Here is a 144,179-nt window from a genome sequence, read left to right as displayed (position 1 = left end):
GGTAATGTTATAACAATAACTCCACAGTTGAACCACTGGTCAATGCAAAAAGATATTGTCGCAAGCAGAAGAAAACCATAACAATTCCATAGCCGAAAGTGATAAAAGAATAGAAAAACTTCAAAACAAGAAACCATTATCGCAACTTGATTTTCATTCTGAAGTCACAAGTAAACTATTGACATACGAAAAGGATAATGAGTCTGAAAATGAGAACCTGAAATATCCCACGAACAATCCTCGAATCAATGAGAAAGTACACGCCGTATCAAAAAGCGCATAGAATAAACATAGTCGGTGTAAGCTATGCAAGAAGCACACTTTATTTACATGTAAGAAGTGCAATATTTATCTACACATCAAATGTTTTGATGAATACCACACATTTTTTAAATGTCACGTATTCAGAAATAATAACTATTTTAAATTAAACCGCATTACTTTAATATTTTCCTTCAAACTAAAGATTTTCATTTATTAATTGCAAATATTTATATTTCTTAAATTATATCGTTTTCGGCCAATGGTCGATTTTTCGACCAAGCCATACTAGGAAAATGGCAACCCTGGGACAAAAAATTTTATTTTTTTTTCTTAATTGGAGCTTTTAAACCATGCCTTTAAAAGGAATTTAATAAGCTCCGTCGGATTCTGGTAGTGGCCGATAATGGGTTAAAGAAATCAATTTATTAATAACTTTCAGAGTCGATTAGTAGTGCACTTAATAAACATAATTTTTGAACGATACATAACGTCAGCAGAAAATTAAATGCGGGACATTTGTTAAGTTTGCAAAGTCACCCAGGAACTCTTTTTTAATATTTTAACATACATTCATTCAGTTCAAAATCAACTGCTCTTTAATTCCAAATTGGGAATTGTGATTCCAGTATCCAATAACTAAAAGAAAAGCGATACATTTTTTGGGAATTCGGAGAAGTGCCGCTTAAATCTGTCAAATCGGATATTGTTAACCCAATGTTATTTATTTCTATGTGGATTTTGATGAAACTGTAGAAAATGATTTGGCTAAAATGGTTTTTAATATTTTTTAAATCCATAATAAAATATTCTAAAGATTTTTATTTAATGTTTTAAGCGTTTGTAAAACTTGGGATTACTTTGACACCAGTTTTATTTATTTTGTTAATTTTGAATCAAATTTGATTTCCAGAGTCCTTCGAATATTTCTAAGTTTTATCAAAATCTGCTAATAAACACAAAATAATTAAAAGTACTTAAACCCTTTCAACCGGTCAACTCTTCTCGATTTTATTAAAATGTTCAGTATATATTTTCAATGGATTGAGTAATTTTCTAAAATTGGATTATTATAGATTATTCAAAAAATCTGTTGTAGTGTTTTAGAAAACCTAGTTTCGAGTTTTATAAAATGCAACAAATTGCATTTTATAAAAAACTAGGTTGGAATACAGTTTTAGCTGTAAAAATCGCTTTTTTATTTTTTCAGTTTTTCATTATATACCGTATTATTTTCATATTTCTTTATTTTTACTAGTAACAATTAGATTACAAATGTGTGTATTTTTAAAAATAAATTAAAAAATCATATAAAAAAAACATTATTTTTTAATTAGCAATCAAACTGATCGCCTATGAGCGTTCCATCAAGACAGTGGGTTAAAAGTATTTCCAAATATAAAATATTATTAAAATATCCCTCGAAGGATATCTACATATTCTAAAAATCCTTTATGTCGTAATCACTTAGAATTGGTCTTCTAATCGAAAACTTTCACAATCAGGATTTCTTTCGGTTATTTGTTTTTTACCAACAATTAAAATAAGTTCTTGATTATAAAAACCAGGTAACCGATACAAAAAGCCGGTCTGTAAAATTATTCGAAAATATAAAATATTCCAAGCAGGTCGAGTTTTCAAACAATTTTATCTGAATTTTATCTCAATGACGTGATTTGCAAGAGTTTTATGGGTGGCAAAATGATTTTTGGATACAAATTACTGATATGTGTATTATTTATCAGTATTTAAGAGATTTTCGGAAGTGGACCTAATATGGGAGCTATGATCAAATATGGACCTATATTCATATAATCTAGTTGTATAATTTACGAATCAATTGGTCAATTCACAAGGTCTCTTATCAGTCATAATGTCATAATTTCCTAATCGACACTTAGGCATTCGGCTCAGGTCTCTACTGGTTGGTTACGATTACACAATAAACATAGCATACAGTGTAGTATTATTTTAGGACATTTTTTGCTTGAAAAGCAATAAAAACCATTGTGAAATATAAGACCATTATGACAATATGACAATACCTTGTGAATTGACCAAATATAAATATCGAACTCTGTAAAATTTTAGTTCTATATCGATATTTATGAAGATTAATGTGATTGGTCCTATAACCAATTATGAACCGATATTCATAAAAGTCTTTATAGCAAAATCGGAATCTACACAAAATTCTAAGAAAATTACCAAAAGAATGTATGGGTCTAAAATCAAAACCTAGCTCCCGCTAAAATACTTCAACATACACGTTTAAAAAATTTCACTGTCCAACAAAATGACTACCTTTGATTGGAACAGAATAGTGACCATATAATTCTGAAAGGGCATGTTGAGCATATCATTTTTGTAGAATAAACTTACAATCCAGCTGGTCTGAATTTTTTTTAGTTTTAAGCGTAAAGAGCGTTTTTTACAACATTAGTATGTTTGGTGACCCCCACCGAAATTTTCCGGCAAGCATTTTCGTAGAATATTTTAATCCTTAAACGTCTTTTTTTAAAGGATTTTTTTATTTTCTCGAAAAAAGGGTCAAAATGTCCTCTAAAGAATGGAGATAGAGGGTTAAGATCTTCCACAAAAATTATCACCATCAAATTAAACGATATAACTCTGACAATAAGAATCTCTCAGACATTAACTTACAACATTTTTTTTTCAGTTAGTATAATTCTCCCTTCGTGCAAAAAAATAAAACTTTCACCCACTGTAAAAAAAAAACTTAAGACCAGCTGGACTATAAGTTTTTTCCACAAAAATCATCTATTCAACATGCCCTTTCAGAGTTATAGGGTTGCTATTCTGGTCCAATCAAAAAGTCTCAATTTGATGGACAGTGAAATTTCTTAAACGTGTATTTATAAGTCTCTCAGCGGGAGCTAGGTTTTGGTTTTAGATCAATAGTTTCTTTGTGAAATTTTCTTAGAATTTTTCGTTCAACAAAAGAATTGACCAACCCTAATGTATATGACTATTATGCATGTTGAATTTGAACCTGATATCAATATATATATCGATCATTTACTGCAACAACGTCATAATTCAAAAAAAGTCGTTTCGAGAAAAATGGCTTTGAAAGTTTAATGACATTTTACTATTTCTTAAATAAATTTTCAACAAATCATGCGATTTCAGAAATAAAACCTGATTTAAATAGTAGATATTAATATCTTCGTAATCTGTATTTAACCCAAATTTTTACTTGTCAAATATACGAGAAAACATGAATTTTAATTTTTACGTTTACAACAAAAAAATACTTTCATACAAAAAATAATTGACTTTTTTTAAAACTGATAAAACTATATAAAAGACTAAAGAACGGAGCATATTTTGTAGTACTTAGTTCGAAACACCTGGATTTTGATTTATGACGTTGTTGCAGTAAATGAGAGATATATGTATTTAAGTGATTTTCGTGAACTTTAGATCCAAAAAAAATTGGTCTCGTGTTTTTTTTAATGAATTTTCGTTGTGCTTTATTATGTACGGATACTGCAATTCTGTGGGCATTTATATACCATAGCACCATATTTCGGAATGAAATTTGTGTGAGGGCTAGGAGAAATCATGGACCGATTCCTACCATTTTCAACAAAATTTGCCCTCTTAATATAGGAATCGCAAGTGCAAAATTTCATGGTGTTATCTACAATAAATTATACAAAATAATAAAAAATTATCAAAATTTTTTGAGGTTGTCTCACATTTTGGTTCATAATTCTGGTTCTACTGTACCGATTTTGCTGATTTTCAATACCTGCTTAGGACAATGATAAACGTTTTTTTAATTCCTACTAAGGTTATTTTTGTATTTTTTACGTAAAAGTGTTTTACACAGAAAGGCAGACAGACAGACGGACATAGCTCAATCGACTTAGAATTTCAAGACGGAATGGCAAATTTATATATTCCCTCATTCAAAACTTAGTCTTAGAAAGGTAAAACTAATCTTGTAAAATATTATATTGAACATTTTTCAAATTCTGGACTATGTATTAAATATTATAATAAAAATAGTGAATTTTTATCGGTAACTCATTTAATATTTATTTGTATTAACTCCCCTTAAAACTATCTTGAAAATGTATCATACTATTAAAGGTTAAGAAATGTTTTTTTAATGCAATTTACTTACATAAAAAATTATTTACAATAATTAAGATAAGATTTGCAATTTCAAAATACACCATACATATTTTATAAAACTTTTCGTATCATTTAAATTTGTTTAAATAATTCTGAAATTTACATTAACTAACTTAATTGATAATATTCGGGTACAAAATCATTTGCTAAATTACTTAAGAAATTAAAATCTGATGAGCTATTGGAATTATCAACTAGACCATTAAGATTAGCAACCGGTCCAGTTTGTGGAAAATTTGCATTATGGGCGGGCATTGTGGGCGGTTGAACATTGGCAGGATTAACGAAATTGTTATTGGGACCACCAGTTGGTATGTGAATATGTGGTGGTGGATCGGTGTCTAAGAGAACATCGCCGGGCATGGGAGGGACCACATGATTGTCTGAAAATATTTAAAGGATAATATTTAATTTCTTTGTTAAACTTGCAATATATTAACTTAAGAATTTCGCATACGATTCGGTTGTCATAAGGAATAATTGTTCTCGTTTTTACAAACATTTCAAAAATTCGGCGGTACTCTATTTGGGTGAGTTTAATTATACTTACCACTCATTGGTTGTTGATGCTGCTGATGGTGAGTAAAATGTCCGTGTTGATTATAACCGTGGGGATTATATTGCTGTTCCACACCACCATGGTGTTGTGCGTGATGATGATGGTGGTGGTGATGATGATTGTTATAGAAGGGTTGTTGTATTTGAGTGTGTTGACTGGTTGGCAACGATGGTGGCGGAGGTGGTGCCGCTTCCATGTGTATGCCCAAGGCTGTCGCTGTAGCTGCATTTATATGAGGCATACTGTGTTGCTGCTGCTGTTGTTGCTGATGGTGGTGATGGAATTCTGTAGGCTGCTGCTGTTGGAAACTTATTTGCTCATAATAAGCTCCATTGGGAGCTTGAGTTTTGGGATCATAAAAATTGCCACTGGCATCAAATTCTCCAGGTATTTGTTGTTGTGTTTGACTTAGTGGTGGACCCACATAATTGCCACCATGATGAGTGTGGTGATTGTAAGCATTGTACTGCAATGTTTCACCAGTGTGGTGATTATAAAATGGTTGTTGTATTTGCTGAGTCGTAGCTGTGGTAGAAGGTGGTGGTGGATGATGGAAAACATTGGGACCATGATGTACTTTCGATGCCACTTCGTTCCCCGACTTGAGATGCGGTGAACTTTGTGATACAGCCAAAAAGTCTGGTTTGGGACTTAGATATTCACCATTCGTCGGTACTTGCATATGTGTTGAGTTTTGTAATTGCTGCTGCTGCTGCTGTTGTAGTCTATGGGCAATATGCTGTGGTGAACTAGCGGCGGCGAATTCAATATCATATTTGCCGTAGTATTCTTGTGAAGGTGTTTGTGGTGGTTGTTGCTGCTGTTGTTGTGGTGACTGCAATTGCTGTTGTGGTTGCTTATTGTTGTAGTAACTGGGATAAAATGACGAATTACCACCACCATCCGCTATATTGGCGGCATTAGCAGCGGCATTTGAATTTTGATAACGACGTTTGCCGCCGGCACCGCTATTGCTATTTGCCGTCGCTTGACTGTGTTGAGATGATGTGTCCGAGTCACGTCTATAGCCCGAACCAATTCCAATAGAAATGGACGTATCATAACCACTAAATTGTGAGATCTTGGTTGAAGTTGAAACGACCGATTCTTTTTTAATATGTTGATCGTCTTTTTTCTTGACTTTGTTGATGGGACCCTCATCTATGTCATCATCTAAACTGCCACTGGAAGCAACGCTCGAGTCAGCACTGACCATATTAGAACCGGACACCGCATTGCTGCCGCAAAGATTGGAAGATATGCCAGATTCTAATGTGGAATTGGGTGTTACTGTTAAAGGGGTAAAAATTAAACAATAAATATTGGATTCTTCCATTTTATTTTTATGATTATAAATATCTTACAACTTCCAGCGCTGGCATTGTTATTTGTAGCACTTGGTGTATTATTATTATGACCTCTTGAATTTGATGTTGAATCTGGTATATCATCGGATGGCAGCTCACAGCCTTGACAAGATTTCTTTGAATTGGAATCTTTAAAAAAAACACAATACATTATTAATTAAAGCATTCTTCAAAATAAATAACAAATTATTAAAATAAATTAGATCCTTAATAAAAAATATATTTTAATTATTGCAGGTATAGGTCAACTTGTTTATACCATACATTTAATAATAATTGAACAATTTCATGTTATCGTTGTTAGAATTTAATGAATATATACTAATATAGGGTGCCAGAAAGGGTATCATACGGTTTATATGATTTCAAAAATACAAAATAAAAACAAGAAACATCAAAGATACATTTTTTTTTGTACTGACAGTGATTGATACGCTTCAGTATCATTTTGCTCTTTTTTTGCCTTCAAATAAATTTGTTAAATTAAAGGTGGTAACTTAAAGTTTTGTGGTATATTTATTTTTTTTTCGTTTCATGTTAAAATAAAATTTGTTTTTATAACTAAAATATTATGAAGTAATCAGAAAAGTCGAATATTTCATCTACAATCACTCTTTGGCAAGAGTATTACTCATGAATTGTTATAGGTATAACTTCAATATCTATTCTAATCCAAATATTATTAAATCAAAGATTAATTGGATGTGGATAAAAAATGGTTAAAATGTTTGTAAATTTATTTGGAGCAGCATAAATCAGTTATGTTATGAATTTAGCTTAACGCAAATAAATATTATGCAATTTTGGTCCAACTATGGATTTTTGATATTTATACTTTCAGTTTAAGAATAGTGTAATATATCAATCATATATATAATTGATACAATTAAATGAATGGTAACTTAAACATATTATGATTAAAGCAATCATATACATAATTACAATAACAATAATATTGGTCTAACTTTTTTTTACCGATATAACTTTTTGATTCTATATAAATTTATATCTTATATATAAGATATACACTTTTAAGTACACTTTTAAGTATGTTATTGTCCACCAATATTGATGAAACATATATGGTTTAAAAGGTTACTTTCTCTAGATGTGGAAAATATAATTTTTTTTTTTTAAATTCTTTCCAAAAAAATGGTAAAAAGCGTTTTAAATTTGCTTGAAAAACAACAACATGTTTATGCAAAGAAATATTTTTGCGTATACTCAAAAGTAACTGTATAATTTCGTTATTAGTGGTCGAATTTTGAAAACCAGGCGATCCTCATAAGTCTAAATCTATGACCGATTATAATAAAATTTTAAACATTTTTCGGTTTTGAAAAATGTTAAACATGAGCAAATTGGGAGAAATAAACAAGCTGATACTATTATCATAGTCACAAATTGTTGAACTACGGACCACGATGGAAGCATTATAAATTAATAAGAGGGCATACTAAGCTTATTTGACAACAATTTGTTTATAAAAGTTTTCTATTGAAAAAAGCCTTAAAATTTAGTTATAATATTTCAATACTTATTTATACGGCTAATTAAAAGCTTATTCAATAATCAAATAAAATGTTAAAATAATGATATTTAATATGATCAGTCTTTAACCTGTTCACTAAAGCCAATTGAATTTTAGATTTCCATTAAATCTCTAATTAAGGTGAAAATTCATATATGTTATCCTGTTTTGCCTAAATTTGGATTAATTTAAATTTAATTTTGGGAAATCACAAGGAAAGTTGTTATAAAAAGATAATAGGGAGGAAACGAAAACTGTTCAAAAAATAGATTTCGATCATAGTTGATACATTTATTTTCCAGTCCATGCATTTACCTTAGAAACTAAAAATGATAATAGTCGCGAAGAAAATTTTTTTCTACAATTGAAAAAATATAGGGCCTTTTTTGGGAAAAATTTTAAAAAATACGGCAATTTTTACATGTTCAATTTTTGATACATGTAACTTTTCATAGTTACGAGATAATGTTTCCAATATGTCTTGATTTTATTCAAAATTTTATAGCAAAAATAGCTCAAAAAAAATCGACACTCCATGGAGCTCCATAGGGTAGCAAATTAAAACTTTGACCCACTGTAGAAAAAAATTCAGACCAAGTGGACTATAAGTTTATTCTACAAAAATTATCTACTCAACATGCCCTTTCAGAATTATAGGGTCGCTATTCTGTTCCAATCAAAAATTCTCAATTTGTTGGGCAATGTAATTAAAGCTAATGTATTTTAAAGTTTTCTTCTAGAAATCTGTTTCTCCAAAGATTTTCCTTTAGTAATCTTATAGTGAATATTTTTCTCCTTTTAACCATACAATGGCTTATAATTTAGGAAATGGAAATACGAGTACGTATGTATATATATTTTAAGATATATCATTTGTTCAAGAAAAATTTTTGGTTCAATAGAAGAGGATTTTTAGGAAAATATATTGAAAATATGGTACATATGTAAGTATTTCTATGAAATTTGGATAACAAGTTATATAATTATGTATATAGAATTTACATTTAGTGATTTTACACCATTCTTATTGTATTTAAAATTTGAACTATGAACCTCGATAAAAGACAAACCAAACCGAATATAAAATGTTTGAACCATTTCATATTTTGTATGACCATGGTTTCTTACTGCCTGTTTCAAGATGTCGAAAGAAAAATGTTTCGAAAAAATTTGTATGAAAACTATTCAAAAGAATATTAAAAACAGTGTTTTTCATACAAATTTGTTCGACTCATTTTTCTTTCGACATCGTGGAACAGGCATTTAGTTTAAAACTGATTTTAAACGTATTATAATTTGATACTAAAATAAATGTAATAATAAACCATTGCACACTTACTACTATCGGACTGATCATCATCACCTTTTAGACTGTCCTTGTTGTCCTCATCGTCAGTTTTCGAAAGAGTTTGACGTTTGTGTTTCATGCGGCGATTCTGAAACCAAACTTTTACCTGAAAAACACGAAAAAAACATTAAATCAAGCCAAAAAGGACATTAATTATTAAACTGCAAAAGGAAAAATTAGTAGAACTCAGTGGCAATTAAAAAGTAGTTGCCATTTGTGCAAAATTAGTTTTCTTTTTCCTGTTTTTTGCAATTCTTCGTCAAGAAATTGAGAACCATTATTAAATAAACACTTTCAAGAATTTAAGAAAGAATATGAAAGGGAAAAAGCAATAAAAATAACTCACCTGTCGTTCGGTTAAATCTAGACTGGCAGCAATTTCAATTCTTCTTGGCCGGCATAAATATTTATTGAAATGAAATTCCTTTTCCAATTCCAACAGTTGGGTGTTTGTGTATGCGGTCCGCAAACGTCGTGGCAGGCCATTCTCTGGAACGAATTCAGCTGCAATTGAAAATTGCATTTTCTTGATATATGAATAAATGAGATTTTGAACCAACACACAAACACACACACACACTCATAATCAGCAACCGATACCAGTTATATTTAAGCAATACATCTTGCTTTAAACTTGATTTTCTTTCTTAACATTTTATTTATGCAACATGCCTGCCTGCCTCATTTGAAATAAGCAGCTTTAGTTATAGAAAATTCAGCTTTCTATTTATTGAAAACATTGCTGGCCGGACTGTGTTGCTCTGTTGCCACTTGAAGCATTAAAAGGTGGCCTTAATGTTTAGTTAGTTGTGGTTGGCGGTGGTTGTGGGGTGGTGTTGTTAAGAAATATTGCATTCATTTTGTTTCTTTTTGTTATATATTTTTAATATGGAAATAAAAAAGGCGGTATTAAATTTACATTTAAAATTAAAAGAAATAATAAAAAACTATTCCGACTGCAATGGAATTCAGTTAAAATTAACAAAACATTAAGAATAAATTAAATCTTTATCTAAATTTCATTATAATGTATGTTTAGTGGGATGATCCTGTTTGAATAGGGCCAAAAAAAACGTACCCGAATTCCGACATAAACAAGGCACATGCTAGAAGACTGGGCCTACGGTACAACGACTACTGTAGAAACAGTCATAATGAAGAAGAGGAGGAGACTACCAATGCCAATGGGAAGGCATCCTTGGAATCCCATTTATATAATGCTTTGATGAGCTATCGAGGATGAATTTTAGACGAATTTACTTCTTCATCAGGGAATCTGGTTGGTTTAACTCGGAGACAACGGAAGTATTTTAAATACCCAGCTCTTTACCGCTTGGGTATCACAATGGGATCAGTTTTGAATGGACCCAAGTGTACTGCTTGACGAATAACTGCCCATGGAACCTAGCCTAATTTTGACCCTTCTAAGAATATATGATATAGTCAATGGAAGGCTGTGGAAAAACCGACATGACCTTTTCCATACGAATGTATGTATCCAAAACGGTGAATGCGCGAAGAATGCAACTGAGTCGATACTTTTTGAATAAAATGCCGGATCTCTATCGGAAATACATCATTTAAATGTCACACCCAATCATTTTGTTATCAATATTCTCAAAATTGTTCAAAAAGTTGCTAGTGGAAAGCCTGATACGACATCTAAAAGAATTATTCCAGATCATAAATTTGGTTTAAGAGTTTTCCCTTAGTGGGAAAACCTATGACAGTAAACAGTATTGTTCTTAATTTTGTATACATTTCTCTCCAGCTTTACCAAATTCTGGTTGAGTAATACACAAAACCATTATGTTATTAGCTAATAATTTAATCAACAGATCTATTCAAATAATATCAAAAGGTGTGAACTCTTCACGTCGACGATCTACACAAGAGAAGTATTCTAAGGTCACTGTATATATTTTATACGGCAGATATGCCCACGATACTTAATTTGAAAGTATTCGCACAAATCCCTTCTCAGCATCTGGACAGACTCAGTTTCACATCAATGAGTTGGAGATATGACCGTACAAATGGAAAATAAAAATTAATGCTACAAAACGTCTCCACGTTACGTTCACTTTAAAAAGAGATAGTTACCCTTCAATACAAATGATCAATAACAGAATTTCAGAACAATACATGGTTTTGTACTTAAATCTCTACCGACGACTAATTGATGCAATGTGACACATACAAAAATTAAGGTCTAAAGTCTATTCAAATACACTGGCGCATTGGTCCTCGGTCATCCATATACTTGGACTACAAGGTTCTTTTGTATAAGGCGGTTATAAAACGAATATGCAGCTATGTAAAAAAAACAGCTACTTGAGAATAATGACTGGTGCAAAGATCCAAGAATTGGAGGCACTACTCAATGAATATTGTTGTCAAACTCAACAAGAGCTTGCAAAATCATTGGGAACTAAGTACTCCACCGAATCGACACCAAAGCCAAATATCCATGGTGCTATGGTCTGTATTTGATGAGATGAAGCATATTATGAGCTGATGAAATCTGGCCAAACCATCACAGAGAACCTGTACCGAACGCAAATAATTCGTTTGAGGTAAGCATTGGCTGAAGAACGCCCGAAATAGCCCGAAAAGCGTAATATTCCATAATGACAACGCTCTGCTATATATTGTAATACCTGTTAAAAAGTATTTAGAATGAAGTGGTTGGAAAGTTTTTCCTCATCCGCTTTATAGTCCAGACCGAGCCCCGTCCAACTCTATTTCGATCTTGAATAAGCTTCACTTTGGAACAGAGTATCCGATATTGGCTGGATTCGTTCTTGGTCTCTAAAGATTACCTATTCTTTTGTCTCGGATTCCATATGTTGCCATAAAGATTGGAAATGTCATAGCTAACAATGGCCACAATTTTAAAAAATTCAGCATTTTTAAATCATACACCCAATATTACTACTCATCTTTGGGCCACCCTAATGTTAAGATATGTATGTATCTACCTTATTTTTAAGTTATAAGTTTACTTTAAGCAATCCATCAGTATGTCACTATGCATAACTAATTTTTGGTGGAGTTGAACACACCGAAAACAAATTTAAGTTTACTGAACATGTATCCCTCGTTTTGCCTAAATTTCTGTTTGAAAAAATTACAGAAAAATCATGCCGGATACAGCAGAATTCCTGAAATGCTAGAATATTAGATTATATACATTAAAGCGACATTCATGTATAATTTTCGAGAAGGATATATTTAATTTCCAATTCAAAGGCCTGGATTGGAGGAATTGTACAAACTAAATGGATTGTACAGATTATTACTATATTATTACCACATTAAGTTTTTACAACAGTGTTAATTAAATATTTCATAACATAAACATAAATAATAGCTAGTATTCGTACTCACTCATTGATACTAAATATTTTTCAGCCGATGAGAAAAATGTTTTTAATGAAATCAAACTAATTTTGCCATCAAATATAATTTACCATGGCATTTTGTGTATTACATTCTTTAGTTTGAATAAAATAAAGTTTTTACTTGTATCGTGAAAAAGTAACAATTTCATCTTGTTTGGCGGCTCGATAAGTAAGCTGTTGTTTAAACATTAAGTAATTAACAACAAAAAAACGAAACAAACTTCTAATCAATCAATCAAGTTTCATTGAAAACAAAACGATGAAAAACTGTGAATTTTTCTGTATGGGCTCACGTTTAAAGCTGTTGCTTCTGGTGCTGCTCTTGCTCTGACTGCTACTGTTTGAAAATGATTTTTGTTGTCTGTTCGTCGCTATGATTTGTTTTACTTAATGAATTTTCATAAAGTGGAGACTTTTAATTAATTCTCCACAAAATATAAAAAAATATACACCAACGTACTAATTGAAGGCAAACAGATGTTTACTTTATAAATATTCTACGAGTAGTAAAGTAAAATAATTTATTGATTTTTTAATGAAAAACTGAATAAAGAGTGAGTGCTTCAGGCAGACAGATCGCTTACAGAGTTTCTTATCTGTAGTAATCATTTTATAACCACCAACAAAATGATGAGGGGGTATATTGAGTTTGTCATTTCGTTAGTAACATATTGGTTATAAAATTTTTAGACGATCCCACTGTTGCTCGCACGATAGGTCCTCGAGGAAAGTACGGAGATGATAATTTCCCCAAATATTCAAAAATGTTTGGTATTGAATATCAACAAAATCGGTCAAGTAAAATCAGATTTATGGACCGAAATGTGGGACAACATTAGTTTGGTGTAACCTGTTGTATTAAATGAAATAAAGCTTTATAAAGAAATGGAATGGCGATGAAATGGGCTAACTAAATTTGAAAATTAAGCAATTTTATGTTAGAGGTGGTTATAAAAAAAATTACTACCTACACAACCAGTCAGTTAGTTCTAGTCAGATTAACAGGTTTAAGTAAGAAATTGTCAGAATTACCCCCATTAACACAAAGTCTGGTTATGCGTTACCTAATAGTTATACTATCGGTTAAAATTATTTTTGTATGAAAACTGTCAGAATAACTATTAGTTAACACATAACCGGACCAGAATACTGGAACGCTTAACAAAAAAACTGTAAATCTGATCTAGAACAATGCTATATTTGACTCCTAATATTTTAAAACATTCAATGGCGTTCAGTTCATGGTTCAGTTTTATCCAAATTTATTGGTTTCTTGGTTCGGTTATAACATTTATCAATTTATATCGTCCTTTTTTCGATTGTCCTATACTAGTTGTATATAGGACATTATTAAATGATTTTATGATTGATATCTGAATGGGGTCGAAGAACCCTGTTCTAGTCCTTGATGTTCTAGTCGATTTTGTTGCAATGTCCGTTGGAATTAAGATATTTTGTAATGACTCTATTATTTCGTTGGATAATTGCACTGTGGTTTATTTGGAGGCTATTTTATATGGATTTGGGACCATTAAATTCAAAAATCATGTTTAAAGAGCTCTAGAATAATTATTTATAGACAGTTGAAATTAAAATTCAAATTTTTTCCCTCATAAAAGTTTAATAAAATAATAATTTGTTTCATTTATCATCAAAGTTTATTTTTGTAGCAAAAGGATCTCGAGTAAAAAAGGTTATAAGTTGATGTACCCTTGCAATAAACAATATCATTGGCAGTGGTTCCAGTAGAAGATATTTAATGCTTCCAATTTTTTATTAAAAGTTATCCCTCGTCCTTCCTGTATCTAAGGATTGATAAAAGTACATCAAAAAGGAAAGAGAACTGACACAGAACTTGTTCCATGATAGGGACAGGTTTTAGTTCTGACACTTTATAAGAACAGAACCTGTCACTTTTATATGGCTTCGGTATATGAGGTGGTAATTTGATTCCATTTAGAAAGGATGCGGATCTAACTTGTTCTACATATTTTGAATATTAGTCACAAAATTGAAATAAAATAATATGAAACTGTGATTTGTATTAAATCCGAGTTATTGTGAACGCTATAGAATACTTATTATTTATTTAGGGCCTCATTTTGTAAAACGAAGCTATCAGAAAGGTAAGAAATTTGTATGAAGAATACTGGGAAAAGGGTTTGAAACTTGAATATTTTCCATACAAAATTTTATTTTAACGTTTGTTGTTTCGTTTTATAAAATGAGACCCTTAGATTCAGAATTATGACAAATTTTAACAAAACATGATTAATTCAAATAAATGTTATTATTACTTAGGGTCGCGTTAGCAATTTGTATGAAGAATACTGGGAAAAGGGTTTGAAACTTGAATATTTTCCATACAAAATTTGGTTAACGTTTGTCGTTTTATTTTATAAAATTAGACCCTTAATAAATTTTACTCGATTAGTCTCCATAAAAATTTTCGAATTATTCGAAAATAGTAATCTTTAAATTCTTCGAATAATTATTCGTCAGCAATTGTTCCATTAATCCCACGATCTTTATTGGAATGGATATCCTACTTCTTACTCACTGCTCCATTTGCGAGTTATTTTATCGTAAGTTTACTATGGTTTTAATATAAACATATGGGGAATTTCATGTTAAGTTAACCAAATTTTGAAATCGATGTGATCCGATGAAATTTGCACCATCCTATTGGATAGTACTTCAAACACAATTTTTCAACAAGATCGGTCGAAAAGATCTTTCGAAAGGAAAAAAATTGTGACATTTTTTTTTTCCGAAATCAAACTTTTTTGACGTTTTTTTCAAAATGGGCCCTTTTTAGCCTTGTACTCTGTTCATATTTGCGAAAATTTATGGTTTTTTCATGCGAAAAATTGTATATGCTGTTTGACAGTTTTAATTTCGTACGAAATAAGTGCTGCTTATGTTATTTCGTGTGGAAAAATAAGGTTGCCAGATGTATTTCACATGTTTTCCACAATAAAAACAGAGTACTGCTTTTGCGAAATTATTTCGCATATATTTCATTCCAAATATTTTATATGTAGTTTGACAGCATTTCGCACGGAATTTTGAACAGAGTACCTAGCTTTTCTCAAAAGAAAGCTTATACATATATTTAGTCGCTTAGTAGGAGACAAATAAAGGTTTGTAACTCAAAACATACAATTTTTCACTTTTATTTGCAAAATTAAAAACTTTGTTGAATATTTTTTTAAAAATTGAGCATTTTTTTAATTTTCCTTTTTTGCTCAAAAGTAAGCCTTTTCCTTGAAGACCATTTGGTCGCTTTGTGGGATGCGAGTGGGATATATGTATGTCAAAATAAATGTTTTGTAACTCAAGACATAAAATTTTTAAAAATAGCGGACGTAAATTGTAAACAGCGAAATGAAAAGTAACTACAATATATAATATATATATAAAGTAAAAAATATAATTGGGCATGGTTACTGTAAGCATTTAAATAGTGTTACAAGATTTTTAACAATATTATAGTCACAGTAACCCTTTACATGATTGTGGTATTCATAATATGGTTAATTTACGATTCACATGATTGTATCAACCATATATATGGTTACAGTAAACAAATATATGTTTGTGGCAACCATATTTATGATGAATAATTTTATCATAATATGTTGTTCTCAGATTATGATAAGCCTTAAGCCGAGAGCACCATAATATGATAAGTCCTTCATCATATGAATGGTTGTCACAAACATATATTTGTTTACTGTAACTATATATATGGTTGATACAATCATGTGAATCATAAATTAACCATATTATGGTTACCACAATCATGTAAATGGTTACTGTGACTATAATATAGTTAAAAAACTTGTAACAATATTGAAATGGTTACAGTAACCATGCCCAACCATATTTTTTCTATGCGTGTATAATCACAGTACATTTATAATAACCTAATATCATGAAAGTACTGTAATTTAGTATTGCGATTTAAAATTTAAAAAGTTAAACTACTTTAATATTAACTAAATACACCAGGCATCACCTTCAAATATTTAGATAATTATCGTAGAAAAAGGCAAAAACAGATAAAATATAAAAGAAATATTTTGCATTTGTTGCAAAATTTACGCTTATTTTAATTTTACACCAAGTACTAACTCTTGACCACTTGTGACAAACCTTTTATTTGCACCAAAAAAAGGTAAAACATTTAACAAAAGAACACCATAATTCATAAAATTGTCCACATACATACATAGATACATATGTACGAGTAGTTAGTGTTATATAGATACTAAGGATGGCCGTTCTAAGGGATACTTTTCGCAAAATTAGAGGGAGGATGTTAAAATGTTTAACAAACTATTGCCACTTGTTTAAACATACAAAATACGAGTACACAAGTGCTTTTAAGTGTTAACAAGTAAATTATAATGTTAAATATTTATGTTTGACTGTGTGTTTGTAAATGTCCTTAGCCACAAAAAGGACACTTTTCTGGAAATAACGAAAAACAAGCAACCAACCCATAAATAATCATAAAGTCAACCTTATAAGTTTAAATCAATTTTCCTGAGAGTAACGGAAATATAAAACCCATTAGATTGCAACTCGTTTGGAAAATTTCAACAGCTCAAACCCATATATTCGTACACACATTGGCTGTATGTATTTTGCTAGTATCAATAATGAAAAGTTCTTTGAAAATTAACTTGCAGTATATATTCGAACGAAATGATACATTCAATACAATTTCCATTCTTTACATATGCAAATGTTTTCTGTATCTATACACTTGTGCAGATAGATACTCGAACTTAGGAAAAAACAAACAAACTGGCAAAAAAACACTTGAAACATTTGAAAGTTTAGATAAGTTTGACTTCGGATATTCCGGTATTTCTTCTATGATGATGATGTTAGTGACAAAACTTCCATCCATGTATTAGATGGTTGGTTATATGGTTGTCACAAAGATACAGATGATGTTGTTGACAAAACAACTCTGTTTAAATTTTGCAGTTACTTACCATTACTTATATGAAAGTGCCATTGCCATTCATCCATACATGGAGTAGAAGCTGTACATCCGTATCTTGTGTTTCATTTCGATACATGTTACATGACTGTGGTTGCTTGCCTCTGATTGCACTTTACATTGTCAATATTTGTGCATGCTTTGCTGTTGTATGCTGATGATTTCCTTGTTATTCCACATTCAAAATAGGTAAATGATTCCAAACATCTTTTGTAACCAAATTCATGCATTTTCAACACATAAACAGTTTGCAATTACTTGCAGAGAAAATGCAAGATAAAATTGTATTGAATTTCAAGTTCTATAGAAAATTTGTAAACTGCACATCCACCCAAATAACATACATACTTCTATTCACATTTGTTTAGATTTGAATTTCAATGGAGTTTCCTATTTTTCTCAATATTTCCTTGTTTTTGCGTCCTGCCAATAGGTTTGTAGTTTTATCTGTTCTAGTTTCACATTTTATGTTCTTTTGCCAACTTCAAAGGAAATCATATTTTCTACTTTTGTATACGAATATTTATGCTCAAATTTTCATACTTAGATAAAACGAAATGCCAAAAATACTTTTTTTGGTTTTGAGAATGATAATTTAGTATGGGATTTGTAATCCGGTGTTTTAAAGTATTAAATTCGTATTTATATTATAATATATGCGTTTATATAATGATGAATTTCATATTAACAGTAGCTTTAAAATGTACTTATGTTAAACAGGAAATTCCATGCACTTGTCAAGCATTTCATAATTCTTGGTATAATTCTCATATAGATTCAAAACATTTGTGTCAAACACACTCATGTTCAAAATACCATATCAAAACAAGTAAGAAAGTATGGTCGGTCAAGCCCGACCATATAATACCCTACACCAAGTAAATGAGTAAAAATGTTTTTCTTTTAAAATATCAATAATTTATATTCGTGAGTGATTTTCGGAAGGGGCCTTATATGGGAGCTATGACCAGTTATGGACCGATCACCATAAAATTAGGTCGTGTGATTTATGTCTATATTAAAGTTAACTATGTTGAATTTTGTGTGTATACCAACATTATTAAGCGATTTATGCACGTTAAAGTGATTTTAGGAAGCGGGTCTATATGGGAGCTATGACTAATTATGGACCGATCGTAACAAAATTTGGTGACATGAATTTTACATATATAAAACTTATTTGGAGCGAAATTTGCGTAGATACATAGATAAATTAAACATTTATGACCGATAAAGTCCAATTTCGAGGGGACATTTGTATGTGGGCTAGGTGAAATAATGGACCGATTTCAGCCAGTTTCAATAGGCTTGGTCCTTGGGCCAAAAAAGTAACATGTACCAAATTTTATCGAAATATCTTCAAAATTGCGACCTGTACTCTGCGCACAAGGTTTACATGGACAGCCAGCCAGCCAGCCAGCCAGCCAGCCAGCCAACCAGACGGACGGACGGACATCGTTTAATCGACTCAGAAAGTGATTCTAAGTCGATCGGTATACTTTAAGGTGGGTGTTAGACTGATATTTTTGGGCGTTACAAACATCTGCACAAACGCATAATACCCTCCCCACTATGGTGGTGTAGGGTATAATTAATAATATTTACCCGAAATGTTAATTATTTTCCTATATTCAGCGGGGAAATAGTTGTAGACTTAAAGACAACTACACGTTTATTTTTTAATTGTTATAAACAATTGATTGCAGATTAATAAGAATCGTTGAATTATGTCACCTATCCAAATTCTCCCCATATTGAAGAAGAACATATGCCTAATTAATTGCAATTAACTTTAAAAAAATTTCGACATTTTTATTTTTTAAATTGGAAAATGAAGCTACGCCGTTAATATTTTTAAACGTATAGAAAACAAAGTTCCAAACAAAAAAAGCTCTACATTAGAGTTAATTTCAAAAATTTGATTAGCGGGTATCATCATTTTTCTGAAGGTTTTTGCGTAAATAAAAATAATGGCGTCCTTTTTTTTGCAAAATGTTCACTCCTTGTGGTGCGTTGAATACCTAAACACGCGCATTTTGAGCACATTTTTCTGTAGAGCAAAATCTTTGAAATTTGCGCCCCCTGTTGTGAGTTTGTTGAACTATTTTTAAGGATTCAAAAAACATCAATTGTATTAATTTTTGATGCACAATCGACTGGTGAAATCAGATTTGCAATATATCCAACCGTTTTTGCTCTACAGAAAAATGTTCTCATAATGCGCGTCTTTAGGTGCGTTGAACCACCACAAGGAGTGAAAATTTTCCAAAAAAAAGGACGCCATTATTTTTATTTGCGCAAAAACCTTCAGAAAAATGATGATACCCGAAAAACAAATGACGTGACCTGGTCACAAATTAACTCTACTCTATATAATTAAAATCTGTCCATAACTTTTGATTTTATAAACATAAGATAAAACAAATACCCCCTAATAACAATTTAAAATTGTTTCCCATATTTTTACAAAAACTCTTCTATAAATTTTTTTAATTCTTAAAAATTGAATATATTTCAGAAAATAGGACACAATTTCCTATACGCCGATATATAATATATATATCTTATCTTTTCCACTAGTCAAATTTATGGATTCAAAACCAAAAACACACAGAAAATTTACCATTTGTAAAAACGCACTGCATTGCCGACTTTTGTAGTACTAAACACAGAAGAACACTGCACGATGTAGCTAATTACTACTAGTTATCTTTTGTGAATAAAATTAAAAGTTGTATTCAGATTTTAATTATTTAGGGCTTGTTTTATTTGGAACAAGTTCCTTTTTTATATGTGTAAAAATTAAGAGCGTATATGCATTTTCCAATTTTTAATGCCGTTTTAAAAACCAAAAATTTCGAAATTATTCTAAAAAGTTATTTTTTTTTGCCAAATATAATTTATATTTCTAAAACGACTGCGAAGATTAAAAACGTATTAAGCCTTTCTTAAATGTAATTTTTTCAGTTTATTCAAGAAACTAAACCGTTTTTGAGTTACGCCATATAAGTTGTGCAACCTCCTCCATTTTCGAAATAACGGTATATCTCAAAAATACGAACTAACCTAAAAACGGTTAGTACCATTGAATTCAGCGTAACCGAATTAGTTTAAGCCACTGGTTGCCCTTCTTGACAGAAAAAAAATGTCAATTTCGTGCAAAGTGTAATTATCTAATCGAAGAAAAAATAATTTTTATTAGAATGAGTAAAGTTTATTTGAAATACACCTCTGATTGGCTACTGAGCTGTAGATTAACAATTTCTAAATTTGCATAAGACACAGCAATTCTTGGTTCACATGGGGACTCACTGGAAAATACGAGTAAACGAAATCAGAATTAGGCATGTAACGTTTATACTAAGAGAGGAAACTGATTTAATATAGAGGACCCAATTAAAAGTTCGTAGGACCATGACGGATCACCACCATGTATAGGAAAATAGAACATCGATATAGACTTAGAAGTAGCTCTGGTAAAAAGATAGTTCAGAAACATTCGGAACTCAATTTCAAACAAGGCTGATCTATCACCCTGTTTTAGGGAGACTCCAAAAACATTTTGGTTCTGCGATTAGCAACGTTAAAAATTTATTAATTTAGAAAAATTCCCATATTGACCATGTTGGAAACATGATGTTTACCAGATTAAATGTCCGATAATACGAGAAGTAGTACGAATATTGAATATAAAATTAAACTATTTCTTAAATCAAGTAATTTTCTAAATATTTCAAATATTTTCATACAAAATTCTTGAAAAAATCGTATAAATCATGGAATATCTCAATATTAAGGATAAAATGTAACGTAACAAACATAGAGTTGTATGCGGCTGGAAGAGCCCTTTCAAATGATACCACATATAATATGTGTTGTTTTGGGAGAAAATACACATATTTACAAAATTTTAAAAATTAATCGATCATTCGAATAATTAAAAACTTTTATTATATCGAATAATTGACAAGCCTAGTAGTCAATAAATCAGATTTGTTTGCAATTCGATTATCATCGAAACATTTGTTAAAGGTGTTAGTTCTTTTTTTAATTTCTTACACTAAACCAAATATTTTTACTTTATAATCTGTAACAATGTCACATAACGTACGCGACAATTTTTTCTCTTCTAGTAAAACAATATATATTCTGTAAATATATGTATACAAAAACTAAAATAAATTAGTAAAAAATATATATTCGGTTTCAAAAACTAAGGTGATAATAGCAAAAAAAAATCAGAGTCAAATTCGTTTCATACCACATACTAATTGTGCGCTTAGTTTTCGCCGCTTAATAAAATTTAGTCAGACTTAAAATGTTGCAATAAGCTCTAAATACCTTTACATAGTAAAATTTTAGTGTTTTCTCCTATTCAAATCATCTTGAAAAAAAGTTTCAAGAGTTTTTATTTTTTCAGTCGTGTTTATCATTTTCGTGTAATTGCCCAAATGTAGGTGATAATGAAGTTCCAAGCATATAAATTACACTGTTTGAATTGACTCCGATTCTCGTGATAAAATAAATAAGACAATGATATAAAGTGAACGAAAAAATAAGAACGAAAAATTTAGCAATTATGTTTTGTTGGAATCTATAGTGATCGACCTTTTCTCGATCACTTAAAGTTAAGTAATTTAACCCTCTTTAGAAAGCTAAAAAAATTGTCGAATAATTTTTTTTAGGGTAATTATGACCGATGATATTCATGTGCATCGGCTGCAAACAAAAATATTAACTAATCGTTGGAAAGCTGAGATTGATGCTATATATTTTAATAATTATTCAGTTTTAACTTTATGTTTGCCAAATATCTGCACATATTAATTATTTCAATAACTTTTTTTAAATTGAAACAAATTATAAACAATCAACGGTTGTGGTCTTAACATATATTATAGTGACATGCAATTTCTAATTGTAATATATAAATATTATACTTAAGGTAGGGTCAGACTACGCAAATTATTTGACACAAGATGTTTCATGTGTTTGATCAAAACTACATCAAATAATTCATGGGTTGATTTTGTGTTCACACTGTACACATTTATTTGCCATATTTGTTTAATCAAACTACACTGAAATACTATCAAACACACAAAGGGGAAAATATATTTGACTTGTGGTCACATTTATGGTAATATTTGTTCTAAATAATTATTAAATAAAGCTGCAAAACAACTTTAATTTCTTTCATCAATAAAAAAGACATTTCTAGAAAGTAAAATATTACCAGATTTTGCTTTACATTTGAAAGAATTATGAAATTTCAGTACTTTTATTTAAGCGTCAAATATTTTATGTTTCTAGTTTGAACACAAAATATTTTTGCACTGCAAACAAGAAAACAGCTGAATTTGGTCAAACAAATTTATTTGCCAATATGAAAACATTCTTGTAATGTGACCAATGTGTGACCACTAAACAGCAAATATTTTCCTGCATTTTGGGTATTTTTTTATTTGATCTTGCAATTCATTTGCAAGATCAAACAGCGTCAAATAACAGCTGTTGTATCATGTGTTATCGCAAAAGTAGTGTTGCTATATCTTAAATTAAAAATCGCTAAATAATGAAAACAAATCGCGAAAAGAACACAAGCTTGAACAATTTAATAATATAATTATTAAATGTTTATTTATTAAATTATATTACTATCACAATTCATAATTGAAATTGAATGGAAATGTAATCATATTTTATACTTGAAAAATATTTGAAATATTAAATATTTTTCAAACAAAATGAATGAGAATGCTATTGAAATAAAGTGTAATACAACTGTAATTCAATTGCTTGACTATAACTCAAGGCTTGAATTACACTTGCTATCAACTTGAATTCCAGTAAAAATGCTTATTGGTTTTTTAATACATATTATTAATCGAACACGACTTTTTCCAAACTTTTTTCATTCAGAATAAGAACATGTTCACAAATATTGTTAAATTTTATGGAAATGTTTACCTTTTTTACATAAATTTTTAATTAATTCCAATTCAATCGCATTATCTAAAAATTTATAATAACAATTTTTTTATGATACTAAAATCAGAAAAGTGAAAAATGCTATTAGACATACTCTTCTTCTGTAGTAAAAAAAATTTTAAACAGATCATACTGTTTAAGAATTATTTTTTAATTACAATCAATTCATACTATTTATGTATGTATAAAAAATTTTCTTTGATTTTAAATTCAATCTGTATAAAATTTCAGTTAATATTCCATATGTACATATGAGCAATTTTAAATTTTGAAAATAGACAAACTCCATGTATAAATAAAAAATAATCAAACATCAGACTATGTTAAACGTATAAAAATATAAATCGCATAAAATTGCAAAAATCTCAACATAGACTTCATGTCTTCAATTAGTTATTCTCCCAGTATGTCATCCTATGGTGAATGACTTTTATGTGAAGAAGAAGACTTCATTTATTGATGCAATTATTTAGTGAAAATAATTTAAATAACAAATATTCAAGAAATATTGAATATGTATTTATGTTTAAAAAAAAAAATAGTGAATTTGTGTCTTTAATTTAGTACGAAAAATATTTAAATAATCTCCTCCTATTTTTCCGCCATGTTGAGCAAATAATTTTCTGTTTTTTCTATTTGATCAAACAATTATTTTATGAAAGTGTTTGATATAGTGTGACCACACGGCAAATATATTTACTGATTCTTTTTCGCAGCAGTTTGGTCAAATTATATATTTTTTAGGTATTTATGTAGCTAGTGGTCACACTTTGTTCACATTAAGAAAATATTTTGTTTGCCGACAAATAATTTTGTTTGACTAAAATCATCTGTTTTGTTGTTTGCTCTAAATTTTATTTGTGGTCAGATTCAGGCAATGAAATATTTGACGATAAACGTCAAATATTAGCTGTGTGTGACCGTACCTTTAGTAAATTGCTTAGAGATTTCAAGATTTCCTTCTAATCCAAACAAAACAAAATTTGGGAAAATGCTTGTTTCACATTTTTTCATTCTTTGGCAAGAGGTTTAAAATTTATGGTCCTGCAACAGAAAGTGTTGAAACTTATAACACTCATACAGCCAGAGAAAGACTGAAAAAAGTAAGTACCAAACATTAAGGACATGTGTGGGTTGTTAAATTGTTGACCACTTGGTCGTTTGGTTAAAAAGTGGTCGACACAAACGATATGAAAAAACAGACAAGTGGTTACAAAGTGATGTTGTAGAGAAACAAAATGACAAACTACCAAACAACCAAAAAACACCTTGGGCTAAAGCACACAACTACACAAGGAGACAAATGTAACAACCGAAATGACCCCAATTTATCTTGAGGACAAACATTTAAATACGGTAGCTATAGCTATAGCAACTCACATACATATACACACACAAACCAACACATAAAATGCAAATATTTTAGTTTCCGGCAAAAACAAAAGTTGAAACTTTTTATTACCAACTTTTAACTTTAATTTTTTTAAATATGTATATATTCCATGAAAAGAAAACCAACATAAATTGTTAAAGACATTTTTCAATTACACTTCTTTCACATTCATCATATTTTACTTTCAGATTTTAGAAAATGAAAAATTGTGTTGATTACCTCATAAATTGTTGAAAATATATCGGTTTCAAAAGAAATAATAAACAACAACAACAAGTATTGATTTAAATATTCAAATCAAATCAATTCAAGTCGTTGCAAAGCAGCCAACAACTGATGCAAAAGGCGTGAACGAACAACATTTATTCAATGCACACAAGTGGCATAACGAATATTTTTCAATATAAAACAACAATGTTTAAGAAATGGCCAAAGAAAATGTTATTCCATACATTCATTACAATTGGTAAGAATGCAAACAATACAATAACAGCAAAAACGTAAAGAAATCTTGAATAGAAATAAGCCAAGTACAAGTATCGACATGGTTGGATGGGAGAACTCGAATGTATATTGCAACGGATGCCGCTGTTTTTAGTTCAGCCTACATTCTGCCATCCAACTGCTACTATTATTAATGGGTTTTTTTTGCAGCTATTTTCTTGATTTTTATATGTAGAGGTTTTCTATACAAATTCAATGCTACTGTAAGTCAGAGATGGAATTTCAGTTCTTCACACAAAAATTAGTTGGCTAATGACCTAGTGCAGGTTGTAGGTCTAGCTAAAAGTATTTCTGAGATATTGGCAAAAATATATTTTTTTGGAACAGCAAAACATTCTTAATCAGTATTTAACCGATTTTAATTTACTTTCACTATTCTATTAACATAAATATGTAGAGATTTTACGAATAATATCACAATTTTTAATTTTTTTACGTGTTTTTTCAGATCTTATTTTTAAACAACAATATTCTTAAAGCCACTTAAAGCCAGTGTCCTTCTGAGTAAAACAAACTTTCATTTGTTTAAATCGGTTAAAATTTTACATAGTTAACCCTCTAACCCGTAAGAGTGCCACAAGGCATGCATTACAAAACATCAATTATCTCAAAAAGTGATTATAATTTTCTTTTTTTTTAATTTAACTGTGACTTTAGTTATAGATTTGTTAACATTTCCCTCGAAGGTCGAAATACATTGTGACTTTTAGTAATTTTTTTTTAAAAAATCAAAATTTTACTAACTTTTAGTCGCCCGTTCTATTCGAAATATTTTTTATTAGTTCTTTTTCATTAGCTTTTCAAAAAAATCGCATCATAATTATTGTTTTTTACGCCTAAACTGGCAACAATGGCCTGAGGCACTTTTCACCTTTTTGCACCTGGTTCCTAAACTTAATTTGTAAATTAGTTTGATATCGCTGTTCTATAATCATTTCCGTACTATTTCCGTACTATAGATTCCAAAAAAAAAACAGAATTACTAAATGAGAACCCCAACTTATTTTTTCGTTCACTTTTATATCACTGTCTTATTTATTTTATCACGAGAATCGGAGTCAATTCAAACAGTGTAATTTATATGCTTGGAACTTCATTATCACCTACATTTGGGCAATTCCACGAAAATAAATAAACACGATTGAAAAAATAAAAACCCTTGAAACTTTTTTTCAAGATGATTTGAATAGGAGAAAACACTAAAATTTTCTATGTCAAGGTATTTAGAGCTTATTACAGCATTTTGAGGGCAAAAATAATAGTATAAACTGACTAAATTAAATTTTTAAAATTTAATAAAATTTCATACCCAATTAGCATGTAGTATGAAATGAATTTGACTCTGATTATTTTTTTTTGCTATTATCACCTTGGTTTTTAAAACCGAATTTATATTTATACCCTACACCACCATAGTGGGGAGTCTAACACCCACCTTAAAGTATACCGATCGACTTAGAATCACTTTCTGAGTCGATTAAACGATGTCCGTCCGTCTGGCTGGTCGGCTGGACTGGCTTGTGCGCAGAGTACAGGTCGCAATTTTGAAGATATTTCGATCAAATTTGGTACATATAACTGGCAAAAATCGGTCCATTATTTCAGTAAGTCCCCATACAAATGTCCTTCCGAAATTTGACTTTATCGGTCATAAATATTTAATTTATATAGGTTTCTACACAAATTTCGCTCCAAATAAGTTTTATATATACGAAATTCATGTCACCAAATTTTGTTACGATCGGTCCATAATTAGTCATAGCTCCCATATAGACCCGCTTCCGAAAATTACTTTAACGTGCATAAATCTCTTAAAAATGTTGGTATACACACAAAATTCAACATAAATAATTTTCATAGAGACATAAAGCACACGATATAATTTCATGGTGATCGGTCCATAATTGGTCATATCTTCCATATAAAGCCCACTTCCGAAAATCACTCAAAAATATAAATTATTGAAATTTTAAAAGAAAAATGTTTTTGCTCTTTTACTTAGTGTAGGGTAAACTTGCAAAACAGAAAGATTAGAAGTTTAAAAATACGTTGTTTCGAAAACTAAGACAGAAAGAGCGAAATAGAACAAATTCGGATCACAAGCTCTTTGTGTCCAATTTTTTAACCTAAAAAAAGAAAAAAAACTCGGCTTATTTTTGATATGTATATGGGGCATTTCATTTCAAGTGAACCAATTTTTGAAATCGATGTCTTCCGATCGGGATGAAATTTGGACAAAGGTTAGTTAGTAGAAGACATCGATTTCAAAAGTTGGTTCACTTGACATGAAATGCCCCATATGAATAAGAATAAAAGGAAAAATTTGTTTTGAAAAAACTAGGTAATGCCATTTTTTCGTAAGAAAACGGGCAAATTAACGTGCTGGGTCAAATAGTTAATGTTTTTTCACAAATGATTTCTAAAGTTGCTTTAATTCCGTAAAATATCAAAATATGTAAATTGAAAAAAGTTTTTTTTTTCGAAAAATGAAGTTGCCTAGTTTTTCAAAAAAAAACAAGGTGACATCGATTTTTGATTTTAATGTCCAATAATGTGTTCAATGGAACCAGCAATCTTTAATATTATTTAAAATTATGTAAAATTATGTAACGTTAATTGAGTTTTTCTCGTGTTTTCAAAAAATGGACTTACCTAGTTTTTTCAAACGACCACAGAGTTATTAATGCAATAACCCATAGATTCCTGTAGGATTTATTCGATGTGTTGGGAACAGGAGTATGTTACCTTATTGCAACAGTACACAATGCATTAGTATCAAGGCACCTTTATCTCTTTGATGGAAATGGTGCTAATAAAGCGTCATAGTGATTATCAGGGCAACCAAAAATATGCTCTAATAAAAGTGTTTTATGCGCATAAAATATGCACTTAAAAACGAAAAATATGCTCTTAAAATATAAAAAATATGCACTTAAAAATAGTTGTTTTTTGTGGAATTTCAATGTTTTATTAAACAAATAAATAGAAAGTAGAGAAAATTGAGCTCATAAATTAAATTTGGTTATTATACATGAAAATAGTCTAATTCAATTCATTTTATTATTGCAATAAATTACTATGTATTGCCTAACCATAACTGTCTAAAGCAAACTTAAGTTTTTTTTGTATTTTGAAAATGTATAAAAAATTTTGTTAAGAAAATGTATCCAAAATTTTGTTAATACATTAAATTTTGAAATTTTATTTAAATTGATTACGTATTTTTTATTATTTGTTAAATGTTGATATTTGTGTTTGTATTTTTTTAATTTAATTCAAATATACGGAAATTAAGCTCCTTTAAATCCACGAAAATTCAATGAAGATAAGGTGATTATGGGTATTCTAATTTTTTCTTTAAGTATCTTAGGCCAATTATCATTGGACCCTGAAAAATAGTAAAATATAGAAATGAAAAATTATAATGCAAACAATAAAATTATATTAAGAAAACAAAATAATTCAAAAAGAAAATATGCAATAAAAATATGCAGTTAAGAGCTAAATATGCCAAAATATGCTATAAAAAGCAAAATATGATAAAATATGCTGTAAACAGCAAAATATGCAAAAATATTCATTAACAAATCGATGGCAAAATTCTTAAAATTGTCTGAAACGGATAAATAACTAACTCATATGTTTATACAGCAAAAAATATGATATTGCATACTTTTGGTTGCCCTGGTGATTATACTAAATTGAGTCTGTACAGATAAATACCACGTTAACCAACCCATCTTTCAGCAAACATTCTAAACTACAACGACTTTCCAACTCTGTAATTTGTAAACTAAACTTACAAATACAAACACACAAGGAAATAATTTTTCATATAGATTATGTTGTTGCATTCTGAGTTGGTATCAAGGACTATTGTGGCAGAAAAATCGTATGTAAAAAGAAACAAAACGCACACATTTGCGCAGGGAAAACACACATATACAGATTTTAAGATCTACATGAAATGTATTTATATGAGAAATCATATCAAATCATACTACAAGAAAATCTGTCTGTTTCTATCTCTCATGTATGGATAACGAAACAATCATTAATCATTTTGGCTTTTGAGCAACAGCAGCAGCAGTAAAAAAAGTCAATTTCTCATAGAAATATGTACAAAGTTTTTGTTGTTTTTGTTTAGTTGTTTGTATGTGCAAAGTGTATTTTATTTGTTCATCTATTCATCTAAATATCTATCTATCTGTTCCAGCAACAACAAATGCGAATGATGTGCTACTGACTGAAAATTTATAGAAAAAAATAAATAAAATTCGAATACAAAGAAACGCATCAAATCCGATTTGATTGAAGAAAAATAAAAGGTATAAAGAATGAGAAACAAAAAAAAAACTATGTGATATGCTCGTATTTGTATCTTGCAGTCTGATAGAGTTTGTTTTGACAATAGAAATCTGGAATAATATGTATGATGATGATGCCAACATATAATCATTATAAATTATTATAAAACATTTTTATGCTGACTTTAAAATGACGACAAGGGTGTAGCAATGAATGGCACATGGGGTTATTGAAGTTGAAATACTGATGCACAAAAATTAAGTTTAACAATTCCAATATTTGTTATAAAAGAACAGGGTACTTAAACCGTGCCAGGCTGGTATATAAAAATGTCGGAACGATGCATTATGCGTCAGTATCGAAATGTTTCGAAAATAAATCCGCCATATCGAACTAGTTCTTCCTACCTATGACATACTATTTGTCATGGGCGTATCAGAGAGTATTCAAGTATATGTTTAGATGGTGGAACCCACAGACCTTTCAAGAAAGATGCTTTGTAGTCCCAAATAGGATATTTTTAAACGATTGTGAAGTTTTAAGATTTAAATGTATAGAATTTTTAACATTTTCCCAGAAGTAGTTTTACATAAAAACTGTGACCAATTTCCAAAGTGTGCTTTCAAATGTAATCCATTTATGTAAAAATGTTCTCATATTTATTTGAGCAATATACATATTTTGAATCACTTAACAAAATTTTACAACAAATAGATCAGCAGATGCATTTTAACTCTTCGTTTGGATAAAAAATCTAATATTTGCTAAAGTCTTTAAACAAAATTTCAACAGCCATTAATTAATTGATATTTAGACTTATTTGTTTTATTTTTTCTTTGTCAAATTCCTCACTAATTACAAAAACTCATAATAGTTCTATTGTAATCCTTTTATTCTTCCTTTGACTCATTTTGATTGTTTTCAACATCTTTCTTCTGTATTTTGTTCTAAACACTAATTAAAACTAATCTGTCTGATAAAATGTGTTTCTTTGGTGTGTGGTATGGTGTCATGCTACAATCTACTTTTTTTCAAATAAATGTCACACAAAGTCATCATCCCTCCACTCACTTTACCCTCATTTATTTTAACAAACAACCGAAAAAAGTAACTCCTGAAAAAAATGATTGAAGACATTTCATTTTTGTGCCAAACAATTTTTCATGTTTTCTATTAATTTATCTACTGTAATAACCCACAAAAAATATGTGAATTGAAACAAAAAGAATATTGTTTAGATACAATATATTTTGTTTGTGACAATGAATCAACAAATGCCATTATTAGAGATCAAATAATTGAGTGACATTGCTATGAGGTGGGAGGTTGTGTTTAACCCTTTTTTGTAAATGGCTTCCTTTAAATCGTTTAATATTGTGTTATTTAAGAGGTTTTTCATTAAAGATGAGAGGACACTTTAAGGTTGCAACATCTATTGTTGTGACATTGCTTGGATGTTAGGTTTAATTTTAATGCAATGTGAACAATCCAATGATCCGCGAATTGTTTCCAACATTTTATTTTGGAAATAATTAGATAGCTCATGAATCATTGAACAAAACCTAACGTAAATGAATGTAAAAACCTAGTCAATTTCTAAAACGGATAAAAAATAAATATAATATTTGTATGTTAATAAGATATCACATGGTAAATAATATAGATGACAACTAGATAGGAAACTGTGAGACAAAAACTTAATATTGTTGTCAATAACATAATTCATGAAAATATATATATACATATATATATATGTGAAAAGACAGTAATTTTGTTTAATTTTTTTCACTAAAATTTCTCTCTGCTTCCGTTCTATGTATTTATTCTATGGTAAATGATTGGAATATATTTCCGCGTATTATGTATTTAAGTAAAGAAGCCATTTATTTAAGATCTTTTGTACGTTACAAATTGGATTACGAAATTTTGAGGAGTTCTAATTTTTTTCTTCTATATAAATAAAAATCAAATGTCGTTCGTAGGTAATTGCATCAGTTGAGAATGGCTGGACATTTTTTAAATGTTCGTCATAGTACAGCTTAGGTTTTTACGAAAAGAAAAATTGTCCACGCCCACTTTTATCGATTTATCTAAAATCGGAAAACGGCTGCACCGATTTGGATTTCGAATTGGTTGCTATGTTAGCATTTCTTTTTATTTGCCATTTATATCCAACTGTTGTTCATTTAGGCGTACATCTGGAAAAATGTCAAAGAGTGTACTTTACTGAGAATATAATACAACAACATTGACAAGATTTTTTGAAATGTGCCGGAATGATGAATTTCCACGAATGCTGCAAAGAAATTTCAGCGGCGGAAACAAGAAAATCCAGTTCCAGGTTTCCCCCATTTATTTTCCACCGACGCATTAGGTCGCATTTACACAGTCCATCCAAGAAACGATGAGTGTCTCTACTTGTACTTGTACTACGTGGTACAATATCATTCCGAGATTTGCGAACTATAAATGCTGAATTGCGATTGTTAGCTTGCGATTGTTAGAGAATGACACTCATTGGTAATACACCCTCGGATATGGTGTGCTTTCGTCAAATGTTCATCAAACATGCTTCCCATTCAAACCGACTGATTTGTGGAGCAAATATAAAGATGCAATGTGTGATGATATTTTGCATCAGATGCGTATTAGAACATCAAATCCAAATTTGCAACTGAGTAAGGAATTTTACAAGGAGGAGATTGATATTAATTGAGGACACGTGCTTGATGATGTCGAATAAGGTATTACCTGAGTTAGGAATCAAGTGTTGCGACTCTAAAAACAATATGATTGCGATGCATTGCACTATATAAATTTCGAATTTGTCATTATTCATTATCTTTTGTTGTCAACCTGTTACTAAAAAACTCTAATGCAATCAAATTCGCAATTGGTTTTTGAAAAATAAAAAATACATCCTGACACCACGCCTTCAAAGTCAAAGTTTTGATACATTTTTAAAAATTTGTGAATAGTATCTATTATATTGTAACTTTTAACCGTTAATTGTGGAAAGTGTGTGAATAATTCAAATAATGTTTAAAATGGAAAACAACGAGACGTGTAAGTACTTAATTTTTCTTTCCTAAATATTTGGAAACTATTTTCCTTTATATTAAAAATTAAAATTTTTAAACATAACATTAAAGTAATTTCTTTAGATTACAAAACTTTAACTTTATAGAAGGTTTTAAAAAAATGTTAACGTTTGTTAAACTTGAAATAAAAAAAAATAAATATATTTAAATGTTGTGAATTCATTTCACTTTATTTTATACTGCTCATTATTGAACTTTCTGAGTAAGTTAATTTTTTCTAGGTTACTGAGCTATAAAAAAAATAACTTTTTGAAATTAGGCTAAAAGAACGCAAAAAAGACACAAAGTATGATGCTATTATTAAATATATTGTGAAGAAAATTAGTGCTCCTGTTATTCCTATGGGTTGTAAGAAATTATTGGATGAAAAAGTCCGCCTTTTTAAAAGTAAAATGTCAAAAATGCGGAAGAAAGGAAGATAATTTTTGAAATGATTTTAGATTTGTATCTTTGGTTACCAATGACATCCACACTACACAAGGTATTAATACATTCGAAACAGAATACATTGAACACAGACGAAGAAATACGATCGTTTTAAAAATTGAACATACCCGAGGTGTCCTACTATGGGGACCGCTGGCCGCACAAAATTTAAACTCGACAACACTTCTTCTTTGAGCAAACGTTCCACTGTTGAATCGCCAACAAAAATATGCGTACGACACTCTTATGAAAGATGGAACTGGAGGAATTTTTTTGTGGACGCTCCCGGTGGAACTGGAAAAACTTTTTGTTAACGCTCTCACTTCCGAATCAAGCATCAATCAACTTAAAAGTACAATAACTTCACCAAAATGAAGCGTTGTGATTATTATATTGTCGGGATTGGCCAACTATACTTTCTTAATTGTTTTAAATTTAATTATACCCTACACCACCAGTGCGGAGGTCTAACACCCACCTTAAAGTATATCAATCGACTTAGAATCACTTTCTGAGTCGATTAAACGATGTCCGTCCGTCTGGCTGGCTGGTTGGCTGGCTGGTTGGCTGGCTGTTCATGTAAACCTTGTGCGCGGAGTACAAGGACGAAGAATATTGAAACTGGCTGAAATCGGTCCATTATTTCACCTAGCCCCCATACAAATGTCTTCTCGAAATTGAACTTTATCGGTCATAAATGTTTAATTTATCTATGTATCTACATAAATTTAGCTCCAAATAAGTTTTATATATACAAAATTCATGTCACCAAATTTTGTTACGATCGGTCCATAATTAGTCATAGCTCCCATATAGACCCGCTTCCGAAAATCACTTTAACGTGCATAAATCGCTTAAAAATGTTGGTATACACACAAAATTCAACATAAATAACTTTCATAGAGACATAAATCACACGATATAATTTCATGGTGATCGGTCCATAATTGGTCATATCTTCCGAAAATCACTCAAAAATATAAATTACTGAAATTTTAAAAGAAAAATGTTTTGCTCTTTTACTTAGTGTAGGGTATTATATGGTCGGGCTTGACCGACCATACTTTCTTACTTGTTTTGATTTACATATTTTTGCAACACCAGATCCGTCTGTCTCAAATATACTTTGTGATCATTAATCGCTTGGTGTTGAAATTATTATAAACAGGTTATGAATAAGGTTAAACAGGTTAAAAATGACTTATTTTTGTAATAAACAGAAGAAAAGTTTTAAAATAAATTTTACAAAAATTTCATTAAATTCCCAGAAAAGTTAACTTATATTTTATTTAAAAAGACCAAACTCCATAATTTTTAATTTAAGCTGAATATTGAGCATTTCTCACTTTTTACACAAAATTAGAGAATAATTTGCAGAAGTTTGATAAAATGGTGTAAAAATAATTCCCATCGACTCATATTTAACCGCAGCTTATTATTCTTAAACTTTGATCCGTTATTTCATAAAAACTTTTAATTAATCATTAAGCATTTAATAGTTATAAAGCTTGTTCTCTCACAGCCAGCACCTTAATTGTTGCAAATAATAATTGGTCCATTGGCAGTGCAGTTGTTCTGTGAGAAGTTAGTTGCAGTTACATACATAATTCAATTTAAGAACTCAACAATAAATCAAACCAAGAAACCGTTTATTAAATTAAACTCTTGCGTGTTTTAAACCGTCAAAAACGTAACATGTAATTTTATGCAATTTATTTAAACATTTGAATTTCCAATTTAAATATTGTACATGTAAACGGTTTTAATGCTGTGTGGCATAAATAACATTACACAACTGCAATATTTTATTAAGAATTTCAAAAAGTAAATTAGTTTAAATTAAAAAATAAAATCATTAAACTAATAAAAACCACATTGAAGTTGAGTAGTTTACCTTGTACATATAAATAATATCGTTAAACTTGTAGCTATAATAACTAACGCGGAAGGCATTTATTTTATTAAATCTAACTAAATTGAAAAACTTTAAAAATCCCTCGGTTTTTCTCTCCCTCAATTACTTTTGAATATTTAAAATCCCTTGGAAAACTTGCAAATAATGTCAGGGTTTGTGAAAGTGTTTTTCTATATTTTTTTTTTTTTTTATATTTTTTCTGTTTAGAGAAAAGAAATCCCTTTTTTATCATTTAAGCCCGTTTTACTTTAAACGTAAACAAAAACAAACTTCATAATTTTATTTTGTCGTTGTATCCAATCATTTTCTATACATTTTCAGGCACATTTTATGACGAAGAACGTTCTATAATAAATGCTGTCAGTTTGGAATGACGCTCTCAAAAATTGTATATAAATATCCATCAGGGATGGATGGAAGCTGTCAATCAAAAACAAGGGAAACTTTTTTTCTTTATAATTCAAAAAATTTACATTTTATATAAAAACTGAATAAATTTGTGTGTGTGTGTGTGTGTGAATAGTGTACTCACACTCACAGTCAATTCGTAAGTATGTTGCGCGAAAATGTTTATTTGAAGAGTTTGTTTTTCAGTTGTTGTTGGTTGTGGATAAAAAGTTTACTTTTTATTTAAATTTAATACAAAATGGCTGCTAAATATAAATAAAATAAATAAAGTTCAAAACTGGCTTATTTATTTAAATTTAATACAGACATTTTAAGATTGAAGAGATTGAATTTTAAAGTATTATTTTATAATATCGCAATGGTTCCACTAAACAGAGTAAACTCAAAATTTGAAAATTTCCAGTAGAGGCAGAAAACTGTTACTGATATTTCTATCAGCAAAGATACATTAAAAGTTTTGAATTGAGCTGTATAAAAAGATGAAATATCAGAATTCAAATCTTCAGTGCAAACTTGTTGTTTTGGCTCTATGGATCTCGGGAAAAATTACCAACTATTTTTACTTCAATCTTCCGAATTTTTCAGCAGATAAACTATTTTTTTTCACCTTTTTGTAATCCTAATTGTATCTTAGAAGTGTTTAACATTCAAACTTTTACACTTTCAAATTTTACATAACCAGCATTAATTGTGAATTACTCAACAATATTAAAAATAATAGTTATTTTTTTCTTAAAAATACAGAAGCTTTTTTTCATCAATAGGCAACAAATGAACAAATAGATGGATTTATGACTGCATGAATGAATTAATAAATGACTGAATGTGTTAAAGCGTTCACAGTCAAAAGAAGTAGAAAAAAAAACATGAAGCATTAAATTTTCTTAACAACTACCTGTAGAAATATAAGTACATATACCAATGTATAAATACTATGAAGACAAACCAAAGCGTTATTTATAACTATTGAACAACCTCAAATAGAAAAATCACAAATAAAAGCAGAGAAATCAATGCGATCATCAGTAAAGAAAAAAAAAATTTCAAAAAATAAAGGATCATTAATAATGCTCAATATTTCACAATACACACATATGTATGTATGTAGGTACATGCAGCAGACAGACACATTGTTAGAGATATGAACAACGACGTCAAACAAATTTCCGACCTGTCAACAAGACAAGGCATTGAATCTGTCAAAGAAGCTTATTTTCACACATAGACTGTGAATCACAAAAGAAAATCGTAGTGAATAGCCATAGATAAGTAAATAAATAGAGTAGATCATAGTGGCTTCTAAAGTCTCCAATTTTTATTGCACGACCATTATGGTTTCTCATTTTAGTGGTATCCATAGCAAACGTATTTGGTAAAATTTAAACAAAAAAAATACTGACGTCCAATAAATAAATCACAAAAATAAAATACATTTTATGAAACATACATATGTATAACATTACAGGTTATTGTTATTAAAGATACCTATTTTTGTATGGGCTTAAAAGAGTCCGCAATGCTGGACGATATTTAACTACAGGTAATGTCTTAAATGTATCAATCTTGTATTTCATAAAGGTGTGAATTCAGATCAATATTGTTTGTAATTGATACAATGATATGCAAATATTCGGGGTTGTCATAGCATCCAATCATTGTCGGAATCGATTTTGAAAACGACAAAAAGGTACATTTGACTTATGAAATCCAATGTAATTTTTTGTTTAATCGATAAAGAATTTAATTCTAGATCGGATAGAAAACCGATAACTTTCGATTTCACGAGACCATATACTTTTTCTAAACATAGCATACATAATATTATTTAAGGACATTTTTTGTCTGAAAGGCAGTAAAAACATTTTTAAACCATTGTGAAATATTAGGACATTATGACAATATGACATGATAGGAGATTGTGAATTGACCAAATATGTTTCTTTATATAAGGGTGGGAGGGTATTATTGTGTGAGTTGATTGTAGTTTATGGATATACTTAGATTGTCTGTAGTTCTTAACCGAACTGGTATTCAATTTTTAAGTATCAACCTTTCATAGGACCTACACGCAGAGAAAAAACATGGTTCGACATAGTTACGACAACTATATTATGTTCGTTGTAACAATATATTGTTGTAGTAAACATATAATCGTTGTTTTAATTTAATTTCAACAATATTTTAGTTGCTGTAAACGTTTATATATTCATGTACAACCATTAAATGTTTTAAATATGAATATGATTCACCGAATGGTTCGAACGACTAAATAATGATAAATAGGTGAACATATTATTATTACATACAACCATTAAATGTTAAGTTTCTATAAGCGTAGTCATAATATGTTTAAGATGCAAACAAAATATGTTTACTTTTAATAGTCTTTTTCCCCACCTTTTGTGAGTGTTGGTGTTTGTCTAAGCTGTGTTATTTTTACAAGTAAATTTTGAGTGTCTGTAATTCCCATTCTCTCTATAGTTTTATTTGTATATTATCTTTAACTTTCCTAGAGCGAATAACAATAAATTTCAGTGAAGTTATCAATAATATTTTAATTGGGAATTTAGTACCTTAAAACTAAAACCTATTAAAATAAAATTTTGTATTTTCAAAAATAAATTTTAATAATAATATTATTACTTGGATCATAATATGATTTCATTGGATCTTAATATGATTTAATTGGGTCATAAATGTGATTTCTTTGGGTCATATTATATTTGAAATAATCATAATATAATTATTTCAAAACATGTTATGATATTTTATGATAATAATAATGATGATAATATGTTTTGGACAACAATAATAAATCTTATCATAATATGTTGCTCTTAGATTATTTTAACCACAGCCATGTTTTTTCTTTGCGTGCACATAACACTTTAATCCTATAGAATGACATTCAGAATTGACAGACAATGTAATGAAGAACTGCCAATGTTAAGTCGTTTATTTTACTTTACTTTAGCTTGGGTCCCTGCACATAGAGACTACAACGGTAAGGCGAGCTGAATATGGAATGAGCCGCTTTAAATTTCAGACACAACCTTCAGAAAGCTGATTATAGATGGCTCAAAAGGGAAATATGCCAAACGGCTAGAAAATAATAACTTACATACATACATACATGAACGCCATTTTGTAGTTGCATGCTAAAGCATTTCGAGTTATAATTTATCTCATTACGCGCAAAAGTTATGTTGGTTTAAAGCTTTTTCTTAAGTGAAATTAAAATGATGTCAATTCATATAACACCATCGGAACTATCAACGTATGTTAAAATATTTATTAAATAGTCTCGGACTTTCTTCAAAAGTTACTGCCGCAGCTGTAGAGATCGCGGATAGGAAGATTTTTCTACTTCCTCTGTGAATGCCCGGTTATTCATTTATTGAAGGGACCGTAACGGTTATAAGTGATATCAAAAAGGTTATTTTATAGCAGTTATTTTGTGACTTTAAAAATAAAAATCCATCTAAAACAGTTATTATTCCACGTAAAAATAAAAGTTCGAATGAAACTCTTAAAAAAGTATTTTTCCCGTCAGAAAAAAACTCAATTGAGGAGTTTAATTTTTTTTCATCATAAAATAAAAGTTCAATCCCTGAAGAAGTTGGAAATAATACCAACGAAACGTCGGATTATATTGAAAATGATATAAATATTTTTTTTATTTACATCAAATCACTGACCTTGAAAGCCTGTATATAGGAAACAATATAAACTAATTTAATGTAAATTGACACCTAAAGCTTGCCGCTGGTCATATCATTACAATTTGTAAAGCACCTTGCATTGCAATTGAATAAATTGTCATTCAAATAAAATCAAGTGGAATTTTAATTTGTTATTGTTTGATTCCTATTATCAAATTGCTGTTGTTTTTTTCATAAACAATAATGAAAGATACCGAAAAATGTATAAAATAAACGAAAAGAATTTTATTTTCTGACGGGAAAAATAAAACTCCTCAAATGACTTTTATTTTATGATGGAAACAATAAAACTCTTCAAATAAGTTTTTTTTTCTGACGGGAAAAATAAAACTCCTCAACTGAGTTATTTTATGACGGCTATTTAAAACTCTTTTTTAAAGAGTTTCATGCGAACTTTTGTTTTTACATTGAAAAATAGCTGTGGAGTTGAGATAATTTTTTTTAATATCGCCATGGATTCTGAAAGAGCACGCCAATACCAATCTATTAGTATATAACAGTATAGGTATCCGGTTGTCTCTAATATATAGAGTTTTTGATTTAATTTTCTGGATAACTGTTATTTACGCTCCCTGATTTATTGAGATATACATTCCTCATGACTGGAATCATATACATTTCACCACCTAAAACAACCAACAATACGTGTAGTTCAAAATACTTCCATTGATATGTAGGGCAGCATACAAAAAACCTAAGCAGCTTTTCTTTTAAAGTATATTTTTTTTTTAGAGATTTTGTAACAATATTTACAACAATTGTATTCAAACCATCCATGACTTTTGATGTGAGATGATACATCACCAAACATCTGACGAAGCAGCCAGTCAACCAACCAACTCCATCACTCGCAACTCTACTCACTAGTTGTCACTTGTGTTGCTTGCAAATACTCGTTCGTACTCTTTTGTATGTGAATGAGTGAATGATTGATTGTTTTCAACATGTTTTTGTTCTCCTTCTTAAAAGTTTTCAACGGTTTGGTTTTTGTCGTTTATTTTGGTGTGTGGAGCCGTGTATTCAAACATGATTTTCGAAAACTCTGTGGCTTGGAATGGAGTATGATGGGTCTCTAAGTATTTGTTTGTTCGGCTTCGGTGATGGTTTTGTATAAAAGGATTGATTATAAAGTGTATTTATTGTAACTGTTTGTGTTGTTAAGCCATCTTCACTATATTTTAAGTCTCTTTGATATTTCGTTGCGCTTCTTCTAAATTTCATTTGTTTCGGCGAAGTATTTATCACAAAAAAATGTAGTTCCACTAAACAGCAACTACGCAATTGTGTCTTGAATTGAATGGACTTGTGCTTGAATGAGTTGGATCATACAAAATGTTTGATTGTCGGACATTTGACAAATTAGTGGTTAGTTTCGTTACGTGTTTTCTTTCTTGTTGCCTTTTTTTATAAATGAAGAATACAAATTGGTTCCACTTTGATAGTTAAAATTTAACTGTTAAAGAAGATTTTTTTTATTTTTAAATATTAGTATAAAACTTGTTTTTTAGTTCATAAAATATTGAAAGAAATAAATACTTTTTGTGGTTTTTTGTTTAGTTTATTGTGTAATGTAATAAATACAATCACGTACTGGCTTAGAGTATAAATTTTAATTACTCTTTTATGGCTATTGTAATATGAATAATTAAATAGTGTCGCGTGCCAAATTTGTTTAAAATAAAAACGAGAGTGAAAAATATTAATATTTATATTATTGAAAAAAAAAACATTACTAGTTTCAGCTACTTAAAAATCTGAATTATATATTACTAATCCGACACTGTTAAAGAACGATACATGAGCATTGATTCCAATTTATTGTTTTATTAAATATTTAGCAAATGAATTCTGATTTTTCTTAGTAAACCACGCAACAGTTGGCATTTTCTTATAAATATATCTTATTTAAATTGGTGGAAATCTATTCTGGAATACTTTAAATATTTCGTTACTATTGAATTCATAACTTAAATTTTGTTGTTGTAACTCGAAAAAATTCTATAAAAAGGAATGTTTTGTTTTCTACTCGATTACGTTTCCATTAATAAGTTTTTATTTTCATTCTCATTTTCAACCTGCAAGTAATATGCCACCTAAGGGACAAAACCAAAAAAAAAAACTAAAACAAAATAAATAAAATTTGTTGGTAATTGTACGGAAAAATTCAAAAAAAAAACCTTCAGATTTTCATTTGGGATAAGAAAAAGTGCCATGTCACAAAATGTGTAAAGCCCAGAATACGAATATTTGCTTTAAATAAAATGCCACGTTAAAAGCTCCCACCACTCTATAATTTGAAAAAGGAATGAAATGAGAAAAATGCTAGAAATGTGAAAAAATAACAATGAAAAAACTACATGACAATCGACCTGTGGATGATTCCAAAACAAACGAATTTCTTTTTGAAATATGTACTAAAAATGTTGGCAAAAAAAATAGTTCGCACAGTTTAAATGCAATTGAAGCGATATCGAAAATTTTTAATTAAGTAGAAATGAATTCAAAGAATTTACAAAAATAATTTTTGTATAAAAGTTCTTTTAAAATTTCTTGTCGACCAAACAAAAACGACCTTAATATTCCAAACAAGTAAGAGAGCTATATTAGGCCGTGCCGAATCTTATATACCTTTCACCTAATTATACTTCAAAATAAAAATTTTAAATATTTTTAGGTAAACAAAAATTTTTTCGAATTGTTTTTTTAAATTTTTTTTTTAAATAATTAGCGAAAGAAACTTTTCGTGATACAAAAAATTCGGCTTAAAAATATTTTTTGTGATTTTGACATTGTAGCTACAACTATGGTCTTATATACATCGTTGCAAAGGTCTTTGAAATATCTATCATTAGATATCCATATTGTCTATATTAATGTCTTAGTAATCCAGATATAGGTCAAAAATAGGTCAAAAATCTAGGTTGTCTTGGTTTTTCCTTATATCTCAGCCATTTGAGGACCGATTTGCTTGATTTTAAATAGCAACCGAGCCGGAAAAATGCCGGAGATATTGATGTATGAATCGTGTAAGTTATTTGGGGGCTTCTGAAAGACAGACAGACTGACATGGCTTAATCGACTCCGCTATCTATAAGGATCCGGAATATATATACCTTTTAGGGTCGGAAAATTATATTGTGGAAATTACAAAAGGAATGATAAACTTATATATACCCTTCTCACGAAGGTGAAGTGTATAATTAATGGAAATATATCGTTAATATAGTATTCAAGGACCATTTGGATTTCAATCGTATTGAACATAATCATATTATATATTCATGTAAGTGATACAGGTTTTATGCCGTTGCTGTAACAGCTAAAACTATACAATTTTCTAATTTGGTGGTTCTGAATTGTGGTCAAGGGGAATAAATTGTACTAGCTCAACGGGGTGGGGTTACCGAGGGGTCCTTAAAACAGCATTTTGGCAGCATTGAATATTTCTCAACTGGGTATCACTCAGAGAATATGACCACCCTAGAGCAGCATTATTGTCCACTGACCGACCAATCATCTTGTAGGTAGCCAACAGCGGTTATTTAAGCCTAATCCATGTGCTGCAAGTGGTGCAGTCGGAACTTGGGCTCCATCGATTTATGTTGTAAAAAGGGTTAGATCCATTAGAGATATAGAAAATATAACAACATCTAGAACGATATTACAAACATGAACAGTGCAAAACATACAAAGGAACTCAAAGAGAAACAGATAAAATTTACGGAAATAAGTGCTAATAAATTCGTGAATCTACTCCAATTTCAACTAAATTAATTCCATTTGTTACCCTATTATTTCCCTTACAAAATTGTAGTTTGTCGCCAGCCGCTCCAATTAGAATTAAATTTAAAATAACAAACAAATTTCATTTACAACCACATAAAGAAAAATTAATGTTTCATCTTACATTTATTTCATCTTATCGCAAGTAATAAAGCAACAAACAACAAAAAATAAATTCTTTATTTTCATTTGTCTCTCGCACCCATAAGCCTCAGAAGAAAAAGAAACAATTCGCCTTCAGACAAAACCGCCAAAACGTACGAGATTACAACTGCAAATAGCAACAAAAAAAATATTAAATAAAAAGTTCATGCAATGTCATTCAGCTTCAGCCTTCATACCAATAAAATACCATGTTTTTTTTGTTTGTAAGTTGGACGTAAGAAACAACAAAAAAGAAACCAAGATGAAGACGACCACGGCCATAGAGTTTTGGAGGGCTCATAATCGCCATAGAGCAGAAAGCAAAAACACCATGACCACCCAGTATTAGACATGACATCATGATACAACAAGACGCAGAAGGTTGTTTGCATTTTCCATGCTTCAGTGTATGGCCAAGTAAATGGACACCGCAAAGAAAATGAGAAGCTTTCAAAAGACCCCAAGAAATGGAATGAATGAATAAAAAAATACCGAAACATTTACACGATACAAGAAATGCCTTCCATGCCACCACATGAACTGTCGTCTACTTTTTTTTGCAATTGCTTTTTGTTGTCGTTGTTGTTTTATATGTAAAGTTGTAGTTGTAATTGCCAGCGGTTGAATTGTTTGCTGGCTTGGAAAGCTAAATTTATTGTTGAAACAACAAAAAAAAAAACAGAGTCACTTCCGGGCAATTTTTTCTAGTTTAAGTTTTTTATTTGAGAAAACTCTAATCTGGTTTTCAAATGTCTAAAGTTTTGAAATTTATTCATATTAAAGTCAATAAAATGTTATATAAATTATTAAGACCGTTTATTGCAAATCGGTGTATAAATGGACAAGATATAAGCGAAAACTGCCCTCCATTAAAAAAGATGAGGGCTATATCGATTTTGTCATTCCGTTTGCAACACATCGAAATATTCATCTCAGATAAGGTCTGAAAATGGCAAATATAGGTTCATGATTTCACCTAGCCCCCAAACTAATTTCTCCCGGAATAGTGTTTGAGCAGCCATAAATATGTTGATTATTAGGCAATCCTGATACAATTTTGCAGAAATTAGTTCTAAGTACTCTGAAATTATACTGTAAAGCAGTAGTCTGCAACAACATCAAGCAACTGAATGAAATACATATTTGTATTTTTACGCTCTATTGTTTACATTCGGGTTGTGTACGTGTAAGTTGACGTAAATCTTCGTAACCTGAACAATATGAATGCGTATCACTGCTGTAAAGTATGGCAAAAATCGGGCAACAATTGTCCGACTTTAAATTTTTTAACGGGTTTGGAAAGAAAACTGATTACACTTTAAAACGACTTGCATTTTTTGATACATTTGTATGTTATAGGCAAGGATTTTCATGCACTAAAAAATTAAAAATATGCGCTTATAATATGCACTATAAAGAAAGAAAATATGCACTAAAAATTATATATATATTTATTAATAAACGAAAAATATAAATTTTCCCTAATCGTAAACAACTTATATGGAGGCTAGGAGAAATAATGGACCGATTCTAACCAAATTCAATAGATTTCGTTCTTGGAGCAATAGATAAGATTGTACCAAATTTTGTCGAATTATCTTTGACAAAAAGACACGATTTCGTTACATTATATGTATACATCCGACGGTAAATGTATACTGTTATGCAGTTGTTATCGAATTACTTCGTTAGCAAAAGTTAAATGATTTCTTGCAAGCATTAAATTTCTGACATTAGGGTGGTAGGAAGAAATATCTGGTGGATAAATAATAGAACGGAATACTTGAGGTATATGGTCGTCAAAACATTCGTCGTTCTGAGACAAAAATATTGATATATCATATTTTAAGATCGGACTGTAAATGGCAAAGATATAACGAAAAATGTAAAAAGGCGACCCCTACGTTTGGCAAAAAAAAGAATGTTCGTAACTGTCTTGCAGAAATACATTATATTTTTGAGGTACGGTCTAATGTACAGTGTACACTGATATAAAAATATATCCAAAAGAAAATTAAATATGCAATAAAATGGAAAAATATGCTTAATATATGCATTTAAAAGAGAAATATGCAAAATAAGCATTTATAACAAAATATGCAAAGATATGCAACAACAAATCGATGCCATTTTGTTGCAAATTCTTCGATTCGGAAAGATAAATTGTCAAAAGTGATTTTGAGTACTGACTACAAACATGGATTTCCATAGAAATCCTTGCCCTGGTTATAAGTATTGCTTTTGTTAAAAATAAATAAGAGAAAATCTAAATTTATCCACTCTTTTAATTTTAGTCACTTTTCATTGCTTATTTTGATATGAACGCTTATACAAATTTATACTAATGACTAAAGTAAATTTAGTTTTTAACAAAACATTATTCAAATCGGATGAAAATTGTAAAAGTTATTCAACTTTTCATTAACACCTTTTTTTAGTATTTTCTGCCCTAGCGCATATGAATAAAAAAAAACTATATGAAAAAAATATTTGTAAAATTTTTTATTTATAAGGTAAATTTTTTCGAACTCTTTTCGAAAAAGTTCAATAACTTTTTCAAATATTAACCGATTTTAACAGGTAATGTCTCATTTTGGTCTATATAAAATTGTCTTTAAAACACTGTGCAAAAAAGTATGGTTTCTTAGAATAAAAATTAAAATAATTATTAAGAGCTATATATTATTGTTGAATTTAAAAAATTAAGAAAAAAATAAAAAGTAATGCGAAACTTTTTATAAAAATTTACGGCATTTCTTGGAATTTACATTTTATGAAAACTTAATTCTTTGCCTCTCCATAATTGTTTTTAATTTTGAAATCAGTCTAAAAGTGTGTGAGTGAGAGGTACTAAAGTACTACTACCTACATAGGAATTACATTTCAGTTTGGAATGTAATCCAAAATGAAGACGAATGACAGTATAGATTTTCATCTTTTGAACTAACTCGCTGCCGAACTTAAAAGTCTTGTTTATACATATATTGTGCATATACATATGTATATGTAATACGATTTAAATTCGCAACATTGACATCGATTAAAAATATTTATACCACCCCGTTGAGGGTGCTAAAACTTGTCCTCATGTTATGCAACCATGTACGTGCTCCCACTACTCCATATGAACGTGTGCGACTGGCTACATATACTAGACTTTAAATACTTGTATGAATTTAAAATCCTCTAGTGACAGATTGTTTCTACCACCTGTTTTAAGCCCACAAATCATCTTAAATATGGTTGTTTTTAACACAGAAAACTGTAATAGAAAAAAATCCGTGAAAAGTTCAACACAATAAAGTCAAAATTTATCGTAGTTTTATGTTTTCAAATCTTTTAAAACACCCAGTGCTTGTGTTTTTTTTCAAACATATTTCTCCTTGAATGTTTTTGTTCACCCAGTAGAAAAAACCCCCCAACTCATTTAGTTAAACTGGGTTACGATTTAGTTCGTTTGATATGGTCTGGCATGTAAAATGTGGCAAAAATTCACATGAACATGTAAATATTTTATTTTAGAAATACACAATCAGACGTACATACAAATACATATGTTGTATGAACAAAAACTTGTTCGTACTCATACTAAATACATACGTACATTAGGGTGGGCCCTAAATAATAACTTTTCACTTTAAAAAAAAGTGACATAATTAAGAAAAGATGGAACAAATTTAAAAAAAATAAATAAATAAACATAAATAACTCTTGACCTAAAAGTGAAAATTTACATATGTATATACATTTTTTGTAGATCTTCTCTAGGACTATTTATATTTTATCAGCTCATTCGGATCATAAATAGATTTTTTGTGATTTTTTTTTAAAAAATGTGAGACCCAAGGTGGCGTGCAATTTTGCTAATTAAGCGTAAAGTGCTTTATCTACATCTTTGGTATCTTTGGTGACCCCCACTGAAATTTTCTGGCAAAAATTTTCGTCGAATATTTTAATCCTTAAATGTCCTTTTTGAAAGGACTTTTTTTCATTTTCTCGAAAAAAGGGTCAAATTGATTCCTAAGGAGAGGAGCTAGAGGGTTAAGATCTTCCACAAAAATGATCCCCATAAAATTCCACAATATAACTCTGACAATAATAATTCTCTTAGACATTAACTTACAACATTTTTTTCAGTTAGTATACTCTTCGATCAAAAAATTAAAACTTTGACCTCAAAAAAATTCCGACCAGGTGGACTATAAGTTTATTCTACAAAAATGATATACTCAACATGCCCTTTTAGAATTATATGGTCGCTCTTCTGTTCCAATCACAAAGTCTCAATTTGTTGGACAGTGTTATTTAAAAAAAATTACAAAAGTTAGAAGTTCAAAGACGATACAAATATTTCTTGTGAGAAATATGAAAATAAACACAAAAACTTAAAAAAGAGCTTTTTATTGTCTGATCCAGCTTACCTAATACTGAACACAGAACAAATATTTTGAGAAACGGTATCTTAGAATAAGATTTATTTATACGAATTTTAAAATTACACTATACAACAAAAACAATTTTTTTTTTCCAAAATTACAAGGTCCGACCAATAAATTTTAATAGAGCAGACAAAAAAAGACATGTGAATCGGCGTTTTGAAAGTTTACATCTGAATTTCATTTGAGGGGGGGTTAAAGTTTCCCAACTCTGGCACATTCTTATTGTTACTCGACATAAGAAAACGTGTTCAGCAAATTTATGTAATATGTTACGGAGAACATTTTTATAGAATATATTAACCCTCTAAATCCTCAAGGCATGGGTATTTTTTGTCCTTCTTTTAAAAAAAGAGCAAAAAACACCATTAAACAGGGATTTAAGGGGTTATAATTTTCCGCAAAAATATTATCCGTGAAATTTTACTATAAGCCCCTGAATACACCAAAACGGAAAATTCAACCAAAAAGTCATTTATTAAGAATTTTATTTTAAAGTACCCCAAAAATTTAGCATGAAAAAAAAATTTACAAATTTAACTAAACATCATTAATATCTCTATTATTTTACCTTCGATATCAAATTTGGATAGGAAGTATTCATTAATTACATTTTTAGCTCTAGACAATTCCACTTCATTACCATACAATGTCCAAAATATTTCAGCTATCACATAATCACCTGCCAACAGAATCATCACACAACCAAACCGCCTTTGATTGTTTCGTAAATCTTGCAACATATTGTCTAATGCCTTCTTATGCGCCATTGTACACTCATCCCAAACGATCAGTTTTCGGTGCAGCCGTTTTCCAATATTAGATAAATCGCAAAAAGTGGGCGTAAAAGAGGGCGAAGACAATTTTATTTCCGTAAAAACCTAAGTTGGACTATGACGAACATATAAAAAAAATTTTCCGAATCGGTCCAGGAGTTCTCAACTGATGCAATTACCAACGAACGACATTTGATTTTTATTTATATAGAAGATAGAAGAAGATTTAAATTTATTATCGAGTGTATAAGATAGTTCTGATGGACATTTCGGTGGTTGCTTAGGTGGGTTCACCTACAACTTAATTTTTGGGGCCACTCTAATCTACATACGTATGTATTTACATGGGGTTTTAGTTCTATTTACAAGTTTAGTGATATTTTGTTGTTGTTGTCGCTGTAAGTTTACTCGTAATATTTACAACAACATATGTCAATGTGTTTGCATTCAAATAAATGTTGTTGTACCAAGATTTTTGCTAAAGTAACATTGGCAACAAAAACAACAACAACACCAAAGCGATTTATTTAATGTCTTAACGCGAGGCATATGCATGTTTAAGTGATTTAAATGATTTATGTCGAAAATAAAAAAATAGTGAAAAAAAGATCTTGTGTCTTGAGGGGGTTAAGTATCGGGTATGGGTAAGTATTCAAAGTTTCTTTACTGCCACAAAGTGTGTACAAGTCAAAATGAATGAGTGTAAGTGGGAGAGTGTTGGCAGTGTGGTTGGTGTGTTTTTACAGCGACGACAATCAAAACGTGTAAAACATGACTTACGAAACATTCACTGTTTGGAACAAGTAAATACATACCTATTTATATATGAATATGCATTCTTAAAATACATACTACCTACATGCATTGCAGTATGCAGTATATGGCAAACTATGTAAACAAATGCAAAATCGTACATAAATTAAAAAAAAAAATATTTTTTTATTCATCACCATTAATTATATTTAATTATTTATTTATTTCAAATATTTTTTTATTTTACTTAGAGCATATAAAATATTATTTAATATGTTAACTTTTGAACTCATCAGTAATTAAAATTTATATAAATTTTTTATTAAGATATTTCAAATGTGTGCAAAACCGAATCTCATATACAATTCGACTTCATTTTCTTGATTTAAGCAAAATCGGTTATAAGATTGAGTAAAACACTTATTGCTCAAATGTGGTTCAGATAAGAATACTTTGCTCTCATTTGATTACTGTTAGTTCTATTTATAAACAGAAATATCTAAAATGTGCACTTTAAAGTGCCTCAATATTCTAATGTCATTGCCAGTAAAACAAATTAGTAAACAATTAGTCAATTTACAAGATCTCCTATCATGTCATATTGTCATAATGTCCTAATATTTCACGAATCGGCTGCTCGGCTTATCCGACTCTTAGGCGTTCGGTGCAGGTCTCTGCTGGTTGGTTACGATGACATAAAATTCAATACAATACAGAGTAGTATTTTTTTAGAGCATTTTACGCATTTTAACAATATTTTTAAACCATTTTGAAATATTAGGACATTATGACAATATGACCTTGTGAATTGACCAAATGTTAACTATAATAAACTGTTATTTTTGTTTAAAAATATTTTGTTTAATTTGAGACACAATGCACAGCGGTTTAGAAACTTTTTTGTTTGGAAATTATTCGGTATCTTGGGAACTATTGGAGATATTGTTACGAAATGTTTGAGTTAATTTACGTTTGTTCATCTTCTTAGCGCTAAATGGGGCCAGTGCGCAGCCCCTCAAAGTTGGTCACCTCGCTAACAAGTGTAGGTTATCTCTATTAGTTGAAGAGATATTCAGGTTTACTGATTTATTTTTTTTTTTAATTTTGCTCGATCTTTTTATGGTTTTTTAGATATGGCGGGCCTACGGAGGGTTGAAATTTATATTTCAAATATCAGCTATATTCGCGATAAAATTCTAAATAAAATAAAAGAAACTTGCTAATAGTTATCTCCTCCCTATAAAAAGTTATACGCATCCAAATTTGAAACTTGTAAAAAGGGCCGATTATTTTCCAAAAAAGCCCATATATTTTTTCTTTTGTAGAAACAAATTTTCTTCGATATATGTTCCGGAAAGATAACGTAATGCAAAAGCATGTAAAGAAAAATTTGGCTCACTTTAGCGGACATATCACCCACCAGACCTATCCAAACTTGGCCAATTTAAAAAAAAAAAATAGGTTTGAGTAAAAAATTCTAAAAAGGCAAAGCACCGATCCACGAAAATGCAACATATTTGTATAACCCCATATGTTTCCTTAATACCTACTAAGTGTTTTTACTATCACACTGTAAATAACGTCACAGTGGGCACTTTTCAAAAAAAAACTCAGTTTTTGTAACACATTTTCCCCGTTATAGGTATTTTGGTATTTGAAAATAAAGAATGTCAAATATTCTAATGATTTAAGGACATTTGAGTCTATATTGGTTCCAAATTTTGTTATGATATCTTTAACTGTTAAAATTTTACATTAATTCAAATTTTATATTTTTATTCGTGGAAAATCACCATATTATAATTTTTTTAGCTTTTAAGGTAAATGTAGTCCCAAAATTTTATAAAATTATTTAGTTTTACTAAATTATCAATCCTCAAGTCATAATGTTTTCAACAATATCAAATACTTATATAAAATGCCTTTATTTACTCCTCAAAAGTTACACAAACCTTGCTCCTTTTGACAAATTTGTACGTTTTTTCATATCTATCTATCTATCTTAAATATATATAAGAACGTGAGAACGGCTGGAGCGATTTGGCTGATTTTTTTTTATTCGATTCGAAATTTTCAGGAGATGGTTTGTAAAGAAAAAAATTAAAAAATTCCGTGTAAAACTCGGAATTTTTTTTTTAGTCCAGTCAACTGTAATAAAAAAAGCTCCCTAAAGTATGCAGTACAAATATATATATTTTATTTGCAAATAAATGGTATTGCAAATGTGGGTTGGTGAAACTTGAAGAACTATCATTAACAGGGAAACCAAAATATGCAAATGCATGTTTTTTCTGGTGAGTCTAATGAGCACATGGATAAGATATTTACACGTTTCAGAAATATTTAAGAATTTTGGCATCGATTTGTTAGTGCATATTTTTGCATATTTTACCCTTAAATGCATATTTTTGCATATATTTGTTTTAAGAGCATATTTATGTCATATTTTTGCGTTTTTAGAGCATATTTTACTGTTTAATAGCATATTTTGACTTTATTAAAAACAAATTTTGTCTTACTTATTTTTCGCTGTTCTGTTACAGGTTTTTACTTCCTTTGTTTAAAATTCAAAATTGAAAAATAGATGGCTTTTTTTATAAAAATAAAATAAGCACTATTTTCATAATTTTATCAAATTTTAGTTCTAATTCAAACTTAACCGTTCTAAGTGTTAAAAAAATATTGTCTTTTAAATTTCCTCCTGTAACATCAGTTGATGTCGAAAGAACATTTTCTATGTATAAAAATGTTTTCAGATCCAATAAACAGCGATTTTTATTTGAAAATTTAAGTCAATATTTTGTAATTTATTGCAATAGTAACCTTAATTGAAGATGTGACTTTATATTTATATAAAATATCATCAAAAAATACCTTTCGAGGCCTTTTCATAGCTTAAGTTCCTATTGTTATACCCTACACCACCATAGTGGGGACGGTATTATGTATTTGTGCAGATGTTTGTAACGCCCAAAAATATTAGTCTAACACCCACCTTAAAGTTTACCGGACGACTTAGAATCACTTTCTGAGACGATTAAACGATGTCCGTCTGGTTGGCTGTCCATGTAAACCTTGTGCGCAGAGTATTGGTCGCAATTTTGAAGATATTTCGATCATGTTTGGTACATATTACTTTTTCGGTCCAAGGACCAAGCCCATTGAAACTGGCTAAAATCGGTCCATTATTTCACCTAGCTCTCATACAAATGTCCTCTCGAAATTGGACTTTATCGGTCATAAATGTTTAATTTATTTTGTTACGATCGGTCCATAATTAGTCATAGCTCCCATATAGACCCTCCCATAAATGTTGGTATATACACAAAAATCAACATAAATAACTTACATATAGACATAAATCACACGACCTAATTTCATGGTGATCGGTCCATAATTGGTCATAGCTGCCATATAAGGCCCAATTCCGAAAAACACTCACGAATATAAATTATTGATATTTTAAAAGAAAAATATTTTTACTCATTTACTTGATGTATGTTTTATTATATTTTTTGTAAGACTTGTGTTAGTTCATGTTAATTTTGTTTATTTTTTAAATAAAAGTATATTTTTTGTTTAAAAATATGTAAAAGTTTGTTTTTTTAAGAGCATATTTTTTAAATTTTAAGAGCATATTTTAAAGTTTTTACTGCATATTTAAAGCGCTTAAAACACTTTTTTTAGAGCATATTTCCGGTTTCCCTGATCATTAATAAATGCTACCTGGCGAAGCAGGGCGGGTCATCTAGTAATTTAATAAAAGTTATGTTTGTTTAAAAAATTTATATGAAATTGGAAATGAATTTTGATTAACTTTTTTGGCTAATAACATAATTATTTAATTGAGAAAAAAAGCTTTTTCTTTTCAAATAATTTTTTACGAATTTGTTCGCTGAAAATACAATTTTCGTTGTAGGTTCGAATTTAGACAATTTTGTATTTGATTCAATGATTTTTTGAATTGAATCAGTTGTTTTTTTCTGTGTATAAAATGGTTGGAGAGATAAAAACTTCAACTTCTTATTTTGTCAGTTCTCACTTTATGGAATGGAACTGGAGGTATTTTTTTGTTGGACGCTCTCGGTGGAACTGGGAACATTTTTTTGATCGCATTGATTTTGGAAACGATACGCACGCATAATGAAAAATCTATGCTTCTCGCATGATCAATTGTATGTCGCCTGTTAACGTGTCGGAACACCATCAGCATTATATGTTTACGCGCCAGAGAACAAAACAAAAAATGTCGTGTATCATGGAGTATTGCAATGAACGAAATTATGATATCACAGCAAAGTAATCGAAAAAATATTTCTAAAAGTATCGAACACAACATTTTTTTGGACAGGACAATGTCTGTCGTGTCAGCTAGTTGGCTTAATAATTTTGAATAAAACATGTTTTTCCCATTTGAACCCGTTTATGGTAAAATAAAGAATATGATTTGAAATTTTTACCCTAATTTCATTGGAATGAACAATGTTTATAATATTATGGAAAGTTTAGTTAATTTAAATATTATTTTTTTTTTAATTTGTAGATATAAAATCGTCAAGCTTTTAAATATATATAATAGACATACATATGTATGTAGATATGAATGATATATTTATTAGTTATGTGACTTGTTATCTTTGTTCTACGTACAATATGTAATACAAAGATTTATAAATTGTCCATCAACGGAACATTGTCAACATTTTTCAGTAAATTTGACATAAATATTAAAATTAATGAAATGAAAATTTAAAAACTATTTATTTATGATTGAATATAAATAACATTTACATTGTCAAATATACATACATACATGTATATAAATGTCAATATTTCTTAACAAGCCAATATAAAAATTATAAACTCCAAAAGGTATTAAATTCGTCCAAAGTACCTCAAAAGCAAAATAAAGAAAAACTAAACATTTAAGCATTTAATACAACAATTTCAGTATATATTTTTTTTAATTTCTGTTGTAACAAGTTTCAGTGATGCGCTGCTGATCGACCGAATGTGTCAGTTTTGAAACGTCATGATTAATGATGCAAACATGTGGGCTTGAACACAAACAGACAGACAGTCGGACCAATGAGTACGAAACTGTTTGTTAAAGTTAAGGGTCTGTAGTTTTTTTGTTTTGTATAAATATTTCTTTAAGCTAAACAAAACTCACAAAAAGAGAAGGAGGGCAATTCCTCAGACAGACAGAAGACGACGAGAAGAACAAAAAAATTACCGTCAAGACGATGGGAAAGGAAACGTTTGCCGTTTCATCAAGGTGAATTAAGTAGACACAATCGATAAGAGTACAAATCCAAACAAACGACAGTGTAATGATGTGTTTAGCGTTTAGTCAGTCCATCCATCCAGTAGTAGTAAAAACAGTGTCAGTGCAAACAAACATTTGTGGCTAAAATGCAACAACACATGAACACATTTACGTTACATTACATTGCGGGGTAACGGACATTGAACATTAGTCAAACATTAGTCAAATAGACAAACAAAAAAAAACAAAATTACAAATTAATCCTAAATTGAGGATTTTACATGTGTTTCGCAGTGAAAGACCACTAGCCAAGTTAACAAGGGTAGTTGGAGGAAATTTTATACATATCTAATTTTGTTTTACTTTAAGAAATTCTCTTTGTATAGGTATTGATTATAACCACACACACTTACTTATTTTCCACTAAATCTCTGTTGATTTATAAATTTACTTCCGTTTTCGTTTAAATGCTATCTTTAAATATTTTTAAAATTTCCTTTTTATCATTTTACCATTAAACTGAAAGTCTTTTCTTATTTTCACTGAACAAAGTAACAAAAGTTTTATTTTATGCAAATCTTCTCATTAAATACGCATTTAGCAACTTGTTTTTTTATTAAATTTTAAACATGTTGCTGTTGAATTATATTGGAAAAATTTAATAAATTTGAATACTTGAATGAATTGGCTTAGTTCATGGATGGACAATTAAATTTGTGTTGGGTATCAAAAATTTAAAATGTGAATTATTTTCATAATAAAAATACGGTATACGCAAAATTTTTTATTGAAAATACTCTTATACACAGAATATTCTATAGAAAATACTGCTATAAATAATTTTGTTAATATAAAAAAAATTTTCTATAGATAATACATACTGTTATACATAAAATTTTATATAGAAAATATTGTTATATCAAAAAATTGCTATAGAACTTACTGTAATACAGAATTTTTCTTATAGAAAATAATGTTCTACATAATACTAAAATGTCTTTAATTCTATTATACAAAAAAAGTTTATATAGAAAATACTGTTATGCCAAATAATGTCCGTAGCAAATGTTGAAAAATTATAAATAAAATACTGTTTACCAAAAATGTCCCATAGAAGATGCAGTTATACAGAAAATATAGTTGAGTTGTCAAGACTGGTTCAGTTAATTTATTCTGTAGCAGAAAAAACAAGTATGAAAGTATAGTCGGTCAAGCCCGACCATATGATAACCTACACCAAGAAGAAGATTATAAACAGTTTTTATACCCTACACCACAATAGTGGTGTAGGGCCCAAAAATATTAAACGATGTCCGTCCGTCTGGTTGGCTGGCTGGCTGTCCATGTAATCGGTCATAAATGTTTAATTTATAAATGTATCTCCACAAATTGCCCTAAAATAAGTTTTATATATACAAAATTCATGTCACAAATTTTTGTTACGATCGGTCCATAATTAGTCATAGCTCCCATATAGACCCGCTTTAACCTGCATACTCACAAAATTCAACATAGTAAACTTTCATATAGACATAAATCACACGTCCTAATATCATGGTGATCGGTCCATAATTGGTCATAGCCCCCATATAAGGCCCTCTTCCGAAAATCACTCAAAAATATAAATTATTGAAATTTTAAAAGAAAAATGTTTTTGCTCTTTTACTTAGTGTAGGGTATTATATGGTCGGGCTTGAGCGACCATACTTTCTTACTTGTTTTTATATGGGAGCTATGACTAATTATTTGGCATGTCTTCTGTATATATGAAACTTATTTGTGTTGAATTTTATTTGAATACCAATATTTTTAAGAAATCCATACTCGTTAAAGTGATTTTCGGAAGTGGGCCATATATGGGAGCTGTGACTAATTAAAAATTTGGTAGTGCGAGTTTTTTTTTTAAAAATGTGAGACCCAATGTGGCGTGTAAATTTTCTAATTAAGCGTAAAGTGCTTTATTTATAACTTTGATATCTTTGGTGTCCCCACTGAAATTTTCCGGCAAACATTTTCGTAGAATATTTTAATCCTTAACGTCCTTTTTTAAAGCATTTTTTTTACTTTCTCGAAAAAGGGTCAAGTTGACCCCTAAAGATTGGAGATAGAGGGTTAAGATCTTCCACAAAAATGATCCCCATAAAATTCCACAATATAAGTCGGACAATAAGAATTCTCTAAGACATTAACTTACAACAATTTTTTCAGTTAGTATAATTCACCCTTCGATCAAAAAATTAAACTTTGGCCCACTGTAAAAAAAATTCAGACCAGCTGGACTATAAGTTCATTGTACAAAAATTATCTACTCAATATGCCCTTTCAGAATTATAGGGTCGCTATTCTGTTCCAATAAAAAAGTCTCAATTTGTTGGACAGTGAAATTTCTTAAACGTGTATTTTGAAGTCTCTCAGCGGGAGCTAGGTTTTGATTTCAGACCCATACTTTCTTTTGGTAATTTTCTTAGAATGCTATGTAGATTCCGATTTTGACATACGCCTGTTACGTTTTTTCACGCCCGAATAAATTGACCCGCCCTAATATACCGACATCTATTCATCGAGTCAAAAAGTGATGATGATGATGATTTTTGCACGATACAAACTTCTGCACTAACACAATATACCTTTCCCACTATGGCGGTATAGGGTATAAATACAACAAATGGGACTAAAATTACTGACTAATAAATTTCAAATATTTTTTCATTTCATTTTCCATATTTTCGCATATATTTTGCATCGGTGAGCTTTTATAAATCAACATTTTCATGAAAAATTAAAAAAAATCTTAGATACTTTTCTAAAAATTTTCTGACACTTTTTTTGGATTTGCCAAACACCTCCAAAATCTTGAGTTACGTTTAAAGAACCGGGTTGAATATAAACTGCGATCTTTCGAATGGTATATATGATATTTAAGTAACCTTAAAAAATCTGTGTGTATTTCTCCAGCAAACATATATGGGGGATTTCATGTCAAGTGATCCAACTTTTGAAATCGATGTCTTCCGCTCGGGATGAAAGGTTAGTTCTATTTGATAGTAATTCAGACACAATTTTTCAACAAGATAGGTCGAGAACTCTCTGGGGAAGGGGTCAAAATTGTTCTCATCCATGTAACTTATTGCCTATTATTGTTAGCAAAATGTGTCCCAAATATTTTAGATATGTAGCTATTTCTTCAATCTTTCGAAAAAAAATTTAAAAAAAAACTAAAAAAGTGTTGAAATTTTTTTTTTTAAATCAAAACCTTTTTTTACTTTTTTGGGCCCTTTTTTCTCAAAAAAAAACTTAGATATTTTCCATGAAGACCTATTTGGTCTTTTAGTTGGATGCGAGTTGGATATATATCAAAATAAATGTTTTGAAACTCAAAACATACAATTTTTGACTATTTTTGGCAAAATCAAAAACTTTGTTGACTTTCTTTTTCAAAATGGGCCTTTTTTAAATTTTTTTGTACTCAAAAGAAAACTGAGGTCCATTCCTTTAAGAGGTTTTTGGTCGCTTAGTGGGATGCGAGTGAGATATCAATCAAAATAAATATTTTGTAACTCATACAATTTTTGAAATTTTTTGCAAAATCTTATCTCGATCGGAAGACATCGATTTCAAAACTTGGTTAACTTTACATGAAATTCCCCATATATGGTGAAGGGTATAAAAGACTCGAAACAGTCAAATATATAGCGCTTTTACTTGTCTTTATTTACTTCTGTAGTATAATACCAGGAAATGATTCGTCGTTTTAAATAAGAGTCATAAAATTTAAATAATACTGTTAACAAATCTCGATTATAAATTTTTCTAAAAATTTACGAATAATGCCGAAGACACACACTTTGACATCTTCTATTACCCCCGGCGAAACATAAGATATCGTGTTATAAAAATTATATTTTTTGTTTTGCCACCAAAAAAATTTTTTAATTTATTTCTCAACACAAAAAACAGAAGAAGTTAAAAATAAAATGAATAAAAAGTATATGTGAGTAGAAAAAAACAAAGAAAAAAAAGTGGCACAACAAACTTTGAACATCCTGCGTGCATCCTGTGGGTGGTGGCAACAGACCTGTGTGGTTGTGTGTGCGTTTTATCTTGTAACAAAAGTCTAGCTCGCACACTTACAACATAACATGGAACGCCTTCTTCCTTTTCCTGTTTTGGCAACAAAAATAAAGAACTTAAAAGAGGGGTGAGTATGCAACATATTTTGAAATTGTATTTAACACACCGTTAAAAAGCTTTCAATTGTGTTACATATGTATGTATGTATGTATGTGTAAAGAAGGATATGTGTTTGTGTTTGTGTGTGTCTCGAATCTTATTAAGTATTTGAATTTTATAAATTTATAAATTCATGTATTTTAAGACTTTAATCGCCATGTCGAAAGTGATTAAACTGCATGTTTTGTAGTCTTTCAAACCGCATTACGAGATTTAAAATTTTCAACGTTGAGAATAAAAATACAACGACAAAAACTCCACTAATTGTTTATTCTAAATTGGTTGCATAAGTGGATTTTTGTTTTAGCGCTGGTGTGTTTGTGTGTATGTTTTTTAATTTCAGTTAAATTAGCTCAACTGGAATCTTCATTTGTTTGCAATTAAAAGGATACAAATTAAAATAAACAAGGATACGAAAAAAAACATTGCAGACAAACTCCGTGGTGACAGTTTTTTTTTAATTTTCTTTCCAACTTAAACGTTGAAGCTACATGTGTAGGAAGATAAGTAGGTAGTTGGAAAAAAATTTTTTGTAAAATTAGGTCTGAGTTTTTGTTTTTGCTGCTGCCATCAGTTGCTGACGAAATTGAAATTCTACATTTAGCAACAATTGCAGACAACAATAACACTCGGTGCTGAATGTGATTAATTGCATTTTAAATGGTTACAGTTTTGCAATTGTTTCACTGTTGAAGTTATTAATAAATATGACAATTATACTTATACATACATATATTTAGTATAACGAATATGACATACCCTACAATAATTATTTAAAATCAGAATAAAAATAATATGTTCCGAATGATCTCAAAAACGACTGGACCGATTTTGATGAAATCTTCAGAATAACCTAGCGGGTAACACTGTGAAGTCAGATATTTCGGTCAGTGGGCGAAGGGGCGTGAATAAATCAAATTTTTACATTAAACCGCTAATGCCATCAAAACAAAAAAAAATTGTCAAAAAAGGATATATGTATGTGTAATTGTTGATCTACCTTTTCTTCAAATCTTATAGACAGTTTTCTATATACAGGCTTGTAAAGTCAGTGATTATTGTCAAAACAAAATTTCCAAAAAAAAATGTTTCCAAAAAATTCAATCGATGATAAACAATTTTGTTTGCTCTTGTATATTGGGTACACGAATAAGAAAATTTCATGTTAAATCGATTAAAAAGTGAATTCCGCATTCCGCAAGGTGAATTCATAAAAAATAACGGTTTTATTCAAATAAAATTTGTTTTCATTTTGTCACTAACTGCATATGATTTGTTTTGTGTTGATTAGTTAAAAAGCTAAATCAAATTAGTAAATAACAAGTGTTTTGGAAATTTTGCAAGATTAAAATTGGTTTACAAATTATTTTAAGTTAAAATTTACAAAAATGCCACAAAAAAACAGGCATTGATAAAAACACAACGAAATCATGGAAAATCAGGGTAAGAAGATCAGCTTAAACAGCTGCGAAACGCGAATCACGTCTTGAGCCGCAGAAACGGAAAGAAAATGCTAATCACGGCTTCAGCAAATGCGTCGCAGTGCATCTTCATCGAAAGCTGCAGAGACACCTCAACAGTATATTAAAAGAATACAAGCCAATCGTTCCCAAATGGCTCGATCAAGAGAAAGAATCGATTTAAAGTTGGCGGCAATCCATTACAATAAGGATGATGAGTGCAGGAATCACAAGGACGTACTGATTGGCGCAATAAACAAACTCTGCTTACATTGCAGCGTTTTGAAGGTCGCTGCAGCCTAAGCCGCTTCTATGTTACATTTCCGTCACTGCGATTCCCAAGCACTTCCTTTAAAATATCCGAAAGTACAACTCATGTTTTCAAATTACGTCCTTCGGGGCAACTAATATCGTAAACAACATCGGCTTCATGCCCACCTTTAAAGTTCAATGCCAAATGTACCACAGAATTGGATCATTGCTCCTGCTTCGCAATGATGATGCGAAATTTCTTTCACTGGAAATGTAGCTACAGAAGCCGAAAGCTGCCGAAACATTCTCAAAACAATTGTTGGACATAGGAAATGGAAAAATTCCAATTGATCCTACCACAAATGGGATTTCGTTTGCCGAACTTCTGCCAAATACAAATGAATATTCAAGCCGTTGTCGACAAGGTATTCCCAACTAAAAAAATTCGAATTGGCTGTGTAAACGTGCAATTTTGGCACCAACAAGCTCAATCAGCAAATTCAATTGAAACTGCCTGGCGAAACAATGAAATACAAATCGATTGACACAGTAATGAACGATGAACTAGCCGTCAGTTATCCTACTGAATTGTTCAATTCACAAGATTGACCATCAGAAAACGTTCACCAAATTTAATTGAGGCAACAATCATCGGTGGCAGATTCAAAGACCTACTGATTCCACGCATACCGATGATTTCCAACGGCTTACCAGTTCCCACTACATCTTGACTTTGCTATAACGTTGACTACTGCTGGCAAATGTATTTGAAAAATTCATGTTTTTCACACGGCCAATTGCATGTGACTTGCTCCCGAGTTGGCACACCAAATAAATTATATATTTTTACCCTAAATAAAAAAACAAGAAACATTGTATATCCCCTGACCTTAAGATATCTGCTACAACTTTGTCATATAACCAACTCATCCGCCGTCATCTCTCTACAGATAATAAGTGTTCCGGGTGCGAAGTCTGGTCGGTGGAGACCTTGCTTTAGTTTTGTCTGACACTGTATATTGAAATCGATATGCAATATAAAACAGATGTTTTCCAAGGACCAGCAACGCGGTATTTGATTAATTTGAACCATAATATGAATATCTTGGATCATATTTTGATTTCATTTGAATCTTAATACGATTACACTGGGTTCAAAAATATGATTACTTCAAAACATGTATGATGATGTTCTGATTAATAAGAAAATATTTTGATATAATATTAGGACTATTTTTGAACCACAATGGAAAAAACTTGGAAAACGACCTAGCCTGGGATATAGGTCTTGCCGAGTACATTAGAAATTGTGTCAAAAATTTTCAGAAACACCCTCAAATTCAGAAGTTATTCTGAATTAACCGTTTTCACTGATGTTCGTCAACTTATCGATCTGTAACTCATTCAGTCTCTGTCCGACTTTAAACGGGGTTGGAAAGAAAACTGAATGCGCTTTAAAATCACGTTCATTTTTTGATACATTGTTTTTGTTAAGAATATTTAAAAAAAAAAACCAAATTTATCAACTTTTTTGATTTTAGTCGCTTTTCATTGCATATTTTGATATGAAAGCTTATCAAAATTTATACCAATGTATTAAGGAAATTTAGTTCTTAACAAACCATCGTTTTAATTATTCAAATCGGATGAAAGTTGTAAAATTTATTCAAGTTTTCATTAAAATCTTTTTTAGTATTTTCTCCCCCAGTCCATATGAATAAAAAAAAAAAAAAAAACTATACAAAAAAAATGTTTGTACAATTTTTAATTTACAAGGCAAATTTTGTGGAAATTTTTTCGAAAAAGTTTAATAACTTTTGCAAGTATAAACCGCTTTTAATAAGTAATGTCTCATTTTTGTCTATATAAAATTGTCTTTAAAAAACTTTACAAAGAAAAATACGTTCTCGTATAAAAAAATTAAAATAATTATTGTTGAATTTGAAAAATTAAGAAACAAATAAAAAAGAAAGCGAAACTATTTATAAAAACTTACACAATTTCTAGGAATATATATTTTATACATACATACATACATTTTATGAAAGCTTAATTCTTTGTCTATCCATAATTGTTTAAAATTTTTAAATCGGTCTAAAAATGTGTGAGTTAGAGGTACTAAAGTACTACGACCTCAAAATAACTCAAAATTTTGAGGGTGTTTCAAAATCTTTGAAAATTGTTTTGGAATGTCCTCACCTAGGCCTACAAAATCCATTAGGTGGCTTTTCAAGTTCTGAAAAAATTTTCATTTTGTAGCAGAGTGTAATTATTCGTATAATACTATGCTACTCTTATATTATGTTTACCACAACCATCATACTCTGCATGTAGAATCACAATATTGTGCAATAGGGGTTCTAGAAGTAATTGGGTCATTGATACAAGATGTACTAACAAGGTGGCAGCGTAACTACAACAATTACAACAATACAAGAACAATAATCATGTTTGTTTGTGCAAAACCGTGTAAAGATTCAAAAAAAAAGTTCACAAAAACGCACTTTTATAAATGAAATAGTTTTTTTTACACTTTTAAATATTTTATAGACATAAAGTGGTGACAAATACTCACTTTTTTAAATATAAAATAATCTTTTTAATGTTATAACAAATTTAAAAATTTTTGTAAATAAGCTTTTGACATTTCACAAGGCAAAACACGAGTAGAGCAAAAAATAGTCAGCTGGCGTTACGCTGCCACCTGGTTAAATATACCTTGCATTGATAGTTCTCAAAATGTCATTGATTCATTTGAATCTGAATAGTTTTGTTCTAAGTATTGTAATATTACATCCTGGTGATGTGCACCCAAAAATGTATCAGCATTTGTTAAAAAATTTTATATATTTTCTCAACATAATTATAATAAATTGTTAAGACACACAACAATCGATATTATGAAAATTAGATATAAATAATACATCGACCTGTGCTAAGTTGAAAAGAATTAATCATTTAAGTTTTATTCCTTTTTAACAAAAATAAACTAATCAATAAACAATAAGAAATTTGCATATACTTATACATATTTCATTTCCTTTAGCATTTCTTAAGCATTTATTTCACTTGGTTTATTACAAACATTTACCACAAAAATATAAAAACAACAATTATTCCTCCCAAACTGAGTTCAACTAAGGTCATGTCCTGAAAACTAATTCATGTATTTACATATTTATATTCTTCTATGACAAAAAAGGTAGAAACAACAATAAAAGGTAAAAAAACATAAAACAGAGAATGTAAAATGTTACCATTAAATGGGTGTCAACAGAAAGGAAGAAAAATAAGAAAAAATATAGAAATAAAAATGTTTTACCAACAAACAATACTGACTGACTACAAACAAATGATATAAATACATAAATAACACACGTAAAGGATATGAATGGATACATTATGTACAGGTTGTATATAAATATGTATATAAAATATGTATGTGTATTTTATATAAAGTACAGGATATGTTCTATATATAATAACATATTTATTGTTATACGCCATGTCACTTTTGAATTCTACCTTTAAACATTTCTGTATTTAAGCACTTTAGTGTATAATTGAGTTTGTGTGCGTGCTTGCAGCAAAAGTAAAGGAAATAATTGAAGCCGTCAACAAAACATAAGCGGCATTATGGCCACTTTCATGTACCTACACATGTACTTATATATGTTTTTTTCATACAAAAAAAAACAGGAGAAAAAAGCAGCTGAATACGAAAAGAATACCTTAAAATTATATAGACATTTTTTTGGTTTATTCATACATCAGCCATTATTGACAAAAAACAACATTGTATTCGTTAAAGTAGACATGCATACATTTTATGAAATAAATATGAAGAAAGATACACGAGTAAAATTTTTAAAACATGCAAACTATCGTTGTAGTCACTCTACATGCAGGTGGTATAATTGTAAAGTAACTTAAAACATAAAATCATTTAACTGTTATGATCCATAAGGTGGGTGTTTGGAACATATTGTGACGTTTCCCAATATACCCGACTTGGTAGTATGCGGTATAAAAATGGCCCAATTTTCAGGGAATTTTTAGGTTATGTAAATTAACTTTTTCTTAATTTGATTTGGTTAGTTTGAAATGAAGAATATGTTTATTAATTGTAGGTGGATGCTAAAAATTAGGTTATTATTGTATTGTAATATTGTAATAATAGAATTTGTATCCGTTTATGCAATATCTACATATGTACATTTAAACCTGAGCTGTAGAATGCAGCCTTAGTAAATTATAAATTGCCCTACTTATGCATATGAAAGAAAGATGAGTTTTTGGAAGATGTGTTGCACACATGACTTAAAAAAAAGACACTCGTGTACCTGAATTAAAAACAGACGTTTGAAGATGAGTAGACAGACTACCTACCTACATATAATAACTTCTTCATGATGTTCATCATAATTCGATCATTCAATAGAAATAATTATTTCCTTTTTTAATCATGGCACTTTTCAATCACACAATGACCATTTTTGTACAAAGACAAGAAAGAATCAGGTTTGAGTTGGCCATCAAAGTTGGCCAACCAAACAACCACCATTAACTATAATATGGATGTGTGTATAATTGTGTATTAGCAGCCAACAACAACAACAAATAAAATAAACAAAAAATATTGAAATAAAAAAACAGTAGCGTGTTTCCGTAGTTTGTATAGCGTTTGTTTACATTTTGTTTGTATGTACTTTTTTTCTTCTTTAATTTTTTGAAACACGTCATTTTGTTTTTTTTTTGTGGCATTAAAAATACCACAACCAAAATAAAGAAAAACAACAACTTAAAATATCTACATACTAAATAATACCAAACAAAAAGACACACAATAAAACATGGGAGCCATTCATTCTATCAAGCCACCAATTCCTAAAAGCACACAAAGTGTTTGTTCAATCAAAATAAAAGTTTCGTGTTTTGTTACTTAATTTAATTCAGGTAAAAATTTGTTTTTTTTTTTATCTTAATCGCACGAAAAAAAAAATAAACAACTTTAGACGAATGTTTGATAGCGTCATACAATTCGGTCTCACTGTTGTGTCTGCTCAAACCCAATTCTCCTTCACGAAGCATTTATAGCCAGAACTAAAACCAAACCAAACCAATTTTACCCATGTTCAACCTCAAAAACAACAATAAATAAACCACAGAGTAGATTTGTGAAAAAAGAGCAATACAAAAGGAAATGAATTTTAAGGTGGTTAAAACGAGATATAATTTTTATTCATACAAAATGGTATTAAATTATAAGTAAAAAACATTTACTTAACCCATGAAGAGCTGTAACAGCTAAACTTGAAAGTGAAAATTCTCTATAATCTCATTTATCAATTTATAAAATTGTTTGAGATGGATTTTGAAAAAATGTAAAAATTCTGAACTCTGTATTATGAAACTAACGAACACAAAAAGCTGTTTTTAATAATTAAACTACCAATGTTAGTCCAATATTAACAATAAAATCGCTTGAAAGCAAAAAAATCTCCAGACTTGAATAATAAAGGGTGTTTCATTAAGCACTTCCTATCTTTAAATTTAAATAAAATAAAGTGTGTGTGTGAGATTTCATGGACATTTTTTATTCGTTTGAAATGCCTATCGATAACATCGCTTCCGAAATATCTAATTTTCCATGACTCTGGCACAAAAATAATGCTGAATTTGACCGCTGTGGTTTGTGGCTTATTCGATTTGACCGGCGACTTATGAAAACCCCACAATATAAAGTTTAACGGCGTCAAATCGCACGATCTCGGTGTCCAGTTCACATCACCTCTTCGTGAGATAACTAAACCCTCAAATCGCTCATGCAGAATGTCTAATGTGGCATGAGCTGGGTTGCACGTATCGCCTTCCTGTCGAAACCACATGCCGTTGGTGCCAATATAATCCAGTTCATGCCAAAATAAGTTGGTAAACTTCGATCTATGCTAACGTCATTCGCAAAGAAATATGGACCGATCCACAACCCAAAATACACACCAAATTCTTGGATCTCATGTGGATTGGTATCGTCCCTAATTCGAAAATATTGTTGCTGAATATGGTTTTTTGAAGAAAATTGGGGACAGTTTACAGGGCAGTTGGAAACAATAAACCAATTTTCACAGAATCAATCCACAGAGCAATCAGAAGATCAATATATACCTGGAAACGTTATATCATATTTAATACTAATATCCAAATTGATCATCCAATGGAACGAGGTAAAACATCAAGCAGACGATCGTATTTATTAAAATGAACTTCTTTGTTATGGATATAAGCGCCTTAATGCAAAATTATCTTCATTCCTAGGTAGAGAAGGCCGAAAGAATTCAGGCCCATTAGCCCATTCCTCTTGAAAATCATGGAGATTATAAAACATATGAATCCTCTCTTTTCGATCGATTTGATCTGACTTACTGTATATCAACTCGACCTCGTGAATACATTGAACAAAACTACTCGAGTATGCATTAGTGTTTTTTCTAGATATATAAGGGGGAATTATAAAGGCCATAAATATGGTTGCCACAAACATATATATGTTTACTGTAACCATATATATGGTTGAGACAATCATGTTAATCGTAAGTTAACCATATTATGGTTACCACAATCATGTAAATGGTTACTGTGATAAATGATTACAGTAACCATGCTCAATTATATTTTTTCTCTGCGTGTAAGGAATTTATGAGAGCTTAACTATTTTCAGATAGGTCAATCGTATGGGGGCTAGGAGAAATAATGGACGGATTCTAACCAAATTCAATAAAATTTATTCTTGGTCCAATAGAAGAGCTTGTACCAAATTTTGTAGAATTATCTTTAAAATTGCGAACTGTAGTTTGATTATAAGGTTTACATGGGGACAGACGGACGGACATCGCTTAATCGACTCAAAAAGTGATCCTGAGCAGATTGGTATACATACTTTAAGGTGGGTGTTATGACAATATTTCTGCACGTTACAAACATCATTAGTAGCCCAATATACCCTCCCCACTGTGGTGGTTAGGTGGTGTAGGGTATAAAAATATCTGATAGTTAAACATAGTTTTATAGACAATCTAAAAATCTTCCCAAGATAGTTAATATAGAGTCAGAGGATCCTGTTAATACTTGACACTATTTATTGGTAAAAATCAATGTTGGCTACCGTTACCCTTCAAATACTCTTTCAACTAAACAAGCGTTACCGCTAAGCCGCTGTTACCGAAATAATCCAAATTTGCGCACCCGTTACCTTTCGACAATTTGTAATCGGTAGCCAACCTTGCAATAATCTTAAAATCATATTCGGTGATGACTGGACCTTCCATACACTCTAGCTGAGTTAAAGTTCCAAACAAATACAAATTATTTTAACTACAGACGCATTACCAATAATATTCGTTCGTATAAATAAACAATGGGTTAACTAACAATTTATGAAAAACTTTAAATGAATTTCACAAAAAAAACAGTAACAGCAACAGCAACCATAAGATAAAAATTAAAAAGAAACTTGTCTAAAATATGGCATTGAAATTTCTACAAAGTTCTCACACTACAATATTAGTTTTAATTTTTTTCCAAAAATAAAAATAAAAATAATTTTCTCATCTCATTATTTCTATTTTAAACATAAATTTGTTTTCTTCGGCTGCTTCTTAAATATTATTGTTAGACAACCCACAAAAATGCCAGCAACAAAAACTCTTTGGAGCAAGACCAAACCTCAGACGAAGAAAAAAACTGATTGCAATTTCCCGCCAATGAAAGAAAAAATAAGAAAAAAAAAACATTTTTATTTTTGACCATAAACAATTTTAAGTTGCTAAAAGAAAATAAATGAGATTTGTTTCTTGAAATCATACAAATGCCAAACCCACAAACAAAATGCAAAATACCAGCGGGTTTATATTTTAAATTGTTTTTTTAAGGGTAAATAAAGTTTTGTATTTTTTAATAAATTTAAGAAAATAAATGAAAACTGAATTATTTTTATAAGAAGTAAAAAATATAAATCACAAATTGAATGCAATATTTCTTTTAAAGTTTGTTTTAGCCAATTTGTTAAAAAATATTTAAATACAGAATCACAATTTTACTTACTTATTGCATTATCACCTAAAAAGAGAAAAACAAAATAAATTTATTAAATCTTTTCGATATTGTAAGAAATTTAAATATTTATTTAGGTGTGTAAATGTAACCGTTTAAATCGTACTCAATAAATCTTATAAATTTTTATGTTTAAAACTGCCAATAAAAAAAACTGTTAAAGACACCAACTAACCAACCATCCAAACATTAACAACTTATTTATTCCCTCGTTTCGCCAGTTATCTGTGTTTAAAGCCAAGTGGCTTTTAGAGCAAAAAAAAAAACAAAAATAAATAAGTTGTTTAACATAAACTGTTGAGAATCTATAAATTTTGCCAGACTTTATTACAAACGACTGTGTGTTTGTAAGAGTATTTGTTAACAAACAACCCATAAAATTCCTTTCTTTAAGTATTTGAATTTTTAACAAGGTGAGAACACCAGACATTAATGTGCCAAAATAAAGTGAATCGAAAAATATTCGAGTTTGATAGGGTATTACATATTTATTTAAATATTTTTGAGTAAAAATTTAGAATGTCAATAAAATTTTGCAAACAATAATCAGTTTTAATTATGTATGCTGAAATTCGCCAAAAATTGAGTCGTACCTGCGGGAAATTTGTACCAATTGTGTTATTTGATTTGTGTCATATATTAAAATTTTGTTAAAAATGTTATCTATTTATTTTGAACAAGTAGAAATGGTATAGTTATACAATTTTATATAGAAGGGACCTATTACTTCAACGAGAGATTGATGATATGTGGTAAATTGACACTTCTGAAATACATTTGGAATTTTCTTAAATACAAATTAAAGTTTTTGAAATATAACTGGAATATTCTGAAATTCAATTAGAAAATTTCGAAATATAAATGCAAATTGTGTAAACTTGTATTAGTTTTAAATTTTTGTTTCTCTAAGTGGGTCAAATAAATACCAAAATTGAAAAAACGCGATACTGATTTTTTTCTACAAATGGAAATTAAGGTTAATGCAATAAAATGTATTCACGTGACATTTACTCTAAGACGAGAAAGTTGCCCTTCCATTCAGATAAATAATATCAAAAATCCAGAACAGAGCCATGTGAGATATCTCGGTATCCATCTTGATCGCCGTTCAACATGGACCCACCATATTGAAGCCAAGGTTACACAAATAAAATTAATGTCAGTTCAATTGTTCTGGCTAATTGGCCCACGGTCTGGTCTAGACTTGGAATAAAAAGTGCTTTTTTATGTACAAAACAATTATAAAACCGATACGGGAACAGCTATGGGGAACAGCATCCTCATGTAACGTTGAAAAATTGTAAAGAAAGCAGTCAGCACTGGTACATTCGCAATAGTAATATCCATAGGGATCTCTCCATATAAAACGCGAGGAGATCAAACTCTCCAGTTTAAACTACATTTCAAAACTATTCATTTGAGGGTCATAGACGAGTGAGGTGATTGGAAATACTGGATCTGGCCATAATCAATAACGAGCACTCATGTTGGACATTGCAGCGACAATAACAACTTTAGTTTTAGTTTAGGTTAAGATTTTAATACTAATTTGGTCAATTCAGAAGGTCATGTCATATTGTCATAACGTCCTAATATTTCACTATGGTTTAAAAATGTTGTTATTGCTTTTCAAGCAAAAAATTTTCTAAAATAATACTACTTTTTATGCTATGTTTATTGTGTTATCGTAACAAACCAGCAGAGACCTGCGTCGAACGCCTAAGAGTCGGTTAAGCCGAGCCGCCGAATCGTAAAAATTAGGATATTATGACATGATAGGAGACCTTTGCGCTTGTTTGGTAAGCGAAGAATAATTTCACTTTAGAAGTTCCTTTTTTTAGATCACATAAATAAATTGCTTCGGATTGGAAATTATTTAATTTCTATTGGGATTTATTTCATTGGGAGTTATTTCGCTTTTTTGGGAGTAATATTTTTAAAATTATGAAACCGCCTATTATTGGGAGTAATTTCATTTAGCCTTTGGTAGTTATTTAATTTTTCAAGTTTGAGAATTATTTCATAGGGAGTTATTTCATTTGGGAGCTACTTATTTCACGGCACCAAATTTCTCAAAAGAATGATTCAATAAAGAAAAAGTTTAAAAAGAAATAATTAATTAGCCAACATAAATTCAATTCAAAACAAGAGATACTCAAAGGTGAATTACCAAAATAGAGCATTTTTAAGTTTAAGACTGTATTCAAGGGGAAAATGGGATGTTGGTAGTTTTTAACATTTTAAATTAATGAACTTATCGAAGTAAGAATAAGAGAAAGAAAGACTTAGTAGTAATTTTCTGGAAGGTGTCAATAAAGGGAGACTTAATAGTAGACTCTTTACTGCTTCAAAAATTGACCGGTTTCGAATATTTTATATTTTTGAATAATTAGACATTTAATAGAACTTTTCTAGTTTTTGGTAAAAAAAAATAACGAATTTAAAGTTTTCTTTTCAACTAAGTGTCTTTAACAGACAGAATGACGGACATATCTAGATCTTATTATAATTTTATAAGAACCCAGAATATATACTTTTGTGGGTCTACGACGAATAAATGGAATGACAAAATCAATACACCTACCGCCAATATTTTTGGTGGTGATAATAATACCTGAAAATACGGCCTGTTTGGGGAAAAAGAAAACATTTTTCTGTCGCAAGACCAATTCAAATTTTTTTCTTTCTGTTTTTTTATAGTACATATATAATCGAAAGAGGTTTTTTTATAAAATGAAATTCTTCGAATAATCCGCAATACCAGACATTACGGATGATTCGTTATATTTATCAACTTTTATTTATTAAATAAGTTTTATTGCATTATAAAGGATTAATAAAGCCTTTATTGGGACGGATATCGGTTCTAAAAAATAGTTTACCATTAAACATACTCACGCTTTATTTGAAGGAATATATTTTATAAGCAACACTTTGTTACGAAATGAGCTGAGTTTTAATATTCTTTGTTCCAGATGCATTAGCGCAAAGTAAAATTTTTAATCTATCTTTTAATAACTTTTTTCCTAGAGCTCTAGTTTCGCTATTGTGTTATCATGTAAGATTTTCTAATAGAAACCAGTTTCGTCTGCATTGAAAATAACATCAGAACTAAAATCTTTGGTACAAATTATTTTTATACCGAAGGCACCACAATGTATAAATATTCTGGATTGTTATAGATAGCAAAATCGTTATAGCTATGTCCGTCTGTCCATCTATATTTTGAAATCAACTTTCCGTAGCCCCCAAATAACTTATAAACATGATTGATACATCAATATATCGGGAATTCTCTCGGCTCAGTTGTTATTTAAAATCGAGAAAATCGGCCCACAAATGTCTGATTTTTGATCTGTATCTGGATTAATAAGTCATTAATATAGACAATATGGATATCTAATGATAGATATTTCAAAGTCCATTGTAGTTATTTGGAACCACAATGGGTCAAAATCGGGAAAATATTTTTTAAACCGAATTTTGTTTACCAAAAAATATTTTTTTTTTCATACATTTTTCACTAATAAATTTTTAAAAAATTAAAAAAAAAATTTCTTTCAAAATTTAAAAAAAAAATATATTTTGTTTACCTAAAGATATCTAAAATTTGTATATTAAAGTATAATTTGGTGAAGGGTATATAAGATTCGGCATAGCCGAATATAGCTCTCTTACTTGTTTATTTTTAGTTGGGTATACATTTTGTTTACATAGATTAAATGATTTTAAGGGCCCTTTTCCAATCAATTCAACATACAGAACATTATTTTTCCGCGTATCTTTTTTGATACAATTTATATTGTTAAGTCTTTCTCATTCAATAAATATTTAAAATAAACTGCAGAAATGCATAAATTTAAACAGCTCTAAATCTAGTATTTCAATATAAAAATAAAATATTTTATTAATGCATAGATAATAGAAAAAAAACTGTGTACTATATGTATATGTACTAGTGTATGGTATCGAACCCACCTTTAAAGCATTTGATTACAAAGACAACAATTTTTCCACACCTTCAGAAAATATCAAATAAACTAAATCGAAAATATTGCCACTCAACCGCTGACTGCAAGTAACATGCTTCCAGTCAAGAGCCAAGAAGTGGAAAAACTCACAAACAAACTCCTGTAGACATCCTTGGCGGATATAAGAAATGCCATCCATGTTTTTGTGGTTTACGACAAAAACAAAAAAAAATACCACCATAAATTTTTGAAATTGTGTTAGAGATATGCAAAGTAAAGTACATATTTTTTTACTAAATGTGATAAAGAAAACAGCGGCTTTAATTTTGAGAATTATTTATCGTAAATTTTGTATTACTTATAAACTGTGGAGCAGAAATATGTTTTTATTTTATAACAAAAAATGTTAAAAACCTTACAAAGTATCGAAAAGAAAAACACATATTAACCCTTAAAGTTTCCAAAACTTTGGGTTGACCAAAGTCATATGCAGCATATGCACAAGGATTGGTCAACTAGAAATTTCCGTTGACTTTAAAAAGTCTACAAGAAATAAATAAAGTTATTGGCAAAGTTTTTCAAGATAAAAACTTTAACAAAATATGAACTTAAACTCCCGGTGCACAGTCCTTAATTTAGAGACAAGTTTGCCAACTATCAATGTAGTAGTCATCACTTGCCTGTTGTACGAGAAGTAAGTAAGTAAGTTTATTATGTTTAAAATGTTTATTATAATAAAGTATTTGCTCAACTTAATGTACAGACTTTCTTTGTTTTTATTTTTTTTACCCTAAACTCATTGAAAGCAGTGAAGTGAAATATCACTGTGGTTAAAGTAATATTTTTGTAAAAAAAAGAAAATACTGAATATGTACTTAAATCTACCATACCAATGATAGTGCAGGTTGTAATAAAACATTGAGTTGGGGAGTTTAACAATATTAGTTTCATCACCGTCTCACCTTTGGCCAGATAATAGCTTAGACTAAGTAAGTAATTCTAGAGGGCCTTATTAAAAACAAACTTATTATTGAAAGCCTCTTACTTGACAACATATGTATCTCTACTGAACTTTGATCCCGCTTACATAACAATCCTGTTTTCAAATTCAAAGAAGTATATATGGGAATAATGTGACACCTAATATAAAACCACAACCTTAAAAATTTGAGCCACATTGGACAATCTGAAGTTTGGAAATGCATTTAGTTGGGTGGAGGAATAACGCCCCCACTTCAATTACAATCTTAAGGCCTTTATATGGGCCCTTAAATACCAACTTGTATCTTTCCACTCTTTCATTTAGCTATCGAATGCATAAAAATCATCATGATGGAAATAATATTGTCTGGTCGCAAAATTATTACCAACTCATATTGGGAATATTGCTGGCAAATATTTATCGCAAAAACACGAACAGACATACAAACAAATAAATTTATAATTTAACAAATATATAGAGAAATAGTGGTGGCATGAACAAGATAATTTTCAACATGATACGCAATAATTTCTACTTTATTCCTTTTCATGGCTCTTTCTCAGTCCAAAGTTTTTTTTAAATAAGAATTCCTTTTTTTTTGCTTAATGAGAGTTTTTATTGCAATAGATGCCTTCTAAGAAGAGTTTTGCAAAATTTTCTTTATTAAATTTAAAAATATACAAACAGTATATTTTTGGATGAAAATCCATTAGATTTATTTATTATTTCAAATTATATTATTTTAAAGTTTGAAAGACCGTCAAATGACATCTAATATGATGAATCACATGTTAATTATATTTGGAATTGGTAGGTAATGTTGATTTATTTGATTAGTTTTTTTTTAAATAAATAAAACCAATAAAAATGTCAACTCAGAAAAAAATAATATAGCAAGTATTGGTGAATATTCATTATGAATTAAAATCCTAAGTGTTCTAAATGAAATAAGCCCCCAACGACGCGAACTAAACTCCCAATTTATAGTGTTTCTTGTACAATATAAAAACCAGTTTCCCTTAGTAAAGACTTTTTGCGAAAAGATTTTCTACTCTGGGGTATAACAAAAACCCAGTAAAGATTTATTTTACTGCAGATATGTTTGGAAATACTTCAGAATACTTTTTCGCCCGGCAACGCAAACAAATCTTTAATGAGCGAATCTACTTTTTATTCATCCGAGAGGAAGAAATTTTTGAGCTCGGCACAGGAACGGCAATCCAAGAACAATGTTGAGGATTTATTTAATTATTAGCAATTGGGACAATTGGAATTGAGACAAAATTTTTAGACGTTACAAACATCAGCAATAACCTAATATACCCTCTCCACTATGGTAATGTGGAGTCCCTAAATATCGCTGTTGTTTTTCTTTACATATAAATTTGGGGCTTTAATTAATTTTCGGTTTAGTGAATTCTTCGAATAATTGGATTAATTTTAAACGTGTCATCGAGTTATTCGAACAAGATGAAATTTCTTATTCGAATAAAAAAAATCTAATAATATGGATACCCTACTAACTAAACCCCAAAATTATACTGGCAGACTAGTTTCGAATCATTTTTAACTCTTTCCGGTTTAGTGGTCATTTTACTAACCACCTTTTCTAGATCCTTTAAACAAACTTTAGTGACATCTATTGGCATTTTTCTAAATTTTGCCGTCTGGTTACTCTGGTTAGATTAATATATTAATTTGAAAATATTGTAAACCGCAGTTTTTCCAAGGGGTTTTCCCGCATTCAATAAAAAAGTTCAGAGTGTTTATTGTTCATCAAATTCAGTGTTACTTTGTTATTTTGTGTTTGTTTGGTTGGCTTGTGCTAACAAAGTAACAGTTTATACTATACTTTTTGATAAATAACGTAAGTAATAAAATGGTTAGATTACTAACCACTGTGACTGAAATATGTTTTATATATGTAATGTGTTTCTCTACATAATATTATGTTACTTTGTAAGGTGTGTCGCGTGTACTCACTGGACATTAAATTGAATATATTTTGTTCTAACACAGAAAAAACAATTTCTTAAACCGTTTCAATTCAAATATTTGTCACATATTGAACTAGTTTCAATTATTTCATAATTAAATCAAGTATTCATTTGCTCAAAAACAAAATTTCTTGATATTTTCTATTGAATTTTGAGTTTTGAATTTGATTATTTTGACAATTAAATATATACTATTTTCGTTATTGGTTGAATTTCAAATACAAAAATTATTGAATAGATAATTTTAGTAATTGAAACACAAAAAATAACAAAAATGTGTTTTCAATTACGAAAATTATCTATTCAATAATTTTTGTATTTGAAATTCAACCAATAACGAAAATTGTATATTCAATTGTCAAAATAATCAAATTCAAAACTCAAAATTCAATAGAAAATATCAAGAAATTTTGTTTTTGAGCAAATGAATACTTGATTTAACTATGAAATAATTGAAACCAGTTCAATATGGGATAAATGATTGAATTGAAATATAATTTTTTCTGTGAAGGTATACCATCGGATGGGAATGTATCTGTCAATCTTGAAACCGACAAAGAAGAGAATTATTAGGAGCAAGTCGATCTGATGATGGTGCTCGGTGATATACCTTCGGAGTTCCAGTTAAAATATGATATTAAAATATGATCAAATTTGGCTAATACTTATGTTAGTGACTTATCTACCCAAACTGCTGTGGTGGAACCAAAATGGTGAAAAATTGCTGTTTGGAAGAGCCGGTTGATTACACCAAAAATTTAGTCAAAATGATAAGTTTTCAAACAAATTTATACGCCACGAAAATTATTATCATAATTATTTATAATGCCAACCGCCATGGTTAATAAACTAACCACCTTATTCCATAAAAACCTTGTGCTGTATTTTTATTTTTACTTATTTTTCATAATATATGAACCCTAATTAAAGTAAAAATGCAATTGTTTTGATTATAAACTTATACACAAAAAACTGGCTGAAAGAGTTAACGAAAATGTCTAACCGTTAGTAATCAAAGGAACAGAGGATGAGAGATGACTGAATTGTAGCAACATATTAGATACTGGTTTCTAAATCTAAAATATCAAGACGCGTTATGATGAACCATTTCACAGAATTCTTTTACTTGTGCTGTTCTAAATTGACCACCCTCTGCAATCTACTCCAAGCTCTCACTTGGCCCATACCTTAATTACACATTTAAGAATAAATTATAGATATAAATTACATGTCATAATCCTCAGATAGGAACGTTTTTCTATACATGGTTTTATGTGGATATTTGGTATTTAAAATGGTAGGTAGATGAGTTCGAGAAGTTAGGCGAAGTGCACTCCGGGATCTTTGAATAAAACGTGATCACTTATTGGGCCAATGGTTGTATGTTTATCCAATTTGATGTTTTTTATCTTATTGGATGTTCTGCTCGGCCAACGTTTTTGGGCTAGCGGTGTCATCGGCCCTATTTCTTTGAGAACGAATAGAATTTGGACTCCCAGAGATTGCAAAAGGAACAGTTATGCTGAATTCGATATCGATTGCAAGATATAATTTAAAATCACTTGGCTTTTTCACGTGGGTTATATATAACTGCTCTGATCAATTAGTTATTTGATGGAGTGAGTTTTAATAAAACTTATTTATGTCGAATTTCTTAATATCGACATTAAAATAATTATCTGAAGGAGTTCTTATATGGAGCCTAGGGTATATTTTAAATTGATTTTCTCCACATGTTATAACATAATTATGGAGTATGTATTTACAAGAGCTCAAAGGCATTTCCGGAAAGACAAATTTTCATTATTTTCAATAGTTCGTTTTTGGCACCCAAAATTAATTATATAATTAATTAATTGAGTTTCCATTGATAGGCAGGCGAACCTTGTTAAAGCATAAAAAAGTGTTTCTGAGTCGAAAAGTATATCTGAGGATGAATGCACTATGGTGTAGCAAATAACAACTAACAATTTGCCAAAAACCAATAAGAACCTCATTCACATTCATCACAAGAGTTAAGCCAAATCAGAAGAACTTTATTTTACTGCATTCGAACATTTTCGCGTGTGTATATATATTGAGGCTGACCAAGGCGACAAAAAATATCAATCGCATTTACTTGTTTTAATTTAAAAACACTTTTTCACCAGCCCCCCTGTAAAGTTTGGTTAAAATTTTTGTAGACATTCTCTTGACTGACAAGTAGGTGTGGACATTTCTATCATTCATTCGTTTCGACAGAGTGTGTTGTACACCCACCATTCTGTTCCTTGACATTTTCCCATCTTTCTTTCATTCCCTCATGCAAACTTGTTTCGTTCGGTTGTCCTGTTATGGTTGTTGTTGTTGCTGTTTTGAGGGTTCAAATGCATACAATTTGTCGATTGTAGGTTGTGCCCCCTAAAGCATGAAAGGTAAAAGTTACATGTCCGTTTTGTTGTTATTGTTGTTGTCATTCTACACCAAGTATGAAATGTAAAAGTTGTATTTGTACACATTTCGTTTGCGCAAGTTTCTGTAAAATGTCCAGCACTCCAACATGAGTCAACGAAGAAGTAACTAACTAACCAGCCAGCCAGCCAGCCAGCCAACCAACCAGTCACTTGGTTAAATCTATGGTTGCATGTTCGGATAAATAACTGTGAAAATTTTTGTAGTTTTTGCCTTCGATATGTTGAGTTGAGCTCAACAGAGTCGAATGTGGAAATGCGTGGCGTGGCGCCTTTACTGAAGTTGTATTAATTTCGATCAGAATATTCTTGTTTTTATATCCATTAATATTTATATTGTTGTTGCTGTTGCATTTGTACAATTTGTCAGTTTTCTCAACAGGGTATGACCAAGAAATATCGTTTATTACACAGCTGTATTACAAACATGTTTAGTGCGAATACGTTGCATGTAAATGTTGTTTTCATACTTTATAATACATATTTCCCTAAAGAAGCAGTTTGCTATCCATCCACCCAAAGGATATACATATGTACTTGTTAAAATGTGTATTTATTTAACAATATAATATTGAAATTGTAGCCTCACATTAAATTCAGTTATTTTATGGTTTAGTATATCGTTTTACAGCCTAGGTTCATGATTGAACAAATTTCAATATATTTCAGACATGTTTCTAATTTCGTATATCTATGTTCATAGTATGTATGTAATAGAAAAATCAAAAAGTACTATTAATTCCATCCTTATGGATTGTCACCCATTCAGGATTTATTGGGTGTATGACTTAAAAAGACGGGATTTAGAAGTTTTTTTGCACTTTTGAACGCGGATTTGTTTTTAAACCCTTTTATGTCATTTTTTAGGGTACATATCTGTCATTTATTCTCACATAGTTATTGAAAATAAGTGTTTTTGCTTCGAAAATGTCGAATTTAATGTCAACAAAGCGTCATATACGGACAGTTTTGCCTTACTTCTTTAATTTGAAAAAAGTGCCATTGAAGAACATACATAGATTGTTCACCGAAGCTTATGGGGAAAGTGTTCCATCGGTTTGAATGATCTAGAGATGGCTTGTGCAATTCAGAAGTGGTTATTTTGACAAAGATCGCCCAGGCCAGCCAAAAAACTTTAAAGACCACGAATTAGAGCCATTATTGCAAAATCATTGGGAGTTCCTCAATCAGCAATTTCAAAATGTTTGCAAGCAGTAGGATTCATACAAAAGCAGGATAATTGGGACATAATTGGAGGTAATACTATGTTCACATTTGCAGAGTTAATCATCTCAAACATGATTAAGCTCTAATCACATCAAAATCGAGATGATTATCCATACATTTAAATGATTTGTTTATCACTTCAAATTGACATGATTAAATCTTAATCATTTCATTAATCACGTAGAATCACCTGAACATACCTCAAACTGATGATGATGTAGCATCGGCCACAATGAACATACCTTTCAGATAAATACATTTTTTTTTATAAAAAACCATAAATAATCCATCAATTCTCACAATTCCAGCATTATACAGAAAAAACTATTTCTTAAACCGTTTCAATTCAAATATTTGTCACATATTGAACTGGTTTCAATTATTTCATAATTAAATCAAGTATACATTTGCTCAAAAACAAAACTTCTTGATATTTTCTATTGAATTTTGAGTTTAGAATTTGATTATTTTGACAATTGAATATATAATTTTCGTAATTGAAAACACATTTTTGTTATTTTTTGTGTTTCAACTACGAAAATTATCTATTCAATAATTTTTGTATTTGAAATTCTACCAATAACGAAAATTGTATATTCAATTGTCAAAATAATCAAATTCAAAATTCAATAGAAAATATCAAGAAATTTTGGTTTTGAAATATAATTTTTTCTGTGTAATAAGTATAAATAATCAGCTGATAACTTTATTAAAGAATTTCTTTCCATTTTGAATGCTTGAAAGAAATATAAATTTTGTTATTGTTTTTTATTTGTCAACTTAATCATTTGACTGTCAACTTAATCATCTCAAAATGTAATGTGAACGGCTTTGATTAACTTAATCAACATTTTGCTTAAATGCGTTTAAAACCCTTAGTGTGAACATAGCATTAGTCCTTTATCATAGAAATGGTTGTCACAAACATATACTTGTTTACTGTAACCATATATATGGTTGATACAATCATATGTATCGCAAATTAACCATATTATGGTCACCACAATCATGTAAATAGATACTGTGACTATAATATAGTTAAGAAATTTTAACAATAATGAAATGGTTACAGTTTTGAAATCCCATTCCGTTCGTTTTGAATTCCCATCTTTGTGATTTTTTAACAATTAGTCTTAAATCGAAGTTTCTATAATAAAAATACTAGCTAACATTCGAAAGGCCCTAGGAAAAGCTCAATAAGTATATGGGTATTTCCTACGATTAGTCAACCAGGATCGAAAAATAAAATGTTGAAGATATTTCGATATAATTTGGTACATATAATCGGTTCATTATTTCACCTAGCCCCCATACAAATGTCCTACGATATTGGACTTTATCGGTCATAAATGTTTAAATTATGTAGGTAACTACACAAGTTTCGCTCCAAATAAGTTTTATTATATACCGAATTAAATTTGAAGATATTTATGGAAAAAATCGTACGTTCGCGACCGGTACTTAAGCCAATTAAACAAAAAACAATAAAGATATTCTATTGTGTAAATACCGGAAATATTCTGTTCCATTTCGCAGATTTTTACATTTCACTACTGTCAGCCAAAGTTGACTTCTATTTAGCGTACGTTCGTTACCACATGTTTATAACTATCTTTATGAAAACTTAAACTCGATAAAATTCATCTTTTGCACTAAACATAATGGTATCGAATCGCAAAAAAAATGCTAGGAAAAGTTTTGTTTTCAATAATATTTGGACATCAAAAGAGTACGAACGTACGTTCGTGACCCCAGGAAATGCTCATATTTTAGGCGTTTTTTTAAAGCTATCCTTGTGAAGACACTAATAATTTTATACAAAATGTAGAACCCTGTTAAAGGTGTTAATGGTGGAAGGCCAGGTTGGAAGGAATATTCGATAAGTAAGCTTATTCGATCACTGTTTTTCATACAAAAATTTGAAAATGTCTGAACTACTGAGTATTGAGTAAGAGTGTTTACAATAAACTTTTAATAAGCTATAAATAATTAATGTTTTCTTACTATAAATCAGCTATAAAATCATAAATCCTTTAACTCATGTACTGATTTACACAAATAATGCTAACACTTACAATTATGTATTACTTTAAAGTAATAAAACATTATTTTAATACAAGAATTAACTATGTGAACGTGCAGTAAAATACACGTAATTACTTATTATTTTACAAAAATCATAAAAAAATACTATTAAAATAAATGCGAATAACAAGAAAATAATAGCAACAATATTAACATATAAATACAGTAATTTATAACTATTTATACATTCTTTAACAATATTCAATTAAAACATTTATTGAGCAGCACGTTTACATGGATTTTACATAATTTATTTGCTTGACTGAATTGCTCAACAAAAAAATTACAAACAAAAAATAGATACAATAATAGAATTATTATTGTTATTATTAAAAATTTAATAACAATAAATGAGCAGCAGTAAGTAGCATTTACTAAATACTTACAGGTGAATTATTCAAATTGGATTTGATGGTATTCAATTGGTTTGTATTGTATTGATGTGTGTTTGGGAATGCATTAAATTTAGTTGGGGTACAATGTTCATGTCCATTTGAATGTGATTTAAAAGTAATTATTTTATTTCATTTTGTATTCTTATCTAATAAATCGTTCAATATTAAACTTATACAATAATAGTGGCATGTGTGTATTCCACCAACATTACATACTTGTATATTAAATTGGATTGTCATCCATTTGTTTGTATGTATTTTTAATTATACCATATGAGGGACATGATTAAAATCAGTTATTAAATAAAATTGAAAATAAATACAGCATTTATTGAGAGAATAATGGCTTCACATTCTTTTGGACAAAAAAAAATATATATTATGGCGTATTGGACAACTATTTCATGCTTGTTTGAATTTTATAATTAGTTGATTGTTTTATTTCAAATACACATACATAAATACATATAGAAATAGACATTTTTAATATGGCTCCAATATAAAAAAGGTGGCCATTATTAATTCTTGTATTTAGGTTAGTAGTTAATGTTTATATGGGGGTATTCATTCATTTTGTATGTAATGCATGTATTGAAAGTCTTAAAATTTTATCTACTTGATCTATCTAACTAAATATGTTAAAGGCTATTTCTGTTAAAAAATATATTTTTCTTTACTTTGACTTCATATAACCTAAATGCAATATTTTGTTGATTCAATTTCGCTTATCAATTAGTCCACTAATAATGTTAAACTACCAAAATAAATATTAGAACTATTTTTTTATTACTATTTATACTAGGGTTCTATAGCTGAAACAAAAAGTTGACTTTTCGACCTTTCGACTTTTTCCGTTTTTTAAAAAGTCGACTTTTCGAACTTTCGACTTTTGGTAGTTTATGAAAAGTCGACTTTTTTCGACTTTTTACCATTTCCTGTAAAAAATACATAGTTTCTACATTTATTGATGCGCCTTTTGTAATGTTTAGCAATAAAAATGAAATTTATCAAGGCAATAATAGTTAGAATAATGTTGTAAAAATTTTGTGTAGAAAAAAGCTTTATTTTATAAACATTTATTTATTTATTATTTACATATATTAACATACACTACAAAAAATGCAAGTGCAATATTTTTTTTAACAATCTAAAAAGTCGACTTTTATCGACTATTCAACTTTTTTCGACTTTTATCGACTATTCGACTTTTATCGACTTTTGAGATAACATAATCGATTGTTCGACTTTTTTCCGACCAAAAAGTCGATTTCGACCATTTTTCAGGAAATATTGAACTTATAGAACCCTAATTTATACCTTTACAATATATTACGAAAACAATATTGCATCCAAAAATAAATTTTGAGCAGGTTATTTTTTGTAAAAATCTATATAAGTGCTAATATTCTCACTAAAATGGAATTTAATTTGGTCACAATCACATAATTTTACAATTGGTCAATTCTGAAGGTCTTATCATGTCATAATGTCCTAATATTTTTTACATTGAAATATATATTGATTCTCCCTATTATATTATTTCGAGGGCCTATATTCAAAACCCTCTATCTTTGATTTTCACGAAAATTACTTTTTGATGGTAAAATGTTCAGTAAAACAGTGTGAATTTTATAAGAAACATATTTTTTTTGCTGTTTTATTTGGATTTTAGTTATTTCTCTATCTTACACAAATAATTTTTCTGAATGCAAAACCCTCTATCTTTTCAAAAAAAAATTATTTTCAAATATTCTTACATACACATTGAATATTTTTGAAAAGCAAAACCCTCTATCTATCATAAAGTCCACAATAATGCAAAATTTTTAAAATCAATTATATGTGAGATTCAGTAGCTGCCATAGACAATAACTATATAGGTAACTGAGAGCCAAAAACCTAAGTCTGTTGTCAAAAACCTAATTCATGAGAATGTATTTCATGTATTTTGTTATTGTATCACCCGTATGTGTGAAAAGAGAGTAATTTTTCAATATATATTACTCTCTCCTTCCGTTCTAGGTGTTTATTCTATGGTAGCTGTTTTTAAAAAATATTGTAGAATACCGAATTTTAATAACTCAAGTAATACGTGAAAAAAACGGTTTTTTGGCTCTCCTGAAAAGTTGTAAAAATGTAAAATTTAAATTAGCAACAAAAGAAACAATCTGAAATTAAATGTTATAAACTATGCTACGAAATGAATTTTTAAGAAATAATTTTCAACAATTTGTGACCAAAAACTAAATTATCTCGAAATTCGACAATCTATGATCGGCCAAAACGCTAAGCCATAATAGCTACAGCTGTTAAAATTTATGTATTTAATTCTCGTTTAGCGTTTATTTGAATAAACAAATTTTTGATTTATGAAATTTAATTTAAACAAATTTTTAAAATGTAAAATTTTGGATTTTTGATATCCCTGAAATTTTATGATCTATCTTGTATATGAGCTGAAAATAGAGAAACCTAATTAATACCTAAGCAGTTAAAGTAAAATATTTTTTAGAATAAATATATCATTTTATATTTATAATCAGCAAAGCGAATAATTCACAAAAATTTTTATTAAATATTATATATTATTCGTTTCTAATTCAAATGAATTTGTCAAAGTGAATTGCAATTCATTTCCAATTCATTTGAATTGAATTAATTTTGAATAAATTAAAATGAATTAGAAAAAAGAATTAGCAATTAATTTCCCACTCATTTGAATTGACGAAAAAAAGATTTAACAATTTCTACAACTTAGATGCAACTGTGGCATCTCTTTTTTGTCCACCAATTAAATGTCTGTAGTTAAAGCTTTGAACCCAAACAAATGTCTGATGAGGACATCACAAGGTCAATCAAATCAGAGAGTAACGCGTTAAATTACTTCTATTTTTCTATTTGTGATAATTATCCAATCGCTTTGCAGAATAATTTAAAAAAACATTAACAATATATTTTAACATTTATTGCAGAAACACCAGAAAATACATTGTTCCTCAATATTCCCTCCGAAGCGGAATTCGCAGCATATTTAGCAGATTCTTCAAAATCATTAAGTAAGCTGCATAATTATCCGACGGTTAAAAAGGCTTTTTTTAAATGAATTGAATTCACTTTGACAAATTCATTTGAATTTGAAACTAATTCTACAAATTCATATGAATTGGAAACGAATTGCAACTCATTTTTACAAATTCATTTAAATTGGAAATGAATTGAAATTAATATCTGCCTAATTCGTTTGAATAGATTCAAATTTCATACAATTCTTTTTAGTTGTGAAATGAATTAATTAAAAATTTAGTTAATTCATAACGAATTAAAATCAAAAAAGAATGATTCATTTACAGCTCTGGTAATAAGCCAGAGCTGTAAATGAAATCTATTACAATAAGGATTAAGTCAATTCATTTTGTAAATGATTAAAAGCAAAACAAAACTGAATAAAGAAAATTATTTTAATATAACCCAATAAGCACCAAAGCCCAAGAAAATTCAAGCACTTGAACAGTTTTTTGGAATTTGACTTGAATGCAAATGTAATTATGTTTTATTAAACTTGAAAAATATTTTAAAAAATTAAATATTTTTCAATGTTTCCTTTTTACTGGAGAATGCTATTGAAATATAGTATAATAGAACAATAATTCAATTGCTTGACTATAATTCAAGGCTTCAATTACACTTTTTACACAAAATGAATTCCAGCCAAAATGCCTGTTGGGAATATTTGAATTAACAAAAATTTAATCATTCAAAGGTTGAATGAATCTGTTGAGTTAATTCCATTTTGAATAATAAAAACCTTTGAATAAAATTAAGGCGTTACATGTTGGGAATGGATGTATGGAATGAATGGATGACATCTTTTAAATCCGAATTAAGATTTTAGTGAACTAAGCTGAAATTCAATTAATTGATTCACAGTTCTGGCTGTTCTGAGTACTTTAAGAGATATTTAATTAATTTAAGTAGGAATAAATATAATCTAGTTATTACAATTTTAGAATATAATGATTTATATAATAATAAATAAGTTGGTCAGCTTAATCGATTTAATTATACATTTGGGTGTCCCATAGAACAAAATTGTATAGGAATTCCACTCAAATGATTGAACAAATTATATTGATATCTAGATTTTCAATCTCTGAAACTGAAGAACTAATTAAAAAATAGTTTTTCAAATTTTTTCCTTATAAGGCACATCTAAAAACATAATTTCAGTAGTAAACCAACAAATGATTCCTAAAAAATAGTTTCTCGGGACACTCTATTCCACATATGTGTGTTATAATTCTACAAAATTTAAACACAATTGATATTTATTGAAGTGTGTAAAAATAGTCACAAAAATTTAGGTAAATTTTCATTTTAATTTCGCATGAACTCTAAATGGCGTAAAATTGATGGTTTATTAAACGACTAATGAATGAACGAATGAATATTACGAAATATTATCAAAACAAGTCACGTAAATAACAATCAATTTAAATTGTACAATAATTTTACATGATGCCATTTTAACAATATATCCAACAAAGTATAAAGTATTGAAATTAAATTACTAAAAAAAACAAACGTATTGAACAGACATATTTAAATGACATTGATATTGAAGCGCCAGTTGTTGGTTGGACTTTTATATTTAGCATTATTATTCTTATTATTATTAAATATAAAAACAAAATGTTTTAAATCAATTTTCATTTTAATAATTTCATAAAATTAATTCCTCATTCTGTCCCGTTCTCCTCATTTCGGAAATGTGTTTGGTTGAAAAGCTAAAATAAAATTGCAAATTTGCATTGAAAAGTAATTTGTCAAACGCATTAAAGGCAACGATGGCACACCAAACAGCAACGACAGACAGCCAAGGCAACGGCCACAACTGTTCAATTGCTAGAGTGTGTAGCTGTGTGCACAGGAAGGATGCCAGTAATGGGTGAGTGTGAGGCAGCAAGTGGGTAACGGATATGCCGCCATTGACATGCTGTTGTCTGTTTTTTTCTTCTCTCTTTTGATGCTCGGTGTTTTTTGCAATTCGTTTTTTTTCACTTTCTGTGCCATTTAAATTTAATTTTTACTCTTGTCATTGCAGTTTGTTCACTTTTGTTTCTCAGTCGTATTTTTTTTTTGTTGCTATTCTATTTTTTTGTAAAACTTTTTTTATTCGAAAGCACAAATTTTTAGGCAGCAAAATAATGTGTAAAAAAATACAAGCAACTGCTGCGGTTAATGTCTTTTGAATGCAAATTCAATTTTATCGCACTTTTGTTTTTAATAAGATTTTTAAGTGAAATATATTGGTTGCCATAGTTTACTAACATCCACACAAAAGTATGAATATTACCGATTCACTTTATTTTCTTCCATCTTCTTTAGTTTCCAGCAGCCTTTGTTGTGGGAGAGTGTAGTAAATTTAAGGTGACTTGGCTTTGGCAAACGTAAGGAATTTGTGTAATTTCGTACAAGTGACACGATAAAAACTTATTTAAAGAAACATTATTGAGGATTTAGCAAAGTTTTTTTTAAAAACAATAACTTTTGTAAAGCTGCTGAAATAAAAGAGATTCCAAGTGAGTTCCAAGAGGAATACCATTTATTATTGGTGGCGATAGACAAAACGTTTAAAATTTATATGAAAAAACTTTGGATTTTGTCAAGAATTTGATTGGAATTGTATTGTGCGACGAAATATGTAAATGTATTTGATCAAATACTTTAAATATTAATATGAAAAACAATGACTTGTATTTATGGATTTTTTTTTTTTATTTAGAAAAAAAATTATTTTTTTTTAAATTACAAAATTTGCGAGAGTTAAAGGGATTTTCGTAATTGGATCTTATATGAAAGATATGATCAAGTATTATCGGTTGTTAGCAAAATAAATGATAATAAATATGTAACTTCCAAACTACTAGTCAGATTTCTTTAGATCTTCAATAGAGGAGGAGCTGAACTGTCAGAATATTGTTCATGTCTGTGTTTTACACAGTCGACGCTGTAGTGGGCAAAAGTTTCCGAAATATGAACAGTGGCTCAAACGATTTATTTTTAATTTCTGTAAATATAAGGAAACCTTAAATATGACATACATATTACCGGTTTCCCAGGTAATACGAGAAGGTAAGGAATTCAGATAATTGATGATCTTAGAATACAAGGGTGTCAAAATTGCAAATTGCTAAATTTTGACAACCTTTAAGATTAATTAATTTTAATATTTCTCAAAGAGTTTAAAAAATTTTTAATATTTTTATATATTGGCAAATCCATTATGTAGAACGTGACTGTCGCACACCTTTAAATTGAAAAAAAATTAAAATAAAACGAATTTTTATTGGCCTCGGTGGATATTTTGGTGCAAATGCCCATATTGAAAAATAATTAGTTTAAAAAACTAGTAGACCAGCAACATACTTCAAGCAATGGTCGAAATAATGATTTGTATACCCTACACCATTATACCCATGGGGAGGGTATAATGCGTTTGTGCAGATGTTTGTAACGCCCAAAAATATTAGTCCAACACCCATCGACTTAGAATCACTTTCTGAGTCGATTAAACGATGTCCGTCCGTCTGGTCGGCTGGCTGGCTGGCTGTCCATGTAAACCTTGTGCGCAAAGTACAGGTCGCAATTTTGAAGATTTTTCGATGAAATTTGGTACGTATTATTTTTTCGGCTCAAGGACCAAGCCTATTCAAACTGGCTGAAATCGGTCTATTATTTCACCTAGCCCCCATACAAATGTCCTCCCGAAATTGGACTTTATCGGTCATAAATGTTTAATTTATACATGTATCTCCACAAATTCCGCTCCAAATAAGTTTTATATACACAAAATTCATGTCACCAAATTTTGTTACGATCGGTCCATAATTAGTCATAGCTCCCATATAGACCCGCTTCCGAAAATCACTTTAACGTGCATAAATCGCTTAAAAATGTTGGTATACACACAAAATTCAACATAGTTAACTTTAATATAGACTTAAATCACACGACCTAATTTCATGGTGATCGATCCATAATTGGTCATAGCCCCCATATAAGGCCCACTTCCGAAAATCACTCAAAAATATAAATTATTGAAATTTTAAAAGAAAAATGTTTTTGCTCTTTTACTTAGTGTAGGGTATTATTATGGTCGGGCTTGACCGACCATACTTTCTTACTTGTTGTTCTTAAATATTGGCTGTATAACATAAAAATGCAGGTCTGACCGCATATTTGGGGCGTTTTTATTCCAATGCGCGCTCCAAACGAATCAGTTGCGTTCGGATCAGATTTTAGGAGCTCACAATAAAAAAGGGTCATATTTTCTTCCGTGTCAAAATCACCACTTTTGAAACCTTTTCTCTCGAACGTTGAAACCGCTGAAACGCATTCAAAATAAACTTCGGTTATCTTCAGCGGCATTTTTGTTTTCAAATTAAAGAAGTAAGGCAAAACTTCCCGCATATGAGGTCGATCGGAAGACAAGTGGTAATAACTCTGTCTATTACAAACTACTGGTCCGATTACAAATTGATATGCAAACAAATCGTGCAGGCTGACATAAGCTTTCAGTTTCAAACCAATCTGATATGTAGGTAGTTTAGAAATGATATATGTATTTATTACTATTTATTCAATTCTTAGTCGGGATTTAACTGTGACCCGAACATGTGTTCCGAACAATTGTATCATTGCATTTGAAAGTATTTATACTAAGAACGAGTGTAGAACGAAAAAAAGTTTACCATTTAAAGTCCACTTTCTCTTTTAAAAAATATATCCTCGATATACACACACTCATTGCATAAATATCTTAAAATTAATCAATTGTGCGATAATTTACTAATAAAATATTTATTTAGAGAATTTTAAATAAATTTGTAATCAATACTATGTCTAATATTATCAGTTTTCCTTAAACCATTAAAATGTCATTCACTGATTTATTGACTTGACTGATTAAAGAACCACTACAAAAATAACATAATAACTGCCATGATATTTAATTTCCTCTTTAAAAACTAAAACCAGCGACAACAACATAAAATGTGACTCGTATCGGTTTACAAAAACAGCACTCTTCCTCTAGTTTCCATAGGTGTGAATTTACCACCACTTAAGGACTCATTTATGGATTTCGAACACAATGGGACAATAAAACGGTGAAATTGTATTTCAGCAGATTTTAAACACGTACACACACACACTCGAACATACAGATAAATATTATTTTAAATTGTGATAAATGAATTGAAGATGAATATAGATGAGAGTTGTACTCGCACAAAAAAAAAAATCAAAAACAACAAAAACCATAAGGGGGATGAATGTATTTATGTAAATCACTCACAGTCATAGATACTCAACATTTAACACAATGTTTAAAGGAGCATAAAAAGTCAAAGGGAAATTAGAATAGAATAGGAATGCAATAGAAACAACAAATAAAAACCGTAAACCTTGTTATAAATGATTGTTGGAATGATCCTTGCTGTTGCTTTTCACTTGTACTGCGGTTGCTAAATGAGTGTTATTGTGTATCTGTGTATGTGAGTTTGTGTATTTTTGAATTTGGAAAAACAAACTAAGGATTGTTTTGGAATCAAAGGTTGTCTTTCTGTTTGTCATCGTTAAACCCCGACAAAAACAAAAAATGTAATAAAGATTTGTTACAAAAACTACTCATACGTTTTAGTTCGTATTTGCATACGAGGTCTTGTTGTGTGGTAAATATTCCAATTTAACCCTTTAAAGACATTTATTTTAAATATGTATGGCCATTAATTCTATATAAACACCAAACCAAATTGGGTTTCCATTGAGCAACATTGGAACGTTTAACTGAAGATATACGCAAATCTTTTGACTTGGAAACTTCGGCAGAAACTTTGGTAGCGTTGGATAAATTTTGGCTTAATGGTCGAATACATAATAAATGCTTGGTGTCTGTATTATAGAAATATTACCTATCGGACAGTTTGTTTAGGGTAAAGTACAGTGATGTGACAATGTGAAATCAAAGCTTGTCATTTCCCAGCTATCACAATAATTGAAGAAGCTCTGATTTGGTAATGAGCGATAGTGCATTTGCAAATGTATTTGTAATTTTATTTTCAAATACCGAAATTTCTAAAACGAAAAAAATGTGCTCCAAAAACTGAGTTTTTTTTTATAAAAGTGCCCACTGTGACGTTATTTACCACATGATAGTAAAACAAATAACAGAGCTATATATACATAGATCAAAAATATATATAGATCAAAGATATAGATCAAAAATAGATCAAAAATAGGTTAAAAAATCGTGGTGGTCCTGTTTCTTACCCTATATCTGAGCCATTTGTGGGCCGAAATAGCAACCGAGCTATATTGATGTATGAATCATGTATGTAAGTTAATTGAGGGCTACGGAAAGTTGATTTCAACATACAGACGGTCATGGCTATATTGACTTAGCTATCTATAACGATCCAGAATATATATACTTTGTGGGGTCGCAAATGAAAAATGTAGAAATTAGTCCCGGTCCACACTGTGAAACATTTGCTGCAAAACATTTGAGTTTGTTGATGAAAGGGGAAAGAGGAATGAAAAAGGGAACTTTGTTTCATGTACATGAAGTTTTTGTTGAGTATGTCATCCACATTTATTCGTTCGTATTCGTACTGTACAGAAATGTCAAAAACTGAAAAGCAAAAACTTCACTGTGTGCAGCAAATGTTTCACAGTGTGGACCGGGACTTACAAACGGAATGACAAACTTATTTGTCCTCGCCACTCATGGTGAAGGTTATAAAAACAATGCATGTAATTCAGTAACTTATAGGGCTATACAATTATGGTGCTTTGTATTTTTATAATTATTTACTGAAACATTTTTTTTGTCAAAATAGGACAAGTTTAGATAAGTCTAGGAGGACTAAGTACGCAAATTTTACTTAACGCGCTTTTGCATTAAGTTCTTCTTCCGGACATATAAAAATTGTATATAATCCAGAAGAACATTTTTTTCTACAAAAGAAATAAATATAGGGACTTTTTTGGAAAAAACTTAAACATGTAGCCCTTTTTACCTGTTCCAACTTTGGATGCGTGTAACATTTTATAGGGACGAGATAAATGTCAGCAAGTTGTTTTTATTTTATTCAAAATTTTATCTCAAATATAGCTGATATTCTAAAAAAACAACGAAAAAAAATCGAGCAAAATAAATAAACCTAAATATACATATATTGAACTAAAAAAGAAAAGATGTTTTCTTGTAGATCTTCTCAAGGACTGTTTATATTTTAAATTTCATCTCATTCCGATCATAAAGGGATTTTTGGCGATTTTTTTAAAAAATGTGAGACCCTAGGTGTTATGTAATTTTGCTAATTAAGAGATTTATTTACAACTATGGCATCTTTGGTGACCCCCACTGAAATTTTGCTGCAAAAATGTTCAAAGAATATTTTAATCCTCAAATATCGCCTTTGAAAGGAGTTTTTTTTGTGATTTTCTCGAAAAAAGGGTCCTAAACAGAGGAGCTAGAGGGTTAAGGTCTTTCACAAAACTGATCCCCATAAAATTTCACAATATACTCTTATAATAAGAATTCTCTCAGGCATTAATTTAGAAATTAAAACTTTTACCCAAAAAATAATTCAGACCAGATCTCTACTCAACATGCCCTTTCAGAATTTCGATTGGAACAGAATGGTCGCTAAAATAGTCTCAATTTGTTGAATAGTGTTATTTTCATTATAACATTCAGTTATACGCAAACTTTTTTATTGAAAATACTTTTATACACATAAAAAACTATAGAAAATACTGTTATACATAATTTTGTTAATAGAAAATAATTCGAAAATACTGTTATAACAACATTTTATATAGTGTGCATGTTTTTTACAGATCTTAAAGACTATTTTAAATTTTAGCACAGTTGGATCGTACTTGGATTTTTGGCCACCGAGGTGGCGTTTAATTTAGCTGATTAAGAGTAAAGAGCTTCATTTACAACTTTGGTATCTATGGTGACCTCCATTGAAATTTTTCGGCAAACATTTCCGTAGAATATTTTAATCCTTAAATGTCATTTTTGAAAAAACTTTTTTTATACACAGAGAAAACAGATTCGTAATGGCAACCGAATTTGTTGCCAATCGAATGATTTGGTTGCATACATAGAATTTTTCGGTTATAGCAACTGAAAATCATTTGATAAAGAAGAATTTCGGTTGTAGCAACCATGCTTTTGTTACAAGTTCTAAAATTTTGTATCACAACTGTAAAATTCGGTCACCATTCGGTTGCCATTACGAACCATCGAATTTATCTGTGTATTTTCTCGAAAAAAGGGCCAAGTTTAGCCCTAAAGAGAGGACCTAAAGGATCCCATAAAATTCCACAATATAACTCTAATAATAAGAATTCTCTCAGACATTCATTTAGAACTTTTTTTCAGTTAGTAAACCACTGTAAAAAACTCTGCTGGACTATAAGTTTATTCTACAAAATTGCTTTACTCAATACAGGCGGGAATACAGAGGGGTGAAATAGAAATTACACCCCCCCACCAAAAAAAAATTAAAAGTTTTCATAAAAATGAAAAAAAACAAACAAATTTTAATAGTCAAATTGAAGATTTTTCTTTATTAAAAACATTTTTCTTTTACCTAAAGGCAGAATTTGTTGGCTGAAAGTTTCCAGTGCCAACTTTTAGTACAAAGTAAAATAACTGTACATGCGAATTCAAATATATTAACAAATACCTTTACCCTTTATAGGGTTAAGAAGTACATATTCAAAAGGATTTAATAGAATGAAATATATATTCAAATCTCGGTTTCGCTGTTTGTTTTTAGTGAAAATCTAAACAAACACACCTCATGAATAACATGAATTATGTTTAACCCAAAAGTAAAATTTTGTTGAATCACACACATTCAGTAATGGACACAGAAGTCATCATACCCTTAAACAACGAACTATTTGAGGTACGACATGACCGTGTAACAAGGATGAGCACGGAAATAATAAACCGACAACAAAAAAAAAAAAAAGTAACTCGTGGTAGACACGTGATGCTAAAGACTATAAATTTTTACACAAATTTTAAGTGTTTAAAGTTTTAACACTCTCATTTGAAACTGAAATCACACGAGATTTATACTCGTGAGAATGAGTTGCAGGATACGAATACCAATATAAAACAAAAAACAGCGGCAAATTTATAAGGCCGTTGAAAGATTTATTTGCCAAGATAGAAAAACATATGTTTGGAGAAAGATGATTAGAAAAATATTAAACCAAATACATATTCACTTGGCAAGATAAGAGGTGGAAACGGAAAAAGGAACAAAACGTATAACAACTTTAATTAGAAATTTTCAAAATGTGTTGGAATACAGGAAGCCAGCAGTTTCGATAACTTTTATGTGGTAGGCAAATGTTTAAAAATAAAATTGTATTTAAACCATGAAAATCATTTAACAAAAGATTCAAAATAAAACCCCCCATCTTCAGTGAAAGACGTATCAAAAAGTGTCATGCATTCAACCGACAAAGCCAGACAATATTGATGTGTATGAATATGTGTTTCATTTTCTTCCTGGTTTTGTTGCTGTTGTTGTTCTAGTTCAGAAAATACAAAATGCTGTAACAATGTCTCGTCAAGCGCTGACATAAAGATAATCCATCATTTTGGACTTGACCTTTTTTCTAAATTTTTTTTTTGTTCGTCTTTAACATCTAAAGCTTCCTCATGTGTATGTGTTCCGTTTTATCTTGTTTTCATTTTGTATTTGTTTTTTTTTACAGATTTTGCTTCAGTAATACACATACACACTGTTTTGTTAATCATACATTGGAATATATTTATTATAAATACTCGAATCATGAAACGATGGTATTTTTAAAAATCAGAATAAGAAAAAAAAAACGTCTACACATGTTGAGGATGATAAAGTTGTTGTTTCATTAATGAAGGTGTTGTAAATTCAGACAGTGAAATCTCGATTAAACTTCCATATACAGCGGTATGTATAGAAAAGCTTGAAAGATATTACTTTTTGGTATAGAAATTCACCATTCCGTCAATAACGCATCAACTTATGGGAGTTTTTTTCCCAAAAAAATGTATTAAAAAAACTTCAAGAATTTTGTACCATGACCCCATTTGTGGTTTCAAAATTATACACATTCCCCAAATTTGAGGAGCCACAGAACAAAAGGTACTTTTTTGAAAATTTAAAAATTGTTGGAAATTGATTTTTTCTAGAAGATTTTAACCCAAATATTATAAAAATACCAAAAAATCAATTTGTAAAAAAAATCGAAAAAGTATCTTTTGTTCTGCAGCTTCTCATATAATATGTATTGAGAAAAAGACGTATCTATAAAGAATTTTTGGCAGCTCTTTAACATGTTGAGTTCATGTAGAACCACAATGTCCAGTAAGTTCTTGTCGCCCTTATGGAGCGAAAATAGCATCTGAGATATTCTCCTTGCCAGCGTAATAAAATACTTTGTCTGATCCCAAAGTGGCGAATAAACTCCGACATAACGCGTGAACTGGCCATATGTTTCAGCATTTGTCTGTTTAGATCCATCTATGAATCCCACGAAAAAATGAAATAACACCCAAACAAATTTTCATACAACTTAGGACTTATTTCATTATGAAACAACTCCTAACGCATAGGGAGTTATTTCATAATTTTTTTTTGGAGAACTCCCAATTAAATTTTTGTTGGGTTTTCTTAATCTGGTCCGAAATGAAAATCGGCTTTCTGAAATATTATAAAACCATTCTGCAATGAAAGAAATCTTTTCTAAGCGAAGCCAGATTTTGATACAACCCAGATGAGAAAACCTTATGCAACCCAGAGGAGAAAACCTTTCTGAGCGAAGCCAGTTTTTGATACATCCCAAAGGAGTAAAACTTTGCGCTACGCCATAGGCCCGCAATTAAAAAAAATGTTTGTTAAGCGAAGAATAATTTCACTTTTGTAGTTCTTTTTTTTAGATTACGGATTGGGAATTATTTAACTTCTATTGGGAGTTATTTCGCTTTTTTGGGAGTAATATTTTTAAAATTATGAAACCGCCCATTATTGGGAGTAATTTCATTTTACCCTTTGGTAGTTATTTAATTTTTCAAGTTTGGGAATTATTTCATTGGGAGTTATTTCATTGGGATTTATTTCATTTGGGAGCTATTTCACGGTACCGACTGATTAGTCAACTGGTCCTTGTGTCGCTACGAACAAAGTCCCCAAACCACAAATGAATTAAAACCCCAATATTGGGGGCTTAATTCATTATGAATTAAAACCAAAAAGTTCTAAATGAAATAAATCCCCAACCAAAAGAAGTTACCCCGAACCAAAATGAAAAAGAAACCGTCTTCGCATACTAAAAACTTTTTGCATTGCAGGCCTTCGGTCGGGCGCAAAGGTTTTCTCCTCTGGGGTGTATCAAAAACCGGCTTCGCCAAGAATGTGCAATGCAAAAAAAACTTTCCTTAGTGAAGTCGGTTTTTGATACACCCCAGAGGTGAAAACCTTTGCGCCCGTCCGAAGGTCGGCAATAAAAAAAAACTTTTCTGAGCTTATATACATTAAAGTTGGCTAATATGCTTTTCAGTAAAGAAATAATCCAGAAAAGGATAACTAAACCAAACTAAGTACTTTTTCGTTCTTCAAAATGGTACTTTTTGAATTTTCTATAATATTGAACATATAATCAGGAAATTACTTTGATTTCAAACTTGACTGGGGTTCAATTGTGGAAAATTGGTACTTTATCTTCTAATTGTACTTTTTATTATATTAAATTATTTTAAATTTAGACACACATGATTCTGAATGAATTAGAATTCACAAAATGTGACTTCAGTGGTACATTTATTTTGCATTTTCAATAATAATTTTCAATAAATATGAAATTAGGAATTCATTATGCTGAGTGGGAATACAAAATGTGGGTCTTTATAGTATTATTTTTAAATTCTAATAATATGTTTCGAATGAGCAAGAATCCACATTACAATGAACCAATAAACCTGAAACTAGAGACATGTTATCCTGAATTATCAATTCATAAAGCTAGTTAATAGTAATATTTCTTTCTTCTAATTGGGTTGGCGAAGCGCACCGCGTCAAATAAACAGTCTTTAAAATTTTAATTGTCAGAAGATACTTGGATGAATCTTTGGATGAAAACGTTTGTTTTTCATTTCTAAATTTTTAATTTTTCTACTGAAAATAAATTAAAGGTAAAAACCGAAGAATAATTGTCGGTTTCGGTTTTAGGCCTTGAAGAACCGCGGTATCGGTTTCGATTAAAAACGAACACAAAACTCTAGTTCATTCTAAAAACATTTCAGGTGCACCCGTAATTGATATGCAAATGTCCCGAGGCATATTATCCAGTTACCTATTAACGGTATTGACCAGTCGATTTAGGATCCCATGTCCTACCTTAGAACCATTTTAGTAGGCATTGATGGTCTCCCTGATAGTACTGTTCCAGTTAAGGGTCTTGCCAAGAATAATCACAAGGATTGTAACTTACTCAAAGAACTCAATGATCGAGTTGTTTAAGATCGGCTTAAGGTACGGTCACATATGGCAAATATTTACTCAAAAAAGCGTAACCACTTTTTTTTAGAACAAATTTGTTTGACGTGTTTACTCTTACAAGTGTTTTGTATGATCAAACAGCATCAAATAAAATAAAACTAAATATTTATGTAGAATTGTCTTAAGTACAAGGAGTTTTTGACAATAAATAAAACAATTAAATTATATTTTATTTAGCGGTTACGTCTTTTTCGTCAAATATTTGCCATGTGTGACCGTACCTTTAGTAGGACTGTTTTGCCATCACACCAAGGTCAATATGATCATTCTTGCTTTTATATCCCACGTCTTCATAGAACGAGTTGTTCGTGATCGGCTTAGAAACTCTCTCTAGTTCCTGTAAAGTAAGTTTTAGCAATATTTAAAACAATTATAATACATTTCAGTTAGTGGTTGCGTCTTTTTGTCAAACATTTGTCATATGTGACCATACCTATGGAAAGATAATGTTGGTTTATAAAATCATGGGGACACAATAAAAACCGTACGAAAATTAAGTATAAATACATTTAAAGAACAATAATCCATATTTCACTGTAACCCATCAAACATATGTATCTTTTTTAACATTCGCACTGTAATAGACTCACTTTATTACTAAATGTTGTGTTAAGTGGAAGTATCTAATGATCAAACTGACAGTTAAATGTCGTGTTCGTATTCTTGCGCAAAAATCACAAGAATCGATAAAAACTGAAAACAAAAACAAAATAAAGTAAATCCAACCAACCCCTCTTTAAAAAACACTTTAATATTTCAAAATGTAATTTGTCATTTCATCTATACAAAATGTAACCATGTACTCGTACTCATGTTATAGTATTGAGTATTGAACCCATGTTGAAAAAATCAAAACAATACATCAAATTGTCTTAATTCTTTATTTCAGTGTTACTGATTGATTCGTATTAAAAAAAAATTGAAAAAAAAACTCACACAAGGAAAATAAAACAAAATACTTATTAGATAATACTGACTGACACTGCTACGATTTGCTAATATTGGCCTCTGGTGTGTCTTTTTTGATTTTTGCATTATTTAAAACAATAATTATGTCAAAAATGATTTTATTACCAGATGATCGATGATGGTTTGCAGAGTTAATATATATGATAAACAAAATTTTTATAATGCAGTAAAATAGAAGAAAAGAAGTATTCAAAAACAACACATGTTGCGTCGATACTTTAAAAAATGTATGTTTTTGATATTCGCATATTTTGTTTTAATAATTTTTGACAGATTTAACAGTCTTACAATCTTACATTTTGTAGATAATTTAATCGAAGTTGCTTGAAAAGACGTAAGAAGTAAAATCAATCGGAAAAATTGCTCCATTTTTTACATTGAATCTGAGCACTGTGGTCATGGCATCTGCAAATCATTTTATTTTTCATCATATTCTCCTTTGAACTCTATACACTTTGTCAAAAGTTTTTCCAATTTGTTTATTCCTTCCAAACAATAATTTTTATCGAGATCATCAAAATAGGCATTTGATGACCGATTCACCCCGATAAAAACACTGTTTTCATTGCTTTTTGATCCACGTTTCGTCCACGGTTACGAAACGGCCCAAAAACTCATGCGAAGTTGAATGATTGCACAAACGCAATCGATTGTGATCAAACTTGCAGAAAGCTTTCCCATACCCAAGAGGTTATTCAAAATTCAAAACCACTGAGTCATTTAAGATGCCTATGGCTTACATAATCTCGCACTTTCAATCTCCGATCGGCCCATATCGTGATTTTTTAAATTGATTCGGGTGTAGATACCTCAACTGGGCGTCCTGAAAAAGAAGTTGTTGGTGCAAAGTTCCCATAGTATTTATCAAGCTTAGCTTTGATTTGAGTGATGTGATAAAGTGAGGAAATTCACTTTATCCATTTTCTTCTCAAGTCAGGTGTTGTCTGCTGTCAATGGCTGTCATACACAAACTAAATGACGCAACTTGTTCAAATTTTGGACAGGAGTCAACTGACAGATGCCTATTGACAGAAGCTGTGTTGCCCTTTCAGCTAAGAGTCACGAAATTCAAAACGTCACAGACTTATTGACCCGTCCTCGTATATCAGATTGTTGTTTTATTAAAAAAAAACTGATTTCCGTTAAAAAATTAATTGTCAAATCATTAAATTTCTCAAAAGTATTTGCATATCACAGAAATTTCTTAAATTACTCTTCTGGAAATGTATGTATGTATATAAAATATTTGCATTTACTATATATTACGCGGCATTCCTTAAATGCAAAATAATAATTGTAATTTTGCTCAGCACATATTTGGCATAAAATGATGACTGGTAATTAAAATATTATTATAAATAAAAAATAAATAAAAACAGGAAAAATTATTTGCAAAAATTTTTTGAGTTTAAATATTTTTTTCAAACGAAAATGATGCAATTTACGTGAAACGACAACAGCGTACAACAAGTGATATTCAAATTAAAATTTTACCTTGAACTATGAAATCACATTTAAGCTGCACAGTGGGATAATTTGCTTTTTAGTATTTTTATAAGCCACAATTATTGGCTAAATTATTTCAAATTATGACTGTGGTTTGCTTTGGATCAGAATTATTTTGTTCTTTAGTAGCTAAAACTAATTGATGCAATTGGATGGAACCCATGCTGGAATTTTTTAACTTTTTATTTATTTATTGAATCTGCCTATATCATTAGTCCTAACAATAACTGTTTATTGTTTATAGCTAAAATTAAAACTGGAAATGGATTGAACGTTTATAAATCCGGTAATATGCCATTTTAGTTTGCTTTGGATGGTTCTTATTTTGGTTTTCTACAGTAGCTAAAACTAACCGATGTAATCGGATAACGAGAACTCATTCTAGGGATCTTTTGAAAGTTGTGAAATCGGTTAATATGAACTGTCATTGGATATTGAAAGAGCATTCACACATTTTGGTAGTGATCAACAAATTATAAAGGCACTCTCACAACGTCAAATTCATCCTGAAATGAGGCAATCTATCATTGACGTCATTGCAACTGTGGATTATGTTATTAAATTACACACTACCATATGCCGATTGATGTCTTTATACGAGAAATGAAATATGCATTCAGCCTATTTAGTGGGCTAACAGTTGTGTTCTTAATGTTAATCCTCAGAAAACAGATGAGGGTGAAAAATTCCGAATTTCAGAGACCCGAATGTTGGTGGAATATCTTTTAAATTGTCAAATGAAGCGAAGTTTCTAGGTGATATTTTCAATTGTTTATTTAAATGATTCGTATAATATTCTCAGACATTAATGAGTATAACTTGGGGACATAAACCACGAATATTTTATTGGAAATATACGGCTTTAGAATATTGGCTGAAATGTGTAGAACACTGGAAATTACATCGATAGAGATGTAAATCTACGTCAAAGAATATGCTCTTTGGAGTACATTTAGATTGAGATAAAATGATCAACTCAATCTTAGAAGATTCGGACCATGATCTTTGATTTACAAACATCAATTAGAGAACACAAAAACTGGTTGCTTAACGCTTGAGTACAAGAGATTACCACAAGCATTCCGCCTAGATACAACTGGGAATCTTTGGATCATAATACTAAAGTTACTGAGGTATTTGCTGGCGGTTCAAGGAAAGTAGAAAGACTTCGAGACTCATCAGAATTTTCCAAGCTGCTATATTTGGGTTAGACAGACTTCTTTAAAGTTATTTCGTAATATAATTATTAGATCAACGGTAAAAAGCCGCTGTCGCAGAGACCTACAAATTCTCAAGGAACAACACATATTGAAACTGTGCAATAATTTTGGGGGTAATGAAACCAGGGACCGTAACGGTTATAAATGATATCAAAAAATCCATCTAAAACAGTTATTTTTCAACGTAAAAATAAAAGTTCGCACAAAACTCTTAAAAAGAAGTTTTAATTAGTCGTCATAAAAAAAACTCATTTGAGGACTTTTATTTTTTTCGTCACAAAAAAAAACTCATTTGAGGACTTTTAGTTTTTCCTTACAGATTCTATGGTGACATTAAACAAATGATAACAACTCCACAGTTAACAGTTATTTTTCAACATACAAATAAAAGTTCCCATGAAACACTTGAAAAAAACTCATTTGAAGAGTTTTATTTTTCCCATCAGAAAATAAAACTCATTTTATGTAAACTGACACCTAAAGCTTGCCGCTGGTCAGATCATTATAATTTGTAAAGCTCCTTGCATTTCAATTGAATAATTTTTCATTCAAATGAAATCAAGTGGGATTTTAATTTGTGATTGTTTGATTCCTATTATCAAATTGTTGTTGTTTTTTTTTCTTAAAGATATAAATTACTACAAACATTTTATCATATAGACTCAATAAAGAAAGATACCGAAAAAAATTAGAAAATAAACGAAAAGAGTTTTATTTTCTGAAAAATAAAACTCCTCAAATGACTTTTTTTCTGAAGAAAAACTAAAAGTCCGCAAATGAGTTTTTTTTCTGACGGAAAAAATAAAATTCCTCAAATGAGTTTTTTTATGTAGGCTATTTAAAACTCTTTTTTTAAGAGTTGTTATCATTTTTTTAATATCGCCATGGATTCTGAAAGAGCACGTCAATACGAATCTATTGATTTTTTGATTTCAAATTTTCTGCTTAACCGTTATTTACGGTCCCTGAATAAAACTGTGGATGAATTAGGATTTGTATGAAAATACGATAACTCGATGTGGAAATGTATTCAAACGACATCTATGGGCAACAAGACATTGAAGGGAATATTATATATTAATTGAGGATATACGAAGAGCTGCAGAACAAAAGGTACTTTTTCGCACATTTCAAATTTTTGGAAAAATGAGTTTTATTTATTTCGACCCCTTCAAAAACTGCATGAACCTGGAAATGGTAACAAGTTTCTTACTTATCAATAGATACATCTAACTGCCATAAGTCACCACATTAAATGTTAAGGATGTTTAATATAAAACCATTTTAATATTGGAAAAATAACCTTTGGTTAAAAAATAAAGAAAAAAAGTACGTTTTGTTAAAAATAAAATTAAAAAGTAAGTTTTTTATGAGTTTTTTTTAACGATAATATTTTAAATGAATGTTTTTAATCCAGATCTAATATATAAACAAATTACACATTGAAATTAAATAATTTTTTTTTCGTAGTATACTAGTGTTGTACGTTTTGTTAAGCACAATTTTTTTAGAACCCATTTACTTAGTAAAAAAATTAAAAAATTTTGCTGACTTGATTGTTTCTAGAAGATTTCAACCCAAATATTATAAAAATACCAAAAAACCAATTTTTGATAAGATGCGAAAAAGTACCGTTTGTTCTGCGGCTCCTCATATGTCGATATTATTACAACACATAATGATGTTAGATATTTTCTAATGAGGATTCTACTGTGCGCTGATGATATGTATTTGGAAATTGAATAATGAAGAAGACGAGAACAACATTTATTTCATCTGGCATAAATACTTTGGCTCCTTTTACAGAATCGAGAGTAAAAATCATTTCAGAAAGGAACGAACTATAAACGAGTAGTATCTATGAAAGCAGTCACCATTAAGTCAATTATCTTGGGATTCCAAACATAAACATTATATATTGCTAATTCCACAATAAATGTCTACTACAATATATTTCTGAAATGTTTTGATTCCACCCCACTGTACATGGTACTTTAATGTCCGAGTGAATATAAGAATGCACTTTAGATGTTGATTTTTTTTTAGTATTTTAAATTAAAAAAAAATGTTGAATTATTAAAAATAATAGCTGCTACGAAATGCGATATGTATGGGTAAATAGTATCCCATACAAACGACTAAAATGCGATAATAATAATTTAATGAGATGACATTATTATGGCTACTTTTACATTTATTTATTCACTTTTTTTCTCTTTCTCATAATGATTTGCAATTGTTTATATTGTTTCGAAGACAAACAAAAAATCTGATGATAATAATATTTAATACTAAACAAGTGTTGTTTTATTTGTTATTCTTTTTTTGTTTTTCTAAAACATTAAAACTTTAATGCATTCAAATGTTTACAAATTATGCGTATTTATGGACTTAAATAAACTGTTTCGCACATTTCATTATTTTATTCCTTTTTCGCCCATTTTTTTTTTTTTTTTGCTTTTAAAGCCAAAAACATAAAAAAATAAATCGCGTACAAATTGAATATAATTTCTGTTTTGATTTTAGTCTTTTACGTATTTTATTTTAACGATTATTATGTAAAACGTTTCATTTAGAACTCGAACACAACCCACACAAACACAGATGCCGGTGTTCACGGTGCTACACAGCATCTCAGTTACAAGTCCAGTGACTCGGCATCTCATAATCTCAACTGCGAGAATGTCAAAATTGTTGCCACCCTAAAATTGTTTTTTTCACTTTAATTCAAGTCCATTTAATAATTCAGTCGTCATAAAATGCTGGCCAGCAGTAACGACAACCACAAGAGTGACTGTTAAAAATCTACTCGAAACAGCTACAAAGTGGATAGAAAAGAACTGTATGAAACCGTTATTCAAATAGAGTGCGACAGGGTTTGTTTTTCTTATTTAGTCATACCAGTTTTTTTCTTCCTATTTCTTGTTTTTTTATATGTATTTCATTCATTTTCCATTCCACTTCCCTAGAAATAAACGAAGAAAATAAGCAGAGGAAGCTGAAAAAAGCCAGCAATAACAACAACAAGGAAATATTTATCGTCGCGGTTTTAACGCAATGTGATCCGTGGCGATTAACTGTGGTTTTTGTGGTTTTCTTTAACGCACCCCTCTCTACCACCCATTTAAATAATTTTCAATGATGAAGTACTTGGAAGAGTAAATTTAAATGTTATTTTTTTTTATTTTGTTTGTAATATTTTTTATTTCGTAAAAACTCTATTTGCGAAGGGTGACCCCAACGGCGTAAAGTTGTGTAATATGTACATATTTTCTTCTATTTTTTTTCTCATTCCAAGGCGAGGCTGCATGTTTGTTGGTTTTTTTTATTCTCTTAAAAATTAATCCTGGACAAATATTTTCTTTATTAGAGTTTTTTTTTTGTTGGTTATTTTCATTGTCATTGCTTTTAGTTAAATGAGTGCCATTAAATTAAATCGATTATTTTTTTTTCTATTCAATTAATTTTATACAAACACATTAAACATTATCCTGGATAAACATGCAGATACAAAGATACTTTAGCACATACATGTGTACGTTGAAAGTGTATTTGTAATCACTTGATGACTTTAAAATTTAATTGTGTAAGTTTTTACAAAAATTCCTCTTTTTCAGGTTTTAGTGCAAGTCTAAAACAATTTAAAATATCTGAGACATGATACATTGGTTCTTAAGGTGCGAGTCTGATTTGGTGGCACTTGGTTGGTACTGGTTTCAAAAAACAATGCATCGATTCTGATGTTTTGAAATACGTTTACAATTCATTTTCCGGATGTGTGTGCAGATAAATTCGAATTTAACTTGTACATTGTACATAAAATATGTATATCTGAAATTATTTCAGAACTATAAAAAATAAAATAATATAAAAATTAATTTCTGACGTGAAATGTGGTCCAAAAACTGAGTTTTTTTCGGGGATCGGTGCTTTGGGTTTTTGGAATTTTTTTTTAAATTGGCCAAGTTTGTCTGGTCTGGTTTTGCCCGCTTAAGTGAGCCAAATTTTAATTTTACATTAAGTTTTCTTTCCAGCTCATATAAAAATTGTATATAGCCCCAAGGAAAACTTGTTTCTACAAAAGGAAAAATATAATTAATATTTTAGCAAGTATATTCGGCTGTGCTGAATCTTATATACCCTTCACCAAATTATACTTCAAAATACAAATTTTAAATATTTTTAGGTAAACAACATTTTTTTCCAATGTTGTTTTTTTCATTTTTTGGAAAAAAAAATTTTTCGATTGATATTTTAAATTTTTTTATAAATTTCAAAAAAAAAATTTTTTTGTTGAAAAAAAAATTCGGGTTAAAAAATATATTCCGATTTTGACCCATTCTTGGTCCAATATACTATGGTCTTATATACGTCGTTGCAAAGTTCTTTGAAATATCTATCATTAGATATCCATATTGTCTATATTAATGACTTAGTAATCCAGATATAGGTCAAAAATAGATAAAAAAAAATCGAGGTTGTCCTGGTTTTTTCCTCATATCTCTGCCATTTGTGGACCGATTTTGAAACTTCTCGAAAGCATGTCTGACAGAATTATTGAAGATTTGCATCCTGAAGATATCTGGGGTCATCAGAAAATTGATTTCAACAGACAGACAGACGGACATGGCTTAATCGACTCCGTTATCTATAAGGATCCAGAATATATATACTTTATAGGGAAGGAAATTTATATTATGGAAATTACAAACAGAATGACAATCTTATATATACCCTTCTCACGAAGGAGATGGGTATAAAAATAAAAAGATCGGGCAAAAATTAAAAAAAATTAATCAATAAACCTAATGATCTCTTCAACTAATAGAAATAACCTGTAATGTAAGCGTATTTTTTGTAGATCTTCTCAGGGACTATTTATATTTTAAATTTCAGCTTATTCGGATCATAAATTTTTTTAAATCTGAGACCCGAGGTGACCTACTTTGAGGGTCTATGCACTGGTTCTAATTAGCGCAAGGAAGCTGAACAAATCTAAATCAACTCGAAAACACCTCAATCGAACACACTTCGTAACAATAAAAATTAAACGTTTCTAAACCACTGTGCGTCGCATAATAGGTAGCATTTTTTGAAAATTTTAATCAAATTCGAGTCATACTTTTGTCGGAGGAAAATGGTACCCTATTCGCAACTCGTCTAAATGAGTACATATTTCATGAGTCTCTCTTCTGATCAGTTTCCACTTATTTTTGAATCATTTTTTAGTAAGTTTTGAGTCGAATTGCTGTTAATTTTGGAGTAATTTTCGATTCATATTTTAGTAATTGTTGAGTCTTTTCTGAGCCATTTTTAAGCCTGTTACAATCAAATAGAATAGTACATGAAACAATTTTTGATCTTCCAACAGCGTAAAATATAATTACAAAATAAATTTGTAAACAATCATATTTCGAACATCTGAATGATCTATTTATGATGCCTATACATTTTGTTATTGTTTTTCAAATAAATCACGTTTTTATCATTAATAGGAATCATTTTCGAAACATTTTTTAAGCATGTTGCTTACTAATCAGTTTTAGATCATCAAAACTTGTCGAAAAAGTCTTAGCATGGCGATTAGTTACCCAATCTGTAATATTTAAATACTTATACATTTAATATTATAAACCAAATGAGAATTATATCAACTCATTTTAGCCCAGCCAACATCTTTTGACGTATCTTCTAAAAGAGTCTTTTATGAGCCCCTTTTTTAATCACTTTCGACTGATATTTGAAAAGTATTTATGAATCATTTTTGAGTTATTTTTAAGTCTAATTGTTGTTACAAACAAAAACAAGAGTACATGAAACAATTTTTGATCTTCCAATTGCGTGAAATATAATTAAAAAAATATTTGTAAACAATCATATTTAGAACATCTGATTGATATATTTATTAATGGGCAACATTTTCGAATCACTTTTTTAAGCGTACAACTTATTAATCAGTTTTTGATCACCAAAAGTACTCGAAAAAGCCTCGGTTTGGCGATTTTTGAAAAAACAATCTTCCAACAATCTGGGATAAGAGCAATTGGAAATTTGTATCAACCAAGGTTGGCTACCGATTCGATAAGGTTAAAAGATAACGGCAACACTAATTTGGATTATTTTAGTAACGGTATAATTTCGGTCTGACATAAATGTAAAATAAAATGAAAATAAGCTGACATTGGTTGTGTTATTTACATTTAAAATTCTCTACATTTCAATAAACTCTATTGAAATCTACCGAAATCGAATATTTTTATTTTTATAATTTAAAATAATTTATAGATTATCGGTAACGGTAATTACAGTTAGTTTGGTAACTATAGCATAGCGGTAACGGTAATGGAGCTGGTTTCTCACATAAAACCTAAAGAATACGTATTCTTCAAATGCCGTTCTTATCTACTAAGTTGAAGAATATATATGATTTTGCTCAGTCGAATATAACACTACGACTTATTTGATATAACTATGTATTTATTATAAAACTCTAGCATTTGTCCCCCTAAAATGCACCGCACTGTTTACACTGATAATGTATTATATTTCTTACTTTTTAAAAACTTTTCTACTTTCTTACAAAAACAAACACCTTCCGCCTTGTTGGCTTTTATTTAAATAAATAAACAAAAATTATAAAATCCCATTAATTTTCATAATTTTTAAAAAAAATAAAAAAAAATTAACATAAATAATTGTTCAAGTTTATAATGTTTTTAAATAATGACAAATTACTTTGCAGATAAGCCGTTCGTTCTACAAATAAATAAAAAAATAACTTTCAAGTAGAACAAAACAAAGTAAAATGAATGAAAATGTAAAAAGAACGGAACACATAATGCAGACCGTTTCACTGCCTTCGTTCACTTTCTTAACCAGAACTAATTGTAACAGATTCTTTGCTCTTTTTTTCTACTTATTTTTTTTTTAATTTTTCCACTGGCACTGACTGGGCTTAACTGCAATCATGACGCGAAAAAAATTGAAAAATTATGAAGAAAATAAGGTTAAAATAACCCTTAAACCTATAAAACCGTCGCTTTTTTTCCTACAATTTACTTCCTTGTAATATTTCTTTAACATTTCCAGCAAAGTAGTCCAGACTCTGTCTGAAAGAGTGTGTGAATGTAGCGTATGCCAATTAAAAAAAAAAAAAAACATCTTTCTATCGGTCTGCTTCTTCATTGCTAGCAGAGTTTAATCTTTTAAGGAAATTGGCAAAATATTGTTAAAAATTTTACTTAAATGTTGTTATCGCCATAATAGAGTCATCATAACAATTAAGTAATTGTGGGTTGAAACAAAAAACACTCGTAGATAGAATCATAACAGTCTAGTGGAGGAGTACAATTTGGATGAGTAAATGAATGAGTGAAAAAGAAATGGCCCAAAGCATATTTTTAATACTTGAAATTTTTGTAAACACTTAATTTTTATTATTTTTGTTGGCAACAATAAACAAACACCAAACAACCAAGAATAATAAAAATTTATCACTTTTGGTTTGGTTTTAGTGGTTAAAATTTAGATTAAACGGTTAATCAAAACATTTATGTCAGATTTCTATTAAAAAAAATGCGGGTTAAAAGACTAAATAACCATTTTATCGTACTCATGCAAAAACAATGTGTAAACCTTGAAACAAATTCAGTAAGGTGGATATAGTCATATAATAATAAATACATTCATTAGTAAAAGTTTCTTAAAATCACCTATGCACTAGGCCATGGTAGATATTCAGAGGTCTTATCGTATATCTCCAAAAATCTGTTGTTTCGACTAAACATTGCCCAACAAAAACACTCATGGTATCTAAATTGGTAATGTCCCGTAAGTACTATCTATAAAATCCTCTTTTTTCGAATCTATCAAGAGGTAAATCATTGACAAAGTTTCCGGTTCTATTCCTAGCCACTCTGTCGGCCAGTGTATCTGGTCCGTCCCCAGGTACCCAGCGCAATAGCAAACCAGATCATTCAAAGATGCAAAGCAGTACACGATGATTCCAATCATTAAGTTCAGTCAGGATATCTGAATATTTCATGTAGATGTAAATTCTGCAACTAAAACTAGTCCCGTAATCGATTTATTTGGATAATGTGCCGGATCTTATTTAACACTATATATAACGCGGACCTGTCACAACTTTAACACAACTAGGATGTCAGAATTGGAACCATTTAGACACTCTGTGACAGAACACTGAACTAACCCAAATCCTTTACTAACAATTACGATGAAATTTATGCACTATAAAATGATTCCCGGAAGTAAGCCTTGGTTTAAGATTACATTTACTTGAGAAGAATTCTGTATATAAGAAACTGATCAGTAGAGTCCGACCGAAACAGGTTTTTCTAGCCGAGACCGAACCTTATATTCGGATAAAAATCTGTATGCGGCTTAATGCTAGACTTTTCCTAAAAAATAACGGTTTTTTACCAAATGCCGAATACTGGTAATAGACCGATTTTTGGTTTAAGCCGAAATCGAATATTCGGTCGGAATCTACTAATCTAGGTTTCTTTTTATTAAAGTCCTGTTTCGGGAGGAGATTCTTGGTGAGATAATGGCCAATGGTAAATTCTGGGACTTCATTACTTATACGATAGTATTTTGCTCACGACCGTGGTATCGGCCATTAGAAGAGCGGCAAACTGGCTCAGATATTACAGTGTATCTGGTAGAGATATCCGTATATATACTGACAGTAAATCGGCAATTAAATCCCTGGTAGGTGTTTATACAACATCGAATATGATCCGGGAATGCCGGACATCCTTAAATGATATGGTGAAACATTCGACAGTTGTACTCATATGGGTACGTGGACACAGGGACAATGAGGGCAATTGTATTGCTGATTACTTGGCGGGAAGAGAAACCTTGATGTCGGACGACAAAATAGACTTCCTCTGTGGAATCCCGTTGTCAACCTGCAAGGAACTGATACATGCCGCAAGACTTGGGCTACCTTACCACGACTTCTGTAGAAGTTGTGGGAATGATAAAGAGGAAGAGACCATCCTACACTTCTTCTGTAACTGCCTGGCACTGGGTGATCTACGTGCCAGTCTTTTAGATGAACGATCCTTTAGTACCCTCTCAGGGTTATCTCGTCTCTTTTTATCCACACTCTACTTCTGCAAATTTCACTATAACTCAATCTATAGATTTACCTTTTCTTTAACTTCTATTTCCCTTTTATTTCTTTCTTTCTGTTTTCATTCTCTTTTCAGGTATCAGAAAGAGAACGATTATTGGATCCAAGTGAGCTGTACGAGACTGAATACCATACCATCATTAGAGCCAAGTACTTACCACAACCACTTTAAAATAAGTCATTATAACAGATAATAAATAAGTCATTATGCTACAACTTATATGTAATGCAGATGATATGTGGTAGTCATTTCAAAGTGAGTCATTGAGTAATTGCAAGTTTTTGCTGGGTGCCTTATAGGGTTCTATAACTTTTCGACTATTTCCTGAAAAAAGTCGAAAAGTCGAAATCGACTTTTTGGTCGGAAAAAAGTCGAACAATCGATTATGTTATCTCAAAAGTCGAATAGTCGAAAATAGTCGATAAAAGTCGAAAATAGTCGATAAAAGTCGAAAATAGTCGATAAAAGTCGAAAAAAGTCGAATAGTCGATAAAAGTCGACTTTTTAGATTGTTAAAAAAAATATTCCACTTGCATTTTTTGAAGTAAATAATAAATAAATAAATGTTTATAAAATAAAGCTTTTTTCTACACAAAATAATCAATAAATGTAGAAACCATGTATTTTTTACAAGAAATGGTAAAAAGTCGAAAATAGTCGAAAAGTCGATTAACTAAAAAGTCGAAAGTTCGAAAAGTTGACTTTTTAAAAAACGGAAAAAGTCGACTTTTTGTTTCAGCTATAGAACCCTAGTGCCTTATACTATATAAAATAAATTGACCCAGCAAGTTGTTCTGAATAAATTGGTTTACTTTATTTTACAAAACATTTTAATATTTCAAAATATTAAGACCAGTTATACATATATGGGGCATTTCATGTCAAGTGAACCAACTTTTGAAATCGATGTCTTCCGATCGGGATGCACCAAGGTTAGCTCTATTGGATAGTAACTCAGACACAATTTTTCAACAACATCGGTCGAGAACTCTCTGAGTTATAGGGGGTAAAATTTTGACAATTTGGTCAAACAGGGGTTTTTTCTTATCCATGTAACTTATTACCTATTGTTCTTAGCAAAATGTGTCCCAAATAGTATAGATAGCTATTTCTTCGATCTTTCGAAAAAAAATATTTAAAAAAAAATAAAAAAATTTTAATATTTTTTTTCCGAAATCAAAAACTTTTTTGACTTTTTTTTAAAATGGGTCCTTTTTTTTTTTTTTTTTTTTTTTTTTTCTTAAAATAAAGTTTAGATATTTTCCTTGAACACCTACTTGGTCGCTTAGTGGGATGCGAGTGGGATATCTATCAAAATAAATATTTTTTAACTCAAGACTTACAATTTTTGACTTTTTTTTTTGCAAATACGTTTTTTTTTCCAAATGGGCCCTTTTTTAAAATTTTTTTTGTAGTCAAAAGAAAGCTTAGGTCCATTCCTTTAAGATATTTTTAGTCCCTTAGTGGGATGCGAGTGGGATATCTATCAAAATAAATATTTTGTAACGCAAGACATACAATTTTTTAATTTTTTTTTGCAAAATCAAAATTTTTTTCCAATATGGGCCCTTTTTTAATTTTTTTTTTTGCTCAAAAGAAAGCCTAGGTCCATTCCTTTAAGATATTTTTAGTCCCTTAGTGGGATGCGAGTGGGATATCTATCAAAATAAATGTTTTAACACAAAAATTGTATGTCTTGAGTTACAAAACATTTATTTTGATATATATCCCACTCGCATCCCACTAAGCGATCAAAACCATCTTAAAGGAATAGGCCTAAGCTTTCTTTATAGCAAAAAAAAAAATTACAAAAAGGGCCCATTTTAAAAAAAAGTCAAAAAAGTTTTTGATTTTGCCAAAAAATCAAAAATTGTATATCTTGAGTTACAAAATATTTATTTTGATAGATATCCCACTCGTATCCCACTAAGGGACCTAAAATATCTTAAAGGAATGGACCTAAGCTTTCTTTTGACTAAAAAAAAATTTTTAAAAAAGGGCCCATTTTGAAAAAAAATTCGAATTTGCAAAAAAAAAGTCAATAATTGAATGTCTTGAGTTACAACATTTTTATTTTAATAGATATCCTACTCACATCTTCCTAAGTGACAAAATAGGTCTTAAAGGAAAAGACCTAAGCTTTCTTTTGAGCAAAAAAAAATTTTTAAAAAAGGGCCCATATTGGAAAAAAATTTTGATTTTGCAAAAAAAAATTAAAAAATTTTATGTCTTGCGTTACAAAATATTTATTTTGATAGATATCCTACTCGCATCCCACTAAGGGACTAAAAATATCTTAAAGGAATGGACCTAAGCTTTCTTTTGACTACAAAAAAAATTTTTAAAAAAGGGCCCATTTGGAAAAAAAATCGTATTTGCAAAAAAAAAAGTCAAAAATTGTAAGTCTTGAGTTAAAAAATATTTATTTTGATAGATATCCCACTCGCATCCCACTAAGCGACCAAAAGGGTCTTCAAGGATAATATCTAAGCTTTTGTTTGACCTAAAAAAAAAGATTAAAAAAGGGTCCATTTTGAAAAAAAAAAGTCAACAAAGTTTTTGATTTTGCAAAAAAAGTCAAAAATTTTATGTTTTGAGTTACAAAATATTTATTTTGATAGATATCCCACTCGCATCCCACTAAGCGACCAAGTAGGTGTTCAAGGAAAATATCTAAACTTTATTTTAAGAAAAAAAAAAATAAAAAAAAATAGCGTATTTTAAAAAAAAGTCAAAAAAGTTTTTGATTTCGGAAAAAAAATATTAAAAATTTTTTATTTTTTTTTTTAAATATTTTTTTTCGAAAGATCGAAGAAATAGCTATCTATACTATTTGGGACACATTTTGCTAAGAACAATAGGTAATAAGTTACATGGATAAGAAAAAACCCCTGTTTGACCAAATTGTCAAAATTTTACCCCCTATAACTCAGAGAGTTCTCGACCGATGTTGTTGAAAAATTGTGTCTGAGTTACTATCCAATAGAGCTAACCTTGGTGCAAATTTCATCCCGATCGGAAGACATCGATTTCAAAAGTTGGTTCACTTGACATGAAATTCCCCATATGTATCTCCTTTTTTCATTTCACAGAACTAGAACGTTAAAAGCAATAGTCACAAACCCTCACAGGGAACATAAATGGCTATAACCCAGCGGTAAAAATACACATTACGTAAGCGCTTATCTAAGCAATATTTCGTAGCAGTCATTGGTGATGCTTTCGCTTATTTTCCCACTTAGATTTAACATAAAAGTGTCATAGGCTGTATAATCGGTGTGCTCTCGCTTAGAGTGTAAGCCACAATATCAGTAGGTGTCACTACTATTTATTTTACATTAAAAGCGGAGTTCTAAGTGAACTTGATGATACGCCTATAAAGACTTGCAAATTATAATGTAATAAATGTAGATTACAATCCTATTTGCATTTGCAAGTTATGGAATAGTACCATGCATACTGAATTCGTAATTGAAAGAATACTTTTGTATATTTTCATATATAAATTTATGGAGGAAAAACCTTAAATTTTCATTTAATTTATTTATAATTTTTACGGCACTAAAATCAACACCTTCACTTACAACATAAATATAAATTTTATCGATTTTGTTTTTCATGTATAAACAAGAAAGAAACGGTACTTTATTTATTTTTAGTGAAAAATAATAAACAAAAAAAAATTAAATAGCGGCTGACTATCCGCTTAAATCGTAATCGAAGTTATAATTAGTGCATCATGTGTTGGATTACGCACAGATTATACTCTAAGTACTTAGATTGATCGCTTAGAATATCATCCTGGCGTTATCGATTATTATTTAGGTACTTTGTTTCATTTACCGCTGGGAATTTGTGTAATCGCTCGATTAAATAGATTGGTTTCTCTACATACGAACTGAGAGATTTGACTAAAGAGATAATTTCTACGAATATACAGTCAGCGTTTCAATATCAAGTTCTCAGTTTAGATTCGCTGCTGCAAAAAAAATATTTCTTAGTTTGTATTATATTTGAGGCGTTTAGAAGTGTGAGAGAACACAGTATTCAGAAAATATTTCCGAACCAGTTTTTAAGCTATGTGTATTGGCCCACATATAGTCCATAAGGTAGTTTAGTTTGACCTTGATAATCCATTAAGACTTCTTATTTAGTGTTTTATTACTTTTCGTACTAAAATTACTTTTCTTGATGGTACCAAGCAACCCATTTCAATTCCTTAATGAACTCCGTTTATGTCTCACCCTTTTTATAAACAATTTACACAATTCCTTGATTTAAATTCAAAATTTGGTATAAATTACTAAAGTTTTAACATTTTTTTTTTAATAATTTGTTTGTATTATTTTGAAATCCAAACTAAAGTACATAAATAAATAAAATTATGTGAAAACAAAATATGTATTTGCATTGAATGGAAAAAAAACTTGTCATTGAAAAATTCTTGCAAGTTGAAACTTTTTGCAATGTTTTCAGTCTTATTATTGTGTTGTATCTAACCAACAACAAAGAAAAAAAATGTTGTTGAATGAATTCATGTGTAAAAGGTTAAAATTGCTGTAAACGTGCAAATGACTCATCATAAATAAAAATTAATAAAAATGCAAAAAAATAAAGTCAGGAGTAACATAACCACCATGCCACACCACAACCCATCGTCTCTAAACCGATTCCTAAGTATTAAAATCATTCATACTCATACTTTTGTATCTTTAGCAGTTACAGGATCGAATGCGAGGGGTAGAAATCAACCTTCATTGAGAAAAAGTACAACACATCAACATCGCACATAAATACGAGAATTATGATAAATGATTTGTTATATTCTTACATTCAAAATAACAACCAAAATCATCATAAACTGCAGGGGGTAAGTTTCACTGTTGTCTTTATGTTTTATGATTTTTTTGGTTTTTTTTTTCCTTCGAAAGGACTTTCTCTCTTTAATATTTGTTGGTCTTTATAAAAAGGGAGGTTGATTTGAATTTATATTTTTTTGGAAGAAAAGCATATAAAGAGCAACATATGGTAAGTGGGTGGATAAGGCAGATGGTGCTTAGTTTCGGCTCTTTCTCACTAGATAACCAAAATTCAATAAAACTAAACGACATTCAATAATTATTTATTGTCATTTTTCAGTAAAAGTTTATTAAATAAAAACCCAACTCATTAATCTGGTTTAAACTTAATAAATTCAAGTTATCACTTCAGTTATGTGTAATAAAATATATGTTTTGTGTTCTAAGAAAAACGCCAAATATCGTTTTTATGTGTAAACAAGTCCTTATGTCAGGAGAATGTATGAAATCTTTTAACCGCTGTTTTCCTCAACTTTTGCAACATTATTTTAAAGATTTTATATGAACTTGTAATTGTGGGTGTGTGTTTATGTATGTATTTCTATGTGAATGTGTCTGAAACAAAAGAAAATGCGTGGAGGTAAATTAAACGCACATTTTCATGTAATAAACACATATTTACTCGTACAAGGATAATTGTTTTCATATGAGTTTTATTGTTCAGAAGCAAATTTATCAACATTATTTCTGCGTATGTTTGATGGTAGGTTTGGGTAGTGTAATTAATAGATAAATGAAATTGTTTTATTTGGCTAATTTGACAAAGCAATAAATTATGACGAGTAATTGTAGAATAAGTTAGAAGTTTTTGGAAATTGCATAAGATGATCTATATACATACAATATAAATTAAAGGAACATTGACTTTTTAAATTTTGTTACATGTATTTAACAATAATAAACGTTCATTACCATGTTGTGAATGTAAAATTGTGACACTTCACTATTTACTTTATAGCGATTTAACTCAATGTTTTAAAATGCTGACTTGACTTGGCGCCAAGTACTTACTATAACCCTTATAAATATGTTATTATTTTAATATCACTAAAACTTGTTACAAGTAATGACTTAAATAACTTATTAATTGTTAGATCGCACAGAAGCTGTTGTCAGTAAAAACATAATGCTTATGCATTTGAACAGAAAGTAAGCAGTTATATAACAGATAATAAATAAGTCATTATATGACTACTTCTGCGTATTTGAAAAGTAAGTTATTGAGTAATTCCAAGTCATTACCAGGTTTTTGGCTAAGATTCTATATATAGCTCCAACGTTATAAAAAGTACTACATATATAAAAACTATAAATATAAATACAGGAATATTGTAAACTGTTTATTTAATTATTTACAAAATTTAAAATCATACAGCCTAACCACAAAAGCCCTAAAGTCAGGGACGGTAAATAACGGTTATTTAGAAAATTTAAAATCAAAAATTCACTATGTTAGAGTCAACGGATACTGGAATATGCGTATTGACGTGCTCTTTCAGAATCGATGGTGATATTAAAAAAATGATCTCAACTCCACAGTTGACAGTTATTATTCAACGTAAAAATAAAAGTTCGCATGAAACTCTTAAAATAAGAGTTTTAAATAGCCGTCATAAAAAAACTCATTTGATTAGTTATATTTTATCCGTCAGAAAAAAACTCATTTGAGGAGTTTTATTTTTTCCGTCTGCAAATAAAACTCTTTTCGATTATTTTCTACTTTTTTTCAGTATTTTTCTTTATTGAGTCTATCTGATATAATGAGTTTAGTACTTTATTTGTTTAAGAAAAAAAAACAACAACAATTTAATATTGGAATCAAACAAGGTGCAAAGTGCTTTACAAATAATGATCTGACCAGCGGCAAGCATTAGTTGTCAATTTACATAAAATTACGTTTATTTTCTGACGGGAAAAATAAAACTCCTCAAATGAGTTCTTTTTTCTGACTAATAACTTGAATAATAACTGTTTTATATGGATTTTTATTTTTAAAGTCACAAAATAACTGTTATAAAATAACTTTTTTTGATATCAGCGGCCACGAGTCATTTACTATTATATGAGGAGTCTTTCTAGTTATGATATCGTCTATAAAAAGGACTGCTCTATCACCCTAACGAAAAAAGAAATTTTTGTTGAAGTTGACTTTATTTTAAAATACAGGTTTTGTATTTTTCCAACCATAAGAAATATTTTAAAAAAGCTTTCAAAACCTTTTCCAACACATACATTAAAAGAAATTCAAATATTTTTCAATGTAAATAAAAAAAAATTAAAAAAAACCGAATGTACATAAAATTTCAAAACAAAAAGCTTATTTTAAAATAATAAAACAACATTTTAAATTATATTTGAAATTTGTTTTGTGGTCAACGTAGTTAGGCTGATAGTCAACGTTATGGAATTAAAATTGACTTTAAGGCTTTTGTGGTTAGGGTGTATATATGAATACTGATCGAGTTTAGTTAAAGAATACCGGGCATCCTCAAATGACTTGGCGAGACATTCGACAGTCGTACTTGTATGGGTACAAGAACAAGGGGACATAATATGGTTCCTAATTTCTGGAACTTTTTTCATTCCCAGGAAATAATACAATAAAATATGCAATTTCCGGGGATCTTTTTAATATTAAAATAGGCCAAAAACCAGTACAAATAATGGGTAAAAATTCAATTCAAAGGTCCAATTAAGTTAAATCTAGAAAAATATGTAATTCGTATCGAAAGATAACATTTTGTTTATAAACAAATATAAAAGTCGACTTCTTCTGTAAATATGAATATCCGTATTTGTAAACTAAGCATGATGGTGCAGGCTTTAAATTCAACACTCATGCCAAAAGACTTGGATAACCTTACAGTAACTTCCTCAGGAGGCTATTCATCATCTTCTCATTGTCCTGTACTAGGAGATCAAAGTATTAGACTTAAATGACCTCGTTCCTGTAGCAGTCTTTCTTGAACAGTGAATGGAACCCATAAATCACCAGATTTGGTGACTATTCATTTCAAATGAATGCTGAATGTAATGACATTTTCATCATTATTAAATTACAAACTTTGTTTGTTACTTTTTTCACGAATTTCTACGTAAACTCCCTAAACAAAATATGCGCATCCTTTAAATACAGAAATTATAAACCTAAATAACTTAAAGTGGGTTAAACACCTTAAATCCACTTGTAATGATACCTCTTCACAGATACTCATAAAAGTGTGTAAATGTGTGTTTGTTTATCCATAACAAATTTATTTGTGAAGGGTCAATATATCCATTCATGCCACAGAAGTACACATGAGTCTTTACAGCTTAAAGGCAAAAGAAAAATTTAGATTTATTTAGTATGTGAACTCTCAATATGTATAAATTGTAAGTATTCTGTCGATTATACCCACTCAAACTACAAACAGCCGCCCTGCTGTGACGAGTGAAGTTGCCGCTGCTGCTGACTAAACAGATGAATTGTATGGAATAGAAGCTATGAATGAATTAGTTCGTTTGTTCATTTGTTCGACTAGTCGGAGGACAGATTACAAATGATGTTGGTTAGATGGATAAATGTTGGGCTAGTAAAACATACAAAAACATATAAAGTTGTAACCATTTAACACTCACACATATAATTCGATACTACTCGTATTTTGGTGGCATTTAATAGTTTAATTTGGTAATAGTGTCAAATGAAATCTATGGGTTGCTAAGATTTATGACTTATTTTTACTAAATGTGGTACTTTAGTTTCGTTTTTGGTTTTAGCCGAAACGGAACAGCGGTATCTCATGTCACAATTATTCTTCAGTTATCGGTTTTTCGAAAAAATTAAAAATGTTGAAAAGGAAAACAAAGTATAGTTTGTTAAGTTGGCTTTTTTATCCAAATAACACGATTTTAGACCCGACATTTATTCTCAATATTCTTTTAGTTGTACTTTAGAATTTAATTAACTGTGAAAATACAATTTTCTGAAGTTATATTTTCATGTTTTGAAACAAGTAATAGACAAAATATTCATAATTCAATGAAAGAAAGATTCCTTTCATATTATTATATGTATTTGTTTTATACCCTTCATCACAGAGTTTTCAACATATGAGCAACGTATTTTATAGGATTTTTTATGTTTTGAAATAATTCTTGGGTCTAAAATATCATAATATTTAAGAAACAATCTCAAAGCTGAAAATAACCGAAAATGCGGTTTTGAATTTTATCGGTTTTTTGTAAATTCTAATTTAATCTATATATATAAAAGAGTAACGTTACTGACTGACTGACTGACTGATTCATCATCGCACAGCCCAAACGGCTGAAGCTAGAATCACGAAATTTTAACTGTGGGTTCCTCCCTCCCCAAATCCGATAAGAAGGGATTTTTGGAAATTCGAACGTTTAGGGGGTAAAAACGGGTAAATTCGGTAACCTTATATCTTCAAAACTAATAGAGATACAAAAAAACTTAAAATAGAATGTTACTCCATTTAAAAAATAAGCTGACAAATGTTTCGTACTTTTTGGAAATTCGAAACTTTTAGGGGAGAAAACGGGTAAAAACTGTATCTTTTTTTGCACCCTATGTATCTTTTAAACCAATAAACATAGAAACAAATTTTAAATCGTATTCTTTAATTAACAAAAAATAAAAAATATAAGTTTGGTACTTTTTGGAAATTCGAATTCTTAAGGGATAAAAATTGTGTTTATTTTTGGTACTTTTTTTTCATAAAATATGTTTTTCTATAATTTGACATAGATGATACAGAAATTTATTTGAATTAAATTTTACCAAAGCAATGGGGATAAAAAAGGTACCAAAGGGGATAAAATCGGGAAAATACATTTTATTGAAATTATTAAGCCAATTTTGATAATTTTTTAATATTGGTTCCTGGATTCGTACAAAAATTAACTAACAGGGTGTTATTTGGAACTCGAATGCCAAGGTGTATATTGGGCCAAATCCGGGTAAACCGTTTGGTACTTTTTTTAAAACATATTTTTTCTTGGGCACATTAACACAGATTATAATATTTTGAGACATGTTTTTTGGTACATGGAAATTGGTACTTTTCTCCTAATGGTATTTTTTTAATATTTTAAATTATTTCACTTATCGACATTAAAGTTAGCTGATATGTATCTGAAGCTGCCCACACACGGGTGATTTGTGAGTGTGATTTGTTCGTGTTCTACTTGTTAATGGGGCTGTGTAGGTACTTTTTTATTCATCTAATGGTACATTTTGAATTTTATATTAAGAAACATGAAATTAAGCAGATAGATTTAGATTTTGGTACTTTTTCTTTAATCGAATGGTACTTTTTATAATTTCGTCACCAATGAACCTAGAAACATGAAATAAAGCTTACATGGGCCAGAGTGGGTGGTAATCCACAAGTGTCTGCTTTTTGGTACTTTTTCTATATTATAATGGTACTTTTTGAATTTTCTGCAATAATGGACCAAGAAACATGAAATTAAGCGTATATGGTCCTATGTGAGTTAGAATTCTAGAGATAGACTTTTTGGTACTTTTTCTTTATTCGACTTTTTGTAATTTCTTCACCAATGAACCTAAAACCATGAAATTAAGCTTATATGGGAGTGAGTGGGAAACTACAAGTGGGGGCTTTATGGTACTTTTTATATATTCTAATGGTACTTTTTGAATTTTCTGCAATAATGGACATAGAAATATGAAATTAGGCGTCTATGCTCCCAAGTGAGTGAAAATTCAAGGCCATACGTCTTGGTACTTTTTCTTTGTTCTCATAGGTACTTTTTTGAATATACTATAATAACGGACCTAGAGTTTCCAAAAAACCGAAGAATATCAAAACAGCGGTTTCGTTTTTTTTCGGTTTTGTGATAATTTTTAAATATTAATTGTTATAGAAACAAAATTAGTTGATAATATAGGAAAGGCTGTACAAATTTAAAATTCAAACTTGACGGGTTATGGTTTAGTGAGTGCGAATTCAAAAGTGATAATCAATGGTACTATTTGTTTATTGCAATGGTACTTTTTGAATATTTTACAATAATAAACCTAAACATTTAAAATTAGGCACACATGATTCTAAATGAATTTGAATTCACAAAAGGTGACTTTAGTGGTAACTTTCTTTTGCATTTTTTATAATAATGGACCCAGAAATATGAAATTAGACATTTACAATCAGATTCACAAAGGGAGACTTAATAGTACTATTTCACTCTTCTAATTGGGGTGGCGAAGCGCACCGGGTCAGCTAGTATATTATAATATTAGAGTAGTCCAATAATCCTTTTTTATTTTGTTTATTAAAATTACCTTCGTTTGTCATTTGCAAAAATCCTTTATGATTTCATAATCTTTTTTTCTATTGTAAAGTATTATTATTGTTAAATGTTATTGGTTAAGATGATTTCCCTATTTTGCTGTGATTTTTGTATATGATATGTTTACATTTATCTTTAGCTTGTTGAACATTTTGTAAATTGGCCTCTTGTTCGCATCCTGCATATTAATGCTGGCTAAGTGGTTGAATGTTGCCTTGTTTCCATATATTTTTTTTGTATGGCGGATGTTGTGCCATTCGCCAATATGGTCATATTAAGTGAACGAATATCCTGTTGCTTTTGAGGCTAAATAGATTATACATGATGTGTGTATATTAGGGTTTCTATACATTGGAAAGCTTTCAGGAAATTCAATTTGTAACAATCTCGTTCTAATACAGGATAAGCTACAGAGTACCAAAGTTGACCACTTGCGTATTGAAAAGTTGTGTAGAAATATGATATCGATGACTTATAGCTTTTTATTAGTGTCAAAAATAGCCTTTTGACTACTAGGTTAGTTGGGCCCCTGGCAATTGTAGATTCGGATTGTGATAACCTTTTAAATTATATTATATTAATATTAAAAATAGCCCACCTTAACCCTGATGACTTTGTATCAGAGAATCGAGCGGTACTTCTGACAAATTTGAAAAGATTTATCACACAGAGAAAATAGATTCGTTGTTGCAACCGAATTTGTCGCCAATCGAATTTTGTCGGTTGCAAGTACTATCTCATAATTCGATTGGAATAACTGATTATATATGGTACTCGTAACCGTTTTCAAATACAATTCGGTTAAAGGGAAAGTACATATAAATGACTATTGTGAATTAATTGCAAAATAATTAGATTTTGTTTTTAATATAGTTTATTTAATTTGCACACAGTTAAACAAAGATACATCTGTATATATACATATAAATTATAATTGTTTTATGTATGATGTGAGTTAAATCCTCCATTCCAAATTGATGTAATTACATAGATAGAAACTTGGTCTTGCCTTGACGATCACAGGATTTTTTCAGGAGTTTCATATAAACACGATGATTGTATCACAACCAGTTCAATAGCCGACAACCACCTGCAGCGGATCTGCAATAGAAAACTCTCTAATGTTATACATTCTCTGGTTTCAGTTTAGGCGCTGGTTTATAGTTACACGATTGTTCGTTTACAATTATAGGATTTTTATTCATATTAAAAGAACTAAAAGAATATAAAAAAGTCATTACCAAAACAGACATAGATTTAGGGAAATAAATTCATTAAGATGTTACTTATCTTACCGTTACATAAACATTTGTTGATTAATGTTTATAATTCAATTTTTCCTGCCCAAAATTTGTACACAAATAAATTATTTCTGTTTCTCAATTTATTTTATTTTTTCATAAATGTCAATAAAACCAATAATTTCATTATTTTATGTCGGAACCGAATTTTTCGATTACAAACCCTAATAATATTGATTGTCTATTCCGAATGAATAAAAATCATATTAGTAAAGACACAAACCGATGTTTTACAGTTATTGCAACCGTAATTCAATTACAAAAACCATTTTACAGTTTTAAACACAAAAAATCGATTAGATATATAGTTATTTAATGATTACAATAAAATCTTGATTAACTTAACTAAATTTTATTAATTACAACCAATTTTCAACCAATCTGTTTTCTGTGTGCAGCAACATCCTTGAGATAGTCTAGATCACGAAAGAGCCCTGTAACAGTTTACACTATTGTAGAGCGGCGCTGTCAATTACGGCAATCAAATCTCAATTATTGAAATCCTACACAGAGAAAACAGATTCGTGATAGCAACCGAATTTGTTGTCAATCGAATGCTTCTATCTTAGTTACCGAATTTTACAGTTGTGGCTACAATATTTTGGAAGGGGTAACTAAAGTTTTGTTGCCTCAACTGAAATTCTTCTTTATCAACTGACTTTCTGTTGTTAGAACTGAAAAATTCTATGTGTGCAACCGAATCATTCGATTGGCAACAAATTCGGTTGCTATCACGAATCTGTTTTCTCTGTGTACCAAGAGATCATTGGTATCAATGACAAACAGTGTTCCGTCTCCAAGAGATCATTGGTATTAATGACAAACAGTGTTCCATCTCTTTCAAAGCACATTCATGAATGTCGATTTGTGCCATATTTACATCAAAGGATGTAAGGAAATTTACTCTAAATTTTAACATGGAAGTATTTAATAATTGACATGCATACATATATGTATATGTGCATACATTTTTTAATTCTTTTATCGGCTTTTTAAATTAAAAGTCTTATTTGTACATTTTAAAATTTTTTTTAATTCATCCATCTGAAAGTCGTATTCATCACCAAACAAAACAAGTTTGCTTGCCCTTTTTTATATTTTATTTATGTAAGTTCTGTTTCCAAAATAAGCCAAAATATCGTTATCAAAATAATCGAAAGTAGCGTTACCGTTACCTTTTAACAGTTTCAAACAAAGCTTTTCTTATTGGCGCATCAACGATATATTCAAATTCGAGTTTATGTTTGAAAAATTATTAATGCTGCTCAAATAATCGCTAGATTATGCATGTAGTGCCTGATGAAAATACCGAACTTATGTTCGACAATTTTTTAAGGCTTTTTAAATAATCTCTAAATCATGAGGTTTCTTAAAAAATTTAAGTTTCTTTGATGTTAATTTCATCCCAAAAGCACCAAAAAATCAAGCACTTGAAATTTTTGTTGGAATTTGACTTGAATATAAATGTAATTATGTTTTAAACTTGAAAAATTAAATATTTTTCAAACAAAAAAATTATGACTTGAATTTATGTTTCCTTTTTACTGGATAATGCAATTGAAATAAAGAGTAATACAACTGTAATTCAATTGCTTGACTTTAATTCAAGGCTTGAATTAAGCTTTCGTTCAGCTTGAATTCCAGTAAAAATGCTTATTGAGTTACATTTTCCAATATCGAACGACAAATTTTGAAAAAATAAAAATGTTCATAAACTTTAAAGGGTCTATTACCATAGATTACAAATAGATGGGTAACTGAGAACGAAAAACCTAAGTCTGTTGCCAAAAACCTAATTCATGAAATGAGAGCAATTTTCTCCTTCCGTTCTATGTATTTAATCTATGGTTTATACTATTTCTTACATTATACAATTTATATTATATGAAATCGAGCTTTTAATCATATAATTTGATTTTGAATTTGGTAAATAGAAATATTTTCAAGAATTTTCTGCCTATTTTGCAAACAATTTCGGAAAAATTTTATTTGTTTCAAAGCGTTTCTTGTTAGTTTTCTAATGTTAAGCAACTACAGCCACAAAAGAAATTTTAAAGTTAATTTTTGTTAAAATCGACTTAATTTTGAAATAGAACTTTTGTTTTTTCTGTACCATAAGAAATTGTTTAAAAAACAGATTTCAAAACTTTGTCCAACACATAGGTATATTTAAATAATTGAAAATATTTTTTAATAAATGTAAATCATAAAAAGTAATTTCAAAAAATTTGACAAAAATAAGATAAAATTTGAAAACAAAAAGCAAATCAACATTTTAAATTCTATTTAATATTAGCTTTATGGTAAAATCGACTTTTCGCCGTTTGTGGTTAGGCTGATAGTTTCTAATGTTTAAAAAATTAAATAAAAGTGTTTTTTTTTTAATTTCAGACAAGTTTTTTATTTGCGAAACAGCTGAAAATTCACAAGCTATGGGCTAACACTCATACTCACACCCATACAGCTAAATACAACATGTGTGCATAGAATGAAATCCATCTAGACCAAGAGTATATTATACGTAAGTGTATTTACAGACAAAAATATGTACAAACAAACAGACATGAAAAGGTGTACTAAGTGTATGAAAAAATAAATTAAAGCATAAAATGGACTGGCCTAAAAAAAATTTTGCAAAATAAAATAAAAACGATACAAACATTCAGGTTTATATCCAAAGAAAAGATGCATGTGTTGCTAAAATATCGTTTTTTTGTTTGTTGTTCTTCCTTTTAAGGCTTGTGTTTTAACAAAAATATTCATACGAAAAAAGAAGTAAAAAGAGACAGAAATTGTAACCGTAGGATATAAAACTGAAATAAATGATACAAACTACTGGCTGTCATTGTATACATGTAGCCGTGCTTATGCAAAGAAAAGGAAACTCTGGCTTTGAGCAATTTTTAAAACTTTCGAGCCATTGCAAGACAAATAGTTTAAATTTTGTTGGATATAAATGTCCGTACAATTGTTTGTATCTACCTATAAGTGTCATTGCAACATTGTAACTAACAAACTGTCTGTCAGAGGAAAAGGGGACTTGAGTTGAAATTGTTGTAGAAATTCATACATATTTTGACAAATGAACCTAAATAACAGGTTGCACTTTAACAAAACATTTGCTTTATTGTTCTTTTCTGTTCATTTTCTTACTGTGTATTATTCTTTTTAATTTTCCTGTCGGTTTCTTTGTGCAGTATGTCCGTTTTTGTTGAAGGCCTAAAAGTCTTTATTTTGGTGAACAAAAATTTCATTGATGAATTAATGTTGGACGAGTAGTGAGAGAAAAAAGGGCCAATTTAGGGTTTTTTTCTAAAACAATACAACGAAGATGAAACATGAAAATAAAGAAACACCAACTAGACAACCTTGATAACAATTTTATTATAAAAATTTCATGTAGTACACAGTGTAAATATACAAGTTTGCCCTAAAGCCATATATAAATTTTATTGTATTTTCATATAAATACTTTAAAATATTTTGAGGGTTTAACCAACAAATTGACTTCGACATGCTTCCATCAAACTGATGATTTTTATTTTAAATGATCTTGTTCATATGAATGGATGCAGCAAACATGGATTTGGTTTTACAAATTTTGTGTTATTTTCAAGAGAAACGATATAAACACAAATCAAATATTGTGCATATAAAGTGATATCATAGCAAAGCGACATGCACAGTGGTATGGAAAGATAATCTTTTAAAAATTATTCGATTCTAAACCAAATAAACACTCGCCAAGTAAACCTGGTTGCATTTTTTGATTAATTTGATATTTTACATCTGAAAATAAATCCAAATGTCGGTAGTTGTGCCTATCAACTTGTACAATCTTTAATGAAAATACAATTATTGTATCACTTGATATAATAGTGAAAATTTTAGTCAAATCTTATAATTTTAGACCATTCCTCATCAGCTCTGCAGTTAATACAGTAAACATTAAAATAAATTGTCAAATATGGCAACAGTGCTTTTTTATTTTTCGTTGTAGATTTTTGATAAAATGTTCAACATAATTCTACAAAATCGTTTAGATTATGTTTACAGATATAAACGATAAATTTCAATAAATAAAATTAATTTTGGAACCTTTACTCGAAATCAGGAATTTCGATAATATTTGGTATATGTACATGTTTTCCATGACCATACACAATTTAGGGTTGTCCAGAATTTCGAAATTCTCTTTAGTTTGGTTTTTATATAGGTTCAAAGATCATTTATTTTACTTAAATATGAGCCATTGCATGATTAAAATTCAGAATGGAACATTTCAAAAAATATTGTTACGTTTTTGTGTATATTTGTATAACTAATTGTCAAAATTTTAAAAGCTTTGTCTTATATAAATCATTAAAAGTTTTTTATTCTAATATATTACTTAAAGAAATATTTTTTTCAGAAAGAGGAAAACTAGTATGAAGAAGGATATCTCGAAATTCATGTCTTAATTTCGAATTTTGTTTCACAAAAATAAGACTATTGAATATGCTACACTAAAAATATGCTGGAGTTCTCATAAAGCAATTCTGTTTTATTGGAGTCTATGAGCTTATTTTTATTGTTAATCGGCATAAGAAACCATGTGATCCGTACATTTTCGGTATAAAATGTGTTCAGCTGATTTATATAAAATGTTACGGAGAACATTTTTGTAGAATATGTTAACCGTCCGTCTTTTAAAAAAGAGCAAAAACACCATTAAAAGAGGAATTTAAGGGCTTAAAATGTTCCGCAAAAATATTATCCGTGAAATTTTACTATAAGTCCCTGAATACACCAAAACGGAAAATTCAACCAGAAAGTCAGAAATAAGACACAACAAAATATAGCTTAGGCTTAATTTCACATTTATTAAGAATTTTATTTTAAAGTACCTCAAAAATTTAACATGAAAAAAAATAGTTCAAATTTAACTAAAAATCACAAATATCTCTATTATTTTACCTTCGATAGTAAATTTGGATAGGAAGTATTCATTAATTAAATTTTTTTAGCTCTAGGCAATTTCACTTCATTATGATACAATGTCCAATTAAATTAAAAAATTAAACATAGTCAGTTTAAACTATTATTTTTGCCCTTAAAATGTTATAATAAGCTCTAAATACTTACACAAAGTAAAATTTTAGTGTCATCTTAAAAAAAAGTTTCAAGGGTTTTTCTTTTTCAGTCGTAGTTGTCAATCTCGTGTTCTTTTTATACCCTACACCACCATAGTGGGGAGGGTATTATGCGTTTGTGCAGATGTGTGTAACGCCCAAAAATATTGGTCTAACACCCACCTTAAAGTATACCAATTGACTTAGAATCACTTTCTGAGTCGATTAAACGATGTCCGTCCGTCTGGCTGGCTGGTTGGCTGGCTGGCTGTCCATGTAAACCTTGTGCGCAGAGTACAGGTCGCAATTTTGAAGATATTTCGACAAAATTTGGTACACATTTTTTCGGCCCAAGGACCAAGCCTATTGAAACTGGCTGAAATCGGTCCATTATTTCACCTAGCCCCCATACAAATGTCCTCCCGAAATTGGACTTTATGGGTCATAAATGTTTAATTTATACATGTATCTACACAAAATTCGCTCCAAATAAGTTTTATATATACAAAATTCACGTCACCAAATTTTGTTACGATCGGTCCATAATTAGTCATAGCTCCCATATAGACCCGCTTCCGAAAATCACTTTAACGTGCATAAATCGCTTAAAAATGTTGGTATACTCACAAAATTCAACATAGTAAACTTTCATATAGACATAAATCACACGACCTAATTTCATGGTGATCGGTCCATAATTGGTCATAGCCCCCATATAAGGCCCACTTCCGAAAATCACTCAAAAATATAAATTATTTAAATTTTTTACTTAGTGTAGGGTATTATATGGCCGGGCTTGACCGACCATACTTTCTTACTTGTTTTAAACAGTAATTGCTTTAGTTGGGGAGTATCCTGTATTTAAAGTGTAGTATCGAAGCCAGTTTTCAATAGATTTTTATAAATCTTTATCTATTTAAAAGCTAAATCTCATATCTAAAATAAACAATAGCGGTATTCACAAAAAAGAGCACAATATCAAAAAACTTAAATCAAAATAAATTAGAAATTTAAATGTTTGTCAATAAATAGCTCTTCTGCTTTTTTACTAAGCCCAGTACTCTATTGCATTTGTAAGTTTTTTTCAGAAAAAGCATTGTCAGACATCTGACGTTGCCATTGTCAGATTATTGTAAAATACTTGTCAGATGTGCAAAGTTTATGCCATTGTCGGACCATTTAAAAACAAACAAAAGTTCGCATTAATAATATCAAACAACAAAAGTGAAACAAAATAATGAAATAATAAATGAATAGCGACATTTCAATTAATGAAACCTGCCTCATAGATTGCAGCTATTATCCAATTGACTTGACTTTTCTTATCCTGTCGCTAACAGGCTCTTAAATCGGTAAAAAATCAAGGCCCAAATAAAAATCATTCCGTTAAAAGGAGGAATACGAGTGGTCATACGAACATAGTATCCAACTTATCGGAAAAAAGAGCAAATATCCGCAACTCTTTCAATTGCAATTTGGAAAAATTCAGGCCAAGGATGAACAATTTCAAATAGTTTGTTTCAAATGATTTAACAGTTCTGGCAATGTCTAACAACAGATCTGGAAATTTTTTTTGTTGGCTGATAAATGTATTGGCTGGTAATGAAATTGTAAAGTTTTCTTAAAATTGTCGAACATTTTTGTTTCCTCCCAACAATAAAACATTTTTTAATAAAATTATTTGGGGTATTTACATGGTATGCTATCAGTCATATTGTCTTAATGTCCTAATATATTATAATAGTTGTTGTTGTGTTTAAAAAAAAAAATTATTTTATGACAAAACAATAAGCATAGTTCAAATAGTCTTATTAGTTTAGAACTTGTTTGTTTGAAACACAACAAAAATTTGATTAAACTATCATAATATATTAGGACATTATGACAAAATGACGAAATAGTAGATCGTGTAATACCCCAATTAATTTTTAAGATATTTTTCTAAATTTTTCAAATTTGGCTTCAATCAATTTTAAAATTTTGCATGAAAATACCTAATTTTAATTAAAAAATTCTGATTTATTCTCCATAAAATCGGTTGTGATACTTTTCGTAGGCAAAATCATATATATATGTCCCACTGTTCCCATATTGTATACAAGTGTAAAAACGTATGTATAATGTCCAACTTTGATGGCTGTTGATGGGTCTCTCCTCATGAAAATTATTACAAATGATCACAAATAACAGATCTACACCGCTTCACATACACACACACAAACAAACACACAGAGATAAAACGAATAAGGTTGTTGATATTTTGTTGGACTTTTTGATGAATGTCTTTCACAGTCCATCAAAAGGTACCGAATTTTGAGAGCACACCAACACTTATGAGCTGATTAACAACAACATTCTTGATTTAACGTTTTTTAGTAAAAATCTTCACATGCGGATGCACTGACACACAAGCACACAAGTACATTTAATCAAATTAAGTTTGAAATTACAGCAACAAAATTGTTACAGAAAAAGATCCGGCGCCGTCTGATTACGTGCTTCATTTGGTAGATTTAGACTTAGTTCTACCTCTTTGTCTGTCTGTCTCAATCGCAGTGTTTCTTTTGTTGTGTTTTAGGGGCAAATTGCACTGATTTCTTTGATTAATGACGTTTTTGCATTTATTTGTATGTAGTTTGATTCATTTTCAACTGGGCACCTTTTCATCTTACACCACATTTTTGTAACAACAAAGACACAAAATAATTGTAATAGTTGAACACTTGAACACTACTTACCTTGATTACTGTTATTATTATTTTTACGTGATGTTTTCTTTTCCTTCATCCAGGGATATTCTGGCACCGAATCCATGCCATCTGGTGTCTGTGGTGGTCCACCAACACCAACCGGATATCCGCCGACTACTGGTGTTACACCTCCTCCGCCGCCACCAACAGCTACCAAACCACCACCACTCATCATTTTTGGACTTTCGGGACTTAAGTGATTGAGAAATTCTGCCATTGATGGTTGCGAATTGATGAAACCCCCCTCGCTGGCTGTCATCCAGTAGGGTGCTTCATTGGCATTAACTCGTTTATCACAGTTTGGTCCCATTTTGTTGATTAGCATTGCTGTGGCAGTGGCAGCCGTTACATTGGCTGTGGCCTGCTGTTGCACCTGCTGTGGCGTGGCTGTCACTCCGGGCACCACAGTTTGACCGGTTTGCACTTGCAGTGCATTTAGCGGTGATTCAGATTTGATTTGTGCGCCCATTTGGCTTTCTAATGCTGTACAGACTTCTTGCATTTTTTAAAATTGGGTTACTACTTGCTTTTGTAAAATTCTAATAATTTGTTTTTCTGTTTCTTTTTTCTACAAAGACTTTTATTAGGCACACACATCCATATGACTTTAAGCTAAATAAGTGGAATTTTTATGATTCTTTTTTTTTTCTTGTATTTTTTTTTTGCAGATACAAATATTCACATACTTATTTCTTTGAAGACTAGTAACTAGGACATCGAAGAAAACTTGTCAATTTATTTGCTTTACATTAATCTGGAAAAGAGAAAAAATATATATAAATAAATAAGTAAGAGTGATTGGATTAAGAATGGAGGCAATTAATTATTTTCAATATCATATTTTTAGTTGTGCTACTTCGTGCAATCACAAAATTATTTTTAGAATCTGTATATTTTTGCATTTTTAGCATTACACTGTGGCTCTAAATTCAAACCCAGCTTGACAAAGTTATTTGGTGAGTTTTTATATGGATTTGGGTCTCTGAATCCAAAAATTATGGTTAAATGGCTGTATCTTAAAATCTGTAAATTTCGAGTTACAGTTGGATCTTAAAACTAAAATTTATTTAACATTAAAACTAATTTAACCCATATCCGGTAATCATGGGTCAAAATTGCCAGAACACTTTTTAATGCTTTAAAATAGGACGTTGCTTCTTTTGTCCAAGTCGATATGCTTATTCACATAAATATTCGGTTTGTAATAAATTTATTTGTAAAATTTGTAAAATCATTCCAAGACGCGTATTACATAACATGAGTGTAAAAAACATAATCAGAAATAATGTCATATACATTTCATTTCGATTACACTTGGGTCGTTATGATTTAGATTTAAGCATTTGTTGGAAAAACTAAGGCTTTTTTATTAAAAAAAAATGCAAACTTTTTGATTAATTATTTTTGTAATGAACTAAATAATGAAAAACCGGTGGAAATATATGGAAAAAAGTGATTTGATTTACGTCGCATTTCTCCTATCCCCAATAACAACACAAATCGGGGTCTTAGTGTACAGGATAAGGGTTAACGAAATATTTTTATCAACAGTGAAATTAATTTAAATCGAAAATTTTCTATTAAGTTATCCTTGTGCGTAAAATACAGGTCGCAATTTTTAAGATATTTCGATCAACTTTGGCAAGAAGGACGAAGCCTATTGAAACTGTCCATTATTTCATCTAGCACCCATACAAATTTCCTCACGAAATAGTACTTTATTGGTCATAAATGTCTAAAAAATTTAGCTCCAAATAAGCTTTGTTTATACAGAAGTCATGTCACCTAATTTTATGATGATCGGTCCCTAATTAGTCATAGCTTCCATATAAGGCCCACTTCCTAAAAACACTTTAACGAGCATAAATCTCTAAAAAAAAATGTTGGCATCATATAGAAATAAATCACACTGCCTAAACTCATGACGATTGGTCCATAATAAGTAATTGCTTCCATATAAGGCCCATTGCTGAAAATCACTAACGAAAATAAATTATTCATATTTTAAATGAAGCATTTTTTTTAAACCTTAGCATTGGTTTACATTTCGAAAAGCTCCATAAAGAAAACCGTCTAAAATTCGCAAGAAAATATATGAAATGGACAGATGAGTGGAAAAAAGAAATTTTCTCTCACGAAAAAAGATTAAATTTAGACGGTCCTGACTCATACTCCTGCTATTGGCACGATTTGAGATTAAACGATGCTCGGATGTCAAAACGTAATTTCGGTGGTGGCTAAATGAATAGTGCGATTTATAACGAACTGTTGGAAGATGCTCTTCTCTCATTTATCGATGAAAAAATGGATGAAGATTGCATATTCCAACAAGATAATGCTGCAATCCACGTTTCTAAGCAATCGAAATCTTGGTTTAATGAATATAGCCTTCCTCTGTTGGGCTGGCCGGCTTGTAGTCCGGACTTAAACCCAATGGAGAACTTGTGGGGATACATTGCCCGTAAAGTTTATGCAAATAATGCCCAGAATGAAAGCATAATGACTGTGACAGAGCTGAAACTAAGAATTAAACAAGTCTGGGAGGAAATTGATTCCAATCTGCTTAAAAAATTAGTGAAATCAATGCCAGGCCGTATTTTTGAAACAATCCATAACAAAGGATCATCCACACATTATTAATAATGCTACAGTGGCCCATAAATTAAAGTGCGTTTATAGGAAAATACCCTTAAAAATGTCTGTTAATCTCGAAAATTAAGTAAACAAAAATAAATAAAGTACAAATTAATTGTTTTTGTAAACAATATTTTAAGTGAAGTCTTAACTAATTTAATAAACGAATTTGTAGCCCCCTAAATATGTTCATGTTTAATTTTTATAATCTTTTTAAAAAAAAGTAGTGTGCACTTATAGGAATATGCACCAGTGTATTCGAATAGAATTAATTCCTTATTGAATGAATGCAAAATATAATTAATTCAGCAATATACATATCGTCATCTCAAATGCAAAATAACGTAACATTACTTTTCATAAGTTTATAGAAGAAGCAAAAACCGTACTTCATTAAATTTTCATAAATACTGCAAAAAATATTCAATTGCAACAAATGTATTAAAAAAAATTAGGAAACTAAGTACCTAAAATAAGGTAAAAACGATTTATTAATTAATAACTCAAAGCATATATGTTATTTTGTTTAAGAAAATCGTACACTTGATGATACGTTGTTTTGAATTTTGGTTATAACTTGGTTTTTTTTGATAGTTAAAGTTTAAAATTTTGTACACACATGTAATATGATGTAGTGAATCGTAATCAATAATAACATTAATTTCGAATTTTTTGATGATACTATAGTGCCATCACTATTAATCCTATTTATTCTAACTAATCCTCAATACTTTTGTATACAACTATGTACTCAATAAGCTTAAGATGAATTAAAATAAAAGAAGAGAGTTCAGTTGCGTATTAAACTTTAACAAGTGTGTTTCATTTTCGCTGGTCACAACGCAGCTATGACATGGCGACCGTGACATGTATTTGTGCTCTAAATGCAGTATAAATTGAAAATTATTGTAAAAAGATTTTGTGAATCTGAAAAAATTAAAGAATAAAACATAGAAATTAAAAAAAAAAAATATAAATATGAATAAGATTTGAATGATTGGAAATTATAAAAATCTAGACTATTGTACTACTTATAAATAAAAAATATAAAAATATAATTATAATTTAAAAAAAAGCCAAGTGGAAAAATTAATAATAAATTTTGGCTCTCGTGTTGGAAAAATAATAATGTGCAACAACATACATATTTATGTATTAATATAAAAAAGTTATGAGCATTTTATTTTAGTGGTTAAACTGTACTTATAAAAAGAATACTTAAATTATAAAGTCTTGACCTACGACAAAGAATAGAACACAAAAAAAAAAAAAAAAAATTAAATAAAAAAAGTGACGACAAATACATAAAGTAAAATAATACAAAAGAACATACTAAAAAAAAAGAGAGAGAGAAAAATTGCGGAAAATACCGTTACGTTTGGAAATACAACACAAATTTGGAAAGAACAAAAAGCAAAGTCAATAAGTGTAATAAGTGAAATTGGAAAATAATTTTTCTCTTTATGAAACTTCAAAAGAGTACATGCACAAAAGAAAAAAGATATACAGAAAAGACAAAATAAGACAATTACAAAAAAAAAAAAGCAATAACAACAAAAAAAAAAAAAAACAATAGAGAACAAAGGCAAATTGAATCATCCAAAATTATAAAAACTATCTCAACCTAAAATAATGCAATAGAATAACAACAAATAAGCAGTGTCAGCAGAGTGTGCAGATCAGTTAACATTTGACAACCATGCAGCCCAACATAACGATTGATGTTATTAACATTAGTATATAATATTTTAACATTATGTAATTGCTGAAATTTTTATTACATACTATAGTAAACATAAATTTAGAAATACCTATGTTAAAAAAAAAAAATGTAAATATTTGTAAATAAACCATATAATAAATAATCAATAGATTTGTAAAAATATTTAAGTATTTATAAATTAATAAAAAAAAAAAATATGAACATATATGTATATATCAATACAAAAATATTTTTTTTTTAATGCAAAATATATACATAAGCATATATAAATTTACGTCTTCATATGTTGGAAATATAAATAAATGTAAAGGATAAAAAAGCAAACTGAATTAATTAATGTCATTATTAAAAAATATTAAAATTAAAATACAATATATAGGATAGAAATAAAACTATTATCAAAACTACATTGATTTTTTTTTAAGAATTTATTTATAGAAAATAGGATGATACATTAAAAGAAAAGAGGAAAATTAAAATAATCTAATAAATTAAAAGGAAAATCAGCTAAAAAGAAATACAAAAAAGTATATGTTAATATACATTGTATATATTACAAAAAAAAAAAAACACTAAAATAATACATTAAGATTGATGACAAACAAAATGAACTGAGAAAAATTTTATAACGAATAAAACTTAAAAATTAATTGCTTGAGCTTTGAAGTATTACATATAATTTACCAAACAAAAAGAAAATTTTAATTTTATAGAATCTAAAAAAAAAAAAAGGAATTATCAAAATAGAAAATCATAAAATTACTAATACAATTCATTAAATTTAACATATGTCACAATTTGATATTGACACATTTGATCAATTAATTAAAAATTTTAACAATGTAAAGAAAAGAATTCTTCAAAATCGACCAGTGTCTACTAAAGAGACTAAAATTAATGAATATATTGATTTACTAATTGAAAACTATAATTTAATATTAAAATATACCAAAACAAATTCTGAAAACTTAACTATTGATACGGAATATTACGTTTTTAGTAAGATAAAACATTGTCGAGAGCTTTTAGTAAGGTGCTTTGGCAAACTAAATTGTAACGTAAAAGTTCCTGAAAAAATAAAACTATTTGAATTAGTAAATAAAAACGTTATGACTGATGACGAAAGTGATTCAGAGAACTCTAAAGAAACAACTGAATTAAATACTGTTAAGCCCCAGGACAATAACACAAATAGTTCAAGTACTGAATTCAAAATGGCAACAATTGATCAAAGAAAATCGTATGTTAGTATGTGTGCATCTATCCTTAGGGACAATTATGATGGGAATCCATTGGCATTGGATTCTTTCTTAGACAAAATTAATTTAATCGAAACTCTTACAGAACCAAACTTAATGGCAACTTTTTTATGCTTCATTAAGTCGAAACTTGAAGGTAAAGCTAGGGAAGCACTACCGGAAACCATTAATACAGTAAATGATATCAAACTTGCCCTGAAAAGTAGAATTAAACCAGATAACTCAAAAGTTATTGCGGGGAAGATAACAGCACTAAGTGTCAAGGATAATAATTACGCGGAGTTTTCTAAACAGGCAGAGGAACTCGCGGATGCACTAGAACGTTCTTTAGTAGTTGAAGGAATTACAAAACAAAAGGCACATGAAATGGCTATCGAACAAACGATAAGCATGTGTCGATTGAATGCAAGGTCAGACTTAGTAAAAGCAATTTTGGCATCGTCTGTTTTTTCAGACCCTAAAGAAGTCGTTGCAAAATTAGTGGTTGAGCAGGCAACGGAAAATAAGGAACACCAAGTTCTAGCTTTTCAATCCAATAACCGGAATTTTGGAAATTATTCCAATCAATCTAATAATTTTTTCCGAACTCGTAATAATAATTACCGTGCAAATCGTGGACAAGGGTATCGTGGTAATTTTCATGGCAACAATTTCCGATCGACAAATAGTGGCAACAATTTCCGATCGACAAATAGTGGCAACAATAGAAATCTTAATAGTTTTGAAAATAATTATCGTGGCCGTAGTCGAGGTAATAATTCCGAAGGGATTTACAACCCCAGTGTGTCTGTTAGGCCTTTAAACGCAGAGGACCCTCAACAGACACTATTGTTGGGGGAAGAAACTTCAGATTAGATAAATCTAACAATTTTATTTCAGTATATTCTTTGAATCCTAACTATGCTGATTTTATTCAATTAAATTTATTTAACAGTAAAAGACCATATTCCTTTCTTGTGGATTCACAAGCCGACATTTCATTAATTAAAGTTTCATGTTTAAGCCCTAATATTATAATAAATGGAAATGACAAAATAAATATAACTGGTATAACTACATTTGCTATTTCATCCCTAGGTACAATTTACGCAGAACTTTCTGGTTCAAATTTTTCTATAGGTCAAATTTTTCATGTAGTTAACGATGATTTTAATATTCCATCCAACGGTATACTAGGGAAAGATTTTCTTAAAAATAATAAGTGTAAGATCGACTATAAAAATATGACAATAACAGTTTCCATACAGGACAATAGTCTTAGAATACCAATACTACAGGGAACAAATGGCTATTCATGTATTATACCACCCAGATGTGAAGTTTACCGGATTTTCAATTTAAATAACGTTAGCGAACCACTTTTTATTGATTCACAAGAGGTTTCTGATGGAGTATTTACAGCCAAATGTATTATTGATTCAGAAAACCCGGTAATTCGTGTAATTAATACTACAAATGAGATAAAATACATAAAAAATTTCGAACTTAGAACAGAGAATTTAGGAAATTTTTTTATTTACGCGATAAATGAGACTACAACAAATTGTGAACGTATTTCAAAGCTTAAAACTATACTTCAGGAAAAAATGCCACATGACGTTAAGAATGATTTATTACCACTTTGTGAGGAATTTTCAGATATTTTTGCATTAAAAGATGACAAAATGACGATTACAAATTTTTATGAACAAAAGCTACGATTGACTGATAATGATCCTGTCTATATTAAAAACTACCGACTCGCTCATACACAGAAAGATGAGATTAAAAGGCAAGTCACAAATTTATTATACAACGATTTGATTGAACCAAGCAGCTCTAACTATAATAGTCCAATAATATTAGTACCTAAAAAGAGCCTGGATGATAAAAAATCATATAGAATGTGCGTAGACTATCGAGGTGTCAACAAGAAGTTAATCGCGGACAAATTTCCTCTACCTAGGATTGACGACATTTTAGACAACCTTGGACGTGCGAAATATTTTTCAATAATAGATTTATATTCCGGCTTTCACCAGATTCCACTGCATCCCGATTCGCGTGATATCACTTCTTTCAGTACTGATAGAGGAGCTTTTCGATGGAAAGTTCTACCATTCGGACTTAACATCGCGCCAAACTCTTTTTCGAGAATGATGTCTATTGCATTTTCGGGACTTGCACCAAACAAAGCATTCCTTTATATTGATGATGTTATAATTATCGGATGTAGTAAAAAACATCATATTCAAAATTTGAAAGACGTCTTTGAAATCTTACGGAAGCATAATCTGAAGATAAATCCTTATAAATGTAATTTCTTTCGACCTGAGGTCATATTTCTGGGCCATAAATGTACCGCAAATGGTATTTTACCGGACGATTCTAAAAGCAATGTTATACAAAATTATCCAGTTCCTACTGATAAGGACGCAGTTAAGAGGTTCGTGGCTTTTGCCAATTATTATAGAAAATTTATTCCCAACTTCGCTATGCTAGCAGCGCCTTTGAATGCTGTTACAAGAAAGAACATACAATTTAAATGGAACGAAGAGTGTCAAAATTCTTTTAATAAACTAAAATCCTGTCTATTGTCCCCAAGAATTTTGCAGTATCCCGACTTCTCGAAACCCTTTGTTATAACTGTCGACGCATCGAAAACTGGCTGTGGTGCAATATTAAGCCAGAATGTCAAGGGTAACGATTTGCCAATTTGCTTTGCATCGAAATCTTTCAATCAATCAGAACAAAACAAACCAATCATTGAACTTGAGCTTTTAGCCATTTACTTTGCCATAACCCATTTTCGACCATATATTTATGGCACACATTTTACAGTTCGATCGGATCACCGACCTTTAGTGTATCTATTTAATATGAAAGATCCTTCCTCCAAACTGACGAGGATAAGATTAGATCTTTCTGAATATAATTTTGTTGTAGAGTTTATAAAAGGTAAGGAAAATGTGGGGGCGGATGCTTTATCCAGAATTTCAATTAATGACTTAAAATCAGATTCTACAAATGTATTTTCAATGACAACTCGCGCAATGTCTAGGAGGGAAGATAAAGGTGAAATTGACATGGGACAATCAGGAAATTGCGTTAAATTGAAAATATATGACAAATTTTCACACAATTTTAACAAGAAACTTGCAAAAATTAAATCTGAATTATTTTTTATAGATGGAAAACTTATAAAAATACGTATTAATATATTTAAAAAATTTAGAAAAGTGCTATATCTAGATTTTGAGATTGTTAACGAAACAATTTGTTTAGATAAAATGCTTTCGAGGCTGCAAATGGAGGCCAACAATCACAAAATTCTTGTAGCGGAATGGTCCAAGAATGACTCATTTTTTTCAATTTGTACAATACAAAACCTTAAAGATAAGGGAAATAATATTTTAAAAACTTTTGAAATTGTTCTGACAGAACCAATTGAAATAATAACTGAGGAAGATGATAAACTAAAATTGATGCAAATACATCACAATGATCCCATAATAGGTGGACATTGCGGTCAGAAAAAACTATATGCTAAACTTCGTACCAAATATTATTGGAAGAAGATGACCAAGGATATTTCAAAATTTGTAAAGGATTGTCGAGAATGCACATTAAATAAAATTAGACCAGGTAATGTAGAAGAACTAGTTTTGACGCCTACTCCAACCAACTCCTTTGATGTGATAATCTTGGATACAATAGGCCCACTTCCTCAGTCCACGTATGGAAATAAATACGCCTTAACATTAATGTGCGATCTATCAAAATATTTGGTTACCATCTCAGTACCAGATAAATCAGCTCAAACTATTGCTCGTGCTATATTTGAAAACTTTGTTTTAATATATGGGAAGATGAATATTATAAAAACAGACCAGGGGACCGAATTCAAAAACGAAATATTAACCGAATTATGTAAATTTCTCAAAATAGACTTACACTTTTCAAGTGCCTATCATCATCAAAGTGTAGGCACAGTGGAACGAAACCACCGTGTGTTCAACGAGTATATTAGAGCATATATAAGCGAAAATTTGACTGATTGGGATACATATCTTAAATATTTCACATATCACTACAACACTACACCCTGCACAGTATTTGACTTTAAATTTACCCCATTTGAGTTAGTTTTTGGTAAGAAAGCCACAATGCCTAATGAAACAAAAACCAATTTGGACCCACTCTATAATTTAGACAATTACAGTAAAGAAGTGAAATATAGATTACAAAAGACAAACATACTTGCAAAAAATTTGATTGACAAACATAAGGAAAGGAACAAAAAATTATATGATCGATTTGCCAAACCACTGATAATTCAAGTTAATGACAATGTTTTACTAAAGAGGGAGCCATATGATAAACATAAAAACGTATACGATGGCCCATACATTGTTAAAAACATAAATGGTGTTAATGTCACAATTTATGATAATGTAAAAAAAAAAACAAAAATTGTTCATAAGAATAGACTAAGAAAAAATTAAAATAACTTCAAAAAATTTTGTAATTAAAAAAAAAAAAATAAATAAATAAATATATATATATATATAATATTTTTAATATATAAAAAGGGAAGGTATATCAAGATACTAAACTACATGAAACTAATATATTTCTATATTCTTATAAAAATTAAAACTTAAAAATTAATTGCTATATATAAAAAGGGAGGTATAGTGCCATCACTATTAATCCTATTTATTCTAACTAATCCTCAATACTTTTGTATACAACTATGTACTCAATAAGCTTAAGATGAATTAAAATAAAAGAAGAGAGTTCAGTTGCGTATTAAACTTTAACAAGTGTGTTTCATTTTCGCTGGTCACAACGCAGCTATGACAATACATTGTTTTGTATTTAAGGTGACGATATGTATGTTTTGGAATAAATTTTTGTGCTATATTGAATGATTCAATAAGGAGTGCATTCTCAAAGGAATTAATTAAAAAATCTATTGAACGAGGTTTAGAGGTTGCACAGTTTTTTTTTGAAATTAGTTTTAAAAAATTCAAATTAAAAATAGTTGTTGATTTTCATTAACCGATAGATGTTTAAATATAAAAATATTTTGACATCGTTAATCCATTATAATTTAATACCTAATGAAATCATAAAATGTCATGCATTGCTCAAATCCCAAATTTTATATTTCATAATCTTTTAATGAAATTTCAATAAATTTAAATTTTTAGTGGTTCAATAAGGAAATTTTAAACATGATGATTGGGAAAAAGTTAGTTGAAAGCTAAATTCGGAGTTATTATTAGGTCTTTGAATCATGCTTGTAAATCAAGGATGATAAATGTATCTTTCAATATTGTACTAAATTTAATAAAAAATAGTACCTTCTTTGTTGCAATAATTACACTAAAATGAGACAAATCTTTGTAATTATTATTTAAATTTCTACAAAGAAGTAATTTTCATACAAATTTTATTTTTTATTTGAAAACGAAACCAACATTTTAGTAATTATATTAACTGCCTGTTCCACGATGTCGAAACAGAAATGAGACGAAAAAAAATTGTATGAAAAACACTCAGTTTTTAAAATTCTTTCGAATAGTTTTTATACAAATTTGTTCGAATCATTTGTTATGGAAGATATTTGCAAAAAACTAAATAGTCAAGGTAAAAATCTAAAATTTAAACTAAAATATCCAAAGTATAACAGATAACATAGTGAAATAAATAGGATTTTTGTATTATCCGAACGAAAATTCATTGCGTTATACCAAACTTTGCAAACTAAATGTGATAAAATAAAACACCCTGTATCTCAATTTGGTCACAAATTTAATTTTCAAAAATCGTTTGTATGATTTGTTTGTATATCATCTGCAATCCTGCCAGTAGTTTTGAAGAGGCAGAACTGTGGCGAATTTGAACGGAATTGTTAAGGATTTTAGGATCAGCATATGCTGGGAGACTATAATTGGAGTGTCGTGAGTGAGACAAATGAAAATATTTATAAAAAAAGAATTAGTACTGTTCATTTTTAATTTTTGTTCTAATTTAATGTTATTTTTAGTACTTTCTTTCTCAATAAATATCTAAATGTCTATATTATTGAACATTTCAACTCTGTAGTGGAGCAGAGTTACGCCTGATATAATCAACAAAATTTTCTTTGTTACATTTCTTAAAATACATCCATGATCAACTAGGTCTTACTATGGTATTTTTGATAAAGAGCCCAACAAGTTTTAACCATATCCTTCAATAGTGTCTATTTTTGTTGTAGAAATTCCAATAAAAAATGGAATAAATGTTTTAATAATTCAACCATTGTAATATTTCAACTAAACATTTTTATTTCTATAGCTTAAAATGAGGCTTGGATTTCGAAATAATTAAAAATTATTATTAATAGGAGAAAATCAAGTAAGAATGTAAAGTCGGGCAAGCCCGGACCCATCGATACTAAATTTGGTTGTGTTTGTGCTGAATTTGGTTTGAATATGTTTGTAAATAAAATTTATAATTAAGTTTGTGCCAAATTTTGTCGAATTATCTTTAAAATTGCTAATTGTAGTTTAAGTATAAGGTTTACATGGACGGACAGACGGAAGGACATCGTCCAATCGACTCAGAAAGTTATCCCCACTATGGTGATGTAGGGTATAAAAATCAATATTTATAATTTTTCATTATTTCTTCGAACCCCGGAAATTTGTATACGGAACAAGATCCGTCATAGCTCACTTCAAAAATTATGATTTTATTATTCATAAAAAAATTATGAGTTATTAATTTTTTAATTGATGTTATCTGGAAGAATAAGAACAATTATTTTATCTGACACTGAGAATTAAATAATTTTGTTTATGTAAAAAAAATAGGTAGGTATGTATGTATTTACATTTCCAATAAGCGTCGGGTTTCTATTAGGTTTTTTTAAATTATTTAAAAATTTTGTTCAACTTACAATCTTTAGGTTTGTTCAAAATCAGCAATATAATCCAGTGATCTTGAAATCAGAATACAGTTGATAAAATTCACTATTTGCTAAACATTTAACAAAACACTTTTATTTATGATGTTTTAATAAATTTCATTAAATTTGTATTATTATTATTTTTAAAATACAATGCAATAGGTATTTATTTATATTTATTAATTCAACACTTTAAGCTGTATTTATTGTAAATTTTATTAATAGTAAAACTATTATTGTAAATAACTAATAATTATCTTTATTAAACGAATAATATTTGAATTTTTTTTTATTTAGTTTTATTTTCACTGTAAATGGAGATCAAACGGGGACTCTAAAACAAATACAACGCGCCGCGACACATGAGAATGGCGTTTCTGTTGTTTACTCAAGCGCGACAATTTGAAATGGTTGAGCCCACAATGGCACCCATGGCGACGATGACAAGTCTAAGCGCCAAAACAATAAGACAAGAAAACACCAACAACAACACAATAACCGTTGTCAAATTCTACACACAACAGTGCGTATGAAGGTTGCTGCTGTACAAGACGACTAATGCACAAGTATGTGTGTACTCAATGTTGTGTGTTTCTGAGTAGAGTTTGTGGCTGGTTGGTGTAGAGTTTTGAAGCCAACTACAAAACTACACAAATTATATACAACTCTTTTCTAGTACGAACAAGTCGTCTAGATCACTTGCTGTTGTGTTTTTCTGCTTCACTCACACAATTCCGTTACACACACTTGTTTTGTTGCTGCTGGTGATGTTGTTGTTGTTGTCGTTGCAATTTCTTGTTGGTTCTTCACTCTTTCTGGCCAATTGTACGTATGAGTGATGTTGTTGTTGTTGTTTTTGTTTACTTATTGGTGTTTATGTGGTTGGGGGGTTTTCAATGAAACCGGTTCACAAAAAGAATTATGGTGGACGTTTGTTGTTTTCATTCAAATTTGTTGTTTTATTACACTATCTTGTTGTTTTATTTCTTTACTGCAGTTTTTAAACACTTTTTTCCTTTAAGAAAATAGATATGAACTTT

The 144,179-nt window shown here is 29.7% G+C and overlaps 2 protein-coding genes across 2 annotated transcripts; both read right to left on the bottom strand.

The window, feature by feature from the left end:
* Window positions 1–4,536: 4,536 nt before the first annotated feature.
* pb (proboscipedia) lies at window positions 4,537–9,756 on the bottom strand. Its single transcript, XM_065500849.1, has 5 exons — window positions 9,580–9,756; window positions 9,225–9,339; window positions 6,352–6,483; window positions 4,979–6,277; window positions 4,537–4,811 (listed from the first exon to the last, which is right to left on the bottom strand). Exons 1-5 carry the CDS (start codon window positions 9,754–9,756, stop codon window positions 4,537–4,539), a joined length of 1,998 nt encoding a protein of 665 aa, XP_065356921.1.
* A 22,248-nt stretch (window positions 9,757–32,004) lies between these two features.
* On the bottom strand, window positions 32,005–131,208 carry LOC135951219 (homeotic protein proboscipedia-like). Its single transcript, XM_065500829.1, has 3 exons — window positions 130,572–131,208; window positions 68,626–68,640; window positions 32,005–32,048 (listed from the first exon to the last, which is right to left on the bottom strand). Exons 1-3 carry the CDS (start codon window positions 131,083–131,085, stop codon window positions 32,005–32,007), a joined length of 573 nt encoding a protein of 190 aa, XP_065356901.1. The 5' UTR covers window positions 131,086–131,208.
* Window positions 131,209–144,179: the final 12,971 nt, after the last annotated feature.

The sequence above is a fragment of the Calliphora vicina genome, chromosome 1, assembly GCF_958450345.1.
Source record: "Calliphora vicina chromosome 1, idCalVici1.1, whole genome shotgun sequence".
Taxonomy (NCBI): Eukaryota; Metazoa; Arthropoda; class Insecta; order Diptera; family Calliphoridae; genus Calliphora; species Calliphora vicina.
Note: the sequence above shows the minus strand (reverse complement) of the source record. Positions and strands in the feature narration are given on the sequence as shown.

Bases quoted from the DNA above. Each gene is read 5' to 3' on its own strand.
- LOC135951219 (XM_065500829.1), bottom strand. From the start codon at position 131,085: ATGCAAGAAGTCTGTACAGCATTAGAAAGCCAAATGGGCGCACAAATC.
- pb (XM_065500849.1), bottom strand. From the start codon at position 9,756: ATGCAATTTTCAATTGCAGCTGAATTCGTTCCAGAGAATGGCCTGCCA. The intron at 6,278-6,351 runs GTAAGATATTTA...CCCCTTTAACAG, and splicing joins CAATGCCAGCGCTGGAAGTT to TAACACCCAATTCCACATTA. The intron at 4,812-4,978 runs GTAAGTATAATT...AAATATTTTCAG, and splicing joins GCATCAACAACCAATGAGTG to ACAATCATGTGGTCCCTCCC.